Source organism: Neolamprologus brichardi, chromosome 23, assembly GCF_056152115.1.
Source record: "Neolamprologus brichardi isolate AB-2024 chromosome 23, ASM5615211v1, whole genome shotgun sequence".
Lineage (NCBI taxonomy): Eukaryota > Metazoa > Chordata > Actinopteri > Cichliformes > Cichlidae > Neolamprologus > Neolamprologus brichardi.
The window spans coordinates 42,808,762-42,918,258 of NC_142125.1; the positions used below are offsets into that span (position 1 = coordinate 42,808,762).

The 109,497-nt window shown below is 44.3% G+C and overlaps 6 protein-coding genes and 1 long non-coding RNA gene across 9 annotated transcripts; 5 read left to right on the forward strand and 2 right to left on the reverse strand.

Moving 5' to 3' along the window:
- Positions 1 to 17,895: 17,895 nt before the first annotated feature.
- ddrgk1 (DDRGK domain containing 1) lies at positions 17,896 to 21,529 on the forward strand. The gene is made up of 8 exons (XM_087836603.1): positions 17,896 to 18,086; positions 18,726 to 18,875; positions 19,211 to 19,329; positions 19,433 to 19,534; positions 19,612 to 19,734; positions 19,805 to 19,843; positions 19,917 to 20,022; positions 21,213 to 21,529. The coding sequence occupies exons 1-8, from the start codon at positions 17,999 to 18,001 to the stop codon at positions 21,371 to 21,373; spliced, it is 888 nt and encodes a 295-aa protein (XP_087692729.1). The 5' UTR covers positions 17,896 to 17,998; the 3' UTR covers positions 21,374 to 21,529.
- Positions 21,530 to 22,665: 1,136 nt separating this feature from the next.
- Positions 22,666 to 28,508, reverse strand: cars2 (cysteinyl-tRNA synthetase 2, mitochondrial). Its single transcript, XM_087835714.1, has 15 exons — positions 28,132 to 28,508; positions 28,006 to 28,056; positions 27,811 to 27,928; positions 27,665 to 27,736; positions 27,404 to 27,509; positions 27,235 to 27,315; positions 27,026 to 27,155; positions 26,164 to 26,297; positions 25,954 to 26,021; positions 25,781 to 25,847; positions 25,532 to 25,670; positions 25,197 to 25,320; positions 23,548 to 23,643; positions 23,218 to 23,433; positions 22,666 to 23,142 (listed from the first exon to the last, which is right to left on the reverse strand). Exons 1-15 carry the CDS (start codon positions 28,344 to 28,346, stop codon positions 23,056 to 23,058), a joined length of 1,704 nt encoding a protein of 567 aa, XP_087691840.1. The 5' UTR covers positions 28,347 to 28,508; the 3' UTR covers positions 22,666 to 23,055.
- Positions 28,453 to 35,523, forward strand: atg3 (autophagy related 3). Its single transcript, XM_087835715.1, has 12 exons — positions 28,453 to 28,710; positions 28,860 to 28,901; positions 28,985 to 29,034; positions 30,567 to 30,637; positions 30,834 to 30,941; positions 31,118 to 31,170; positions 31,363 to 31,441; positions 31,513 to 31,547; positions 31,622 to 31,774; positions 31,886 to 32,013; positions 33,540 to 33,608; positions 34,124 to 35,523. The coding sequence occupies exons 1-12, from the start codon at positions 28,639 to 28,641 to the stop codon at positions 34,203 to 34,205; spliced, it is 942 nt and encodes a 313-aa protein (XP_087691841.1). The 5' UTR covers positions 28,453 to 28,638; the 3' UTR covers positions 34,206 to 35,523.
- Positions 35,524 to 36,376: 853 nt separating this feature from the next.
- On the forward strand, positions 36,377 to 45,044 carry slc19a2 (solute carrier family 19 member 2). The gene is made up of 6 exons (XM_087836314.1): positions 36,377 to 36,562; positions 37,796 to 38,362; positions 38,455 to 38,701; positions 40,093 to 40,282; positions 40,676 to 40,817; positions 40,907 to 45,044. The coding sequence occupies exons 1-6, from the start codon at positions 36,440 to 36,442 to the stop codon at positions 41,108 to 41,110; spliced, it is 1,473 nt and encodes a 490-aa protein (XP_087692440.1). The 5' UTR covers positions 36,377 to 36,439; the 3' UTR covers positions 41,111 to 45,044.
- Positions 45,045 to 48,956: 3,912 nt separating this feature from the next.
- Positions 48,957 to 51,954, reverse strand: LOC102778301 (ADP-ribosylation factor-like protein 6-interacting protein 6). 2 transcript variants are annotated; one of them, XM_087836197.1, is made up of 6 exons: positions 51,856 to 51,954; positions 51,609 to 51,736; positions 51,347 to 51,476; positions 50,795 to 50,848; positions 50,173 to 50,305; positions 48,957 to 49,411 (listed from the first exon to the last, which is right to left on the reverse strand). In XM_087836197.1, exons 2-6 carry the CDS (start codon positions 51,615 to 51,617, stop codon positions 49,318 to 49,320), a joined length of 420 nt encoding a protein of 139 aa, XP_087692323.1. In that variant the 5' UTR covers positions 51,618 to 51,736; positions 51,856 to 51,954; the 3' UTR covers positions 48,957 to 49,317. The 2 variants fall into 2 exon arrangements, with proteins under 2 accessions (XP_087692323.1, XP_087692322.1); XM_087836196.1 differs by having other exon boundaries at positions 51,347 to 51,736.
- Positions 51,955 to 52,783: 829 nt separating this feature from the next.
- Positions 52,784 to 74,442, forward strand: arhgap1 (Rho GTPase activating protein 1). Of its 2 annotated transcripts, none has more exons than XM_087835793.1 (13): positions 52,784 to 52,880; positions 59,447 to 59,650; positions 59,850 to 59,942; positions 60,047 to 60,134; positions 63,343 to 63,474; positions 65,322 to 65,408; positions 67,630 to 67,728; positions 68,343 to 68,450; positions 68,549 to 68,625; positions 69,695 to 69,772; positions 69,992 to 70,120; positions 70,215 to 70,318; positions 70,398 to 74,442. In XM_087835793.1, exons 2-13 carry the CDS (start codon positions 59,527 to 59,529, stop codon positions 70,563 to 70,565), a joined length of 1,287 nt encoding a protein of 428 aa, XP_087691919.1. In that variant the 5' UTR covers positions 52,784 to 52,880; positions 59,447 to 59,526; the 3' UTR covers positions 70,566 to 74,442. The 2 variants fall into 2 exon arrangements, with proteins under 2 accessions (XP_087691919.1, XP_087691918.1); XM_087835792.1 differs by having other exon boundaries at positions 59,844 to 59,942; positions 70,398 to 74,441.
- Positions 74,443 to 78,059: 3,617 nt separating this feature from the next.
- Positions 78,060 to 79,428, forward strand: LOC102796302 (uncharacterized). Its single transcript, XR_015717221.1, has 4 exons — positions 78,060 to 78,185; positions 78,534 to 78,612; positions 78,902 to 79,018; positions 79,189 to 79,428. It is a non-coding gene; the product is annotated as an uncharacterized LOC102796302 (long non-coding RNA).
- Positions 79,429 to 109,497: the final 30,069 nt, after the last annotated feature.

Consider the following 109,497-nt stretch of genomic DNA (forward strand, 5'->3'; position numbering starts at 1 on the left):
AAGTGCTGCTGTGGATGTGACACGTTTGTGTGTGATGCTTTTCACTGAGAGGCTGAAGCTGAGATGAGATGGTGAAACCATCCCTGGTGGCAGGTTAACAAGCACCCGTGTGGTCATACTCCACGCTGGCTCGTCGCACACAGAGTTCAAAATAAATAAAGTGTGTGCAGTATTTGATTTTTTCTGTTGGTAAACACATCAGTAACCACGGTGAAACCAGATACCCACGCTGTGTGTTTTACACCTGTTTGTGTTTGGAAGCATTCGGTGTCCTGTCTCTGTCAAACCATCTGCAAGGATGCTAAATGGTCTGTATTTGTACAGCGCTTTACTCGTCCCTAAGGACCCCAAAGCGCTTTACACATCCAGTCATCCACACATTCAAACACTGGTGATGGCAGCTACATTGTAGCCACAGCCGCCCTGGGGCGCACTGACACTGGCGCCACCGGCCCCTCTGACCACCACCAGTAGGCAACGGGTGAAGTGTCTTGCCCAAGGACACAACGACCGAGACTGTCCGAGCCGGGGCTCGAACCAGCAACCTTCCGATTACAAGACGAACTCCCAACTCTTGAGCCACGATCACACCATTCATGCACACGTTCACAGGAAGCATGAAGGACACCTCAGGCTGGGGGTGAAGCTGCTGCTTCTGCTTGTCATAGGACCCAGCCTGAGCCCGGCAGGAGCGGGAGCAGGAGCAGGGCCAACCTGCTGTGCGGTCTTATAGACACCTGTGACTCTGTTAGCACGGGGGAACGAGGGTTTTAGGCTGCTCTGTCACTTTTAAGAGGTGCTGAGAAACGAACCTTCACTTTCATCCCACACCTGCAAGTCGATCATGTTTGAAGCTTCGACATGCTCAGTTTGTTCAGAAACACACTTATGTGACAGTTAGACTGTAAACAGCCTTACACTGTAGCACAGATGATGCCTCCTACAAACACACGTTTTATTTAGGCACTGGGCTCTTTGTTAAGAACACTGCATCAGATATTGTTCTGTTTATCTCACATGTTGTTATTAAAACAGCTCTGTGTGTGCCTTATCCTGACGGCTCCAAACGTGTGAGCCTCTCAGAAACAGCTCTGTGTCTTATCCATCAAAGTATTTCGACTGGACTGATGAAGCAGTATTGGACGGCTCCAAACGTGTGAGCCTCTCAGTAACAGCTCTGTGCTCTCTGAGTGGAGTCGAGTCAATGTTTTACTTTGTGGGACTTTGATACCCAATCCCTTCAAGCCAGGAAATGATGTCACGACATAGCGGAGGTGGGAACTGGATACGGCTGCTTACGTTTCACCGGTTCCTTCGGTTCACTATTTTAAGGATACTTGGAAACAAATGAGATGTGGAGGAACGACTGCGTATGCAAACACTGCCATCAAGAAGTCAGTTAGTGCCCATACAGGAACCCGCTGTGTAACAAACACCTCGCCATTAAACTTTGATTGCGTCCTCTGTCCCGTCCCAGCCACTCTTTAGATGCCGCGGTGAAACATACACTCTTGCGAAACTTTGAACTGGTTACAAATTAATCTACGTCTCACAATATTTAGTTGCTGCTTACCCCAGTACAAAGTTTAGCTCTCATTCCTTCCAGTAATTCATGAGCTGGTTAATATTTGAGCGAATAGATAACCTGATGTCCAGAATTAGACTGCAGCTCTTTGAACTGGGAGCAATTCAGCGTTAAGCAGGCACATACAGAAGCTATGCTTAACCTCAGCTCAGTGCTGGTTTTCCAGGAGGAAATTCCCTTTCAAGGAACGCTGCAGCATTTTGGAAAATCTGCATGCATGCGATCTGGTCTAATGTCCCCTAGCTGTGCATTAGCACAGACAGGAGCTCCTGCAGGAAGCATCCTGATAGTTTTATCTCCACCTTCAGATGTTTGTTCCCTCGACAGGCTGAGACGTGCTGAAAAATAAGTTGTTCTCAATTAAACAGAACTTCTTAAAGTGCATTAGAGCAAAACATGTGCAGACTTTTCAGATCTCCATTAAAGTTCAGAATCAGAGAGCTTATTAAACGCTCCACTCTGCTAACTGTGACCACTCCGCCATAACTAACTGACAAACAGCCTATAAATGGTAATGCATGACTGAGGACCGAGAGCTGCACGTGTGGGCCGATGCATGAAGAAGCGAGACGGCTGAGCGAGCTCACGTGTCCTAAGCTCATTGCTCGTTTCCTCGCACACAGGTAAAGGCTCCACCTGTGGCCTCAGATTAACACCTGCTGAAAGGCACAGACTATCTGGCCAAACACGAGAGACAAAGGGAGCAGCGAGTGAAGCCATAATGCCCTTGAAGAGAGGGTGAACTAACACAGCACGCCCTGCTCCGAGCTGCAGTCGTATAAAACACACAACCATTAACAGACTGCCCGGCGGCTTGATAAGGAAGATTATGCTGTAAATCAGAGAGCAGCGAAGTCACTGCTTCCTGCTCTCTGGCACCAGTTTACTCGTTTTACCGACTCACTGCTGTTTAGCTCAGTGAAGAACAGCAGTGTGATCCTGTCAAAGTCAAGTCCCGAGAACGGGACGTGGTTTTATCCACTTTATAAACTCCAACATGATGATGAAATGCAGCACGCGCTGGATCTGTTTGACCAACAGAGGACTGCAGCACGAATCAGAGGCGACGTGGACGTCATCGGTTTCTATTGTGACGACAACAAACTCACTGTCACGGATCATAACTCAGGCACACAGTGTCAACAAAGAGTGTTTTCAGAGGCGGACGATCTGCCTGCGGCCTGCCCTTCACCCGCGCGATGCTCCAAAGCCTTAGACGGGCTCAGCGGTTCAGCCTTTTTACTGCAGCCTTCAGAGAAATCCATTCAGAATCATTTTACACATCTGTTTGCCTAAAACATGGTGATTCAGTTCAAAGTGGTTCACCGTCTCCACTGGTCTAAAACTAGACTGAGCAAAATCAAGGATGTGACCGGTGCAAACGAGAGCTTCCCTATCTCACATGTTCTGGTCCAAAACTGGGTAGCTTTTGGAAAAGCATATTTGAAACCATGTCCAACATATTTGGTGTTCCCGTTTACAGCTATTTTTGGGGTGACGCCTTGTGATGCCAGTCTTTCCAAATCACACTCTGATCTTCTGGCCTTTTGCGCTCTTTTGGCCCGTAGAATGATGTTATTGAAATGGAAAGAGCCACTTCCACCTGTTAATGCGCAATGGGTTCAGGATGTCATGTACTATACTCAGCTGGAAAAGATCCGCTACACTGTAAAAGGTTCAGTTTGGAGGTTTTATGACACATGGCAACCTTTTCTTACTTACTTTGAAAGATTAAGTCCCGATACTATCGCTTAATGTGCGTGTGAGTGCGTTTTTTTTTCCCTTGCTGTTGTTCATTTATTTTATTATTTACTTTGTATCTGTAATTTTCTTTTATTTTATCTCTTCTTTCCTCTCTGGCTGGGTTTTAGCCAGAGGGCACGACTGTTTGTTAATATTGCCGTAATTGTTGTTGGAAGCAATTCTTTGTGCAATAAAAAGACCTTGATCAAAAAAAAAAAGAATTATTTTACACAAACAAAAGGAGGAAAATGCAAAATTCGATAGAACAGTAAAGTTAATGATCCAGCAGAGCTCCGCCCATCAGTGGACGCTCTGACGTCCTCCCTGTGAGGTGCAGGACTGCACTCATCGCTGCACAAGGGTTCAAACACACTCATGCTTCAATGTTCATCTCTAAACGATGGATCGATATCAGCATAATTTACTACGTCAGCTTTAAATTCCAGAAGGCTGATTCTGTTCATCTGGATGTTTTCAGTGGGAGAAACGTTTCGTCATCATGACAGGTGACGTCTTCAGTCTCAGCTGTCTTCCTTCTCTCTCCCCAACCAATCACAGCAGATGGCCCCGCCCCTCCCTGAGCCTGGTTCTGCTGGAGGTTTCTTCCTGTTAAAAGGGAGTTTTTCCTTCCCACAGTCGCCAAAGTGCTGCTCATAGGGGGTCATATGATTGTTGGGTTTTCTCTGTATCTATGAAGCGCCTTGAGGCGACTTTTGTTGTGATTTGGCGCTATATAAATAAAATTGAATTGAATTGAATTCAGCTGACTGCAGCTTTCCAGTATTATAAACAGCACACCTGCATAATGACTGAAACCAGCCCACTGCAGGAACACTGGGCTGGGAGGTCTCTCTCTTGATCGTTAATATCCAGTTTGTCCACTGATCAACGCCTTAAATGCTCTGTAGTGTTCAGGTGCAGTTTGCAGACATCTTGACTGCGTTTGCACTCGAACAGACACTTACATGCTGTCCTGTTCAGGTGCGATAATGACTGTGGGACTTTAATAGGCTGTGCTGCGTGAAGACAAGATGCTATTTAGGGATTTAAATAGAAACCAGAGGCTGCGATGTCATAACGTCTGTTACCTGGCGTGAGGTCAAAAAGCACGAATTTATCATCTCCCATAATGCAACTGGATGCTGTCTTCAGTTAGAGCATCAGCATGTGGAGCATGTGCAGTCCACAGCACACTGCTAGGCTGTAAACAAATACACAACATGAGGCTGGACAACCCGTTAGTTACAGCCAGTGTTGGGAAGGTTACTTTTAAAATGTATTCCATTACAGATTACAGATTACATGTCCCAAAATGTATTCTGTAACGTATTTCGTTACGTTACTCAATGAGAGTAACGTATTCTGAATACTTTGGATTACTTAATATATTATCATGCTGTTTACAACTACATGAATGTACTATTGCTGTGATTTATTACTGTTACTGAAGGTCCGCGGCTCCGAACCGTAGTAAAGGGACCTCTGGCTAATACGGTGGGTTCTGTGTCGGCTCGTAGCTGAAAACTAGCTTTACTTTGTTGTCTGGGTCAACTTTGCTAGCAGAGACAGAGAGAGGCGTTGAAAGGCTGCTCCAACAGAACTTATTGTTTCAGAGGAAAACACGAACACGGTGTACAGTCGAGTCTTAATAGCTTACTTACAACTGGGCTCGTCAGGCTCTCTTCTTGGCTGCAGTGGTTATTATTATATTTACATGCTTCCAGCTCCCGTTTCTGCTCGATGACAGCTCGTACTTTTCCTTTTTCTCCCTCCCTCGCTCACAGACACATAACGGGTATGGCAGTCCATTCTCCCTGCAGCACGGACTACACTGCCCATGATGCTACATTCTTTAGAGCTATACCTGTAGCATTCTGCCTGTTAGCTTAGCACAACAACAACAGGCGCTCTCTCACCCAGGAAACACGCAGAGAGAGAGCGTCACCCTGTAACCATGGCAACCGTAACGCTGCCTGGAACAACAGAACGTAGCTGTCAAACAAAACCCAAACAGGCCTGACCCGCCACAATATGAAACAGGGAAGTACCGCCGTGTAATCCATTTATTTCAACAAAGTAACTGTATTCTAAATACCACCTTTTTAAACGGTAACTGTAACGGAATACAGTTACTCATATTTTGTATTTTAAATACGTAACGGCGGTACATGTATTCCGTTACTCCCCAACACTGGTAACAGCACGCCAACACAACAATGTCCTGCAGCAGCAGAATACTGACAGCATCAGAGGGTCAGCAGTCTCTGCAAAACCTTGCAGAGTGCGACCAACGGAGATGTTTGGGTTAGTTTACACATGCACCACACATACATAACAGTCTTCATACTGTGTGCAGATTTCTCCATCACACTGCAGTAAACCTTCAGCTTCGAGCCTGTGCTCGAGAGGCAGCGTGACACTAAGTGATACGACTCAGCAGAAACGGACCTGCCAGCTTGAAATGAGCAGAATGCACAGAGTATATATGTGAGAGGTCTATTTGAGAGGCAGGAGTTTAAGTTTAGTCTGTGCTTCCACTGAGTGAAGCTCAGCTTTTTATTGAGTCTTTTATTTGTCATTTTTACTGCTCGTGCTTCACCTCGCAGTGAGAACTGTGTTCGGCAGGTTGTGTTACTGCTTTCCAGCAGACTGCTCTGGTTAGCGAGTCAGTGACCCCAGCTGTGGCCACCTGCTCGTGCATAAGTCTGTGCCATTGCATTTAAAAGGGAAATTACAGCAGGCGGTTCAGCAGCTCTCTGCAGTGCTAACAGTAAGTGAGACCGCAGGCCTTCACAAATGTGTCATCACAGCTGTTATCTGAGCAACTTGTGCTGCTTAGGTTTGTAACACCTGTCAGTGACAGACACGCAGCTGCATCCACATCACAGCAGGTGGTCCTCCGTTCAGTGCTAAAGCATCAGATCAGCGCCTCTGGACTCTTTCCTTTAGCTGCCCCACAGCTCTGTTGTTCATGGAGATAGGAAGAAATGCAAAGTGTGGTTTTTTTTTGAAAATATTTTTATTGAAAAAAGAAAACAACAGTACTTGCAGTTACCGAAATACAATCAACCTTTCTTCATTTTCCTAAGTAAATAAACTTATATATATATATATATATGAAAAAAAAAACAACGCATTCTAAAACAAAGTCTAAACTCAGAGAAATGCACCCTGTGTATGACCTTAAATTGAATAAGTCCAAGACGAGCACAGGAGGTGGAAGATCGTACCCTCGCTATAGCCTGTTCCCAAGACTCCTCATGTATTCGAATTCCTAGTTGTCCTTCCCACGTACACTTTAGCTTAAAAATAGAGTGGTTACTAAAAGACAGGATAGCATCATAGAGTTTCGAAATGGTTCCTCTGTGATGAGGAATAAATGATAACGTAGTTTCCCACTGCTGTTATGGAGGTAAAGAGGGGAAATTTGGGAAACACTTGGCAACAAAATTTCGAATTTGAAAATAGCGAAACAAATGGGTGACAGGGAGATTATAACGAGAGGACAAGAAGACAACACCATCCACATATAAATGTTTGAACTGTTTTATACCCTTGTCACACCACACTGAGAATGTCGAGTCCAAGAGTGAAGGGGAAACAAATGGTTGTCGCTTAGAGGACCCGAGGAAGACGGCATTACAAAATTAAAGTGACGTCTAAACTGAAACCAGATTTTGAGTGTGTTAAGAACCACCTGATTATCAGTGTACAGAGAGGGTTTTACGGGTAAAGAGGAATAGAGCAAAGAGCCCTTACATGATGATAGCTCCAATTTACACCACGAGGAACCAGAAGATTTTAGCTAGTAGCAAAGTTCATGGATGTGAGCGGCCCAGTAGTGGGCTAAAAAATTAGGTAATGCAAGTCCTCCACTAAATCTGCATCGCTGCAGCAAAGTTTTAGAGACTCTAGGTGGCTTCCCTCCCCAAATGAAAGAACCAATAATCTTGTCCAGCAAAGTGTGTTTTTGAGTGAATGCAAACAGTCCCATCATTTGTTTCTGTCTGCTCAGTCAGAAGTGGAAGTCCTGACCTGTGCATCGAGCCAGTGAGTGTCTGCGTAGCACAGCTGTGCGAGGCTGCTGGGCTCTGTGTGTGGGCTTCGCCTACACTTAATCACAGCGTGTTAATCAGCAAACTTTGGACCCGATCAGCCTCCTCGGTCTTTATGCTAAACTGTGCTAACTTTGCCCTTGAATCCAAAGGTAACGACATCCTTGGTGGATGTCTGACCTTCCTGTCTGTAACACTGTGTAAGCACGGATCCATCTGATCTGGTGCTCTGCAGTGTTTTCTCACAGCTAAATAAAGCGTCGTGTGAGCACGCCCTCTGACTTAGGTGTTTCCTCACAGTAACCCCGTGCTGCACAGGAGTCACCTTGGGCCTGCAGGACGTTGCATCTCTTCCTGTCTTCCTCTTCCTGTCTCTCTCTGTCCAGCCCCTTCTTACTACCTCCTTGTTACATCACGCACACTGAGCTGCTACACCTGCACCGTCTGCTGACTGGCTCCTCTTGGCTCAGCACTTTCCATGTAGGTTGCACTGACCTCTGGAGGTTAGACGTACCGTGGAACATCAGCCACGAGCCACTTTTCCCTGCCGGTCTTACCAGAAGTGGAGCTGCAGCAAACCCCGCCCCCTCAGATCACCTGAGCAGTGAAACAGGAAATAAAGACTGCAGCAAGTCAAGTGTCCTTCCATCACCTTCAACTTTAGATCGTCTCAGCTCTGTGACACTACATTCTTTGCAGGTCACAGGAGAGCGTCTGATAGGTCGATTCTCTGCCGAACGCAGTGTTGTTTGTGTGCGAGCAGACGCACAACTGAAAGAGAGCACAGAGCACAACGCAGTCTGCTGTGGCGTTAAGTCTGAGTACAGTGTGTACTATCAGTGTAATCGCTGTAGTGAAGACACACACGGGCCATTTTTACCAGCATCAACTGTGTTGTTAGTAGCAACAAAACATTTCCGTACAGATGGAGCACACACAGTGCTAAGTAAGAGACGCAATATCACATTGCAGTGGGTGTTCAAGAAAGAGGATGTGCCCTCCAGATGTCACGGCGATGGAAAAGTACCGAGCTTCGCATCCTTCTGGGGGAGAAGGGATTAAACGATGAACCTGTCCTCATTTCACTTTGCTATCTGCTCTGCTGTTCTCCGCTCTCTCCGCCCAAAGTGCTGACATTGTTTCAGCTGCTGCTGTGTAGCAGAGGAGGACCCGGCGGTGCGTTTGCAGGCTTGTTCCTTCAGTCAGCTGACAGAGGAGCCGTCATCAGACGCACCAGGACCGTTTGTCTCTTCTGAGACGTCGCTTTAATTAAACTGCAAGCTCTGTGATTCAGACATCCTCCACGATGCTGCAGCTCTCATCATGCAGCTCACAGCGGCCTTTCTGCTGTCACGTCCACACAGACTGTGTTGTGGTCTGAAGCAGAGCCGAGCTGCTAACATCACAGTGACATTGTCAGGGTTGTTTAGCGGAGCTTCCCTGGAGAAGAAGCAAAGCTGCTCCTCCTCATGTCAAACTGGTCAATCTAAAGTGAACATTGGTCCATACTCAGCACCCACACCTCCCAGTTTGTGCTGGTTAACCAGGGTTTTGGTCCCATCAGATAGAGCTGAACTCTCAGAAACCTCCCATTTACACAGCTGTTCATCAGTGCAGTGACTCCTTCTTGATAACAGTAAAACATTTCTTTATTGAATTGTGACAGCTCTCTGCACCAAATACTAGAGACACAATCCAGTATCAGCTGTCAGCTGTAATGTCATTCATGTGTTTGGATTAACACTAAAACACACATTATGATGGCAGCTTTTCACAGTAACTGAGAGACTGCAAACACAGTATTAAAGACTAACCCAAATGTTTGACAGCTCCTCTATAAAATGTGAGTGTGGCTGCAGCTGGTTTCCATCTCTCCGTCTGCACCTCCACTCATCATAAAAGCTGAAGGCTTCTTCATTCCAAGGTCTACAACAGAGCCTGTGGACTGGTTATGTAACATGATCAAAGGCCACAATGTTTCCACAATCTCAAAGTCAGTTTCCAGGTGTGACTCGAGCAATCAGTCCAATAGTAGATGATGATGTTTCAGGTGCACTTTATTACCGACAGCTCATCAGATAAGCAAGGTGTGTGTGCATGTGTGTGTGTGCATGTGTGCCTTCAAAGTGATCTAGTCCGCAGTGTTTCTGCCACCTAGTGGTGATCAGCAGCCTCTGCATGTTGCACCTGTACAGCTGCTGCCGAGGTGTTGCAGGCTGGTTTAATCCGACCACAGCGCAGTTTTCAGTACCAGCAGCTTCATTGGCTGCCCGTGCATTTTAGGATCCATTTTAAGCTGCTTTTATCTGTTTTTAAATGTTTGTCCAATGCTGCCCCTCTGCACCTCTCTGAGCGTCTTCATCCATACATACCTTCCCGGTCCCTCAGGTCGGAAGACCAGCTCCTCCTGAGCGTGCCCAGGACGAATCGTAAGCTCAGAGGGGATCGGGCGTTTGCTGTGGCAGCACCAAAACTGTGGAATGAGTTGCCTTTACATGTTAATTCAATTCAATTCAATTCAATTTTATTTATATAGCGCCAAATCACAACAAAAGGCGCCTCAAGGCGCTTCATAGATACAGAGGAAAACCCAACAATCATATGACCCCCTATGAGCAGCACTTTGGCGACAGTGGGAAGGAAAAACTCCCTTTTAACAGGAAGAAACCTCCAGCAGAACCAGGCTCAGGGAGGGGCGGGGCCATCTGCTGTGATTGGTTGGGGTGAGAGAAGGAAGACAGGATAAAGACATGCTGTGGAAGAGAGACAGAGATTAATAACAGATATGATTCAATACAGAGAGGTCTGTTAACACATAGTGAGTGAGAAAGGTGACTGGAAAGGAAAAACTCAATGCATCATGGGAATCCCCCGGCAGCCTACGTCTATTGCAGCATAACTAAGGGAGGATTCAGGGTCACCTGGTCCAGCCCTAACTATATGCTTTAGCAAAAAGGAAAGTTTGAAGCCTAATCTTGAAAGTAGAGATAGTGTCTGTCTCCTGAATCCAAACTGGAAGCTGGTTCCACAGAAGAGGGGCCTGAAAACTGAAGGCTCTGCCTCCCATTCTACTTTTAAATACTCTAGGAACAACAAGTAGGCCTGCAGAGCGAGAGCGAAGTGCTCTAATAGGGTGATATGGTACTACAAGGTCATTAAGATAAGATGGGGCCTGATTATTTAAGACCTTGTATGTGAGGAGCAGGATTTTGAATTCTGGATTTAACAGGAAGCCAAAACAGGAGAAATATGCTCTCTCTTTCTAGTCCCTGTCAGTACTCTTGCTGCAGCATTTTGGATTAGCTGAAGGCTTTTCAGTGAGTTTTTTGGACTTCCTGATAATAATGAATTACAGTAGTCCAGCCTGGAAGTAATAAATGCATGAACTAGTTTTTCAGCGTCACTCTGAGACAGGATATTTCTAACTTTAGAGATGTTGCGCAAATGGAAGAACGCAGTCTTACATATTTGTTTAATATGTGCGTTGAAGGACATATCCTGGTCAAAAATGACTCCAAGGTTCCTCACAGTGTTACTGGAGGCCAAGGTAATGCCATCCAGAGTAAGAATCTGCTTAGATACCATATTTCTAAGCTTTTCAGCGCCGAGTACAATAACCTCAGTTTTGTCTGAATTAAGAAGCAGAAAGTTAGCGGCCATCCAAGTCTTTATGTCTTTAAGACATTCCTGCAGTTTAACTAATTGGTGTGTGTTATCTGGCTTCATGGACAGATAGAGCTGGGTGTCATCTGCATAGCAGTGTAAATGTATGCTATGTCTTCTAATGATGCTGCCTAGGGGAAGCATGTATAATGTAAACAGAATTGGTCCTAGCACTGAACCCTGTGGAACTCCATAATTAACCTCAGTGTGTGAAGAGGACTCTCCATTTACATGCACAAACTGGAGTCTATTAGATAGATATGATACAAACCACTGCAGTGCAATACCTGTAATACCTACAGCATGTTCTAATCGCTCTAATAGGATATTATGGTCAACAGTATCGAATGCTGCACTAAGGTCAAGAAGGACAAGCACAGAGATGAGTCCACTGTCAGAGGCCATAAGAAGATCATTTGTAACCTTCACTAAAGCTGTTTCTGTGCTGTGATGAACTCTGAAACCTGACTGAAACTCTTCAAATAAACCATTCCTCTGCAGATGATCTGTTAGCTGTTTGACAACTACTCTTTCAAGGATGTTTGATATAAAGGAAGGTTGGAGATTGGCCTATAATTAGCTAAGACTGCTGGGTCTAGAGATGCTTTTTAAGTAAAGGTGTAACTACAGCCAGCTTGAAGGCCTGTGGTACATAGCTGATTATTAGAGATAGGTTGATCATATTTAAGATTGAAGAATTAATTAATGGCAGGACTTCTTTGAGCAGTTTTGTAGGAATGGGGTCTAAAGGACACGTTGATGGTTTGGAGGAAGTAATTATTGAAGTTAACTCAGAAAGATCGATTGGAGAAAAAGAGTCTAACTTAACATCAATGGTACTAAGAGTAGCTGTAGATAATATTACATCTGTGGGATGATTATTGGTAATTTTTTCTCTAATGATAAAAATTTTATTTGTGAAGAAGTTCATGAAGTCATCGCTAGTTAACGTTAAAGGGATGGTTGGCTCAACAGAGCTCTGACTGTTTGTCAGCCTGGCTACAGTGCTGAAGAGAAACCTGGGGTTGTTCTTGTTTTCTTCAATCAGTGATGAGTAGTAAGCTGTTCTGGCTTTGCGGAGGGCTTTCTTATAAAGCAACAAACTATTTCTCCAGGCTAAATGATGATCCTCTAAATTTGTGACACGCCATTTCCTCTCCAGATTACGAGTCATCTGCTTTAGGGTACGTGTTTGAGAATTATACCACGGGGTCAGGTACTTCTGATTAGAGACCTTAGTTTTCACCGGAGCTACAGTATCCAGGGTCGTACGTAGTGAGGAGGTGAAATTATTAACAAGATAATCGACCTCTGTTGGGGTAGCGTTCAGATAGCTGCTCTGCTCTATGTTGGTACAGGGCATTGACGATGATAACAGTGGCTGGATTATATTCTTAAACTTAGTTACAGCGCTTTCAGAAAGACATCTACTTTGATAAAGTCCACTCTCCACTGCTGCGTAATCAATTATTGTAAATGTAAATGTTATCAAGAAATGATCAGACAGGAGAGGGTTTTCAGGAAACACTGTTAAATGTTCAGTTTCTATGCCATATGTTAAAACAAGATCTAGAGTGTGATTAAAGTGGTGGGTGGGTTCTTTTACATTTTGAGAGAAACCAATTGAGTCTAACAACAGATTAAATGCCATGTTGAGGCTGTCATTTTTAGCATCAACATGGATGTTAAAATCACCCACAATAATTATTTTATCTGAGCTCAGAACTAAATTAGATATAAAGTCTGAGAAATCAGACAGAAACTCTGTGTAAGGCCCAGGTGGACGATAGATGATAACAAGTAAGACTGGTTTCTGAGTTTCACAGCTGGGGTGGACAATGCTAAGCATCAGGCTTTCAAATGAATTAAAAGTCTGTCTTGGTCTTTCATTAATTAATAGACTGGTGTGAAAAATTGCTGCCACACCTCCCCCTCGACCTGTGCTTCGAGATTTCTGGTAGTTAGAATGACTCGGGGGTGTTGATTCATTTAAACTAACATAATCATCCTGCTGCAACCAGGTTTCTGTAAGGCAGAGTAAATCAATTTGTCGATCATTTATTAAGTCATGTACTAACAGAGACTTGGAAGAGAGAGACCTAATATTTAATAATCCACATTTCACTGTTTTACTCTTTGGTTCAGATGTGGATACTGTATTGTTCTTTCTTTGTAAATGTTTAAGTTGTTTGTTGCTGGTTTTTAGTTTGTTTTTTGTCTTTTTGGAAGCAGACACAGTCTCTATGGAGATGGGTTTTTGGGGGGTAGCAGGAGGAGAGAAGCTGCAGAGAGGCGTGTAAGACTGCAACTCTGCTTCCTGGTCCCAACTCTGGATAGTCATGTTTTGAGGGGTTTAATAAATTTGTCCATATTTGTAGAAATGAGAGCTGCTCCATCCAAAGTGGGATGGATGCCATCTCTCCTAACAAGACCAGGTTTCCTCCAGAAGGTTTGCCAATTATCTATGAAGCCCACATCGTTTCTGGGACACCACTCAGACAGCCAGCAATTTAAGGAGAACATGCGGCTAAACATGTCACTCCTGGTCTGACTGGGGAGGGGACCAGAGAAAACTACAGAGTCCCACATTGTTTTGGTTGCACACCGATTCAATATTGATTTTAGTGACCTCCGATTGGCGTAACCGGGTGTCATTACTGCCGACGATAATTATGATTTTACTAAATTTACGTTTACCCTTAGCCAGCAGTTTTAAATTTCCTTCAATGTCGCCTGCTCTGGCCCCTGGAAGACAATTGACTATGGTTGCCGGTGTCTCTAGCTTCACATGTCTGAGAACAGAATCACCAATTACCAGAGTTTGACCCCCAGCGGGTGTGTCACCGAGTGGGGAAAAACGGTTAGACACATGAACGGGTTGGTGGTGTACCTGGGGCTTCTGTTTAGGACTACGCTTCCTCCTCACCGTTACCCAGCCATCTTTCCCCAGCTGCTTGGGGTCTGCCGGGGAACAGCTAGCGGGGCCTATGCTATCTTCGGCTGCACCAGCTACAGGGGCCTGGCTAGCTAAGGGTGAGTGAAGGGTGCGAAGCCGAGTCTCCAGATCAGTAATCCTGGCCTCCAGAGCTGCAAATATGCTACATTTGTTACAGATATCATTACTGCTAAAGGAGGCCGAGGAGTAACTAAACATCTGACACAATGAGCAAGAAAGTGCAGGAGGGACAGGTGAAGTAGCCATGGTGCTAACGAGTCGGCTACGAGCTAAGCTAGCGAAACAGTACAGAGACAGTGAGTGAATACTTTGGCTATAAATTAGGTAGTGAGTACACAGAAAGTGTGCTTCGGATGAAGCACGTGAAGATTATACTGTGGAAAAAAGAATGTATTTAAAAGTTGTTAATTAAACTGCTAAGCAAATAAGCTACTCAGAAACACCACTGTGTTTGAGCAGGAACAGGAAGTGATACTATACCACAGAGCGAGCGAACCAGTGTTGCCAACTCCTCAGTAAGGAAAATCGCTATTGGTTGTCCTAAAAGTCGCTAGAAGTCGCTAAATGACGTCATCACCTAATTTGCATAATTGGTCATGCTAATGTAATTGTAACCTACGCTGTTGGAGAGAGAAATAACATCGTGGACGAGACATAAAGTGAGCAAAAAACGTCCTAAATGCATTTAGAATTTATTTAGAACTACAAATTAAATTTCTTTTAGCAATTATTGTTTTTTGTAATGTCACAATTCCAACCCTGCTCCTTTACCCGGGCTTGGACCGGCAAAAGTGACCCGAAATAGGCACTCTGGTGGAGTTACTTTGTGTGTGTGTGTTTATAAGTAGTTTTAAACCTGATCCACAAAACAGCATAAGAGTAAAAGAGTAAAAGGAGAACTGACTGCGTTACAGCACCCGCTGCTTGTTGAGAGTAAAAGCGATATGCGCTTTCACGTCTTTTTTTTAGCGACTTTTTCTAGAAAAAATGTCGCTAGGGGGTCTGAAAACTCGCTAAATATAGCGACAAAGTCGCTAAGTTGGCAACACTGGAGCGAACACCAAGTGACAGCGCCACCGACAGGCATGTTAGAGAGGCACCTTCCTTCCCTTTTTTAAATCACGTCTTAAAACATATTTATTTACCTTGGCTTTCAGCACAGCAGGACTTGTTGATGTCTCTTAATATGTTTTCTTATTGATTATATTATTTTTAATTTTAAGATATTTTATATGTAATTTAAACTGTTTTCTCTCTGTTTTATATTTGTAGCACTTTGGTCAACATTGTTGGTTTAAAGTGCGTTATAAATAAAGATGCTATGCTATATAAATGCTTGTGTAGAACCAAAATGCACTTCCTATGTTCTTGCACCCATGCTTGTATGTAAAACGCTTCCTCACTGTTCTCTAAAACATATCAGTCATCGTGTAGGAGTGTGTGTGTATTTCAGTCCGGCTGAGAAGTCTTGAAGCTTTTGAAGTTTTGCTCTAAGCACTGAAGAATAAACACACAAGTCATCCAGCTTTTTAATTGGCTGTCTTCTAACATGTGACTTTTGCTAACCTTCTGCTGTGACAGATCAACAAATGCAGGAATGGATTCACCATCCACTGACCAATCAAGTCTTCAGAAACAGCCTCGTCTCTGAGCTCTGTGTAGACAGGAAGATGAGCATCAGGAAGAAATAAACACGCAGCTGGATTCCTTGATTTTTTTAACCTTTTAGCAGCAAAACATTTTATAGCAGTTTCGTTTTCAAGCATTAATATATAAATTAGAAGAGCTATTTGTGGACAATCAGTCGCAGGTATCCTGTGACACCAGGTGCTGACAGTCAGGTACCTGATCAGCATAATCTGTGAGCATGGACCCTGCTACAGCAGGCAGTAGTGTGTAGTATGTGTCTGCTCCAAGCACGCTGCATCTGACTGATGTGGTTGGGGAACATACCACAGGACAACTTCAGTGTGGTTTCTGTGACACATATAACAGAGGACGTCAGAGACGGGCCATGAGGTGGGCTTCAAGGAGATGATGCCACAAGGAGACCGTCCCCTCACCTCAGCACTGAGTACACAAGTCACAAGCAAACAGAGACCACACACGTTTAAACAAGAAATGTTTGTTCATCGAAATTATTTACTATTCACCCCTAAAACACACACACACACAAACCCCGACAAAACATATTCAAAGCACCATAGCGGTAGCCCGATATTACACAGTTTTGTCACATGACGTTAATTATTGTCATGTGGGCAACAATGTTGCCTCTAATGTTTCACGTGTCTGAACACACAAACTCCCTGAGCGTCCCTTTGACCACTGTGAGCAACAGCAGACGTGTGCACTGTGGTCACGCCAGCATCCAATCATCCAAGTTACATGTTTATTAAAGTAATCACATTACAGCATTTATGTTAGACTACTTTTAATTAACTGCTTTAGCCCACTTACAATGAATATTTTTAAAAAATCTTGTTCATGACCTGTAGCATGTTCACACTATTGGAAGGAAAAATAACTTAAACTCCAATTTTGAAAACACAACTTTCTTTATTTTTTTTATAAAGCTCTGACTGTATTATGAGTCTGTAACTCTGTCTGCAAAATACAGTAAATAATGACCAATGTTGGGCAGTTAATTATATAGTTACTTCTTCAAAAAAGTACCTGAGTTTTGCAAACAACAAAGTTTTTTGCAGCTGTTTACCTAAAAACAAACATTTCAAACTATTTCCAGAACAATCAGCTGTTCTGCATCAAATCTGATGCCACACAAATTATTTGTGCCAAAAAATAATTTGTGTCACTATGAGATGAAGGAGAACAACAGCCTGATACCTGCAGGCCTGACAGCAGCAGATGTGTCACTGCTGTAACACCTGTAACACTCAGCAGTCGCCTCATTGTTCTGACACACACAACAACACTATTGACTAACTACACACTAACTACACACTAACTACACAAGATTTGTGCTAAACATCACAAATCTCTCACATCTCAAACACGCCGTCACTCCTAAAACTTTTAAACTCCAATTTAAAAACTGGTATAAAGTCCACACTTTGTCCGTCAGTTGTTCGTCTGTCCTGCTCACATCTCCAATGGTTGTACACGTTGTCATTAACTTCACTCCACATCAGCCGCTTTGCTAAAACACCGGTGTCGCACATAAGGACGCTGTCATAGCCTGTCAACGATTAGCTGCGTATATACGACTGTGAATCACATCATTGGCTGGACTTTGGGATAAGGTGGCATCGTTCTGATCCCATACAGGAGCAGCCAGTCACTGACTAACACTGCAGAACAGGATTGTTAACGTTTTAATTTTAATTTCAATTCAGGTTAGATTTTTTTGTGTGCAACGCAGATTTTCTGTGCGCAGAGACCGTGCCAGCAGTGCGCAACTGCTCACGCGCAGCTTAGAGGGAACATTGGTGGGCAATCATAATGACCAGTTTATCTCAACCCTGAGGATAAGCGGAGCATGGATGCATGGATTTAAGCTGCTCTTCATATGTCGCTACCAGAGAGCACTGTGTTGAAAACCTCTTTTCAATTCAAGCTTCAGTGCGCTTCATGTATCCATCACTAACTTGTGGGATCGGCTCGGGTGTGCTGTTCATGCCAGAGTGACCAGTACAACCAGTGCCAACCCTTTCGTGTGAACAGTTGTACCCAGATCAGATCTGATCTCCGGTGTTCAGGTTGGTGGATACCCGGATAAAAACAAAGACAGCAGAGCCTGCAAACAGATACCCAGAAAACCAAATTAATGAATTGACTTCATTATTTTCTGTGGTCATCATACAGCAGCTGTACTGAGAACTCCAACACAGCAGGTGGCGCTATGTCCCTATCGGTTCACCAAAACACGCGAAGAAGAAGCAGAAGAAGGAAGAAGAAGAAGAAGAAGAAGAAGGAGCGTTAGTACTGAGCTGTCATAAAGGAACAGGTTCCGTTCAGTGTATTTTCCGGGCAGCTATGGATGTAGCGCTGTATGTGATAGCTGCTGCTGTCCTCGTCGTCCTCATACTGTTCGCCGTGAAGGTGCGGAGGCAGACACGGGCAGGTAGGACCGCGTCACTGCGCTCGGCTGCAGCGCTGGGCCCGCCGCCTGGATGCCGACATGCCGCAGTCACAGGCGGCTCGTTTCAGACGCTGTTTGCTAGATGAGCAGCTGAGGAGCACCTGTAGCTCTGACAGTTTGGGTCTGTGCTGTGTTTTGGTGAAGCCCTAAATGTGTCGATCCGGTGTTGTGCCAAAAAGTGATTTCCAATGTTTCCGTGTATTTTTTGTGTGTAATATCTTTACGTATGTTCGTAAATAGACTTCGGTGAACAGCGTTTACAAAGGGGTTACATAAAGAATTAAAAAAGTATCTGTTTTTTAAGTATCTTTACAACTTGTACTTACATTATAACCAATCCGCTCCTTTATCCCCACTTAAAATATTTTTACTGAACTATCGTAATATTTGAGCCATTTCTGCTGTCCTGTTGGGCAACTTACTCTTACAAAACACATTTTTAATGTTAATGAGATTTTTTTACTGCATAAATAAAGGTTATATAAAAGTCACTGCCAAAAACTGATCGCGGCTTCTATCTTGTTACAAGAATGTTGTTTGTGGCTCAAGATGACTTTATGTCCTTAATTGACAAAGTGTGTGCAATGCATGGCTCATAGTTTCCTTGTGCTGTGTGCTCAGCCGACGAGGACCAGCGCAGGGATGTTGTGCGTGCAGCGGGGCCCCCTCAGCGAGCAGCAGAGGAGCGAGGAGCCGGCATGCCTCGCCGGAGGAGGAACCTGGCCAGTGTGATGGCAAACAGACGACCTCAGAGAGAAGCTGTGGAGCGCGGTAAAGCCCCTGAAATAAACATGTTTAGTGTGCTGGAAGAGTCTGCTCAGCTCGTGTTTGAGCTCTCGTATGTTTCATGAGGGCCTCGGAGCAGGAGCACAGGTTTCCTGTGTGGAAGATGCCAAATGTCCCTCAGAAGTCACATGTTCATCACACAGAGATGAATTTCAACATTAAACGTTGGCTTTTCCCACAGTTTTTGCTGAGTATTTATAATGTGTCACATTATTTGATTTCACTCCCCTTTTTCTGTTTCCACTTCTGCTGATCAAAAGCTAAACACACAGTAAAGGTGATGTTTATACGTGAGAATGAGTGTGTCCTGCTGGTTTCAGAGGAGGAGCCTGTGGAGGAAGACGAGGTGGAGCAGCAGAGCTTCCAGCCAACTGCAAAGGTCGGAGCCAAGAAGCAGCGGAAGTTGGAAGAGAAACAAGCCAAGAAAGCCCAGAGGGAGGTGAGACACGTGCCCCACTGTCCACTCAGGGCTCATTTCCATCTACTGGTTTTTAATGAACTCTGTTCTACTGCAGAGTCACTTTACAGTTTACTATTTTCAGGCTGAGATGGAAGAACGGGAGGAAAGGAGGAGGATGCAGGAGCTCAGAGAGCAGGAGAGGCAGCAGGCGGAGGAGAAGGAGCGGCTGCAGGAACAGAAACAGGTCTCACTGAGTCTCCTCAGCAGCTTTCCTCTGTGATCACGTGATCAGCTGCTGATGCTGTGCTGCTCTCCACTCAGGAGGAGCAGGAGCGCCGAGCTAAAGAGGAGCAGGAAAAGCGCGAGGAGGAAGAGTACCTGAGACTCAAGGCTTCCTTCATCGTAGAAGAGCAGGGAGAGGAGGAGCAGCTCTCTGAGGACCAGGTCAGACTGGTGACATCATGTTAAGCATCCCTGTTTTATTTGGAGTAAACCTCTGCTTGTGTGTTCTCAGTCACGCAACCTGCTGCAAGAATTCATCCAGCACATCGAGGTAAGGCCGCCACTCCGCCGCCGCTCCCTGCTGACATCAGTCGGCGTCTTTCTAACGGTCTCCTCTGCTGCAGACCTCGAAGGTGGTTCTCCTGGAGGATCTGGCTTCTCATTTTGGGATGAGGACACAAGATGCCATCAGCAGACTGCAGGACCTGCTGGCTGAAGGCTCCCTCACAGGTTAGCGCGTCAAGACTGTTCAAATACACTGAACATGTCAGATCCAATATGCCAGGAGATGAATTATTACATAATTAATGAGCATTCGTCCTGAGTGAGATGCCAGGCTGAGCCCGACTGCACATCCTTCCACATGTTCATGGACGACTTCAGCTCGTTCCTGGCAGCAAGCAGAGCTTCTGTGCTTGATGCTGCCACCAGATGTCCAAGTAACTGTCTGAGCATTGGTTCTGGTTGCTGTTATGAAGTGCTGATGTAGTATCTAGAAGGCAGATCCTACGGTGACCTGTGGGGTGGCTTTAGCTCAGGTGGTAGAGCAGGTCACCCAACCAGAAGGTTGGTGGTTCATTCCCAGTCTGCTGAGTGAATGTGAGGCTACGTTCACTCTGCAGGTCTTAATGCTCAATCAAATCAAATCCGATTTTTTTTGTCTGCTCGTTCACACTACAAATAAAATGCGACAGCAAACGCGCTCTAGTGTGAACGCTCAAAGCGGCCGCATGCGCAAAAGAAGACGTCACACACAACGCGCTCTGTTTAGACCCAGAGCAACAGTATTGTTTGACTGATGGTCGTTAATATAAAGACTTCGGACTTCACGTTTCCCAATTTTTGCTTTAAGTTATTTTGTTATTTACATAATAATGTAAATAACCTAATAATGATCCTTATTGCTGTTTTAGAGGAGCGCTGCTTCAAAGGATAGTTGCAGATTTCTGTCAGAATCTGCAGATTATACAGAACAAATAAAATGTTCACGTTTCTCCAACGTTGTCTTCCCAACAGTTTCACCGGATGGACAGGAAGCGTTCACGATGTCTTCTCCGCGCTGATAATTGGCGTCTGTTTTGTGTCAGTGACGTAAAAGACGGATTTAATGCGACATGACCATCAAACAGCAGCTTTCTGAAACATCAGATATGTATCGGATTCAGGACCACATACGAAAGTGACCCAGATCGGATTTGTGCCGTTCACACTGTCACACCATGATGGGATATGGGTCGCATAGGGTCAGAAAAGTGGGATTTGATGCGCTTTCGCCTGCAGAGTGAACGTAGGCTAAGATGGGAAGTGCTTAGAAAAAAGTCCTTGAATGTGTGAATGTTGTGCAGAGCGCTTTGAGTGCTCCGACTGAGAACAGTGCTGTATAAGAGCCAGAGCATTGACTGTTTACTTGTTGTCTGCAGGTGTGATTGATGACAGAGGGAAGTTTATCTCCATCACTCCAGGAGAGCTGGACTCGGTGGCTCAGTTCATCAGGCAGCGAGGCCGAGTGTCCATCACAGAGCTGGCTCAGGCCAGCAACTCGCTGATCAACCTGATGCCTGACAGTCGCAGCGCTGCCTGACACTGTGGACACATCCTTGAGTGGCTGTTGACACACAGCTGGACTCTTCACATCCTGTGTGGCTCAGTACTCTCAATCACAGCAGGCGTCAGGCTACAGTCGACCTCCCAGTATGAGGATTTCAGCCAAACTGGAATAAACAAATCCTGAGTTTTATCAGTGACCCGTGTATTTTTGTATTTGCACAACGGCGTTTCTTCTTTACCGGAGTCGTGAAGAAACTCAGGCTCAAAGTAACACCGCACACTTATGTCTGTGAAGGTTCTCATCCAGGTCATCGTGGTCTAAGGCAGCGGTCCCCAACCCCCGGGCCTCGGACCGGTACCGGTCCGTGAGTCGTTTGGTACCGGGCCGCGAGAGTTGAGGCTTAGGTGTGAAATGTATAGTTTTCAGGGTTTTTATCGGTTTTCAGCGTTATTTTGTTATCGTTTTGATCGTTTACTCGGTTTTCCTGGGTCTTTTCACGTGTGTTATGAATAAATCTTCTTTTTTTCGGTACTGGTACTAGTTTTATTTTGTTGTATTTTTCTGCGACACCTTAAAGGCCGGTCCGTGGTGCAAAAAAGGTTGGAGACCGCTGGTCTAAGGAGCTTGGAAAGAAAAGCGTCTGGACTTCTTTAAGTTACTTGAAGACGTTTCACCTTCATCCGAGAAGCTTCTTCAGTTCTAAGGTCAAATGGTGGAGAGTCCCAGATATAAACATAGTGGGAGTTTCCCGCCACAGAGGGACAAAAGGACCCCCTGATGATCCTCTAATCGCCTGAGCCAAGGTGTGGAACTGGGTGTGGGTCCCAATCAGTCAGGGTTTCGGGTGAGCTCATTGTGAAACCTGGCCCCACCTTATCATGTGATTTCCTGAGGTCAGATGGCCCAGGATGTGAGTGGGCGTTAAGGCGTCTGGGAAGGATCTCAAAACTGGATTATAGATGGCAGAGAGTTGGTGTCGTAAACCACCGCCTCTGTTCAAAGATGGTCGCTCACAGAGGACATAGATGCTTCTTTCACTCCTCTTTGACCTTAGAACTGAAGAAGCTTCTCAGATGAGAGGTAAAACGTCTTCAAGCAACTCAACGAAGTCCAGACGCTTTTCTTTCCAAGCTCCTTCGACCCACACTTGGGTATATTTATGGGTTTTCTACGTGTGCTGCCTTCAGTTCCACACATTTGTGTCAGCTTTGATTGGTAATGGTTAAACTACCCAGAAGCTTTGTGTGCTACTCATGAAGGAAGTATTATTCTCAGACCTTGTACTCAGAGATGAATCCATAAAGAGACTGCGCAGTTTTGCAGCACTTTCAGCAAAACTTTAATGTATCAATGCCAAATACAGTGATAGTGGAGTATGCTGCCAGACCTCCACAGCTCCAGCAGGATGGTGAGCATCAGCCTTGGGGGGTGAATAAGGTGAGGTGGGTATCAAACCTTGATGATACTGCAGGTACAGCCAACTGAGCATTACAGCAGCTCAGATTTAGTCCAGTACTGGATAACCATCGGGTTTATAAATAAAGGAGCCCTGTAACATGACTGAGAGGTGGAGCCACTGTGACGGGCAGGTACAGCACGTGGCTTACGAAACGAACCCTGAGCTTCTGTTTTATGGCATCGTGCTGTTTTCTTGTTATTCAAAGTCTTTCCGTCGAGTCCACAAAGCTGAATCATTGTCAGAAAGGGAAAAACCTTCAGCTGGACGTCTCCTCGCCTTTGTCCTCCGGTCCTTGTCCTCTCGCGCTCATTTTGATCTCCCACGTGGAGGTGGCTCCTCTATCCTGAAAACACAAGACAATCCCACCAGTGTAGCCCGAAACAGGAAATGCACTGAGCTAACCTTGTGTTCGTCGTACCTTTATCAGCACACCCAGGGGCGCCAGGTCATCTCTGAGGGCATCGCAGGCTTTAAGCAGAGGGATCCTGTCAGGGTAGAGTCCAGCTCTGCTCGCGGATCCTGTGGACGAACCGTCCTGACGAGCGAGCGCAAACTCTCGAACTTTGCTCCTGAACTGAGTCAGCTGTTCCACAACTGGCTGCAGACTGCCACGGCTGCTTAGCACCTCAGCCTCCTTCAGAGGACGGGAGACAGACGGGAGACCTCTTCAATCAAGGGTTATTATCATGATTCACTGACAGACGCCTCATGCTGCCCGCTGAAGGGCCAACAGTGAAAAAGTGCTGACCTTAGTGTGCAGGTCGATGCCAAACACATCCAAGACCTCTCTGACGTAGGTGACCATTGCTCCGAACACGGCGGGGCTGCGGGCCGCTCCAGCAGGCTGAACAGAAACAGGCTCGTGTCTGAATGTGCGATACAAGTATCACTCCTGCTCACTGACCACACTGTTGTCATAGCTCCTGTTCCTGATCTCTAGAGCAGGGGTGGGCAACTCCAGGCCTCGAGGGCCGCTGTCCTGCAGGTTTTAGATCTCACGCCTCTGGAGAACTTAAAGACATGTTGAGGAGGTCATTTATCCCTTTAAATCAGCTGTGCTGGATCAAGGACACATCTAAAACCTGCAGGAGCCCAGCCTTCAAGGCCTGGAGCTCCCCACCCCTGACGTAACCCGACGTCTGCTGGCAGAAGTTCAGATTTCACAACAGTGGGACTGGCCAGCTGTTGTGACAGAGGTGGAACTGAAGCTTGTCTAGTCTGACCACTAGGGCTGCCACAAACGATTATTTTGATAGTCGACTAGTCACCGATTATTTTTGCGATTAGTCGACTAATCAGATCATCATCCATTGGACTTAAAACTACAGCTTATTGCACCAGCAGCATCTGCTCTTATATAACTATCATTAGCTTACAGCTTTAAGTGTTTAAGGTGCTAACTAACAATAAAGACAAGATGATAGTTTATTAAATTTTAATGAAATTTGCAGATTGTTTCGGTGAAGTTTAATAAACTCCTTGCTATCTAAAATATAACAGGACACCGGAGTAAATTCTCAAGTATCTCACACTTCTGATGATCAGCTGTCTGCTTGAAGTTTATTCAGCTGTGTAAAAACTATAACTTTAATCTCAGCCAAACCGATTTACTCAGGAACAAATAAAACACTAAAAAAAGCCAAACAATAACATTTTTAAGTTATCTAAGTGACTTATATATCATGTTTAACCTGAGTAGCAAAAGACGGCGGTGGGTTTGAAAACAATTTGCCGGGAGTCCGGTGTTCTCACGGCTCTAGTTAGCCTAGCCCCGGGCTAGCTATCAAGCTAGTGGCTAACAGACGTCTCCGAAAACGTCGGAGCGCTTTTGAAAATATGTGGTGTCTTGATAAACTGAGCAGATATTTGAGGTTTACACAGCTACATTCTCGCCTGAAAATATGTTAAACGTTTATTTTGTGACCCAGAAAGAATAATAAGAGTAATATTAAAACTAACTAGCTGCCGCCATTGTTGGAAACTGAGCTGGGCTGCGCTATGAATTCTGGGACACAGCTTCTTCTTCTTCGGGGTTTAACGGCAGCTGGCATCCTTGTACATGCAGTGCTGCCATCTTCTGTTTCAGTCCGTTATTACACTCTTAAATCCTACTACTTATTCCTGCGTCTTTTGTGATCTTACAAAGCTTCAAACGACACGTTGACTATTAAATCAGTCGTCGACGATTTTGATAGTCGACTAATCGTGGCAGCCCTACTGACCACTCAAAGCTCTTCAGACCAACGTGTAACCCAACATCCATGACCCATTAACCCAACATACGACAGCATTCTCCCAGAGCGGTAATACTGCCAGACCTGGTGGAGACCCAGCTGCTAACTGGGACTTTCCACTAACATCACTGACACACTGACATCAAACCTGGCAGGCAGTTACCGTAGAAACAGGCTGAAGCTGGCAGTTTCCGTGATAAACCAGATTCATCAGAGCACTTATGGCTCTCGGTGTATCAAAGTCATCTGCTAGAGTGGTCATCACAGTGGATTTAGTCTCAGCCAGCCTGAAAAAGTACAAAAAACACAGGAAGTTTATAGATGGAGCAGAAACTCTCAGGCATCAGCTGAATGTAGCAGGCAAACGTCTCAAAATGCCTGACTGCTGCCGGCACGAGCATCTGTCCTCACTGCTTCAGCTAATTACAGCTGTGCGAGGTACAGGAGACAGAAATATGAAGAGGACACTCGGCCATGGGCGGAGGAGAAAGTGGGCACCTGCTCCAGAGCAAATCCTCCTGCACGTGTGAACACTGCAGCTGACCCTTCATGTAGGCCTGAGCATCGTGGCAGAAGCTGGAGATGGTGTCCAGAGTGCTGCGAGCCTCCAGCACGCTGCTGTCGCTGTAGTCGATAGCTGCGGAGACATTACAGGAAGTGCAGTTTAACATCGCAGCTATGCGACTCCAATAACGAACGCATGCATGTATCAAACTGGGAAAACCAAGACCTAATCGTTTGCCTCACCTGATCTGTATTTGCTCAAAAGACAAAACATCCGGAATTCATCGGCAGAATAATACTGCAGAAAATCCTGACGAAGACGAAGACGTGATCATTTTCACCCACTCCACACAGCATAGCAGTCAGGTATTAATGCAATAACACAACTGAGACAAGGAGAAGTCAGAGGACTGTACCTTGATGCTGATGTAGTTCTTTAAAGATTTAGACATTTTCTCTGGACTGCCCTTCAGGTGTAAGTGCCCTAAAAACAGCAACGACACGCTTAACAGAGCACGACACACAGCTGCTCCCAAACTCTGCAACACGAATGACTTTCAGACACTTTCAGACAACGTCTGCTTTCCAGAGAGCGTGCACAAGGCAGCACCACGTCTGGCTCTTACCTGAGTGCAGGAAGTAGTTTGCCCATTGTCCACACTGGTGATACGCCTCACTCTGAGCGATCTCATTCTCGTGGTGAGGAAAAGCCAGGTCAATCCCTCCAGAGTGGATATCTAACTGTCCCCCAAACATGGAGCTGAAAGCATGCACACAAACAGGAAGCTCATCAGCGCTCAGTCTGATAACAAACTCAGGCAAATTAAATCCTGCAGTCCAGCTGTTTGACTAAAGAAACAAACATCACTGCTGGACTAACATGAAGTCAACACTGGGGTCTATTTTTTCACAGTATAACCTTTCATTTCACTTTTGCAGGTTTGCAGATTTGCCTTTTAAAGCAGGCGCAGACTCAGCTGTTAGTACATCCCTGAGGACAGCAGATATCCTTACAGTTTTAAGGATTTAAATTTGCTGTGGGTCCTTTATGCTGTCATTGTAAGACAAGTGTTAAAACCTTGTTGTGTACCTTATTCTGTCCTTTACAGTGTAGGCAGGTGAGCGCACAAGTTCAATCTGACTTGTTCCACCTCAGACAGCTGGCCGAGGTAGAGCCAAACCTTTTTGAACGTGTTGTTCATCTGTTCAGTACTTGCAGACTGGACTACTGCAGTTCTTTGGTTTGGACCAGGCCTCTTTACTGCAGCTGCTCGAGAGGCTGCAGCTGCTGGCTTCCAATTTAAAATTGTAATCAACCCACAATAAGAAAAAGTGTCTACAAACTAAGGAAATGCAGAAATCACAGGTTGTTCACTTCATGATGCCACGGAGGAAAAAAAGTCACCTCATTTACTGAAGTCTGTCTGTAACTGGGCAAAGATAAGAATTCCCAAACATTAATGGGATTCATGACTAAACAGAACAAACCTAGCAATGGTAGAACATTCAATATGCCAGCCCGGCCTTCCTCTGCCCCACGGGGACTCCCAGTACGGTTCTCGAGGTTTAGATGGTTTCCACAGAGCAAAGTCCCGTGGGTCCCGTTTGTTTGAGGAGCCTGCAGAGCCGTAGAGTTCGCGGTCAGTAAACTCAGACGTCTCACTAACATCGACATGGAAACACAGACCAACACTCACCGGGCTCTCCCTGAGCATCCACAGCTCCCACAAACCTGCCGTACCTGCCACCAATGGACTGAATGTCAAAATACACGTCGCCTGCAACCAAAGCAGTGCACAAGTGACACCTCCAGCATCTCAGACCAACAACACCAAACAAAACAAGCACAAGCTCCTCGTTATTTACCTTCTTTTGTGGCATAAGCGTGTCCATTTCTGATGATCTTCTCAATAAAGGCAACGATATGATGCACGTTCTCTGTGACCCTCAAATACACTGCAGGAGGAACCACCTCAACACAAAGACATGAAGACGTGTTTAGAAATGAACAGGAACAGCATCCACAGTGTGAACGCTGAAACGCAGAGTGGAGGTTACACTGTGCAGTGAAATAAAGCCTGTGCATGTTATAAGACATGCTGATCTGCTGCAGGTCTAAGCTCGCACCTTCAGTGACAGCATGTCCCTCTTGAACTCGTCCTCGTACACCGCGCTGATGGCGGCTGGGGAAACATTTTCCTGTTGGACCACATGAAACATGACGTCAGCAGGTGAGAACAGAGCAGCAGCCAGCAGGTGCAGGACGCTCTCACCTCCCAGCTTCTTCTGATGATCTTGTCATCGATGTCCGTGATGACCATGGCATGGACCACGGTGATCCCAAACAGTCTGCTGAGGATCCTCTGCAGGATGTCAAACCTCACGTATGAGCTGGAACAAACCCACAGAGCTCACGCACACACCGTTTACCTGCACGCCATAGCCACACCTACTGTTGCCATAGTTACCTTGCATGACCCAGGTGAGCGTGGTCGTACACGGTGGGTCCACAGCTGTACCTGAGATGTAACACATAAGTGGGTTATTAGGCCGCCGTGTGCCGGCATGAGCAGCACAGTGATCGGAGTCCGTACCAGGTCGCGACCCCCTCTCTCGTCAGGATCAGGGGCTCCTTCTGTTTGCTCAGGCTGTTAAAAGTCTTCAAGCCCGTATCGAAGCCGCTAGGCCTCACCCACTCCCTCCCGGACACACTGCAGCTGGGTCCGTGGGACGTGGATCGGACCGTGACTGCCGGTGAAAGTCCGGGGACCGGTGCCCTCCACAGCAGCGAGCTCACCTGTTTCCACATAGCGCGAGCCGCCGTGGCTTGAAGGCGCAGTCTGCGGTGTCACCGCACAGCTCACCGCACCGGAGCTCACGCACAGCTCACCTCAGCGGTTCCGACGCTAAAACAAACCGATCTAAACACGGTTGTTTCGCTCTTCACGCACGTTTAAGCCACTCTCACACTTCTCGCGAGAGTTGTATAGCGGAAGTTTATAAGCAAATCATGTGACTTGATGTAGCTGGCAGTGTGAACAGCTATGCCCAAATAGTCGGAGCTCTGACAGGAAGGTTCAGGTCCCAGAGGATTCTCCGATATGCAGAACGTGATCAACACGGTGAAGGGCACGGCCCTCGGGGTGGCCGAGCTGTTCACCCCGGTGTTAAAGGTAAGCGCGGCAGCTAGCTGCTGGTAGCTGTAGCCGCTCGGACGTCGGGGCTTCATTTGTGTGCTCTCGGTGTGAAATGTTTGACACGCAGCTGCTTCACCGGAAGTGAAGCGGAGCACTAACAGTTTTCGCTTTGTTGTTAATGACAGGAATCGAAATTCAAGGAGACGGGAGTCCTCACACCGGAGGAGGTGAGAACCGACACAGCCGCGCACACTGTTCCTCCCGCGGCTCTGCTCAGGGCCTCACCTGTCCGCTCCTCTCTGTCTTTCAGTTTGTAGCAGCTGGAGATCACCTGGTTCATCACTGCCCCACATGGAAATGGTGAGAGGCTTAATTCACGTCAAACACGATGAGTCCGTGTCATTAAAAAAGAAACGCTCGAAAGACTCAGTTTCTCCACTCATTCAAACGGCACATTTACACACAGTTCCTGTGACAAACGTTTGCAGGTGTAAAATGTAAAAAACGTCACCTGCACTTTTTGTTTTACTGTAGTAACACCACAAATGAGCCGTTTATACAAAGAGCTTGAAAAGGGGCCACTTTACCATCATCTGTGCTCATGCTTACATGCTTCACATCATCATCTCCACAAAGGCTTAAAGGAAATATCAAACTGGGCACCAGAACTAACACAAACTCCAAGTAACTGCTGCAAACCAGCAGTGTAGGGGCACACAATGACCAAACCATCAGCGTACAGTAAAAAGGGAAAGATCATACAAAGAACACGTATGTGCGATATCCTCACATGTGCGGGGTCGATTGTTGTGTCGTCCATCGAGCAGTTTTCACAGAGCGCAGAGTCAGCAGTCTTTATCAATCTGTCCAAACAAGTTTTCTCTGCACAGAGTGGAGCTGAAACTGTGAGACTGCACCACACAGGGCACCGTCACCCCCACCCTCCACTAAGACAACCCAGGTGCTGCTCTGATGGGGGGCGCTGTCATAACCTTGTTTACGGCTGTGCAGTTTGGCTGCAGTCCTCGTCTTCAGTAGTAATGACAGAGCTTTCTGCCCCTTTGCTTCAGTCACAAAGTGTTGATCGTCTGTGGACTTACTCTGCTGATGAAATGTTGTTCCTCTCTGACTCCGTCTTTATCAGCCACCAGCTGGCAGGTTCAAACCCAGAGCTTCTTGATGGGAGGCAGCAGTGTTACCGCTGCACCACTGTGTCGCCAACATTGTCCTGCTGCAGTGTGGGTGAGGTTTCTCAGGGACCGTTGTGATGATTGTTGCCTGTGCTGCAGCTTTCACAGGAACGTTTGTGTGGAAAATGAGGATGAGGCCTCTCAGAGCTCGTATGAGTGTTGAATGTGTCCGAGCGATTTCACAGCATAATGGAAGAAGCTGCTGTGATGCAACACAGAGAAACCCAGCTTGTGTCATCATGGCACATTGTCACACACTGATCCTGCTGCCACAGAACAAAGGTTTTATGTTTTGCATGTCGAATGCAGGACAAATGTAAAAGCTGGATGTAGTTACTGTGACCTCACCTGCTGGAGGCTTGAAGTTGATGTTTCCACATTTGCTCTATCAGTTAACTGTCAGTGATAATGGCTCGTGATTGACAGCTTGTTAGTTCATGTGAGTTCATACCACAGATAATCTTCCATTGTGAAATGCTGCATCACCACGAGCTAGACCCAAACCGAGGACACAAAGCAGTTTCACACGAGAGCCGAAGCCACAGCTGTCCACATTTGTCCACATCTAGTGCTCTTTAGCTCAGTCCATGTTCTTCACTGTCAGAAAGATGAAAACAGCTGTAATAAACTGTGGTTTGTAAGCAGGGTGGAGGTCTCAGGACCTGAGCCGGCCTAAAACGGCTGTTTTTTCTCTCCCATCAGGGCCACTGGAGAAGAAGCAAAGGTGAAGCCATATTTGCCGCAGGACAAACAGTTTCTCCTGACACGCAATGGTGAGAGGCAGACTGGAGGAATTTCTGTCAGCAAGTCTGACTCATCGCTTCATTCTTAAAAACTGCTTCAGTGTTCAGTGACACAAGACTGAACCTCAAGTGCTTTAAAGTCCAGGACAGGACTGAAGTTTTTAAAGATAATGTGAACAAATAATTCTGTGTGTGTGTGTGTGTGTGTGTGTGTGTGTGTGCGCAGTGCCCTGTTACAAGCGCTGTAAGCAGATGGAGTATTCAGATGAGCTGGAAGCCATCATCGAGGAGGACGATGGAGACGGGGGCTGGGTGGACACCTACCACAACGCAGGTGTGATACCCACACAGCTAACTGTTCATCACGGTTCACTGTCACATACCGGAGTGGGTTACATGCTTCACATGAGATCACACGGTGATCGATCTCATTCTGATGACGTGATATCAGGTGTGTGCCGAGTGTTTCCTGATGCAGGTGTCAGTAAAGATCCCTGAATGTGTCTGCAGGTGTGTCAGGAGTCACAGATGCTGTGCAGGAAATCTCACTGGACAACAACAAGGTTTGATTTCTAATTAATATGAATGTAAAATCATCCACCGCTCTAATGTTTGATCCCGCGGCTGAAGCACCGAGGGTTACGTGATGGAGGGATGTTTCCTGCTTTTAAGAGGAGCATCTTAAAAGCCTCGACTGCATCTCCAGCGTCTGATTGTGCAGTTCCATATCTGTGCTTTAATCTGAACTCTTCCAGGATAAGAATATGAATGCCACGTCTGCAGCATGCTGCGACGATGAGGATGATGAAGACGGAGAAGCGGCAGATATGGAAGGTATTGATCGGTGTCCTTCTGTGGTTTGGATGTGCTCCCAGATCGGCCCTCACACTCTGCTGTCTTTTCAGAATATGAAGAAAGCGGGCTGCTGGAAACAGACGAGGTACGCTCGCAGCGCTGTCTGACCTCGGCCGCCGTCCGCCCGACTCCGGCCTGACTCTTGTTTTCTGTCTCTAGGCAACCCTGGACACCAGCAAAATAGCAGAAACGAAAACCAAAGCAGAACCCGGGAGCGAAGATGCCATTCTTCAGACAAGAACATATGACCTGTACATCACCTACGATAAATACTACCAGACCCCTCGACTCTGGCTCTTTGGATACGATGAAGTATGAACTTTATTCTTCGTGGTGGGGAAACTGGAGATGATAAGCAGTCGTGTGACTTTGTAGCAGTCAGAAAACTCAGAATGAGAGCAGCTTTGTTGCTTTGTCTCCCAGGACAGGCAGCCGCTCACTGTAGAGCAGATGTACGAGGACATCAGTCAGGACCATGTGAAGAAGACGGTCACCATCGAGAACCACCCCCACCTTCCTCCACCTGCCATGTGCTCGGTTCACCCCTGCAGGTGAGAGAGTTTTGTTTGTCGCATTGAAAGATGGAGGAGATCCACCACAGCTGCACCTGTGATGTCAGAGTTGTTGGTGTCGAGGCTTATTGTGCTGAATGAATGAATCAGGAAAAGATGGATGACACTGTGATGGGTTCAATGATGCTGATTTGAGCTGTAGACTTTTTCACTGCGCTCTAAGAAGGCAAATGTTGTTACACACTAACTTTCTGTTTTCACTAGAAGCTGCTGATCCAGCCCAAAACCTTTGTTTCACACGTTCAACTCACTTCAGTGTTCAATTCAACTTGATTTCTATACCAACAACAGATGTGTTATTGTAAGTAGGGCTGCCACGATTACGTCGACTATCAAAATCATCGACGACTGATTTAATAGTCGACGCGTCGTTTGAAGCTTTGTAAGATCCCAAAAGACGCAGCAATAAGTAGTAGGATTTAAGAGTGTAATAACGGACTGAAACAGAAGATGGCAGCACTGCATGTACAAGGATGCCAGCTGCCGTTAAACACCAAAGAAGAAGAAGCTGTGTCCCAGAATTCATAGCGCAGCCCAGCTCAGTTTCCAACAATGGCGGCAGCTAGTTAGTTTTAATATTACTCTTATTATTCTTTCTGGGTCACAAAATAAACGTTTAACATATTTTCAGGCGAGAATGTAGCTGTGTAAACCTCAAATATCTGCTCAGTTTATCAAGACACCACATATTTTCAAAAGCGCTCCGACGTTTTCGGAGACGTCTGTTACCCACTAGCTCGATAGCTAGCCGGGGGCTAGGCTAACTAGAGCCGTGAGAACACCGGACTCCCGGCTAATCGTTTTCAAACCCACCGCCGTCTTTTGCTACTCAGGTTAAACATGATATATAAGTCACTTAGATAACTTAAAAATGTTATTGTTTGGCTTTTTTAGTATTTTATTTGTTCCTGAGTAAATCGGTTTGGCTGAGATTAAAGTTATAGTTTTTACACAGCTGAATAAACATCAAGCAGACAGCTGATTATCAGAAGTGTGAGATGCTCGAGAATTTACTCCGGTGTCCTGTTATATTTTAGATAGCAAGGAGTTTATTAAACTTCACCGAAACAATCTGCAGATTTCATTAAAATATAATAAACTATCATCTTGTCTTTATTTTTAGTTAGCACAGACCTTAAACACTTAAAGCTGTAAGCTAATGATAGTTATATAAGAGCAGATGCTGCTGGTGCAATAAGCTGTACGTTTTATGTCCAATGGATGATGATCTGATTAGTCGACTAATCACAAAAATAATCGGTGACTAGTCGACTATCAAAATAGTAGTTTGTGGCAGCCCTAACTGTAAGGCAGAGCCCCTGCAACAGTACTGAGTGATCACATGACCATTAATGGCGAGTCAGCTGGTGCTGGTATCCAGTCGTATTCTTCTTCTCTCCGCTGAGATAAAGGAACCTGTGGTCGTGTTTGTTTAAGGATGTCTGTGTCTCAAACATTTTGACAAGAACCTTTAACCTTTGAACTCACGTGACCTTTGCTTTCAGGCATGCTGAGGTGATGAAAAAGATCATTGAGACTGTGGCAGAAGGAGGAGGAGAGCTGGGAGTGCATATGTATCCTTTGATGATGTCACCACAGCAACGCAATGAAAGGAAAGAGGCTCCATTGAGAAGCTTAACGTTTGTTCTTTAAATTTGTGCATGTTGTGTATTTTCGGCTATTTGCAAAAGGAAGTCGTTACAAAGGAAAGTGTCAGAGCTGTTGGAGGTGTGGGCGCTACAGCAGCACCCAGCAGGCGAAGCTCCGGTCAGCAGCAGAGCCAAAGGGCAGACGGAGCACAGAGAGCCTGCATCGCTCTGCTGGCTCCTAACAGCATCTCTCCAGACCAGCCAAGAAGCTGCCTGAGGAGGTGCCAGGCTTACCAGGATAAGCAGCAGAGATGGATGTTTTTACCTACAGACCTCTGTACACCAACAGCTCATTGATGTATCAGCACTCCGATATTTTATAGGAGCCGGCTGCTGCCAGGCAGGCAGAGCAGCACTCGGCGGCTGGACTGCAGCGAGTGTTCGTGGTCAGGCAGGCGGTCACTCTACCCCACCTCTGTTTCCTTAACTGATGCTTTCAGGTATCTTCTGATTTTCCTCAAGTTTGTGCAGGCCGTCATTCCCACGATAGAATACGACTACACGAGACATTTTACCATGTAGGTGCCTCCGCTGCAACACGACGTGCACACGGGAAATACCAGAGATGCTCTCCGCTCCCCTCTCAATACAACCGGTCTGCTGAATGTTTGTGTTACTCTAAGATGCTTTGTGTGGAAGTGTCAGGAATATGAAACGCTGTCTCTTAAAAGAACGGCTGACGTATTAGGACACGTGCTTGTTTTCTGCTGAACCCAGAGAAACTCGATCAGTTTGATCTGTGTGTATGCAGCACAGAGGTAGGGTGCTATCATGCAAACGGCACACCTATCCTGGTCTGTTGCATAAATTCAGATGCATCGTTTATTGTGTGTAGTTCTGTCTCTGTGATAAGCTAAACACATCAGAGGTGAGAATCTGTGTCGGACTAGTCGTCTAACCCTCGGTGACCAAGAGTTGTGCTGCTGTAAGGAAGGATTAATGAGCTGCTTTAGTTCCAAGTCTGACAGTCATTCATGTGTTCGTGTAATATCAGGTTTGCTCCTCCCACAGCGCTGCTTCGCCCCTACCTTAGACAAACCAAACGAATCCTCCACTTCATCATGGAGGCGATCCTGCAGTTAGGAACTTAAAACCGTCACATTCAAGCTTGAAATCACTGCTTCTTGGTGTGAGTTTGCTCTGCTCTCGGTCTCCACCAGCCCTGTGGAAAAAACTGTGTTTAGCAGCTTTGGCTGCATCCACTCGTGCTCATGTCTGCCCACATCTGTCTCAGCTCAGTGGGTGCTGAGAAACAGGAAAACTGAAGCAGGAGCCCAACAACATCTGGATGGCTACAAATAATAGCAGCCTTATCTCGACTGGGCCGACGGCGGAGTCGAGGGAAGCTCGTGGAGCACGGATGTTTCCCGTCAGCTGTCCTCGCTTCCATCCTAACGCTCTCTGCGGGAATCGAGGCTGAAGCTCAGTTTGTTGTGAATGTGCTGATCCCGTTTCTGTGTCTGTCTTCAGTCGTGAGCAGGTTTCTAATTGATGCTTCAGAGGATTTGTTGTCAGATGTAACTCTGTGTCTAATGTATTACTGACCTTTGAAGAAGTTTGCTGTGACCTCTGCAGAGCAGCCTCACTGATGCAGTTTAACTACAAGTCCATGTTTCCTATAACCTGTCATGTTTGGCTCATTACAGCGGCAGCACTCATCCATACAAAGCATCTGCTTCAGTAATCCACAGTTTGCTTCCTCGTGTGTCGGTTGATCAAATATTCTCTTTGTATCTGTGCCTGTTGGTCCAGTCTTCTAATTTAAATTGCTTGGTGGCTTCACCGTTTCAGAAAGATGTACATTTATCAATAAAGAGTTTCCCAAATATTGCAAGCAAAATGCTGTTTATGGATGTATTTATTGGTGCTGCGGAGGGGCGGTGGGGGTCTTCAAGTAAAACATCTCAAACCTAAAAATGTTCCTTCATTATATACGCTATGCTGCAGGTGGCAAGGTTACAGGTGAAGGGAAAGCCAGCATAGTGTCCTGGTCATAGTGCTGAGGCCTAACAGCTGATGGCGTTCCCTCCCTGCAGCTTGTACGTTTGCTCTCTGCATGACCTCAACGTGCTTAAGCCACTCCTAGTGTGCTTTGTGCAGCGCTTTGGGGACACCCAACTTCTTTTGAGCTGACCTTTTGAGGCTTTCCCACCTTATGGAGCGTGCCAATGATGGTTTTCTGCAGAACTGTCATGTCAGCAGTCATGATTGTGATTCCTACTGAACCAGACCGAGAGACCGTTTAAAGGCTCAGCAACTCTTTGCAGGTGTTGTGGATCAATTGGCTGATTAAAGAATGACACTTTAAGCCTACAATATTGAACCTTTTCACCATATTCTAATTTTCTGAGCTTTTGAATTTGGGCTTTTCATAATCTTTAAGCTGTAATCATCAACATGATAACAAATAAAGGCTTGAAAAATCTCACTTTGCATGTAACGAGTCTCATAAGTTTGGCCTTTTAAGTTGGATTACTGAAATAAATGAAAGTTTGCACGATATTCTGATTTTCCGAGTTTCACCTGCATCTTTAACGTTCGTCACACAACTGTGTGAGAAGCCTGTTTCGGGCCGACAGGGGGCAGTAGCTGTCCATATAAACGCGGCGTTGCGATTCACACTCCAGTCCAGAAGGTGGCGGTAATGTACCTGAAGTTGTTTGGCACTGCCATAAAAAGATAGAAGAAGAAACAAGAACGAGGAGGACTGGCGTAGGTCATGCTCATTGACAGTCGATGGTCATGCTGCTTCAGACATGTCGGTGTTTTTCCCCACTGTGCTGCTCTGTGTCTACGGCTTCTTTACCAGCCTGCGGCCGTGCGAGCCCTTCCTCACCGCCTACCTGATGGGACCAGACAAGAACCTGACGGAGACTCAGGTGAGCTAGCTCGGTGTTAGCATCTCAGTTGTGTCGTCACACTCTGTAACATCAGCGTGCGTTTACACTATGTTAATGTTCACGTGATATAAGTTGGAGCTACGCTGTGGACAGGCGGTGCACGCGCAGAGGACCCCAAAACCTCCTCACACAACAACCCGCTTTAATCAGGTTAGCGTCATTTAGTGTCATTTGGCTGATAAACAGCAAAGATCAGCAAAGCAGAAACTAAAGTTTGTTAAAGCAGCAGAGATGCAGATGGCGCTCTGACAAAGGGCGTCCCAGCTGCTCAGCCTGCCTGTTAGTCTCTGTCTGAAGGATGGGGTCATGTAGCTGCTTCATCCCGCTGTTAGACACACTCTGACTCATCATCAAATATCAGGATCACATCAAATGTCCTGGAGAGCAGAACAAAGACCACTGGCTCCTGCTAAAGTCCTAGATAGTGGAGCTGGGGTCAGCCCAGCAGGAGAGAGCCTGGGCTGGTTGTTGGCAGCAACTGGACCTTTAAATAATACGAAAAGACTTACTTTTAGTTGAAGGTTTTTGGGGTCCTGGGAGACTGATTCTGAAAGTTTACCGTGTCCTGGTGTCAGATTAAAGTGAAAACACTTGGTTTTATTGCATGTACGTGTGGTTTATGTTTCACAGTTTGGTTTTTGTAAGAACTGTTGCATTTGCAGTATTACAGTTATTACAAAACAGCTGTCGCAGGGATGTTGCATGGTGCTGCACTGTACAGCGTCAGGCAGGAAAGACTGAAAATGGCGATCTCAGTGTTGGAGCAGTAATCTCGCTGTAGACGGAGTAATCTCCCTGAAAAATGACCAGAATTTCAGGCTAATCCTTAAATAATTACGTGTACAATGCTGAGGCTCTCAGCAGGCCTTCAGAAAGTAAACCTTGAATCTGCTTGGATGTTACGCTGTCCAAAGGCTGGGACCCCGAGCCTGGCTTAGCTATTTAAATAACGCCGATTAGTGAGCAGACTTTTTTGTTTCTGCAAGGTCAGTTTGCGTCTCTGTAATTCCTCAACTAAAACGTTAACGTTAGGTTTAATGTTCACAAACAGAGCCACACGTCCGTGTGGTGCTGAGCAGGATAGCTGCTGTAGATCAGCATGTTCTGCTCTGATCACTGACAGGTTTCAAATGCACAGCATCCCTGTCATCTATTGATACAAAGGAAAGTGAGAGGAGCTCTAATCCACGCGGTGACCGTTTCTGTCTGCAGGTTGTCAATGAAATCTTTCCAGTATGGACGTATTCCTATCTGTTCCTGCTGTTCCCCATCTTCCTGGCCACTGACTTCCTCTGTTATAAGCCGGTGTTGGTGCTGCAGGCCAGCAGCTTAGTGGTCACCTATGTCATGCTGTGGAGGGCACAGGGCATGCTGGCCATGCAGCTGGTGGAGTTCTTCTTCGGTCTGTCCACAGCTTCAGAGGTGGCCTACTATTCCTACATCTACAGCGTGGTGGAGCCGGAGCACTACCAGAGAGTGACTGCTTACTGCCGCAGCGTGACTTTGTTCGGATCGGCGGCTGGATCTTTGACCGGTCAGTTGCTGGTATCCGTGGCCGAAGTCGACATGGTCTACCTCGTCATCATTACACTGGCGTCGGCCTCTGTGGCTTTTCTGGTGCCCTGCTTTCTCCCCATGCCCAAGAGGAGCTTGTTCTTCCACAGGCGTGCAGGAGCAGAGGAGGCTAGGCCCCGCAGCAGCAGCAGAACCGCCACCAGGATGGAGAAGGCGGAGGATTTGGACAGCAGGGTGCCGCTGAACAGGCCGGATATCTCCAGGGTGAGTGAAGCTGCTGTATCTGCCACGGCTGTGATGAGAGATTCTGAGTTTGATTGTGTGAAGAGGTCACACGTCTGCGTTTGTCTGTGCAGGCATCCAGGTCCTCCGAGGCAGGAAGTGGCAGCAGGGGGCTCGTGGCGGTCCTGCGGATGCTGTTTGATGACTTTGTGCAGTGCTACAGGTGTCGCACCCTGCTGGCCTGGTCGCTGTGGTGGGCTCTGGCCACCTGTGGCTACTTCCAGATCATCAACTATTCTCAGCCGCTGTGGGAGCACATTCTCCCATCCAAGGAAAACATCATCTACAACGGCTATGTGGAGACCCTGTCCACGCTGCTCGGTGAGGCTGCTGTTCCTCTTTGAAATATATTTAACCCTTTAAAGCCGGTCGGAGCAGCACGCTCTGTTTTGCGTAACTACTTTTAAATCCCGGTAGCTCTGCAACCACGTGAGCTAGTGCAATAATTTTTTTTGCATATGAAACCGGAGGAGTTGTTCTTACATCTTATGCCATCAGCTTGTCCTCGGTCACAGTTTCCTTCCACATATAGCTTTGCAAAAACTGCATAAAAAGCACTTGCAGCAACAAAAACATAATATTCCAGAAACACGCTTTGCCGATCCGATCAGCTGTTCGTAACACTTCCTACGTCCATCAGTGTGAACTTTTGCATGTCCGCCATGACCTGCCCGAAACAGGAAGTGACGTCATTTTCGCGGAAATGTAGTTTTTTACCATCAGGGCCTCATGAGCCTATACTGGTGTTTTTAAAAGTTATGTTTGACTTTATGACTTTCTGTGTGGTTTCTGGGATGCTTAGGACTCATATTGCACTGCTGGAAATAGTTTATTTTGATGCATATGCTGCTTTTTTGCAAATTTGCATTATAATACCGCACTACTGCCGCACAGCAAGAAGGTCCTGAGTTCAATTCCACCATCAGGTCTTTCTGTGTGGAGTTTGCATGTTCTCCCCGTGTTTGTGTGGGTTCCCTCCGGGTACTCCGGCTTCCTCCCACCGTCCAAAGACATGCAGCTTGTGGGGATAGGTTAATTGGATAATCCAAATTGTCACTAGGTGTGAGTGTGAATGGTTGTCTGTCCCTGTGTGTTGGCCCTGTGACAGACTGGCGACCTGTCCAGGGTGTACCCCGCCTCTCGCCCTATGACAGCTGGGATAGGCTCCAGCGCCCCCCGCGACCCTGAAAAGGAGAAGCGGAAGCGAATGGATGGATGCATTATAATATTTATATTCGTTTTTCCTGCAGTGTATAAAAATTGGTGTATTTCAAAAATAAAACTATGAAGACACGTAAAATAAATTTCCTGTGGTGGGAAACTATTTTGTGCAACTTTTTTGTATTTACAGTTTTGAGGGATAAGCCTCTTAAATTTCTCTAACTAGAAATATATGTTAAAAAAACAAAAACGATTTTCAATTTTTTTGTAGTTTATTGCACTTTTTTGCAATTTATTAAAATTTAGGCTGTAATGGTTGTATTGATGTATAGCAACTTGAAATGCTCCCAAAAATGGCTCCACAGCATGTAAACATATAATATAAGCTCTGGTGGACTTGGTTCTATGGTAGGTCTTAAAGGGTTAAACGATGATACTAAAGTGGAGGTTGCATTTGTTACTTCAGTATGTGGCCGGTCACAGCAGACTGTAACGCTGTGACGTGAGCACACTCTCCCAGTGTGACTGTGACGTGTTCCTCTCGTCCACAGGGGCTCTGGCGGCGCTGCTGGTGGGCTGCCTGCCTGTGACCTGGGCTCTGTGGGGGGAGTTGGCTCTGTGTGTGCTCTCCCTGCTCATGGCTGTGTGTGTGTTTGTCATGAACACGGGAAACATCTGGCTGTCATACAGCTTCTACGTTCTCTTTAGAACCACTTACATGCTGCTCATCACTGTGGCCACGTGAGTACCCAATCACCCGCCACATGATATCCTGTATCATGATATCCTGTATCATGATATCCTGTATCGATGTCCAGTGCACGCGCGACGATGATCCAGAAGTCAAGCCAGGCCGAGACAGCAGCTCTTCCATGGCTCATTCAGGCAGAAATGCAAACATTAGTGTTATTCCATGGATCAGTTGTGGCACAGCTTACTGGAGATTTAAAAGCAGAGATTGAATCCATGTGAGGGATTAACAGGACACGGGAAGATTGTTTTTTTGAAATAAGGAGCACATTGAGCTGAATGCGTGCAAACACTCTGTTCTCCATCTGACTTCCTGTCACTGCTCACACGCTGTGACTGCTCATCTGTTCACGTTCACCTGTGTTACTCACGTGTCTCCCTCAGGTATCAGGTCGCGGCCAGCCTGAACATGCAGCGGTATGCGCTGGTGTTTGGAGTGAACTCCTTCGTGGCTCTGCTGCTGCAGTCTCTGCTCACGCTGGTGGTGGTGGACTCATCTGTCCTGGGCCTTAAAGTCTTCACTCAGGTGAGGAAATAGAACAAATGTAGAACTTGTGTTGTGCTTATTTAGCTTCCACACTGTAGATGTGATAACTTCTTTGTTTCCTTCCTTAGTTCTTCATCTACGGTGCCTACTTTGCTGTCATTTCTGCGATCTTCCTCTTTGCTGGGCTGTATAAACTGGCCTCCAGGCGGCACTCGGAGCAGAAGGCTCTGCCCGGCAGCCGAGCGCAATCGGAGACGGACTCTCCACCGACCGGTGGCACAGACTCCAGGACATGTGTCTGTGAAGGTTCTCAGTCATCCAGCTCATCGTAGTCGAAGGAGCTTGCAAAGAAAAGCGTCTGGACTTCTTTAAGTTGCTTGAAGACGTTTCACCTTCATCCAAGAAGCTTCAAAGAAGTCCAGACGCTTTTCTTTCCAAGCTCCTTCGACTCCAGGACACACCACAGCGATTAGAGCCTCACACGCAGGCGTGTGGATCCACAGGCTGAGCTCAGTAATGTCCACTCACTTTTTTATGTGACTGTAAGTAGATGTCAGCCTGCCTGCACTCACCTCGCACAATGACTTATCACTGAAGAGCTCTGACAAGCAGACACAGCTGATGAGCTGTGAAATATCTATACGAGCATATCTCACAGGTCCATTTATACCTGTGAGGTACGTTCTTCTTTGGTGGGTCGACCATCAAAGAAGTTAGCCATGTTCGCCAGTCTGGCTTTAATAGCTGATGTTTGTTCCTGTAAATGTACAATAACACAGGCTGCTGCTTAGACTTGATATAACTGCTGAACAATCAGTAGCAATGGTTGTTAGCCCTCCTCCCTCTGTGCTGCAGAGCAAGTATTAGATGTGTTTGTGTTTCCTCTGGTAACTGCACACGTCACTGACATGTCCACACAGTGCAACGAAACTGTCATCAGAATCAATGTTCACCTGCAAACTAAGATGTGAGGGATGTTAGGAAGCCTGTGAAAAGGTCAGAACCTGCTGATGACGAGACAAGTCCCACAGGACACAGTGTCTCCCTGTCTGTGGCTCTGAGGTCTGAGCTTGATTTGATTGGTTGGCACAAATTTCTAACAAATCAAATTTGAGAATTTTTATATTGCATCTGTGTGTGTGTGTGTGTGTGTGTGTGTGTGTGTGTGTGTGTTTAGATGTCTTTGTGGGGACCATAAATTGGAAGTTTGCTGTACTTGTGGGAACCAAAATCCCCACAAGTTTGACGACATTTTTCACAAAAGTGGTTTTAGTGTGAGTGTTACAGTTCGTTGTGGTTGGGTATTTAGGAGTTATGACTCAGTTTTTCCTTAACACTTAGGCGCACCGTCCTGGGGATCGGCTGCAGCATCCTGCACCGGTTCTTCTTCCTCCTGTTAGCATGCTCCTCTTCTTCTTCGTTGTTTCTTATGAATGCCATTCTTATATATTGCTGATATTTTCCATCACCCCCATTTTTTTCCATATAAGACCTGCTGTGGTCTCCAATCAAAGTATGTTACAACAAACAGTCAAATCTCACCTGCTGATATTCTACCTTTATTTTTCTATTTTCTCCTCAAAAGTCAGGTCACCCAACACCACTCTGGGGGGGGTTCAGCCTCCAGGGGATCATTTCTATAGTGTTAATTTGACTTTTTCATATCAACAATTTTAAGACCATGCAACTAGTAAATCACCAGAAATGACAACATGCGATTAGTATTCATAACCGTATTTGTCAATCCCATGCTGCCATGCAGTTTCCATGGAGAAAGCCTGTGTTTACTTTCTATCACTTATGCTGACCTTTAACCTTTATTTATGTTTTTTGAGGTGACATTCAGCAAGTCTGTTCAGGGCTCTCTTCGTGTTTATTTTCAGTCTCACACGGAGCACTTAGTGATGTTTTTCTCACAGGCCTTCAGTCCATTTTGCTTTTGAAGCTTTCTTTATGTTTTGTTTCACACTCTTCCTTTGGTTCCATGGTTGGTTAATAATCTCCCCGACATCATCCTGTAGATGTAACCTGCACCTGTATTTGAATCAAAACAAAGATCGAAAACAGACACCCAATCGTAGCTCTTGTAGTATCACCGCAGGTCGCTCCCCCCCCTCTCCTTTTGGGTCCAGATGGATTCATAATATCACATATTCATGATATTTTCAGACTTTACAACACCTTAGGCAACCAAACAAGAGACAACTACAAACACACTCAACCCATATCTGATGTCCTGTAAACCAAGGAGAAAGTCCAGTCCGCTTCTCACGCAGGTACATTAAGGCCTAACGGAGCATTCAGTCTCTATCACCCCTCTCCATCCTTTTCCACCGACCGACCAACCAACCAGGATTCGCCTGCAATCCCATGATTACCGAAGCCCCCTCTGGATGCTCCTTAGAATGAGGGGCCACTAAACTACGCGGTGTTAAATCTTCCCAATTCTTTTGATCTTTGGGCTGAAGGAAGGACAATACTCGGTGTATCAATGCTCAATCAACAACCCTTTACTCCACACAATTCAACACTTTAAGAGCATAAACCATCCGGACATGCATGGAGAGGGTCACAGCAAATCTCAAAGTGGTGGAGGGTTACTCAAACTCTTCTAGCCTCTGGTGGCCCCCACCTAGTCGTAAAAACCCAAACATTCACATTCTTTCTAACTCCTAGCGAGCCTGACTTCTGGCCTTGGCTCCCTGTTGTGTCTGCCTTCAACAACGGTGGGGGTGATGTGCTCTCTGTCTCCTCTGCTATCAGAACAGCAAGGTCCTGACTCTGAAAACAGGATTTCTTATGACTCAGCATCATAAACAATATCCTTCATTCACACTGAATCAGCCGTCTAATGTAATACAACTCAGTCTAATAACTGTAATAGTTTCACCTTCTAATTCAGGAGGATAATACAAACTAAAACTACATAATAATTTAACCATCTTTAATCAGGGGCATAACGTGGCATAAGATAATATTATAATCCCACACTGTTCCATCTGCACCTCAGATTGGATCGAATTTGGGATGCGTTTGTAATATTTTTATTTCCCCAATTGCCTTTGAGCTTCCAACCTGTACTGCTGCTTATTGTATTCATTACAATTTTAGAGCCGTTTTCTGCCTTTCCTTTGGCTTGGATGACTGTGTGTGTCTGTGTGCGTGTGTGTGTGTGCTGACGAGCAGACTGTGAGATGGAGAAACTAAATATTCAGTCCAGAGCAGCTGATCGATTAGTTCACCCTGAGTGGAGCTTGTATATGTGGTTGAGCAGAGAGTAGTTCAGTTTCATTGTCAGTCTGCTTCACATTTAAACTAAACACATGTATTGAAAACTTACATATTTCACTTTCATCCATCAGCACTTGGACTGTTTTTTGAGATGAGCATTTATTTTGTGTCAGTGTGACTGATTATACCAGACGTGTGTGCCTTCATACAGATGATTGACACAAGATGTTTGAGTACAGAGGAGCCGGCTGACCTGATGGCTGCCTTTTTACCCACTGAATGAAATCACACAGACTCTAGATTTCCACCAGCCCAGACTTTGAAACACTGAGAGTTACTGACAGGAAAGAAGAGTGTCCTCCAACAGCAGAAAGCTTTGTCTAAACGTGGCCATTAAATTTTGTTGCACCAACCAAAATGAATCGTGAGCAAATCGATACGTAAGACATAAAAGCCCGGGTGACACCCTGCTCTTCCAAGGCTGTCTGCAGTAGCTGTGAGCGGATACAGCAAGCAAACACTGCTGCTTCCACAGGCAGCTGTGTGCTGTAACTCAAGCTCACGCGTTAAATTAACATTCATTCCACTGCTTTGCTGTTGGGGGGGTATAAATGTGGATGGACATTATAAAGGATTTATGTGTTTATTTTTTTTAACTATGAAATAATTTGAAACGTTGCAGTTACTCTGTGATGCAGACGAGTAGAGAACACGTCTACATCACAGACGACAAACCGGAGGAGCCAATCAGAGTGAACTGTGCCTTTTTCCTGTGACCGTTTCTAACGTTCCCGTGGAGACGGTCAGTGTTACAGAAGCTGTAACCTCCATCATCTGACATGAAGTGATCAGTGTGCACTCAACGATTCATGAATGTGTGTGTCTACATGTGATGTGTGCGTTCACCTGACTCGACTGCTTCTCCCCCACAAAGACACGTGGGATTCTTAGCTGGTCTATGCAATAACAAACATCTTTTGTAAGTGTTTGCCTTTTGTTGGTGTTTCTCTGATTCACGTTCAGCCTAAAATAAACTTTAACTGTACTGTTATTTATTTTCCAGTCTTTTTCTTCAGAATCAGGGCCTACAGCCATACTAGCCACATACACAACAGCAGAAGTCCATGGTGGTCCATACATGTCTAAAGATGTATTTTTTAATACGTCTACCTTGTACATATACAACATTGGAACACGCCTCGGCCTGGGGTCGCTGGGATTGGGTCCCTGAAGTTTGGGATGGATGGCTTTTTGTTGTTGTTGGGATCTTGTTCAGGCTTCACACAGGCTCGTCTTTCCATCACTGGAAGCTGGCCCAATCACCTGACTTAACAACAACAGGATAGTTAAGTTGCCAAGTTCCTGTTTAACGAGTGAACTATGTCTAGGCAGGTGGAAGCCTAAAGACGGTGCTCCAGCTCAACAGGACAGACGGGTTATATGACTCGCTCAAACAGAGGAGCTCCTATAATGTTGTGTATATGTTTTAAAGTCGCTACACTGGCGACCAATCAGATCTAGGTTCCATTGTTTTAACATTGAGGATATATATATATATATATATATATATATATATATATATATATATATATATATATATAAACTAACACCCAGCTCGCCCCTGCGGGCGGTTTATCCTTCAAGCTCGGGTCCTCTACCAGAGGCCTGGGAGCTTGAGGGTCCTGCAGTATCTTAGCTGTTCCCAGGACTGCGCTCTTCTGGACAGAGATCTCCGATGTTGTTCCCGGGATCTGCTGGAGCCACTCGCCTAGCTTGGGAGTCACCGCACCTAGTGCTCCAATTACCACGGGGACCACTGTTACCTTCACCCTCCACATCCTCTCGAGCTCTTCTCTGAGCCCTTGGTATTTCTCCAGCTTCTCGTGTTCCTTCTTCCTGATGTTGCTGTCATTTGGAACCGCTACATCGATCACTACGGCCGTCTTCTCATGTTTGTCTACCACCACTATGTCCGGTTGGTTAGCCACCACCATTTTGACCTCGGGACTTCCAGGTTATACTCGGCACAGATGTTCCTGTACACTATGCCGGCCACTTGGTTATAGCGTTCCATGTACGCCCTGCCTGCTAGCATCTTGCACCCTGCTGTTATGTGCTGGATTGTCTCATCTTTACACAGCCTGCACCTGTGCTTTCTGGTTCCTGTGATTAGTGATAATCTGGGAGACTAAGACTGAGGTTTGTGCTGGAAAGGATGGACGTCTTAAAAAGATTAGGCCCAGCATTGTTCCCACTGTTATTCTGGTTTTAAACACATAAAAACTGATTTTTGTTCTATACGAATAATTTTCAAAATAAAAGTCATGAACCAATCTTTTACTGCAGGAAGCATATGGCAGAGCTGAGGACTAGACTAGTGATTGAAAACATCACTGGGTGGAACTGGGCATGTTTTTCACATAGTGTCCACTTCACTGTTCCTGCTTATTGCACAAGTGTTAAAGAAAGCTTCTGTTTCTTCACTGTACAGAAAAACGTGCTGAATTGTATTTGGTTCAGGAAGGCCGCGCACAGCCAACAGCAACCTGATATCTGAGTCTCCTTTGGCACAAACCAATCAGCAGGTGTCGCAATTTTATAAGGAATGTTCTGTGGTCAGCCGTCAATTTATATTGATGGGTAATCTTAATATCAATATAAATCCCATACAGTTTATTCTGGTTCATGACTGACCTCTAACAATGTAACAGTGACAGAGAGGATAAGGCCGGGGCGGCGTTTTTCAGATCCAGAGGGAAACGGCTCGCAGAAGGAAACGATAATTAATAAGACTCCCATTAATAGTTCATCACAGTTCTTTTCCTATTTGGCCTGTTTCTTTCAAAAACTGTATTCCTCATCTAACATTTCTTTGAGAAATTCCAAAACAATATCAGGAATTCAAAGAAACGCGACGGTGCCTTCAGCCTGCCTGAGGGGACTCGGGTAAAAGATGACAAATGAGCAGGCAATGATGATTAGAAGGAGAGTGTAGATGTAGAAAGTCATTTTACAGCTCTGTTTCTGCCTGCTGTGTTTCAGGGATTAAACGATAATGGGGAACAAGGATCAATTACATCTGGATCACTGGAGGCCAATTCATTTATTAAACAATGATGCAAAAGGTTTTTTCTCTCATCTTTGCAAAGACAATAAAAACTGGTGCGTGTTTCAAAACAACAACAACACACTGCATCAGAAGCACTGATAGACTCACAATGAAGCGGTACACGTTGTAGAGCTGCTCTTCATACTGTTGGCCACCAGAGGTCACCAGAGAGGACTGTTGACAAGCTTCAGAAAGCTTTGTTTGGCCATCACTGCTGAAAAGGTCTACACAAAGTACCCGACGAGGGTCTTCAGGTCTTCTTTCTTTGAGGTTTAAATATGACTTTTGTGACTGGAAAGTGAAAGCGCCAAAAGTATTCACTCACCCGTCCAAATCAGCGAATTCAGGTGTCACTTCCTGTGCAGACTGCTTCTGCAAACATTTGTGGAAGAGCACGTTGCTCTCAGGAGCTCGTTTTACGGTGATGGGATGCACCTTCTGCAATACGGTGAGTTTTGACATTCCCTCGTTACTAAAGACTCCACAGTGAGCTGTGAGTGGAGGCGAACAAATGGTAAATGGCCTGTATTTGTATATATATACACAAATATATATTTGTATATATATACAAATATATATTTGTATGTATATACTTTTCTAGTCCCTAAGGACCCCAAAGCGCTTTACACATCCAGTCATCCACCCATTCACACACTGGTGATGGCAGCTACATTGTAGCCACAGCCACCCTGGCCCTGACAGAGGCGAGGCTGCCGGACACTGGCACCACCATCAGTAGGCAACAGGTCAAGTAAGGACACAATGATTGAGACCGTCGGAGCCAGGGCTCGAACCGGCAACCTTCCGATTACAAGGCGAACTCCCAACTCTTGAGCCACAATCGCCCCAACAACAAAGTGGGAGCGATGGGGAAGGACAGCAACTCAGCCACCAAGCGGTGGGCAACGTAAAACAGATGCTGAAGTACTTAGTGGCCAACTTTCAGTACAGACCTCCAAACTTCATGCAGCCTTCAGATCAAGTCAGGAACGGTGCTTCATCCCAGCCTTACATCACCGAGCCCAATGCAAAGCATCAGATGTAGTGGTGTAAAGCACGCCGCCACTAGCAGTGAAGGCGTGTTCTCTCTCTCTGGGAATCTGATGAATCATCTGTTGTGACTACATCAACCTCACACGCTCAGGCTCTTTCAGACATCTGAGTTTCTGCGCTCAATGGCCTCAGCACCAGTGCATCGGCTGCTTCTGCCCTCGACGTCCCATCAGACGCTTGGAGAGCCCACAGGAAGCTGGGCCCATGTTGTTTGTTCAGGCTGCACCAGGTCATCAGGCGCCCTCCCTGGACTCAGTGGTGGGGCTCAGTGATAGGATAGGGTCATCTAAATCGCTCTTTGGATCAGGTGGTGGTCAGATGATCAGATCATCGTCCCATACCATGAAAATGTAAATAATATAAAAGCATTCATGAGCTCCGTTTATTAACACACTTCAGCTAGAACATAAAAACCACATATATAAAGTTGTATAGGTCCCTGTCATGCCATGAAGCGGCTCTGACCCACTGGAGGGAAAATGTGAAAACTTTTTTCATAAGCTGATTATTATTAACATGTTCCCTTTAATCTAGCAAAGCATTTACGAGTGGAAAGGCCACTGAATTTAATCTGATAAAATGAGAGTTTGGCATTGAAACCACGAATCTTATTAAATATTAAAACTGCAGAATGCACTTTGCTATAAATTGTTAATGCAATGAAAACTCTTTAAAGCTTCTTAAAGACATTGAAGAATTGTTCTGTCTTTTTAACAACTTTCAAAGCTTTGTTCAGCCTTCAGGTGAAGACAGCCGACCCGGGAAATAAAGACGAAAACAATTCATCAGCAGTAAGAAGTTTAATTCTTTTGTTTGTTTCAAATTTGACCAAAGCTGCCATGTTAGACCTGAGCATGTAACCTTCCTGTTTGGGTGCTTAATCAACTGTTCACAGTCTCGTCTGAACACATGCAGTGTGTCAGAGTTTGAACTGCTTACAGCCCCACATGCAGAGCTTTAATCCAGGGCTGCAGGCTGGAAGCTGCAGGTAAACACAGGCTGAGTGAAAGCTGCAGCTTCATCACCAGTGTTCACAGAAGGTGTCTTCAGTTAGTGCACAGCTGTGTGTGTGTGTGTGTGTGTGTGTGTGTGTGTGTGTGTGTGTGTGTGTGTGTGTGTGTGTGTGTGTGTGTGTGTGTGTGTGTGTCAGCAGAGACTCCAGATGATGGTGAGCATGGCCATGATGCCATTAAGAACAGCAACTGCATATCCCACGTGGAGGCCATGGTCAGAAGCGTCTCTACAAGAAGAGAGATATTATTGATTATTATTGATTATTATTGATTAGTGTTATTTTAATATCAAGAAATTAAATGTACAGTACTGTAAAACTGTTTTACAGTACTGTAAGTATAATATAGAGTATAAAAGTATTTCCCTTTTCCTCGTTTACCTTTTTTTCATATTTGTTAGACTTAAATGTTTCTTAAATAGCCAAAGATAAATCGAATAAATACAAATGCAGTTTTTAAATCATTGTTTCCTTCATTAAGGGGACGAAAGAACACAAAGGCTCGCTGCTTCGGGAACAGCGGGTGTCTGTAACTCAGGAGGTTGGTGGTTTGATTCCTCACTGTTTAGATCTACGTGTGAAATATCCTCGGGCGAAATACTGAACCCCAAGTTCCTCTCTAATGCATCTGTTGGAGTGAAGTCCCCAAAAACAGCAGCAAGTCCACCTCTGAATGGCTCAATAAATACATGAAGGTTTGGCAGTGACCCAGTCAAAGTCCAGACTGAAACCAGACTGTTTGGCCTTAAACAGGCTGTTCATGCTGGAACAAGGGCCAGTTACTTTGGAAGAGTTCAGGGACCAGGTAGATTAGGATGGATTGTCTTAATAAATGAAAACTGCACTTGGTATTTACTCAGGTTTTCTTTATGTAATATTCAAATTTGTTTGATCTGAAGAACAGAAGAGAAAAAACATGTAAGAAATCAGCATTATAAGGGAGAATTCCTGATTCTTCTGCTCATACAAAGCGTATCCCAGTGTGTTACCTGACGTGGGCCACTGTCCGCAGCGTCGGGAAATCCAGACCAGGCTGGAACGAGTCAAGGTAGGTGAGCATCCACGAGAAGACGCAGCAGATGCATCCTACTAATACTGACAGGACCAGGAGACTCCAGAAGCCTGATTACACACAGTGCAGGGTCAGGGTTTACAGTCGTTTTACACAATAAGGGAGAAACCACTGTTGTAGCAACAGCATCATCCTTGTCACACTGAGTTCGACTGCTTCCACTCTTCTCCGTACTGATAAAACATGATTCGTTTTTGTTTTGGTGTTACAATAAAAACAATATATACAAAAACACAGAACGTTTGGACCCACAGTCTAAATAAACACGTCTATGGCAAAGTTGTTGTTCTGTGGATCTCTTTTGTTACTTTAGTAAAGATTAGTTTCTAAAATTTTGCAGAATAATAAGTAATGAAAGCTGCAGCCCTCAGATATTTACACCAGTTACTTTGTACAGTACTTTTCAGAACTGTTGAAACATGGTATTAGAGCTTTCTCTAAGTATGTGTGCTGCACATGGAAGCAAAGAAAGTGGAAACCGAGCATGGTGGTGAACACAAGTATCTGGACGGAGCAGTAAATACAATACTTATACTTACCGAGCATCCTCTCCTCAGTGCCATCCTCTCCTGTCACCCTCTCTGCCCGCAGCTCTGAAACAATCACAACTTATGCTCACCAACACTTGTTAAAAAGACAGATCCCATCTGGTCCTGTGCCAGACAAGCACTTTACCAGAGCTCGGAAATAAAAACAAGTTATATATATATATATACACACACACATGCACACACATATATATATAATTTAATATATCATAATGATATAACAAATATTTGACATGTCAGCAGTTTTCAAAGTAAATATATTTCTTAACATGTTATAAGTTGTTACTGACATGAGATTCTCACCAACAGCCCATCCAAAGAAATCATCCACAGATGTGCATTTATTCATTATTATGTGTAATAATGAAAAATTATTGAACAAATGTATTTAATACTTTGTACGAAAGCATTTGCTGGTGATGACTGTATTATAAATATGCCTTTGGATTGGCCGATCATCCTACAGTAAAAACTGTTTTTTCCTTTTCTGATCGCACTGATCTGATCCTGATGTGCGCGTGCGGTACAGGGCCGCGCGCTTACCTTTGAGTATGGGGTAGATCAGGGCGCAGAGAAACCCGACCGCGGCCACTGCTCCGGCCGAGCCCAGCACCGACAGCGCGACCACGGGCCATGGTTTGGGGCCGTTCCGCCTCGCGCTCCTGGCGGGCTCCTGTCCGAACATGTAACGCTGCTCACTCAAATGAACAAATGAACAAATGTCTGCAAATCAAACTTTTCACAGCCGCGCTCAGCAGAACGAAGCTTTCGTATACACAGAGGGACAGTTTGTGAACATACAGACCGATGACATGCTCACAGTGACGACCCGACTGCTTTTAACTTGTACCAGGAACTGCTGATGACATGTTTGAACTTTTCGCTTCCGCACACAAAATTGTCCCCGAGGGGGTTCCGTTGGTGTAGTTTAAACTGCCACAGTAAAATATGTGGAAACAAGCTTAGCTAGGCCACTCACAGTCTTTTAAATATATATTTTTTAATGTATGTTTCTTTTAAATTCAGTTATGGTAAAGTATCAGGCTGTTTACCGTGTTTCACTCTTCACAGGTGTTGCAAAGATTTTGTGCCTCAAAATCCGTGTGAGCCTCTCCTTAGCTGGGATAGGCCCCAGCCCACCGGCGAACCTGAACTGGATAAGCGGAAGAGAATGGATGGAAATTTGTATGATTGATTGGCTGATATTAATCTGCACCAATGACTGTAGAAAGCTCCGACAGTCATTGATCTGCACTGATTGTATGTTGATACGTGTTGGCCTGTTTTATCTGCTGAATTGCTCCAACAATCAACATTTTAATATTTTTATTCTAAACCGAATGCTTTCTCTTTTATTTAGCAAAGTTCCCTCAAACAAATGTCCCATAGATTATAAAACTCCTCATGCATCATAAGCAGTATATTTTGAAGTAGCCGCACAGTTGTATCCGTGAGTCCACTCTATTAGTCTACTTTAGTCTCTAGTCTACTCTATTATAATATTAATAATAGTAATGATCGGATGCTCTTGTTTCAAGTATGCTTTCAAAAATAAAAAAAGAAGTGTTGAATTAGTTGTCTTTAAATAAAGTACTTAATTAAAACAGTAATTTTTTTTAATTAATTAAAAAAATCATAAAAAGGTGTACTTTGAGCTATCGCAGCTTTAACCCTCTTCTGTCTCCTCCCACAATTTTGTTTTCTCACGCGCTCTGAATAAATGATTTAATTGGCTGAGCGGCATCGCAGGGATTAGTTACGAATCACGCCATTGGTCTGTGTGTAAAATAGAATATTATCATTAGAATAATAGATATAGATAGACACAATAGAATCAGCTTGTCATACTTTAATAAAAGCGGACTCAGGCCTTTTACTAAAACCCCACGGGGACGCTTTCTTTTTTTTAGCGCTTTTATTTTGACAGGTATAGTAAACAAACACTGAATTGATAGCTTTATTTTGAAAACAACAAACCGGAAGAGGTGCTGACGCAGGGTTGTTGCTGACAACGGTCTACGTTGACTTCAGACGCCACAAAGTGAATCGGTTGTAACAGAGCAGCTGCATTATTACGGTAAAACAAATTTTATGATGATGTGTTTGGTAGAAACTGAACATGTTAGAAGCACGCGGGGCTCACGCGCTGTGCTGCTCGTGCGCTGTTAGTCGGGTGTTGTGGGGCTAATTTGTTGTGATGAGGTCATTTGTTAACACTGCGGTGTTCTGGTTTAGCCCAGCTAAGCGTCATTTCAGTTACTGAAGCCTCACAGCGTATGAAAGGCTGTTTATGAAATGTGCATCCGTGTGCCGAATATGGTGAATGTAGCCGAGCCAGCTTGCTAGGCTAATGCGTTTCGCTGTGTGATAATGACCAGCGAGTGTGGCTGCGTTAGCCTGTTCAGCTTTACTGACTCCGCAGCTACTGACACTGAAACGTTTCTCCTGCTGAGCTGTTTGGTAAAAGTAAAAGGTAAAAGGTCAGCTGCTCACTTGTTGCTTTTATCACTGGACTACCAGTGAAGGTGTCTGCTCAGCCCGCCAAACTCCGTTCGGGTTTTATGCTCTTCTCTCCTTCCCCCAGAATCCTTCGTAGCATTTCCCCAAAGATGACGTCTCACTTCAAAAATGTGCATATATCACACATTATCATGTTATGGTAGTGCATCAGTGTGTTCATAGCTTGCAGTGATGTCCCTTCCACTTACACACTACACTGTATTTCGTAGTTTATCAGTTATGATTGATATTTACTGGAAAACTTTACATTAGACATTGCAAATAATGAGACAGCCTCTGGGTGTAGTTTCATACTGACGCAGAGGTTACAGAATCAGGCTGATGGTGTCTGTGAGCTACACCCTCTGCAGTAAACTGCCCTGGTGGCAGGCGGAGGTTCTGAATGAACAAAATGCGAAACTATTCTGTTTAAAATAGAGGTGATTAAAAAAATGACGCGTTCTGCTGTCTTGTGACAGGATAAGCCAACAGTCCTTTTATAGTTGTGCCCTTCTTTCCTCCGGTTGAGATAATTATTTGGATTGGATCATCTCTGGGCTTTAGAAATATTAAAAGTAACCTCAGTGCTTTGAACAACCCGGGACACCAGTCACAGCCTGGCTGCGTGCTTCATATCTGAAATGCATCGTGGTGATGTTCCTTAAACTCTGGAGTGCACTGCTCCTATGCTGGACCTGATCACACTGATTGGTCTGGTACTTGTGTGAATGTGTGCAGTCACATTAACAGACAGACACATACAGTTTTACAACGTTCAGAATTTTTTTAAGTATAGTTGTGGCCTCAGTTATATTATTATTACTAGCTGCAAAGTTCAGCCTCATGCCTTTGTCACAGCAACTCTACGCCTGTGATATTTACCAAACCTGAATGTAAAAGTGACCCTTGCCTGAATTGCACAGTGTCATCATTTTGACTGATTCAAGCAGCCAGCAGTGTTAGGTGATCATGACTGAAAAGGCCTCTAAAGTATAAACATCTTAAAATACATTTTATAAATAAATGTAACCCACCAAGACGACTGGGGCTAAAGCTGCGTTGAAATGAAAGCTGTAGCAGTGATTTCAAACATCAGTGAGTTGCATGCAGGAAGATGAAACGAGCTGTTCCTTACATATATGTCATGTCAGAAACAGCGGTTGCTTTTTTGTGGGCTTCTTGGTTCCCATTGTTCAGCTTCTTCTTATTTTTGTGGCGTCCCTCAGGTAAAAAAAACATGAAATGAACTTCCCCAGCTAGAGGTGATTGGAGTTTAAGGTCAGTGTCAGTCTCTGGTCGGCATTAGAAACTGTGTTGTGGTGCAGAAATGTTACTGCAGGTGCGTGTGTGGGAGAAATGGAGGGAGTGAGTGTTGCTGCTGCTTGCATGTACATGCCAGTATTATGTTTTTTCTTTTGCATATTTGAAGGTGCATGCTGCTGGTAGGGATGAACCCTTTGGTAGTATTTAGACTACTGAAGCTGAAATGCCATAAAAGCATAAAATAAGTAGAGCAGTGTTTCACACGTGGAAATGCTCAGTAATAATATTGTGTTACTCCATGGCTTTTTTTCTGCACTAGAGCTTTGCTAGGAATCATTTCCTGAGCCCCTGGAGCATGCTTTGACTAAACTGCCCTCCTCAGCTGCTCTGCAGTGCTGAGAGAAGAGGAATAGAGGGGGCAGGGTACTGTGCTCGCTGGGTGCTTCTGTTAGATGCTCATATGTACACAAAGTGGCTTTTTCTGTGTGTGTGTATATATATATATATGTGTGTATGTGTGTATGTGTAGTGCAACACGATCCACAAACAATGCTTCATGCATACATGGTGTTGTGGCTGGATACACTGCATGGGTACACAAGATTCAGCGTTGTCATCATTTGTAACATATGTAACAGAGATCCAAGGTTACAGAGTAACCGTACGTTCTATAGCTAGTAGGTCTTACTAATGACCTACTAATTCTTTCTCAGTTGTGTTGCAGCAGTGGCATATTTAAAAGTTTCAGAACACCAGCCCTCTAGGACTTGAGTTTGACACCCATGCCCTATCAGATCCAATCCTGAGCTAACCTTGTCGACACTAAGGATGCAACTATCTGGTTAAAAAAACCAAGCAAACGCAAAGAAACCTACTTTAAACTGAACAGAGAGGTTTGCGTTTGCTTTGCGTTCTGGTTCCTCTTCTCCTGACCTCTGACTATTTACACTTGGGCGTCTCCTCCACCATCAGAGTGATGATCCTGAAACTTTAGCATTACATCTTTTCAGTGCTTCTCAGCTTAAAAAACCAAAAAGCCAAATAGGCTCAATAAATTAGGAAATAGCAACAGATCATCCAGTGCAATATGACTGAACGCCACGAAAGCAAACATTTTGACTCCAGAGCTGTCAGACCTGAAGTGCCTGGAGCGAGCTTACCTGTTTCAGTATGAATGTAGCGTGTGAAACTTTGTCATAGAAATAAACTCACAGTCAGGTTGTGTGCCCCTGACCCACTGCTGTGACCTCCACTGGTCTGCTCAGTTTAGGAACTGAACGAAGAGAAAGGAAATGAGGAACCTGTTACTGTTCACATCATCATAAACGTTGACCAACATCCTCCCCGACAGCTGCGTGGTTACTGACTGACATGCAGATAGTGTGCAAACAGTTGCTTTTCACTCAGTTTGTCCGTGTGTGTATTTGGCTGCAGCAATTGGCCGACTGTGTCTGCTGGTTAGTAGCGATATTTATTTAAAGCTACATGCTGTCAGCTAGCATAACATCACAGCTGCGTGTGTGTACGTGTGTGGGCATGAGAGTAAGAGTGGAGTAAATAGGTGGGGGATGGTAGATAAGAAGGAAGCATGTAGAAAATATGGGCAGTTAATAAGTGAGGAGAGGAGTGATGCAGTCATTAAACTGAGGAAGTGGCTCGTGCTTTTATTGTTGGAGCTCCATTTGAAAGTCGTCAGACTAAAGAGAAGTTCCACAGGGAGTGATGATGAATCCTTTCTTCAGATTTATCAGATATAAAGCTTTTTCTGTTTGCTGAAGCTAAAAAACAAAAAAGCAGGACCAAACTGTGGTGGCACTCTGAGACTAATCTGTCTCTCTGCTGCTGCTGCTGCACATCTCAGGCCACTGTTCAGCGTCAGAGTTATTCTTTCATTGCTTTCTTCTTGCTTGAGAAGAAAACTCAGCAAATGATGTTCACACATCCTGTGAGGCTCACTGGTTACTCGGGTTCAAGCCTGAGCTTTCCTGGTTTCTCACCAGTGAAACTGCCTGCTGGGTTAACCCTAGCCACACTAAGAAACTCTCAGAAGAGAATCTTAGCTTCTAGAGTTTTACTTCCTGGTGAAATGAAGGTTAGAAAAAGAAACAAAACAGAATTTTAAAAATCTCAAAAATGTGTCCCTGATACTGTTCTTGTACACACATCCATAGCTCTGTGTGACTCTGCCGTTTCCTGCAGCACAGAAACAGAAAGCATGCAGCAACTGATGGTAAGTCACCACCTGGAGCATGGCCAAAGCTCCTGAGGGTGAAAAGGTGTCTTCATTTTTCTTGAACTAAAACTACTCAGAGTAACAAAAATCCACTGAGGGTTGGCACACCAGTGACAATAAAATCCAGTGTCACACAGGCTCTTTGTATCACGCACTCTTTCTGTGGTGAGTGGGCTATTTCTCTCATTAACATCTCCTTCAGCTGAAGCTCCAGCTGTGGGAGCTGTCACCGGGAGAGGTTTGTGCATCAGTCAATATGCCAGCGGATGTTTTATTTATATGAATAAAACATCTGGAGCCTACCTCAGTTACCATGCCGAGAGAATCGGGGTACACCCTGGACAGCTCGCCAGCTAAACTCAGTGCACCTCTCGGAAGTAAAAAAGTACCAAAGCTTTACACAAATGAAATCATATCAGCGCTGCTTTTATCTTTACACTCTGCCACAGCTACCTGTAAATTCATCTTTGCAGACAAGTTGTTTTTTCACCTTGTATTTATTTATCAAGATGCAAAATCTAAAGTACTTCATTCATTGGACTTGCGTGAGGTGAAACTCACACAGTCGTGAGATCCCGGTGCATTTCTCCTGATATAATGCAGGTGTTGGTGATTTTAGTGTCTTCCTGCACAGGATGCTGTACATTCTTGTCCATCGTCAGCTCAGACGAATTGATCAAGTTGATGTTGGGCGATTCATGTCAGCACACATTATGTCGTTTTTCTTGTCTTTCATGCATTCGTCATGGTTGTGGTATGTTTCTATAGGGCTGAGTTGTGTTACTCTGCAGTGCAGATCTATAGTAGTCTTTGCTTATGGTTTGTGCAGATCTAATAAGCCAAAGGAAACTGTACGACCACTTCAGCATCGCTAAGATGTTCTGTGTAACTGTGTAACTGTTTATTTATGGAGGTGTGATCGGAATAATTAGAGGCTGTGAGAAAGAGTCACCCACTGCAGCAGCATCAATCACTAATGAATTTCATTTTTTCATCTTTTAAACTCAATCATTTGGGTAACAATGAGTGTAGGGCTGCCACGATTAGTCGACTAGTCACGATTACGTCGACTATCAAAATCGTCGACGACTGATTTAATAGTCGACGCGTCATTTGAAGCTTTGTAAGATCACAAAAGACGCAGGAATAAGTAGTAGGATTTAAGAGTGTAATAACGGACTGAAACAGAAGATGGCAGCACTGCATGTACAAGGATGCCAGCTGCCGTTACACGCCGAAGAAGAAGCTGTGTCCCAGAATTCATAGCGCGGCCCAGCTCAGTTTCCAACAATGGCGGCAGCTAGTTAGTTTTAATATTACTCTTATTATTCTTTCTGGGTCACAAAATAAACGTTTAACATATTTTCAGGCGAGAATGTAGCTGTGTAAACCTCAAATATCTGCTCAGTTTATCAAGACACCACATATTTTCAAAAGCGCTCCGACGTTTTCGGAGACGTCTGTTACCCACTAGCTTGATAGCTAGCCGGGGGCTAGGCTAACTAGAGCCGTGAGAACACCGGACTCCCGGCAAATCGTTTTCAAACCCACCGCCGTCTTTCGCTACTCAGGTTAAACATGATATAAGTCACTTAGATAACTTAAAAATGTTATTGTTTGGCTTATTTATTTAGTATTTTATTTGTTCCTGAGTAAATCGGTTTGGCTGAGATTAAAGTTATAGTTTTTACACAGCTGAATAAATGTCAAGCAGACAGCTGATTATCAGAAGTGTGAGATGCTCGAGAATTTACTCCGGTGTCCTGTTATATTTTAGATAGCAAGGAGTTTATTAAACTCCACTGAAACAATCTGCAAACTTCATTAAAATTTAATAAACAATCATATTGTCTGCGGCACGGTGGTTAGCACTGTTGCCGCACAGCAAGAAGGTCCTGAGTTCAATTCCACCATCAGGCCGGGGTCTTTCTGTGTGGAGTTTGCATGTTCTCCCCGTGTTTGCGTGGGTTCCCTCCGGGTACTCCGGCTTCCTCCCACTGTCCAAAGACATGCAGCTTGTGGGGATAGGTTAATTGGATAATCCAAATTGCCACTAGGTGTGAATGTGCGAATGAATGTGAGTGTGAATGGTTGTCTGTCCCTGTGTGTTGGCCCTGCGACAGACTGGCGACCTGTCCAGGGTGTACCCCGCCTCTCGCCCTATGACAGCTGGGATAGGCTCCAGCGCCCCCCGCGACCCTGAAAAGGATAAGCGGAAGCGAATGGATGGATGGATCATATTGTCTTTATTTTTAGTTAGCACAGACCTTAAACACTTAAAGCTAAAAGCTAATGATAGTTATATAAGAGCAGATGCTGCTGGTGCAATAAGCTGTACGTCTAATGGATGCATGATCTGATTAGTCGACTAATCGCAAAAATAATCGGTGACTAGTCAACTATCAAAATAATCGTTTGTGGCAGCCCTAAATGAGTGTGATAAAGGGACAGTGTATTCTATGGAAGTTCAAATGTCTCATGTTTCTTAGAAACTTTACGGGCGTGACTTCATGTTGCTTTTGATGCATCAGTTGTGCAGAAATGTCCATGTTTGATTTGATCTGGGTCTGTTTTATATAATGTCACAGTATCAGGTTCAAACAGTTTGGCTGAGATGTGCTGACCTGAAGCGTTTGTGTCTCTTGCAGCTTGCGTGTGTATGTTTGAGTGAGCTGAACAAGGACATCGCTGTGCAGCCTGTGTGTATGTGAGAGCGCACGTGTGTGCGATGTCTTCAGAACTGCTGGTAGATGTGGGCGACGACTCTGCAACGGCGCAGCTAGGCCAGCTGAAGCTGACTACCATAGAGGACCAGCAGTGGCCCGCTGATGAGTCTTTCCTCAGCAAGTCAGGTGAGAGGGATGTGTGTCCACACCTGCCCATGATGTCATCTCATCTCATGTTTCAAACGAAGGATTGTAGGAGCTCTGACCAGCTGGGGTTCATCTTAAGATGTTACATACAAACACACGTTTAAATATGAAGGGCTTCATGCTGATGTAATGCTGTGATTATTGTCTTGTATTAACTGTGTGTGTGTTTCAGAGACAGATGTTTCCCAGCAGTTTGACGCCAGCTCTCCACACCTGCCCTGGGACCACCCTTTCTATGACATTGCCAGACATCAGATCATCGAAGTGGCCGGTCAGTTCTTCAGTCACAGCTGACCTTTCAGTCTGGAAATATATGTTTTTGAAAAGTAAAATCTTGTAGTGGAAGTAACGGCGAGTCCATGTCTGCGTCCGTAGGTGATGACAACTTTGGCAGGAAGGTGATCGTGTTTAACGCCTGCAGGATGCCTCCGCAGCACCAGCTGGACCATCATAAGCTGCTGATGTAAGTAGTAATGTGACCACGAACCTTTAGGCTTTGCCAGCGTTTTTGTCATGTGACACGATTTAAGGAGAAGTGGGATTTACAGACACTTTAGTGGGAGTTGTAGACTTGTAGTGTTGTTCTGTCACTGCGCTGTCTTTTGGGCACTTGATCCAATTTCACGTTTCTCTACAGCAGCGGTCTCCAACCTTTTTTGTGCCACGGACCGGCCTTTAAGGTGTCGCGGATAAATACAACAAAATAAAACTAGTACCGGTACCAAAAAAAGAAGATTTATTCATAACACACGTGAAAAGACCCAGGAAAACCGAGTAAACGATAAAAACGATAACAAAATAACGCTGAAAACCGATAAAAACCCCGAAAACCAAACATTTCACACCTGAGCCTCAACTCTCGCGGCCCGGTACCAAACGACTCCCGGACCGGTACCGGTCCGAGGCCCGGGGGTTGGGGACCGCTGCGCTACAGCACTGTGCTCTTTTTAAAGCCCAGACTACATCTACATCTGTGGCACATTTATTAGACACTGATAACACCGCGGCCTTAGCTCACACCAGCTGATGTCAGCTAGGCCAAATGGCTCTGATGTTTAGTGTAGATGCTGGTCTTTGGTCATCACGCTGTATCTAAAGACAGAAAGTGTAGCTGCCTCCACCTGTGTGTGAATGTGAGAGTGAATGAATAGTGGAAGTGTACAGCGCTTTATAAATGCGATCCATTATTGTTAAGTACAAGAACAAGATTTGCATCAGTGACACTGAGAGAAGATTAGTCCAAAGACTGACAGCTGCTACTGAAGGATCAGCAGTGCAAGCATTAGAGCCGTGGCTGAGCAGTCAAGTGTCAGTGGTGCTGGAAGTGTTGGTTGGTGGTAGGGCTGCCACAAACGATTATTTTGATAGTCGACTAGTCACCGATTATTTTTGCATCAAATCATGCATTCAATGTAAAACGTACAGCTTATTGCACCAGCAGCATCTGCTCTTATATAACTATCATTAGCTTACAGCTTTAAGTGTTTAAGGTATGTGCTAACTAAAAATAAAGACAAGATGATAGTTTATTAAATTTTAATGACGTTTGCAGATTGTTTCGGTGAAGTTTAATAAACTCCTTGCTATCTAAAATATAACAGGACACCGGAGTAAATTCTCGAGCATCTCACACTTCTGATAATCAGCTGTCTGCTTGACATTTATTCAGCTGTGTAAAAACTATAACTTTAATCTCAGCCAAACCGATTTACTCAGGAACAAATAAAATACTGAAAAAAGCCAAACAATAACATTTTTAAGTTATCTAAGTGACTTATATATCATGTTTAACCTGAGTAGCGAAAGACGGCGGTGGGTTTGAAAACGGTTTGCCGGGAGTCCGGTGCTCTCACGGCTCTAGTTAGCCTAGCCCCCGGCTAGCTATCGAGCTAGTGGCTAACAGACGTCTCCGAAAACGTCGGAGCGCTTTTGAAAATATGTGGTGTCTTGATAAACTGAGCAGAAATTTGAGGTTTACACAGCTACATTCTCGCCTGAAAATATGTTAAACGTTTATTTTGTGACCCAGAAAGAATAATAAGAGTGATATTAAAACTAACTGTCACTACCCGATCCGTACCGGAAACCCGATCGGTACCCCGCATGCGCAAATCTTACGTCACTTCCTCTCTTTGCCAACATTGCGACATTCAATATATTTGAATGATACGGTTAGCGCCCAGTTAGCTCCTAGCATTTTTCAACAGCTCTGCCTCCTTTTCGACTGCCCGGGACATTTAAACAATGGATAATCCGTATACAAACAAAGTCATGCTTTTCTCCTCAACAGAGAGCGTTCCCCGATTGAACAACAGCGCCGTAAAATAAGAAGAATGGCGCCTAATTACAGACTTAATAATATTGACTTAGCAATGTGTCACGTGAAGATTCATCAGCCAGATTAAGTGTTTACTGACAACTGACAGTGATAGCGGACATCATCATCACTATTCCAGTCAATCCTCTCCACACAGACGAGCATAAACACACTCGACTATCACTAAATCAAATTTAACACACGTTTGTAATGACGCCAATTCAGTTTATAATAGGGTTCATTCGCTCGGTCAGCAGGTGGCAGTATCCTCGTACACTGGGGAGTAAACTGCTATTAAACGAACAGAAGAAGAAGAAAACATCTGCACATGCGCAGTATGGATCGGGGAGTCCTGATCTGTCACTATCTTTTTATTTTTCGTTTTTGTCTACATTGTACTGAAATGCTTCATTATTGCAAACATTTTAAGATATACTTATTATTCTAAACATTTTAACAGGTACTCTGACCCATAACTATCGTAAAACGCTACGACTGGAAGTAGACACCTTTCGCGCATGCGGGGTACCGATCGGGTTTCCGGTACGGATCGGGTAGTGACACTAACTAGCTGCCGCCATTGTTGGAAACTGAGCTGGGCCGCGCTATGAATTCTGGGACACAGCTGCTTCTTCTTCGGGGTTTAACGGCAGCTGGCATCCTTGTACATGTAGTGCTGCCATCTTCTGTTTCAGTCCGTTATTACACTCTTAAATCCTGCTACTTATTCCTGCGTCTTTTGTGATCTTACAAAGCTTCAAACGACGCTTTGACTATTAAATCAGTCGTCGACGATTTTGATAGTCGACGTAATCGTGACTAGTCGACTAATCGTGGCAGCCCTAGTTGGTGGTCACCATTGTTCTACCTGTAGCTTCCACTGTGGGGCCTCTGAGTGTCTGACCTGGTCTCCCACTCTCGCCTTCCTGCTGACAGACTGGTTACTTTTACAAAGAGGAGACTGTGATGGAGATGATTGTGGTCTTTTTATTGTTATTTTAAAGACTGTAATAACTGCCTGATGTTTCCACAGTCAGGGAGTAATCCTGTTATGAAATGGTGTATTCACCACTGCCCCAGGTAATCATAATTGGAATGAATGGAGAAGGCATGGCTGTGTCTCTGCTTTGCTGTGTTTGGGTGTAACGAGCGATCCGGTGAACGTAAAGCTGCAGTTTTTAGAAAATGTTGTGAAGGCTCCTTCCTGTAGGGACAGAGTAAAGAGATTCACTCATCCATCTGGTATGAAAGTAGTTGATGTGAAGCCCTCAGGTGCAGTAGTTACTAACCAACAAAGTTATGTGAGTAGATAAAGATATTTCTGCGTTTACAAAGACTTGCTCATGTTTTTCAGGTATCTCAAAGGAACCCTGGATCAGTATGTGGAGAGCGACTACACTCTGATCTACTTTCATCACGGGCTGACCAGTGAAAACAAACCTTCCCTCAGCTGGGTGCGGGATGCATACAGGGAGTTTGACAGAAAGTAATCTCCAACACATCACTGCACACGAGTCTCACTTATCATGTTATACCTGTTTACAGTTGGTCCTACTGCTGCTCTTTGCATTTATTAACCTGATCAATGGCTTCTGCAGACTAACCTCTGTCTGTACCGGATACATCACAATTCCACACCAGGGTAAACGTATCCCAAAGCCTTCAGCCTGGCATAGTCACTTCCAACACTGGATGTTTTAACCCTTTAAAGCCGGTCAGAGCAGCACGCTCTGTTTTGCGTAACTATTTTTAAATCCCGGTAGCTCTGCAACCACGTGAGCTAGCACAATAATTTTTTTTGCATATGAAACAGGAGGAGTTGTACTTACATCTTATGCCATCAGCTTGTCCTCGGTCACAGTTTCCTTCCACATATAGCTTTGCAAAAACTGCATAAAAAGCACTTGCAGCAACACAAACATAATATTCCAGAAACACGCTTTGCCGATCCGATCAGCTGTTCATAGACGTTGGAATAGACGTCAGTGCGAACTATCGCATGCCCGCCATGACCTGCCCGAAACAGGAAGTGACGTCATTTTCGCGGAAATGTAGTTTTTTTTTACCATCAGGGCCTCATGAGCCTATACTGGTGTTTTTAAAAGTTATCTTTGACTTTATGACTTTCTGTGTGGTTTCTGGGATGCTTAGGACTCATATTGCACTGCTGGAAATAGTTTATTTTGATGCAGATGCTGCTTTTTTGCAAATTTGCATTATAATATTTATTTTCATTTTTCCTGCAGTATATAAAAATTGGTGTATTTCAAAAATAAAACTATGAAGACACTCAAAATAAATTTCCTGTGGTGGGAAACTATTTTGTGCAACTTTTTTGTATTTACAGTTTTGAGGGATAAGCCTCTTAAATTTCTCTAACTAGAAATATATGTTAAAAAAACAAAAACGATTTCAATTTTTTTGTAGTTTATTGCACTTTTTTGAAATTTATGTAATTACTATGCACTTAATGCAGACATATTATTAAAATCTGGGCTATAATGGTTGTATTGATGTATAGCAACTTGAAATGCTCCCAAAAATGGCTCCACAGCATGTAAACATATAATATAAGCTCTGGCGGACTTGGTTCTATGGTAGGTCTTAAAGGGTTAAACATCATGACTTTGCATAATTATGACTGATTTGGTTAAAAAAAACTTTTATTTTCTTTTTAAATGTTACTAAGTTTAAACTTGTGCCAGCGTTCTCCTCTTTGAACAAAACAAATGAAGAAAAACAGGGAATGTCACTTTTTGTCAGAAAGTAATTTCTCTGTACTTCCTGTGAGCACCGTAGTCCACAGAGGAAGTACAGACAGGATGAGTCAAGGAGAAAGGAGCCGTCCTGCACACGTGAGAAGCTCTGAATGTTTTCCCCTCACTTCTGTATTTAAGCAGAGGTGCACAGTGATATGGTACTGGTTTTTCTCTTGAATGCAGTGGAAACAAATACTGTGTGCAGTGTTTCATAAACTGCACACAGTTACAGTAACATGTGCGGATGGCTTCAGCCGTGTTCCCACTATTCAAAATAGCGAAGCTGAGCCCTGCTTTTGTCTTTAATCACTTTCACACAGTTAATTTGCACTTTGCACAGCAGCAGGCGAGCACACAGCCATTCAGTTTGGCTGATAAAAGCAGGTCTACAGTTACATGTCCTCGCATTACTTTCACCTGCTCATCGCTGGCAGCACATGATTCAGTCATTCACTCAACAGTGCTGCCTGTATAACCTGTGGACAGCAGATGCTGTCACATTTCTGTGTTTGCTCTTGTAATCGTTGCTAACGTGTGTTAGCACACCTTGTGAGAACATGTGATGTGTTTGCAGGTACAAGAAGAACATCAAGGCCCTGTACATCGTCCATCCCACCATGTTCATCAAGACTCTGCTGATCCTCTTCAAACCGATTATAAGGTTCGTTTCTGGTTTCTCTGACAGGGACCATTATGTGCAGCCCCAGTACACACACACACACACACACACACACACACACACACACACACACACACACACACACACAGGTTTGTGCTGATGTTGTTACAAAGCACCTCGAGGCGACTGTTGGGATTTGGTGCTGTATAAATAAAACTGAATAGGGGGGGTGCGTTACTCTGTGATCCACTTCCTGTTGATATAGGGAGAAATGTGACGACTGATTGTTGCAGCTGTGGCGTCCTGTTACAGAACGAGCCGCTCTTTGACAGATGCACGGTTATAACACGAGGTTACGGCTCGATTTTATGCAGCTATGGCTGTGAGACTTCAAACGCCTGACTTCAAAGGTTCAGAGAGGGCGACCCAGTACTTGAACTTATCCTTGCTATGATTGAGAAGCTGTCTGTACTTAGAGCGACCAGCTTTAAAGTGCAACTTATAACGTCAGTCAGATTTTTAATCCCTGATTGATTTTATGACATTTTCTAGGATTTTTTTATATGCTTGATGTCGGGTCAGATGCTGCTAATATAATCTGCCTAACGGGCAGCCATGGGTACCACACAGCATCATGTACTCCAGCATTACTCCTGTGGATTGTGGGTAAATACAGACTCCACTAATGCTAAATGCTGATGAGCATGTGTTCCCTCAGTAAGCAGTTATCAGTTTACTAATAAGAAAACTAAGAGTGCAGTAGTGTCACATCAGCATGCTTATGTGAGCTGATATCATTACACGATCCCTTCCTGCGGTTTTCAAGAGACGTATGTTCATTTAAAAAGGAAGCACATGATTAATGAATATGAATTTTGGGTCATTGTAACTAACATTGACAGAACTTTAGCAGCATCTAGTGGCAGCAGCAGAGAACTGCAGCCATAAATGTGTCTGCAGTTCCTGCTTCAGGTTTGCTTCTTACTGGATACCAGTTTCATTTAAATTTTTGAGTTTATTTATTTAAAAGGGACAGTGCAGTTAAACATAGTTCAGGTGCAAGACATGAGACTGATGTACCGCACAGGTTTATAGCTACTGCTAATTTTCATCAATTGTCCCTTGTTGGGCTTCAATCTAAATAAATACATATCACAATAAAACATTTTCATAAAACCAAATTACATCATAAATACAATTACAATTGATAGACAATAATTTAAAATAAGATTAAAATCATCAGATAAAATGACTACAACTTTGGTTTTCCTTTAACCTTCAATGTAAAGGATCTAATGTCTGTAATCAGTTTGATGTCGGTTGGAAGTGTGCTCCACAGATGGCCTTTATAGAAAAAGCTGACTGACCGAATGTAGATCTGCGATATAATATCTTGCAGTTGCCGTTCACCTTACTCCTAGTAACACGATTAAATGGCAACAAATCCCAACAACAGTCGAGGTGCTTTATACCGTGCACATCATCTTGTAGCTATGCCAACAGAGAGTGTCACAGTGCTGCAGCTGGAAGGACGAACCATTCACTTAACTTTGTAAGCTTTGTTCTCTCCAACAGGAACATTTTTATGTAAGTCGCTGACCTTTAGACCGGCTCTGTTCACGAGCGAAAACAGAAAAAATAGCCGGTCATTTTGGGGGAATTATGTAATCATAATTCCCCGTAGACGGACTCATCGGTGAGTCGCTTGTTGCTGTCTTCCTTGGCATATGAAGCGTTCCAGGAAGTGCACAAACGTCTTTAGATATTCTGACCAAACCAGAGGTTTTCTGTTGTATTAATCACATATTGAATCATTTCACATTAGTAACAGTAATGTCACTTTCTCACGTATGCTCTACACACAGTGAGGCCATTGTAACGGGAGACGCTAAGCAGATAGTGGGACTCCTTCCCCTTATCAGAGATGTAAATATTCAGGTGACGGCCAAGCAGAGACCAAGGTCATAATTGTCTGTGTGAGGGAGGAGCCCCCCTGTGAGAGGGGCCAGCATGTGAGAGTTGTGGCTTGTTCTTTGTTTGGGAACGTGTAAGAGTTCAGGGAGGTGTCCACCTCAGAAAACTGTTTGATCTGAACGTGTTAATGAAACCACTTCAGAACGAGCTCACTGGGTTTGTTGCAGGTTATTGTTCAAATGTCCATAACAAGGTGCGCACATCACGTGCTGTTTGCTACTTTGTTACATTTCTGTTTCCATGGTTATAAAAAGTCACAGATCAACCACTCGCGTTTTCTCTCTCTCAGCTTTAAGTTTGGCAGGAAGATCAACTACGTGAGCTATCTGAGCGAGCTGGAGGACGTGGTCAAGTGCGATCAGCTGGTCATTCCTTCCCGCGTCAGAGAGTAAGTGTTCCTGCCAAACATCAGATGTGTGCCTTTCATTCAGTCTTCTCATTGAGCGATGGCAGCAGCACGTTTCACTGAAGGTTAAATGCCGCCTCCGTCTTATTATCCGTGTGCATGAGAAGTGAGGAGAGCGGTTGTAGTGTTGAAAGTGTTTGAACTCCTTGAGAGTGGCATGTTGGAACAAACACAGGAAGTGGGATGGTATTATCTTACTGAAAGTGGCTTCATCACAATCCAAATACCCCGTGCAGCGCACGTCGATGTAGCCCACACTGGCACAGCTGCTGGTCTCCCAGCAGAATTGTTACATCCAAACATTTTCCCTCTCCATCTCAGCTTTCTGGATTTAAAGTCAGCATGCGTTTGTGTTTTCAGGAAACGATGACAAATCTCAGTTTCCACATATTATTGTCACTTTAAGCATCATCATTGCATCCTGTCCATGTGCATCTTCTTTGGGAATGCTTCCTGTGGTTGTTCTGCTCATGCACAACGCATTTTAAAAGCTGCCACTGATGGAGTTGATTCACTGCTGCACTGCTTCCATTCTGTGGTTTAGTTTAGTGAAACCCTGAGTTACTTTTTAATATCTCCCGTTGTCTCTGCGCCAGGTATGACAACAAATTAAGAGCATCTCTGAAAGCCACCACGCAGCCCCCCATGTCTCCTCCTCACAGCCCTCCCCTTCCCAGCCAGGTGTTTGGTGTGCCACTGACGCTGTAAGTGCTGATTCAGAGACACGGCCCTGTGAGAGAAGCTTCCAGATAAAGGAAAAATAGACCTCTGAATCTGCTTGTTGTTTTAATGTGCGTGTCAGGCTCAGACAGAGGGATCCAGATGGCGATCCAGTTCCTGTGGTGATGAGAGACACCGTCGGCTTCCTCTCAGAGCAAGGTAACAAACAAAACACGCGATGAGTTCTTTTCCTCCCTGAGCTGTGTCTGCAAGGAGCACACACGGCTGCCTCACCTGTGCTTTTACTGGCTCACATCACTGTAATTAACCCTTTAAAGCCGGTCAGAGCGGGCACGCTCCGTTTTGCGCAACTATTTTTAAATCCCGGTAGCTCTGCAACCACGTGAGCTAGCACAATCATTTTTTTTGCATATGAAACCGGAGGAGTTGTACTTACATCTTATGCCATCAGCTTGTCCTCGGTCACAGTTTCCTTCCACATATAGTTTTGCAAAAACTGCATAAAAAGCACTTGCAGCAACAAAAACATAATATTCCAGAAACACGCTTTGCCGATCCGATCAGCTGTTTGTAACACTTCCTACGTTGGAATAGACGTCAGCGTGAACTTTTGCATGTCCGCCATGACCTGTGTGGTTTCTGGGATGCTTAGGACTCATATTGCACTGCTGGAAATAGTTTATTTTGATGCACATGCTGCTTTTTTGCAAATTTGTATCATAATATTTATTTTAGTTTTTACTGCAGTGTATAAAAATTGGTGTATTTCAAAAATAAAACTATGAAGACACTCAAAATACATTTCCTGTGGTGGGAAACTATTTTGTGCAACTTTTTTGTATTTACAGTTTTGAGGGATAAACCTCTTAAATTTCTCTAACTAGAAATATATGTTAAAAAAACAAAAACAATTTTCAATTTTTTTGTAGTTTATTGCACTTTTTTGCAATTTATGTAATTACTATGAACTTAATGCAGACATATTATTAAAATTTAGGCTGTAATGGTTGTATTGATGTATAGCAACTTGAAATGCTCCCAAAAATGGCTCCACAGCATGTAAACATATAATATAAGCTCTGGCGGACTTGGTTCTATGGTAGGTCTTAAAGGGTTAAAAGCTGCTGCACACACACAGGTGACTTTATACCTGTGTGTGTGCTCTGATGCAGACTCAGGCTGTGCCTCATTATGTGTGAAAGAAACGCTTTTCTTTCTTTTTCACTGTGTGTGTCTGTGTGCGTCTGTGTGTCTGTGTGTGCGTCAGGCTTGGAGATTGAGGGCATCTTCAGACGATCTGCCAACGTGACTCTGGTGAAGGAGGTCCAGCTCAGGTACAACTCAGGTAGGAGCTCTGACTGCCCTGCTGAAATTCACTGCTGTAGACTCATGATGGAGGAGTCCCCTCCACTGTGACGTCAGTTATGATCCTCTGTGTTGTGGATTGTTCTGTAAACACCAGTTAGGCTGCAGAGGACCTGGTTTCTTCCATGTCAGAGCAGGGTTGGGATGCTCGCCTCCCTTCGGGTTTTCTTCTGTTCTCATTGAACTGGTGTGTTTGCAGGTGCGACAGTGAACTTCAGAGAGATGGAGGATGTGCACCTGGCTGCTGTCATCCTGAAAACATTCCTGAGGGAACTCCCCGAGCCTCTGCTCACCTATCAGCTCTACAACGACATCGTCAACTTTGCCTGTAAGTACGGTTAGAGGAGTCTCAGCTCGTACCTGTGTGAAGCCCACCCCCCCACCTGCCCTACAGCAGTTCACCTGATGACTGTTTGTTCCAGCTGTGTCCAGTGAGAGTCAGGTGACAGTAATGAAGACGCTGGTAGAGTCGCTGCCAGAGGAAAACTACGCGTCGCTGCGATACCTCATCACGTTTCTGGCACAGGTACAGCTGATGGTCTGCACATCCTGCTGATTACAAAACATCCTCTCTGTGTGTTACAACATCCTGTGTGTGTGTTTAGGTATCAGCCAACAGTGAGGTGAATAAGATGACCAACAGTAACCTGGCTGTGGTCTTTGGTCCCAATCTGCTGTGGGGGCGGGACAACGCCATGTCGCTCAGCGCCATTGGACCAATCAATAACTTCACGAGAACCCTGCTGGACCAGCAGCATCTGGTGTTCGCCTAACGTCCCGCCCTCTGCTCCGAGCTCTTTCTGCCAATGTGAAACGCCGCCGAGACCCTCCTTCCCCTGCAGCATTTAGCCGTTAGCTTACCTTAGGAGCATCATCAAAGTACTCAGACAGGCCGACTGTCTCTTACACGCCGCGCACATCTAAAAAGATTCAGTGGACCAAGTTATTCGTGTGTCACCAGTCGTTCTGAGCGTCCTGTTATCATGTCTGCCAACTTCTCTCTTTGACTCCAAGCATGAAAACAAGTGGAAACAGCACACGTGTTAGAGCTCAGGCAAAGAATAATAATGTTAGCAAAAAATAACAAAACACTACGAAATGCAAGCGCGAGTAAACAAGAAAGATCCCCAGTTTTGTTCCAGCGTTAAATTAGAGGCATGAAACGCCGCGGCCCTGATACCACCTGCGTGAGTGGGCACGCTGTCGCCACACCCACTCAGGAATCTACCAGGATCCACTTTGTCTTCTTAAAGTCGTGATAACTCTCGACATCACTTTGCATCATGAAATCCCACAAACACGTCATGACGTGCACGTTTCCCTTCCTTTAAATCAGCGCAGTGCTTCCTACAGTCTCCACGAGCACAACGTGAATCTGACGTGACGTGAAGTCGTTTCACGCCGTATCAGGCCAGCTCGCTATAAAGAGCTGTAACACTGGGGGAGGGGCATAAAAGCTCTCATAAATCTGAAATCACTACATGTGTGAACGCAGGGTTAGTCATTCGCTGCCACGTGCTTCTCCACCACCCGAACTGCTCCGTCCATGCCTCCGTCACTCCCTGCATGTGTTCATATCTGTATTCAGCTGCTTCCACACAGCGGCGGGTTTGCATCTTTTCTCTGTCAGTAGCAGCTGGTCGTGTTGTTTTCTACGTAGTGCCAAAAAGGCGTTTCCCCCGTGTTACCAAACCTTCTTTAGATTCTGATTCTGTACTAAAGAGAGGGCTGATGAGGAGAGTGGAGGCGCAACTCAGGTTAACGTCAGAATGGTGAACTTTGTGGACAATCGATGAAATGCTGTACTTGGAGTGGCAGAAACCACCCACAGCTGTGCACGTGGAGTCTTTCTCTTCCTTTATATGACTTTAATTTCACAAATAGTGTCATTTGCACCTGTAGCTGGTGTCCTGCTACAAAAGTGTGCTGAGTGACGGCTTCACACTCGCACTCTGCAGGTTTAGTGACAAACAAAGTGTAGATGTGACGCTGTTGTTGTTGTTGTTGTTGTTTAAATTACAGGGAGAAGGTTGGTCGGGCACGTGGTGGACTCCCACAGGCCAGCGTCTCTGCTGTTGCCTCCGTGTGACTGATTGTGCGAGCAGACGTGATGTGTGCGAGCAGACGTGATGTGTGCGAGCAGACGTGATGTGCGCGAGCAGACGTGATGTGCGCGAGCAGACGCGATGTGCGCGAGCAGACGCGATGTGCGCGAGCAGACGCGATGTGCGCGAGCAGACGCGATGTGCGCGAGCAGACGCGATGTGCGCGAGCAGACGCGATGTGCGCGAGCAGACGCGATGTGCGCGAGCAGACGCGATGTGAGCGAGCAGACGCGATGTGCGCGAGCAGACGTGATGTGCGCGAGCAGACGCGATGTGCGCGAGCAGACGCGATGTGTGCGAGCACAATCATCACGCAGTAATAATATAAGTTGTAATAGTAATGCATTCATGTTTCTTTCTGTCATTTGTAGCAGCGTCACTTCCGTGTACATAACGAATGATTCTGGTGTCTGATTTCCTGTGATTGTCCCAAATTTAATTAAGTAGAAGTACCTGACGCTGAGTTTTACTGTGAGTCGTTTCAGGCTTTGACTACAGGAGTCTGTCCAAGTTATGTGCTGGTTTTTGCCTCTGTGTTTGTGCCGCAGTTGCACATAATGCACTGAGCAGGTAACAGACCCCACATGCCTCAGAGGGCACCGTGGCTCCAGGCCAGCTCTTCATCCATTGGTTTGTTGAGTATTAATGTAGGATATAGATGCATTCGATCAGAGCTGTCTAGGATGAAACACACCCTTTGGCCAATCACAAGCCAGTATTCCTTTTTAGTCACCACAGGTCTTTAGAAGCCGGCCTGTGAGGAGCGTAGAGGAGTGTAACCCGTCTCCTCTGTAGCGAGAGAGGAACGTGTGAATTCTTCTTCCTAAACCCAAAGATGAATCCGTCCTTATAGAGAGCAGCCAACATGAGCGGTGGTTGATTGGTGTGATCAGAGTCCTGTTAGGTGAACAGCAGCCTCCGTCCTCCTGAGCGCAGGGACTGGATGCACACAGGTGACCGTGGGCTCTCGCAGAGGTTCCCAGGAGCAACTGTATGGTCTCCCAAAAGCTTCAGTGTGTTCTCATTTATCTCACGGTTCAGCAGTGATGCACAGACACTGTGGGGAGTTGGTCGGGGTGTCTTTGCTGTTGAGGGTTTCGCTGTTATCGCTGCTTTCACAGCCTGCAGCACAGCTACAACTTTCCTTAACGAGGGTTTTAATTTCTGTGGCTTAATGAGAACTGTGTGGCCGTAATTGGATCACAGAGGCCTTAAGCTTCCTGCATTTATCATCGTTCCTGTAATAATCACCTGTAATTCCTGAGAGGAACATTATTTCTGCATGTCTCTGTTTTTGTCCCGGCGCCCTGTTAAGCGTTGTTTTTGTCCTGTTTCCAGAGTCTTCGTGTAAAGGACAGCCTCACAGTGTACGCCATGATTACAGCACCTGCAGTAGTTTTCTTTGACACGTGACACGGACGAGTTGTGTCTTTCCTTTAGTCAGTTTCTAAAGACTCCAAACATGCTGTTCAACTAGATGTTTCATTGCAACAAACTATCAGTGGGTAACTATCGGTGTTGTGGTGTTCCTGTAACGATGTGACTGAAAAGCACCAAAACATTCAGAATTTCAGTTTGACTGAAGCTGAGAGCAAAAACGACAACAAGTGTTTACCTGTTTTAATGATGTGTGTTTGTGTACCAGTGCAGAGGGCTGTGCGTGAATGTCGTCAGGTGGTAGCATCTCTGTTTTTTAATGGCGTGACGTAGTGAGACAGACCTTCCTGTTTGACTGTGAGTCATCTTCGATCTGTTCAAATATCTGTGAAACACAAAAAGAGCGAGCCAAGCAGTTTATCTGACTCACAGAAGCTAGTGGAGATGCACTTTTTAAATGTGTGTGTTTGTGCGTGCTCGTGCCTTATTGGTTTCCCCGCGTGGTCATGTGATTAGCCATCTAAGTGCCAGTGTGATCATCCTGCCATAGATTAAATAAGACGTTCAACGAAGCGAGTTTGCTGGTGTTCGGAGCAGCCTGTGAAACGTGCGGCGGGGCCTCCACCCAAACGCTGACTTTGTTGAGAACAGCTCGGCTGCGATGGCGACGGCAGACTTGAGATTTGTCTTCGTTACAAAATCGAGCTTCGAGTGTAAACCCACTCGTCTGATCTTCTCACAAAACTCGGTTTAGTTTCATTTTCAGGTTTTAAGATGACGTAGCTGAAAGTCTCCAGGCGAGCGAGACGGAGAAAAACGCTTCCTTTCCTAACCCGCTGTAAACCTGTCAGCTGTGTCCCGCGTTCCCGAAACGCTGATTCTTCTCAACTCTGCGGATCCGTCACAGCCTCTCTAATCTATGGGTCTTTGTACTGTAACTGTTGTCATGGTGACAGTGAACTTCTCTACGGGAGAATTTCATTGGTTTCCAGGCGGATTTATTTTTACTTAGTGACCTTATTTTCTCAACTCCTTTTTTTTCATCCTCTTTTGATATGTTGTGGATCTCAGTCTTATACATGTATGATATAAATGGTGATATCCTGTAATGTTGATGTGTGCAAACAATAAAGAAATGATGAATGACAGCTGGGCCTCTGCTCTTTGATAGAAAAGCTCAGTATAATACCTGAACTACAGTCTGCATTAGTATTTATTTATACAGATGATGCATATTAATGTATCATAAATGCATTAATAAGACTGCCTGTTTGAGGCAGTGTCCATATCGATGTGCCTTCAACTGTAAACAGCACATTTGCATAAGGCTGGAAACCTGCAGTCAGCTGAGACTGAAGACGTCACCTGGATGAGTGACGAGAGCGTTTCTCCCACTGAAAACATCCTGATGAACAGAATCAACCTTTGCAGATTTACTATAAATGCACATTTACACAGTTTGTTATGCAGTAAGATTTACACATCTTCATTTGTAAAGGCTTCAGTTCATTGGTTCCTGTATCTTACCCTAATTAAAAATATGGCCCTTTCTCAATTCTCAAGTACGCGAGTATGTGCTCGCGTTCTCGGCGACTACGTACTCGCGAGCACGGACTTGCGATTTGTACAATTGGAACACCAGCGTACTTGATGATGTCACAGGTCTGGAGTTTTTACTGCCGTCCTTAATTTAACTGTGAGTAATATGTTATGAAGCTTAACTTTAATCACAGCCAAACCGGTTTACTCAGGAACAAATAAAACACTGAAATAAACCAAACATTAACATTTAGAAGTGATCTAAGTGACTTATATATCATGTTTAACCTCAGTAGTGAAATCTCTATTAATAAAAATAGTGTACATGTACATACGTGTACATACCTTAATAAAAACAAGCAGGTGAGATGTTAGAACGCTTTTATTTTTATTTTAGTGGACACTCAATACAATAGACAGCTGCTGGGGTTTGTTTAACCTGAGTAGCGAAAAGACCGCGGGGGGGGGGGTTGAAAACAATGTGCCGGGAGTCGGCTGTTCTCGCCGGCTGTAATAATCCTCGACCTCGCTGTCTGCTGTGGAGCTGGCGGGTCACAGACGTCTCCGAAAACGTCGGAGCTCGTTTGGAAATATATGATATCTTGATAAACTGAGCAGATATTCGAAGTTTACACAGCTACATTCTCGCTTGAAAAGAACTTAAAAGTTTATTTTGTGACCCAGAAAGACTAATATTTAAAAGTTTTTAGCCCCGCTCGTCCGCCATTGCCGCGTTTGAGTTTTGGACGAAATGCATTCTGGGATATTTCGCTGTACCAAGTCCACACAAGTCACCACCGATGCATGCTCGATAAAACGGGCGGAGCGAGAACACATCCGGGACTTTTTCGTGTTCTCGGCTTGATGCGTACTTCGAATTGGAACAGTACTTGGTCTCCGACTGATGACGTATCACGAGTACACGAGAACGCAAGTACGCACAAGTACGCACATTGAGAAAGGCCCATATAATCTAATTTGACTAAATCCACTAGAGCAATGAAAAAAATGCCGTGTTGGAGCATAGAAGACATTTACACATGGACCAACACAAGAAAGAAAACATGCTCGGCCTCTGTGCTGTCAGACTGATCGGGTTAAAACTGTTAATATTATAACTACATGCAACATTAATATGAATGTCATTGCAACGGTCAGGTCATCAGAGCGCAAATACAGGCATGCAGACTGGTGCCAGATGTTTTTTACAGACGTCATTTAGTGTATGGATTTAGGTTTTGGTACATGGTCGTTTAGAGCTTTTTAAGTCCAATCAAATGTCACCATCTGATGATTTGAGCTCTCTGCTGAAGACTGAGTTTAAAGACACTTCTGACTCACTAAAGCCAACCAGTCCATAGCTGTGTCCCAATTCAGGGTCTCCACGCTTGAAGTACGCGCACTACGTGTACTACGTACGGTGCGTACTATAAGTACGAGAAGTGCGGAAGTGAGAGGCTTGTGAAATGGGACGGTCTAGCCTTCGTCGCGCTGTTTAGGTTGCCTAGCAACCATGATACTAACGGCGAGAAACATTACATACAGCTTTGTGTGACAGAAATGAAGGAGAAAAATGTTTTGTTGGTCATTAATTTTTGTCATGACATCACTTTGATTAGTTGAGTATCTGAGGCTGAGACCACAGGACTGTAAAACATGATTGTTGGGCTTCATTTCTGTACTGAACAGTTATTTAAGATTAGTTAGTAAATAACAATTAGCTGATGTTGTTCATGAGACTTTGCCGACAGGAATGTTTTAATGTTCTTCGTTATTAAACATTCGCACATGAATAAGTGACGTCATATTCAGTACTTACTGTTGACAGTTCACTCTTGGCCGCTCCCTTCTGCCGTATTTTGCGGCAAAATTATCCACACCCACCGCCGCGCTATGAATTGTGGGATATATGGGACCACGAAGCGCGCACCGGACCACGCTTGATATTTGGGGAAATTGACGGCGCATTTGGAGCATGCATTTCAAGTACACTTCGAATTGGGACAGCCGTCGTTGCGTGGCGGTGACGTAATCGCACTTGAAATGCGTACTTCAAGCGTGCAGACCCTGAATTGGGACACAGCCCATGTGTCACAGACACGCAGGACACTCCCACAGAAACTGTCGTGAGCGTTCCTCAGCAGAGTTCCTGACCTGCTGTTCCCAGCTGTGACCCTGTGAGTCATGCTTGGTTTATTCCAGCTTTACTCACTAACATGACTCGTTTACTGGATTTCTCAACAGCATCACGCTCAAACTGTTCATGCCACTGATTATACTTTTCAACATTTTGGGAAATTTGGGACAATTATGAACAAATTATAAATGACATACATATACAGATGTACACATACAAGTCCTGCTAACAGATGCTGGAGCGTGTGAAGCTGGGAATCACTCAGGGTGGGAAGATCGATACTCCACCTGACCCACCTGACAAGACCATTTGTGGAAACCATCTTTACTCAAATAAAACTCAGAGTACCAGTAACCAGTGATGGTGTAAGAGGGTGTCTGATTTACTGTGTTGCATGTTAGATAAATAAGGACATTGTGTCCTACGCAGCTGTGTTATTTCTGCTGCTGAACAGCTTCAGTAATGGACACAACAGTGGATGTTCATGCAGATACTTGAAGGTGCAAACACCAGAGAATTAAATGTAAGTTTAGAAAGCTGAGACATAGACGTATACTAACGAGGCTGCTTTAGGAATACATGTTAGGCAGGAATGAGATTTACAGTGGTGCAGCAGGGATGAAAGAATAACAACAGTCAAACTACAGGTGAGCAGAAATGAACCTGTAGACATTCTGTGTTCTGGGAAATAACAATTCAAGAATTAATAATAACAAATACATAAATAATAAAGATAAATGTTGCAAATTACAAACCATTTTAATGTAGAAGCCACTGTTTGGGTCGCTTTGCTGTACGAGCAAGGAAACACACAGACTTACCTGCTGCTTGTTACAGCGTCAGCTTGAACATTATTTGTTTCAGGGCAGTGAAATCGTGACAGAAGAAGATGAAAGAATTTAAAAGCATTCAGACAGTCCTGCTGCACCGTTCACCACATTTGACTGCTGGTGAAGTAAAGAGTTTGCTGTTTGCTACGTTGTACGTGGTAAATTGTCTGATTCTTTTAAAGCGCTTTTCTACTCTCTGGGAAATTTTGCTTGGAGTGAAATTGTGTGTTTGCGTTGTTTCTTTGCAGAGTGGTAGCTCATTAACATGATGTTGTAATCTTCTGTAGTCGGCTTTCATTAAAGTGGAATATCCATTGTTTGTGTAACGTCTCAGCAGACTATAAACTCCCGAGTGAAGCGCTCAGTCTAGTGAAGCTGTACCTTTGCTAAAGGAAACATCATCAGGTAATTCTTCATTTTCTAAATCAAAATGTCCTTTTTAACTGTTCTTTGGTGCAAACGTGTGATCACTGAGACATGTGGGCTGTTCGTGGTGAGGGTTTGGCAGCATCGGCAGCAGGAGGACTGGGAAAGGACTGGGAAAGGACTGGGAAAGGACTGGGAAAGGACTGGATTGACGACACAGAGACGCCTGGACACGGGAACAAAAATAAGACACAATAAGAAATGAAGGATTTCTGTGTTTGAAGAAAGGGGAAAAGCTGATGTTTTCTCAGAGTCTTGTTTTTGATCCACACTCAGCAGCATTTGGTCATATGAGTGAGTTTATTGTAATCCAAGTAATATTTGCAGAGACCAACTCTCCTGCAAGAGAAGACAATGAAAGCCTTTGCACCTGCTGTCATCCTCCTCATGATCTTCATCAGCAGTGGTAAGTTAGATTTACAGACTGCTTTTGTTCCGTTCAATTCAAAGTCGGAGGAGTTGTATATTTATTTTACCGAATAAAGCACATCGAGGCAACTGTTGCGCTATAAAAAAAGAAAATTGAACTTAACTAAAACGAGCCAGTGCCACCAATCTCCTGTTAGGGCAGTAACACTGAAGAGCTGGACTTCAACATATTTCTCTTCTGTTTTTAATTCAGTAGATTTGCCATCAGTGTTCACTAATATTAAATATGAACACTCATATTCATGTGTATCTCTGTCTTCTATCAGAGGCTCTGCAGTGTAACCGCTGCGTCCCAATAACAGCTGGTGGCAGCTGTTTTAACAAAGTGGAGACCTGCCAGAGACCTGATGAGGTCTGTGCCTATGTCATCAACACATTTCCCAGTAAGTATGGTCACACACACACTTATAAAACATGAACTTTATGTTTTGTACATTCTGTAAATATTCTCCTAATTTGAGGCCAAGTTATTATTGTTATTTTTGATGATGGTGTTTCTTTTCATTCCAATCTGTGAGAGTACAGTACGAGTTTTCACTTTGCTCTTTTGCAGGATACTCGTACTTCAAAAGATGCATGAGGAGAGCTGATGCCTTTGCTCTGAAGTCCATTTCCAGCTATAACGTCTTCACGTGTACTGATGATCGGTGCAACTGATGAGGGAAACTTCTGCATGAAAATGTCGCAGTGATATCAGAAGACATGGAGTCACTTTTAACCATTGTTTTGTTTTCTTTTGACCGTCTGCTCTTTCATTTCAATAAAAAGGATTGAAAGGATAACAAAAGGATAATTGTGTGTAAGGACTGTTTTTTTTATTTTTGTCTGTCCTGTTTGGTTCTTTCACCGTCAGAATTATTATCTGAAGGCCAAGAAAGATGCCCAACAGATTTACTTTACCAACTGGATCATCACAGCCTTGACATTCAGTCCATTTGACTGACCTTTGTTATTTTATTTTATTTTCACTTGTCACCGATGGGACAGACATGGCTGGGAAAGGAAAGGGAAAAGAAAGAGAGGGAGGGAAAGAAAAACAGAGGGGAAAAGGGACAGTGAGGAAGGGCACGAAACAAAAATCATCTGGATCACCTGCTGAGAGAGAACAAAAAACCCAAACAAACAAAAGGAGAGCAACACAATAAACACGACACCACAGCAATAACCTGGGTAACTGTAACTGTAACTAACAGTAAATACTAAATATTGAAAGTTATTGTGCAGCTCGCAAGACCAACAGCGCACAATGTTGTTTGAGGTAGCAGCCAAGAAAGGTGTAGTTTGTGTCTGTGAGCACCTCAGCGCGCTCAAAAGGTTTCTCCATGTAATGATCTGCTAAGGCAGGGGTCAGCAGCCTTTAACACCCAAAGAGCCATTTGGACCCAGTTTCCACGCAAAAGAAAACTCTGGGAGCCACAAATAGTATTTTTATATTGTTTTTTTTACCTTTATGCTTTGTGTGAACAACTAAGGTGTGTTGCTGATGAAATCCATGAAGTGCTACAGAGAAAATTACATTTTATTTATGTAATTAACACATTTGAACTCTTAAAGAAATATAACCAAAGCAAAGACACCCAGCTGAACTAAAATGATCCAGCAAACAAAAACTGTTGTGAGCCACCCTTATATCTCCTTTGTGCTTTTGGAGCCTTGACCTGACTTTTAAAAAATAATTGAAAAAAAGCTCTATGCTGCTGAAAGATGAAAAATAGATATTTGCAAAATTCTGTCTAAATATGTATTTTACCAGGTTAATGTGTGTGGCGGGGCGTGGTCTGCAGCGCCGCTGCAGGGGAGGCGGACGCACCTGAGCGGCACCCGCAATCACGCCTCGCCACCTTAACGTCTGTGCTGTTGTGTTGGTGTGTGTCGGGCTGTGAGCTGCAAAGCTACAGCCGGCTGTGTGCGTACAGCAACCGTGTGTGAAAAGTGGTCAATAAAGAGATGCTGAAAAGCGTGTTCATGCAAACATCGTCGGGTCTGCCGTGATATGTTTACAACGGGACTTCTGCTCCTGAACCTCTGCGCACAGCGTCTGCAGATCGGGGCTGTACGAAGTCACTTTCATCTTTACAGGACTGTAAGCTGTCGTCTGTGAGGCGTGAGCATGTTTGTTTTTAACATAGTTCACAGTGGAGAACAGCTGCTGACATAATGTGGAATCGAAGATCCATAACTGGCCTACCTGAAAGTCTTGATAAATGCACGGCGTTTCGGCGGGTACACCGACTTCCGCTAGTGTGACGCTTATTTTGAGCTATGAAAAAATAATATAATATAATTTTATTTTTATATTTCAAAATCACAATAATCTTCCAATTTAGAACTACAAGTTAAAAAAGAACTAACATAAATAAAATACACTTCAGCTAAATACTTAAAAAAATAATTTATTTTCTCAAACCACGCAGAGCTGCACTATAAGGACTAAAGAGCCGCAGGTTGCCGACCCCTGTGCTAGGGGGTGTGGGGAGCCATGGCCCCGCCCCCCAGGGCATGAAGCAGGCATGGAGGAGATCCAGGCCCCAGACATCTATAGGCCCCCCCAGAGCACAAGAGCCCAAGGAGGATCATCAGAGGGGCAACCACCCTCCTGGAAAGAGCAGAGGAAAACCCCCGGACGTGGGTCCACCCAGCAGGTGGGGCTGTAGTGACGTGCCTGCAGGCTCTACCGGCAGACAGCTGTGCCAGAGTGGACCGATCCCCAGGCCCGAGGTCCAAGGGCCCCTCATGTCTTGGAAGGGACCCAACTGACCTATGGGCAGCAGGCCCCGCCAAGCAGCCACCGGGACTGAACTGGTACATACCTGAGTGCCCAGCCACCAACGCACTGATACCTGAGGGCATCAGCCACCTGAGGGAGTGTGGTGAGGGGAGAGATAGGCCCCCACACCCGGGATGGCCTGAGATGTTCCCAGAGAGGTGGAGTCTAAGACTCGACCTGATATATAGACACAGACACAAACGTGCATTCCCACCTTCGTGCACAAACATACAATATATATACTCAGCACTCGCCCAACATGGAGACAAACATAAATGGACACTGCACACATACTCACACTGCTCAAACATACTCTTTACCCCAGGTCCAGGTACCACCAGGGTTGATGGTACCCAGACTCAGGAGATGTTACCCTTTTCCCTGGGGTGGAGACAAGCAGACCGCCCCCAGGTGAACGTGCCTTGTAGTCGATAAAGACTGCTCCGAGTGCTCAGTTAGACTAGAATAGCACTGTATAAGTGCCGGTCCATTTGCCCTTTAATATTACAAGGTAGTTATCCCCAGCAACCCCATTGAGATGGTGCCTGCTCACAAACCGTGAATAAATGAGCCAAAATTTATTTAAACATAAACAAATCTAAATAAAAAGAACAATGCAACACCAAAGAGTAGAACAGTTACATTTGGATTATTAACATTAAGTCCTGCTCGTCTAAGTCCTTGTTAATAAAGGATTTAATAATTGATTAACAAATGGATTTACTCTGCCTGACAGAAACCTGGTTACAGCAGGATGATTATAGTAGTTTCAATGAATCGACACCCCTGAATCAGTACTAACTGTGAGGATCCTCAGAGCACAGGCTGAGGAGCAGGAGTGTCAGCAATACTCCACTCAGGCTTATTAGTCAACAGTACACCTGGACAGAGCTTTTATTTATTTGAAAGCCCGGCTCTTAGTTTCTTCCACCCTAAACACCGGGTCTCTGTGGCTTTTAAACCCCAAAACACGCTGCAACAAAAACTGGTCCACTCCAAGGATCGGGTCCCCGACACAAACAGAGTAACATAGTGTAGCTGTTAAGTGCAGGATTTATACATCGGGGAAACCAAACAACCTCTGACTAAGAGGATGCAACAACACAGAAGAGCTACCTCATCAGGCCAGGACTCTGCAGTCTATTCACACCTACAGATCAGTGGACACTCTTTCAATGATGAGGATGTAACATCCTGGACAGGGAGGAACGCTGGTTTGAGGGCGGAGTCAAGGAGGCCATTTACGTGAAAAGGGAAAGACCATCTCTGAATCGAGGAGGGGGCCTAAGGGTACATCTGTCACCATCTTACAATGCTGTGATTGCAGCCATTCCCCAACTCTGTGTGAATGGGACTCATGGTTATTGATCAGTAGTTGTTGATCAATGGCCATGACAATTTGCATAATTATGATGAAGGTGACCTCCCAGCCCATTGTTCCTTCAGTGGGCTGGTTTCAGTCATTATGCAAATGTCCTGTTTATAAGATTGAAACCTGCAGACGGCTGAGACTGAAGACGTCACCTGATGATGACGAAACGTTTCTCCCACTGAAAACATCCAGATGAACAGAATCAACTTTTGGAGATTTACTTACCTGGATGAGTGAGAATGCATCAAGGCGAGTCATCTGATTGTTCGGGTTTTCTCTGTTTTATTGTAGTGTCTCCTCTTTACAATATAAAGTGTAAGCATAAATAAAACTCAATTGAATTAAGCTGAACAAACAACTGCAGCTTTGTAGCTTGCTGCAGGAACCACACAAACACAGTCCAAAGAGCTGCCTGAAACTGTTGGCGATGCCATTACAAGCATGTAAAGAAGGATAATGTCTTTGACCTTATTGTCATTTTGTACCCTCTCCTCTGTCCTCTGAACTTTCTAACATGGCAATAATGTGATGAAAAAGTTGGGTAGAGTCCTTTCTTGCGTCAGTGCTGAAAAGTCTGTTATTTTGCAATCAGTCATAAACAAACGGGAGTGTCAGGGCTGCACCTGCCTTCAAAAGCAGCACAACAACAGCCACATGTGACTGTTTTAATTTGCTTTTAATGCTAAAAGCAAAGATGTGGGACAATAAACTTGTTAGTTTATAGTTATTTTATTCCTATTTTCCTTGCAATAAAAGACAGAACAGCAACAAACCAAGTTCTGTCTGATGGTTTGTTAGGAGGACCACAGTCTGACGTGTACTCGTGGACTGTCATAATGAGGTGATGGGGAGGAGAAAATGAAGAGCGTCGTTTGTGTCAACAGGTAACAAAAAAACATAACTATTGAGTACGATAAATCGTTGCCACGGGTGTTTGCAGCACATTTTTAGGCCTATAATGATATGACTAAAAATAAGAAATGAAATCATTGACATCAATGGCAGCACTGGACTTTATTCAGTTAAAGCTTCTCAAACTGTCGACAGTAGCTAGCCTGTTTAACACTTTACCTGTAAGACATGGCTGATGGGCACAGTGGTTAGCACTGCTGCATCACAGTGAGAAGCTTCTGAGTTTACCGGCTGGCCGGAGTGTTTCTGTGTTTGCATATTGTCCCTGTGTTTGTGCAGGTTGTCTCAGGTACTCTGACTTCCTCCCACAGTCCAGAAACATGCAGATAGTGGGGTTAGGTAACTGGCCTTTCTAAATGCCCCATAGGTGTGAATGAGTCTCTCTGTGTTAGCCCTGCATCAGCTTGACAATCTGTCCAAGGTGTACAACTCCAGGCCTCGAGGGCCGGTGTGCTGCACGTTTTAGGTCTCACCTTGGGTCAACACACCTGAATCAAATCATTACTTCATTCCCAGGCCTCTGGAGAACTTTATGACATGTTGAGGAGTCATTTAGCCATTTGAATCAGCTGTGTTGGATCAAGGACACATCTAAACCTCCAGGACACCGGCCCTTGACGTTCCCCACCCCTGCCCTATGGTATCTGGGATAGTGCAAAGTACTAACTCTTGGCTCAGTATTCTTCTCATTTCAGGATATTGACACCCGAAGGTCTGTACAGCACGCCTGCAAGAAAGCTTTACATGTTAAATATCAGAAAAGCACAATGCATCAAGCATGACGACACATAGGTGACTTTAGTGGGATGTCCTGTAAAATGCTGAAGTGACCTAAATGGTACCTGCACTTTTTGAGCTTCAACATAATGTCCAGTAGTAAGTTCCTGATTTACACTCTTACCCAACTACACTATAGCATGTGCTGCTAGAGCGATCTGTCCGTCCTCCATCCCTCTGTGTACTTTTAGATCGTTGCACACTCTTCAGCCGTTGCTGTTGCAACATGAACTCCACCAAAAGAAAGAATTACTGCTGCAACTGTTGAAAGAAAGGGAAGCAGCATCTAAAAACAGGAAGGTAATTAAAAGAACATTTAATAGATGGAAGCTGTTCTTTGTTTTTCCTCTTTTTAAGACTCAGTTTAACTCAGCAATGAAATCTGAAATCAGGTCTGCCCTTCTGAGAAGAAGCCTCTGGTACGTGATCCATCAGTGGGATGTAGTTTCCTTGTAAATTTCTTTCTTGCAACACAGCTAGAAAGTGTGTTTTGTTGAACCCTGTCCTGATTCTTTACACAACAGACAGGCTCTTCTGCTTTGTGCTATGGTTATAAAAGACAGCACACACTTCCTTCCAACGTATGGGACACACATTTGGAGCTGAGGGTCTGAGCACAAGGTAACAACTCACACGTAGATTAGTTCTTACCTGCAAACTGTGAAGTAGACTCTGTTTATACGATAGTTGCACAGTTCAAGCATCTGACATGCTGATATGAAAATGACTTTAAAGAGCTGCAAAGAACTCTGACACTTACAGGCTTAAATAATGTTGATGCTTTAAAGAGATCAGAGACGGTGAGGATTTGATTTGTGTTGGTGTGTCAGCTGTTTCAAAACGACTGTTCAACAAACAGATTTTCTTTTTCATCTGAAAAGTCACATCACTGATGAAGAGTCGTTTCCTCGGCCACAGGAGGTTATAAATACTTTTCTGTTTTCTTTGACTTGCAGTGAGCTGCAGTGGGTGCCCTTCTTCTGTTGCTGAGTCTGTGTCAGGGTATGTTTCTTTATTCTTGGCATACAGGCAATTTATGCATTTTATTAATTCCCCTTAAAGACTGAAGCATAACAGTAATCAGGTTATTTATTAATTCAATTCAATTCAATTCAATTTTATTTATAAAGCGCCAAATCACAACAAAAGTCGCCTCAAGGCGCTTCATAGATACAGAGAAAAACTCAACAATCATATGACCCCCTATGAGCAAGCACTTTGGCAACAGTGGGAAGGAAAAACTCCCTTTTAACAGGAAGAAACCTCCGGCAGAACCAGGCTCAGGGAGGGGCGGGGCCATCTGCTGTGATTGGTTGGGGTTATTACAAAACAGAGAATACAGAACAAGAGAAATAATCATTTAAAGAAATAAAAACAAGTAGTACCAACTTTTTATTGTGACTTTGAAGCTTTAATGGGAGTAAAAAATGTCTCTTTTCCATTTTCACCTTTTTAACATTTTCATTTATGTTTCATTCATTAGAAAGCCTGACTCAAACTCAAAAAACAGTTTAATTTGCTGATATCTCAACTGGCCCCTTGACTCTAACGTGCTAGTTTTAATTTGCTTTCACAAACTTTTTAATTTAATGCTAAATTAATAAAATAATTATAGTGGATGATTTAAACATTTTGTAGATGCTTAAAACAACAACTTCTGCACTGCATTTCATTCATTATTTACCTCAACTCACTCCTCTCAAAATGTAAATGATCCCACACATCGCTTGACACACAACAAATTTCATTAAAGTAGACGTCTTTCTGAAGGTGCTGTAAAACAGTTTAAGGAAGTTATTGATTCACTGACACATGGCATAGAAATGGAAAATTTAAGCCTATTCCCTGAAAACACTAGTTTGTTCAATTTTTTCTTAATAGCATAATTTTCAAAAATGAATTAAACAGCATTGAGGAACAAATTTCATTAAAGTAGACGTCTTTCTGAAGGTGCTGTAAAACAGTTTAAGGAAGTTATTAATTCACTGTTCTTGCACTTCATTTGCACGTGCCAACACAGTGCAGAGGTGTGACCACAGACATTGTTGATAACAGTGTGACTCTGGATGCCAGAGTCCAGAAAAAGAAGCCCCAGTTCAGAAGTACCAGACCAGCCCTAAAGCACATACACGCTAAAGATGCTGATGAAATTTCTTCTTACTACTTTAGAAGATCTTCATTTAGCCTTCCGTTCTTACAATGCAGGAGCTGGATAAAGATAGAGATAGACAAATGAAGTAGTGAAAAGAAAAGCCTGAAGAAAAAGCCTGGCAGTGATAGGATGTGGAAGACTGCAAAAACTTTGGAGAGAGAACTAGAGAGATGAAGTCATGAATTGTAGTCTCAAAGAAGATGTGAAGATAGGACCCAACTCACACAGCATGCTGTGGTCAACAGTACATTTCTGGGGGGTAAACCAGCAGTTGTGCAGTTTTTCAGCTCCTTTCATGGGCTCCTGTTCTCTACCACTTGCTCAGTCCACACTGCTCTCTTCAGGTCCCAGCCCAGGGGAGTCAAAATGAGATGATGGAGATCAGCTATGTAGGTTAGCCTCCCTTGACACCACACCCCAAACCCACTGCTCCATCCCTCCTCCATCATTAGAACCCTGCACATGAACTGACTGCAAGATTGCAGACCCAGCAAAGCTCCATTTGTGCTGAAACACCGTCAAGCCAGACCAAAGTATGCTAAGGACACCCCAGGGAAAGATTATGCATACTGGACGTAAGATAAGATACCTTTATTAGTCCCACCAGGGGAAATTTCATGTTAAGGCTGCCGACCTATTGCACGCAATGGCGGCGCCATCTTACCCTCCGACCATACATACATTACACAAAAACATCACATGGGGAAGACAGGTCAGAGAGGTATAACAATGGAAAATGCACCACATGAGGAAAGATAAGGAGAAAAAAATAACTCCCCCCAGACTGAGCTCCAACAGGGAGATCAGTTTGAGAACAGAAAAAACACGTCTGCACATGAAAAACTCTTAATACACCAAAGAAATACATGACAAGCAACAGGGGTGGGTAAAGGTGAGAGACAGCCGATTTAGACAGCACATCCGGGCCTGCAGCATAAGCGCTGGTCTGAAGGTAAAGTTGAAGTCAGCCTTGCATCATTTTCGAGTCATCAGCCATTAGAGTATAATTCAAATGTTACTGAACAAAACAATGAAAACAGTGTTTTTCAAAAATACAAAACTTGAAACGCTCTGTTCCAAATTATTACGCACACAGAGTTTCAAAAGATTTTACAGGTTGTAGAGAATTGAAAAAGGTCATTTGTTGAATTTGCAGCATGAGATCATATTTACTGAAATCAGAAACATCTTAACAGCTCAAGTCACACATTAACACAGGAACCCTTATTTGATAGCAGTTTCACAATTCTTGCATCCAAGGAACTTGTGAGTTTTTGGAAAGTTTCTACTTGAATGTCTTGATGTCAGAATAGCCTCAGAGCTGCTGTTTGGATGTGAACGGCCTCCCACCCTCTTATTTGTTTGCTCGAGGATGCTCCAAAGGTTCCCAATAGGATTGAAGTCAGGGAGGAATGGGGACCACACCATGAGTTCCTCTCCCTTTATGCCGACAGCAGCCAATGATGCAGAGGTGTTCCTGGTAGCATGAGACGGTGCATTGTCTTGCATGAAGATGGTTGTGTTGCAGAAGGCACAGTTCTTCTCTTTCTACCATGGAAGAAAGTGGTCAGTCAGAAACTCCACATCCTTTGCAGAGCTCATTTTCACTCCTTCAGGGACCCTAAAGAGGCCGACCAGCTCTCTCCCCGTGATTCCAGCTCAAACACGACTCCACCTCCTCACTGACGATGCAGCCTTGTTGGGACACGGTGGTCGTCCACCAACCATCCACCTCTGCATCCATCTGGACCATCCAGGGCTGCGCTGCACTCATCAGTGACCAACACTGTTTGAAAATGAGTCTTCTTGTAGTTCTGGGCCCACTGCAGCCGTTCCTGCTCGTGAGCTTTGGTTAGAGGTGGTTTATGCACAACTGCAGGTCTCTGGAGGATCCTACAGCTTGATGTTTGCAGGGCTCCAGAGGCACCAGCAGCTTCATGTGTTTGCTGCTTTGTGATGGCCTTTTAGCAGCTGCTCTCTTAATCTGATGCATTTATCTGAAACCTTCATCATTGTGCCTTTACCTGCACGTGCATGTGTGCTCTGACTCACAAATCTCTTAACATGATGGTGATCACGCTGAAATATTTGTGAAATATCTCATTACGTGTCCAAGGCTTTCAACTATTTCACACTTTTCAGCAGCAGAGATACTTTTTCATTCATATGTTGCTTGAAAACAGTGGCCTCTTGAAAACAGTGGCCTGCTTAATAATGTGGAACATCCTCCTGTAGTAGTTTGTCCTTTAATTGGGCTCAGCTGGCAAACTAATGATCACAGGTGTCCGAGATGGATGTCAGTGAAACAAAGAGTCCTGAGACACAATCCATCCATGGTTTTTATTGAAGAACAACTTATTTAATCTTTATGACACTTAGACACAATTTGCATAATAATTTGAAACGCAGTGTAAACATACTTTTGTTTTCTTTGACTTCGAGACCAAAACATGAGAGCTGCACTGGGTGTCCTTCTTTTCTTCCTGACTTTGTATCAGGGTATGTTTCTTTATTCTTTTTCATACAATTTGTTTATCAATTCAAGAAGAATGACAAAAAAAGACCTCTATAAGTGCTCAGAATGATCTCTTATATCTGCATTATTTTAATATGTGTGTGTGTGTTTTCCAGGAGAGGCACTGAGGTGTCACGTTTGTTTCTCACGGCAGAGTGACCTCTGCACTCCTACAAAAATCCAGACCTGTCCGGCAGGACAAAATGCCTGTGCTGCTGTTGTATTTCAAGGCGCCAGTAAGTACCCTATGGTAGCATCAAAATATTTTTGCCAGCTTGAAGAAGTTTCCTTTCAAATAGTGATGCCACGGATTTCCTTTCCATAGCTGTAAACTTCAGGCTGGTATCAGCGATATTGATCCGATATCGAGACTTCTTGTTCTTATTGTTTAATTATGAAAATTCATCATACAAAAAAATAAAAAAAGTCAATTATAAAAAGATCCCTCCCAGAATAGAAGATTGTCACCATAATACTGATCACTGGGAACAACTTAAAGTGACTGGGAACAACCTTTACTGTAAGGTGACAAACTAGACGTAGATTTAGATGTTTAATCTAGTCAAAGTCCAGTTTATTTATAGCACATTTAAAACAACAACTGTTGACCAAGGTGCTGTACAATTAAGATAATTTAAAGAAAAAAAACATTGGGATGTGATAAGAGCTTAGAAAACGATTTGAGTGAGAAATAAGATAAATAAAATACAAACTCATTCTGATTTAAAGCCAAGGAATAAAAGTAGGGTTTCAAACGGGTTTTAAAAGTGTCCAATGTTGGGGAGCTGAGGCTAGAAACAGGGAAGGAGCCCAGCTGGGAGGCTGTAGGCGCAGATAGTTTATCTCCAGGCTAAAGACCAGACGGGGCAGGATCAGACTTGGGTGAAGGCGATGCGGGGACCCCCGGCTTGGGCGCACACACTGGCGCTGGGGAAGCCGGTCCAGGCTCTGTCCCAGATGCTGAAGGCAATATGGAAGCCGGTGGCAGCTATGTGGAGTTCCCAGGTGGCAGCGTGAGAAGCTGCAGATTGGGAGGATGCTCAACGACTGGGGCTGTGCAGGGCTCATAGCCGACTCATGGCTGCCAACATCAGTCAGAGGTGTTACACCCCAGCCCAGGGGAAACCGGCGTGCAACACAAGGAAAATAAAAGGAAAATGCCCCCACACTCCCTGCTTGGAGTGTGGGGGAGGAACCTTGGAGTCATTTTTGACCAGGATATGTCCTTCAACGCACATATTAAACAAATATGTAAGACTGCGTTCTTCCATTTGCGCAACATCTCTAAAGTTAGAAATATCCTGTCTCAGAGTGATGCTGAAAAACTAGTTCATGCATTTATTACTTCCAGGCTGGACGACTGCAATTCATTATTATCAGGATGTCCAAAAAACTCACTGAAAAGCCTTCAGCTAATCCAAAATGCTGCAGCAAGAGTACTGACAGGGACTAGAAAGAGAGAGCAGATTTCTCCTGTTTTGGCTTCCCTTCATTGGCTTCCTGTTAAATCCAGAATTGAATTCAAAATCCTGCTCCTCACATACAAGGTCTTAAATAATCAGGCCCCATCTTATCTTAATGACCTTGTAGTACCATATCACCCTATTAGAGCACTTCGCTCCCACTCTGCAGGCCTACTTGTTGTTCCTAGAGTATTTAAAAGTAGAATGGGAGGCAGAGCCTTCAGTTTTCAGGCCCCTCTTCTGTGGAACCAGCTTCCAGTTTGGATTCGGGAGACAGACACTATCTCTACTTTTAAGATTAGGCTTAAAACTTTCCTTTTTGCTAAAGCATATAGTTAGGGCTGGACCAGGTGACCCTGAATCCTCCCTTAGTTATGCTGCAATAGATGTAGGCTGCCGGGGGATTCCCATGATGCATTGAGTTTTTCCTTTCCAGTCACCTTTCTCACTCACTATGTATTAACAGACCTCTCTGTATTGAATCATATCTGTTATTAATCTCTGTCTCTCTTCCACAGCATGTCTTTTATCCCGTCTTCCTTCTCTCACCCCAACCGGTCGCAGCAGATGGCCGCCCCTCCCTGAGCCTGGTTCTGCTGGAGGTTTCTTCCTGTTAAAAGGGAGTTTTTCCTTCCCACTGTCGCCAAAGTGCTGCTCATAGGGGGTCATATGATTGTTGGGCTTTTCTCTGTATCTATGAAGCGCCTTGAGGCGACATTTGTTGTGATTTGGCGCTATATAAATAAAATTGAATTGAATTGAATTGAATTGCTCTCAAGGAAGACGAACTAAAAAACCCCGAAAAAGCTGCCACGGATTTTGCAACAGCCAGTCAGTTTATTAAGTCCCAAAAGGTGGCGGGCGTCAGGGTGAGCATGGCCAAAACAAACAAAAACATGCAACTGGCTCACCTACACGGAAAACCCCAAAAGTCTTACCTGCCTCCCCAACCAACAACAGGAGAAAAGGTTCCCAAAGAAAATGGCTTCTCACCCCTACAGCTACCATCTATTTACAGCAAACTATTCACAACATAGCAAAAGCTTCCAGAATACAGATTCACACGCAGCCACATGCACAGTTCGTTGGGAACAGGAAGTAGGCGGGGCGTGCCGGTTGAGAAGGGTCCTCATTTATAGCCGGCCTCTCCCAGTCCTCCACCAATGGTCAGCCTCCACCTGGGACTCACATAGCAGCAATAACACAGGACACAAACTCTGGTGTGACAAAAAAACACAAATATCCATAACACTGAATCATAACAGAGGAACCAGTTTTGTTGTATAACCAAGCGTCGTTGAATCATCGAGCTATCTGTGTTTAAGTTCAAAGTCCTCAGATAGTCGACTCAGACGCAAAGCAAACTGTTTTAGACAGAGCCAGTGTAGAAGCGCACACTTATCAATACTGGCCGGCTGGGAAAAGAAATAAGAGGCTGGCATCTGTCATTATCGACCAGCTCAGGAGTCCTGGGCAGTATGTTGTTTATAGTTGTCTCAGAAACACACAGTGCTTTGTTAATTGCACAGAAATCTGCTTCTTTATTTTCAGCTGGTTCTGGACGCACTTTGTCCATGTCGACAGTCTCAGGAACAAAAACCTCAGCCTTACTTTTTGCAGGCTTTGAGGTTGAAAACACCGTGTTTGATTGTGCCATCTTAGAGGTCAGGACTCAAACTGTAACAACTTGGAACAGAAGTCTCTTTTTTATCAGTCGGCTCAGAAACAAACAAAAAGTTCTGCTTTGGTCGACACTGAAAGCACAAAATACAGACTCAGCTCCTGCTCGCTGAACATCACATGATTCATTAAAAAAGACAAGCCTACAGACTCAGGAACAAACAATTCAGTCAAATTTAAAGCCCCTGTTTTAATTTCCTCTGGCTCGGAGAAAGCACAAGAGAAAAGGTTCTTCTAATTCACCCGGAGGAGTGTTTGGATGCTCTGAGGTCAAACCCAGGTGGAGCTGTAGGCTCTGACGGTGTTGAGGAGTTTTGATGTTGGGAGTGCCGGTTCCTCCTTGATGAGGAAGCGGAACTAAAGGAAACTGCGGGGGCAGCGGGGGCAGGTTCCTCGTTCTGCCAGCAAAGCGACAGGCGAGGTGTGGACTGGCCACGGTGGCAAAGATGAGCAGATCTGCAGCAACGTGGGAACACATGAGACAAGGAAAGCATACGCATGAGGCTGGTGTATCAAAATAAAACAGGAAACAAACAACACATTGAGGCCTAGACTGAGATATGTGAACTAGACAGACAGGAATATGAGCAGGGAATCAAAGTATACCAAAACATGGAGACTACAACAAGAGGCGGTGATGACAAGATACAGACCAGAAACTAAATGTAACACAACAAAAACCAAACGATCTAATGACTCAGACGCATTAGGAAATACAAAAGTTAAGACAAACTAGTGCAGAGCTAGAATATGAAAACCTGCTAAATGCAAAAGATTGAAACACAAAACCAAAATGACCCAGGATCACCCAGCTGTATGTGTGTTTGAGGGTTTTAAATACTGCATAGAGGTAACGAATGATACCAAGAAATGTGTTGAGACTGATTGAATGAATCTCTAAATCATGTGTGAATTTATGTCTGCTCATTAAGTATGTTCACACGCTCACTTTAAGCGTCTGTGTTTCATTATTCTAGGCGTTTCGTTCCGTCAGTGCATGAACATGGCGGTGTGTCAGGGCTACATCACAGCACCTGGTGTGTTCGCCCGATGCTGCAGCACCGACCTTTGCAACCGATCCTCTTCCTTTAATCTCAGGACCACATGATCGCTGATTCCTAAATCAAGACTGCAGGTTGTTAGCTTCACATCCTTCTTACACTGCTTCCAATCAAGAGCACTTCTGTTTGCTTTCTCTGTGATAGTATGTGTGTGTCGCTCTGTACAAGTGTCATTTCATTCAGACCTGACACAAAAGCTTTGACTCCACCACTAGATGGCAGTGGCACACTATACAACACAACTGCAGCTGCTGCATAGATATGTGTGTTTTCATATGTGTGTAAGAGCTTTATTAAAAGACAAACAGTGAAGCTGAGTGACATTTTGATATCTGAGGTAGACGTCTTTTTTCTTCACATGATGAATTTAAATGACAAGCGTTGGGGTTTATCACTTATTAAAGCCAGGTCGTTTCACCTGAGGTTTAATAATGGATTATACTGAGCTGAACATATGCAAATGCAACACATTTTTCAGTCACAGGCAAAGATCAGCTGAAAGAGAGATGAATGTGTCCTCCTCCGTGTGGGTTGCATGCCCATGAGCTGATGGCTTGGCTTGTCACTTGTAAGAGTAATGTAGCATCAAAAGGCTATTGTATTAGTCAGTCTGTAAATCTGATACAGTGCCAACCAAATTTAACATAGAGGAAAAAACCTCTCTGCTAAAAGCAGCTCTGCTAGATGTGCTCTGTGCAATATGAGAAATATTACAGTCTCAGCAAAGCATAAACGTCGACTGAATCACATGAATGACAAATATTTGAAGCCTGTCTCTCTCTATACACTGACCTCAATTAATTCAATTAATAATTCAGCGATTCCCAATCACACTGCAGTGGATTCTCCTTTGGGAATAGTTCCTCCCTTCAGACTCTGAGTACATCTGTGTATCTGTTTTTTAACTCGTTCAGCCTGTGCCTAAGGGTCCAATCATCAACTCTGAAAACCCTTCAGATCTCGACATAGACACTGATTTATCACACTGAGGACAGAGAAGCAGCTGTCAGCTATATTACAGTTCAGCAGCACCACAGCAGCCAAATGAACACTGAAGTCAATGGTAACTGCACTTTACTAAGAATCTACTTTAAGACTGTTGTGTTACAAAACATTGTTTTTAGCTCAACATCCTCAAAATCTTGTGACCATATAGACAAACTGGCTCATGCTCAGCCGCTGACATGACTGCAAGAGAAGTGCAAACAAACAACCAGTGTTGGTCAAGTTACTTGAAAAAGGTAATCAGTAACTAATTACTGATTACTTCCCCAAAAAGGTAATCCCGTTACTTTACTGATTACTTATTTTCAAAAGTAATTAATTACTTAGTTACTTAGTTACTTTTTAAAAACACGATTTACAACCTGAATAGGTGATAAAGTGATAGATCTTTCAGCCCAATTCTACTTTTTCTGCATAATCATCATACAAAATGTAATCAAATGGAAAAGTCTTTTTTTAAAACTTGTTTTATTCATTTTAATCTTTTAACTTTATGCATCAAGCAAAAAATTTAATTATCTGCAACATTCTCTGACTGGAAGAAATTAGTTTAACATTTAAACCTATTTTCGGCACATTCCAGCACATAAAATATTTTGTGTGTTTACACTCAGTCTTTCAAATAGATGCAAGTAAAACACAGCAGAAAATAAATAAAGTCAAAGACTAGCGGTCCTGTTGCTCTATTTTCACCTGTAAAGCAGGAGTGGGGTAGGCGGAGGTTTACCCTGGTGCAGGTGTGCAGCGGTCAGTGGAAGAATCCGCGAGTTTCTCTGTGAGTTTCCCATTACGTCGTAGCTACTCGGTGCTTGTTTGGAAGTTTAGGGTTTTTTTCGCTGTAAAAAGAAGTTTTCTTCTGTTACGGATTCAAATATTGGGAATGGATACAGGAGGAAAACCAAAATAACCACACTGGTCCGGCCGGGTCAAGTCAAACGATGATTTAATGAACACACGCGTGGGAGATGGACACCATACACAGACAGCATCAGATCTCAAAATGGTGGAGCCTTGATCAAACTCTTATAGCCTCTAGTGGCCCCCACCTAATCATCAGAGCCTAAACATTCTTTCTCACACAGCGCCTAAGCTACGACCTTGGCTCCCTGTTTATCTGCTCCTGCTAAGATGGGGCAGTATGCTCTGTTCTCTTCTAATCAGACAAATGAGACGATGACTTTCTGTGAACAGTATTTCTTATAACTCAGCAGTATAATGCATCATAAAACAATATCATCCATTCACAATAAATCAGCAGTCTAATGTAATGCAAATCAGTTTACCAAATGTAATTGTTCTCACCTTCTTCTAATTCAGGAGCATAATGCAAACTAAAACTACATAATAATTCACAATCTTTAATTAGGGGTCTAACATTGCATAAAGTAATATCATAATCCGACACTTCCCACGCACAACGGACACTAATGTTTTTGTCACTTTTTATGGAATCAAACTCAAAGTAAGGTCAGTACTTCCACGCTTTAAACGCTGCACGCTCATACTCTCTCTGCACTCGATATATGATCCATTGTTGATCTGCACACAGCTGTTGTCACGAACGTCGCACTCGCTTACGTCACTGTCATGAGACATTCTCGCAAAAAATCACGGTTTCAGTAACGCAGTAACGCAGCGTTCCTACGGGAAAGTAACGGTAATCTAATTATCGTTTTTGCAATAGTAATCCCTTACTTTACTCGTTACTTGAAAAAAGTAATCGGATTACAGTAACGCATTACAAGTAATGCGTTACTCCCCACCTCTGCAAACAACAAATAACGTTGCTCAATTATTCTTTTAAAAACAATCTAATTGTATTTATAAACCATCAGTTATGCAGATTCACTATGAACAAGCACTTGAGTCAAAGTTGGATGAAAGAAGAAGAAGAAAGCTCTGAGAGCTGCAGACTCAGATCAGCGACACAGTGAGTCAGAGGGTTGGAGAACTGAATGAAAGCAACTCCATAAAACCAAACCTTTTATGATCTGACATCTCATTCTGTCTCAGATGCTGCTCACCTGACAGAGAAAAGGGCCCACACATCACACTACGTCACATCATTCCTATGAATACTTGTTCAGCTCTCTTGCAGTAATCCTTCAGTGGACTCGCCTCTGTGCAGCATTTTCTAGTCTTATTGACCACCATGACCTAACCGATTGGGTAGCCATGATTTTAAAAGCTGGAGAGAGGTGAAGAGTGTAGCAGGGTGGTTTAGTTTTCAAGTTGTTGTGTAGACTTTAAAGGTGGCAGCATGACTCTGTCCTCTCTCTTTTCTTCTTCTTGTAATAAAATAGTGACATATTTAGTAAGACTGTCCCATCAACGCCCCCAGCCAGTTTCTCCTCCCCCTCGTCAGGCTCTCAGCCATTAGCTCAGCCACAACTCGGGCTTTTCCTTGGCTTTTACCCATTTTGGTCAATAATACATAATAAATAACTTTGGCTTTTCTAATAGTCGGTGTATGCAACTGCTCTATCTGTTTGTTGTTCCCTGTAACAAGATTTACATAATAAACATGTTTTATTTTATTCCTACTAAGACTTAATTTGTGTATCACAGTATTTGTCTCACAGCTGCATTTGATTTACAGGTTACCATCCTGGTGGTGGCTTTTAGATCACAGTGGTACTGTATCCCTGCCTGTTCCTGTTTCCATGCACAGATGTGTTTTCAGTAGCTTAATCTGTGTAGCTCATGCAATTACAAACCTTTATAAAACTTCTCATAGTGTAACCTTCGTGTGTTCATGTGAATGTCAAAGAGACCCGACGCATGGTGACATGTGAACGACAATGCATTTATTCACAGTGAATCTTACACAACAGTTCAGAAAGCTCCAATCAGCAGCAACAGTCAAGTATTCCTAAAGTTTTACTCTGATGAGAAAGGTGCGATTTCCTCTCATTACATCTGAGAGACGGTAAAACGTGTTAACATCCACCTTTTATCTTTACAATGACACAGAGTGCTACAACAGAGCGTATCTGTATGTGCTTTTGCTAACAGTGAATAATATATTTTTAACTACAGATATAAATGAAGCTGCAAGTATGATTAACATGTTAAATGAGAAATGCAGTTTGAGTAATGAAAATGTTTTAATGTAGATATTGTGTACATAGAGATGTTACAGCTTCTGATCAAAGTATAATCAGGTTTAATCAATATGATGAATAAGAGAAGTTTCAGCACACTCGATAAGTGCACCTTTGGATCCCGGCGTGCTCGTCCTCTTTCTGCTCACAAAGATCAGAACAAGGTCAGCATCAGCTCAGAGTAATTAGATACCGTATTTTTCGGACTATAAGGCACATTACTGTCGATGTTTTCTTCAGTGATCTTATTCTTGCAGTAGGTGCAGAAAATGACCAGCTTTTCTTCGTAATCCTTTGGCAGCTGCTGCGAGAGGGTAGTTCTTGTTACGCCAAGAAGGACCTCCTCGAAAGTGACTGATCTTCATGTCACGTGCTACCGCTGTTGCCTTGAGTCAAATACAGACTGTAGAGATGCTTCTACCTGGTGTTCTCTGTTCAATGTTGTCCTCTAACTGTGGCCATCTCACTTTGCTCCCTCCGAAACTCTGCTTGATCTTCTTTGCTTGGTGCAGGTCATCTTCTTGCTTCCTCCACTTCTGTACCACTGATTCATCAATGCTGAATTCTCTCCAGCTGCTCTATTCCCATGTTCAACTGTGTGACTGATAGAGTTTGAAATCCGCTTCGTAAGCATCTCTTAACAGGTGCTGCTCCTGACTACGGCAGCCGTAACGCTCCGACAATCCATCCAGCGGTGCGGCTTCATAGCTTACCAAAGTGCTACTAAAACATTTTTGACAGATTTCTGAGCGCCGTGTTCCACATAAAATCAGTTCGAGGTCAGTGAGCACAACCAGAATTCATACATAAGGAGCAACTGGTGATGGTGCGATATGGCAGCCTCGCCTCCGTCAGTCTGCAGGGCAGCTGTGGCTACAACTGTAGCTGCCTCCACCAGTGTGTGGATGTGAGAGTGAATGAATAGTGGAATTGTAAAGCGCTTTGGGTGCCTTGAAAAGCGCTACATAAACCCAATCCATTATTATTATTATTATTATTATTATTACTTTCGATTTTTGAGAAAAGTAAAGGATTTTAAGTGTGCCTTATACTCCAAAAAATATGGTGAGTATAATTCAGGTGATTTGACTCCGTTTTTATTCATATCTGATCCTGTTTTTGCCTTGCTACTGCTAAATTACTTTTTTAAAATCTCCTGCATTAAAAAGTATATTGTGGACATTCCCTCATTTAACTTACTGTGAAACAGCAAAGGTAAAAACCTGAGTATGATCCACATTAGTATGAATAGCTCTTCCACTCCAGCCCTTTGAAGCAACACACCCTTGGGGCTGATGACTGCCAGGCCTGTGAGGTTACTCAGGGACCTGTGGTGTCCAAAAACACAACGTGGGCTTTAAAGATAACTGGGAAACTTTCTGGGGAAAAATGGTCTCTTTAGGAGAGGCAACATCCATCCCACTGTGGATGGAGCAGCTCTTATTTCTAGAAATGAACTCAGACCAGCAAAAAACAAATATTTAACCTGACTCACTGCACCAAAGAGTAAAACTGTTAAATTAAATGTTGATTATGTGATGTCATGTCTCTCTGTTCTAACTCCATGTTACTAAACCATTTACTAAGTGATCAATATACTGATTTACCGGCCCAGGAAGGAGAGTTGCAGCATTCTCTCTGAACATTTCGCAATATTCCCTGAAACCTTTTTCTCTCTGATCCATCCATCCATTTTCTTCTTCTTATCCGGGCCTGGGTCACAGGGGCAGCAGCCTACGCACAGAAGCCCAGACCTCCCTCTCCCCAGCCACCTCCTCTAGTTTATCTGGGGGAACATCAAGGCGTTCCTGGACCAGCGAGACACCACCCTTGTCCGGCTGAGGACCAGGGCCTCAGACTTGAAGGTGCTGATTCTCCTTCTGCAAACCGCTCCAGTGCGAGCTGGAAACAATCACCCAATGAAGGCAAAAGAACCACATTTGAAGCCTTCTGCTAAAACCGCTCAATTACTTTTAGAAATATTAGGGAGATTGATGCCTCAGCTTAAATAGACGACCTGGTATCTCACTATAACAAGAAACTTATCAACCTCTTCGATACGTTGGCTCCCCAGAAAACTCGAACCGTTTCCTTCTCTCGCTCTGCCTCATGGTACTCATCTGAACCTCGCCAACTTAAAGCTATTGGACGCTGCCTGGAACGTCTCTCCAGGAAAACAGGACTTGCTATTCATAAGGACATGTATCTCAGTCATATACAACATTAAAGCTATTCATCATGCTAAAGTGGCTGCACAGGTTCATAGACATCTCACTGGAAATAACAGTTTCAGTCCGGCTTCATGTCACAGTACAGAAACAGCTCTAGTAAAAATCACCAGCGATCTTCTGTTTGCCGCTGACTCTGGACTCATCTCCATCCTCATCCTCCTTGACCTTACAGCAGCTTTCGATACTATCTCCCACCGCATCCTTCTTTACAGATTAGCATCTATTGGCATTGATGGTACAGCGCTCGCCTGGTTTACTTCTTATCTCTCTGGCTGCTCAGTTTGTTCAGTTACTCCCTCACAGATCAGTATCTACTCCAGTTAATTCCGGTGAACCCCAAGGCTCTGTCCTGGGTCCTTTACTTTTTATCATCTATCTCCTACCCATAAGTAATATTTTCAGGAAGCATAACATCCAGTTTCACTGCTACGCAGATGACACCCAGCTCTACCTATCCTCCAAACCCACAGCTACTCTCCCACCCACATCCATTTCTGACTGTTTAAGTGAAATCAAGGTCTGGTTTACTCACAACTTTCTTAAACTTAATGTCAATAAAACAGAATTTATTTTAATAGGCACCAGATCAAAACTGACTACAGCTCCAACCAGTCTTTCGTTATCCATTGATAACTCTGATGTCACGCCCTCCCCTCAGGTTAAGAGTCTTGGTGTCATCCTCGACAGCACTCTGTCCTTCACAGCACATATAAATAATATCACTCGGTCTTCCTACTTTCATCTCCGTAATATTAAACAAACAAACAAACAGTGCCGCCATACTTGTCCATGCTTTTGTCACATCTCTTTTCCTCCCCATCTCTGGCGCCGGTGCCCACCTCTCAATTTTAAATCCATGTAGACATTGAGGGTTCTCAGGAAGGGCCGTGCTAACACCTGCTGCTCTCTGGCAGCAGCACCATGCTCTCCCGTGTTTTAAATGCACCTTAGAGCAACACGCAGCAACACTACACATGAGCGAGAGGAGGGAGGTTTGGGGTTTTCACACACCCCCGTTCTCTGCTGGCCATCGGGGCGGGGGGGCTGGGAGGAGGTGTTGGCCGTCCAATTGGGATCTGGGATGCGGGGCCTCCCTGCTGCTGCGGAGCCTGGGGCGGTCTGCTTGCCTCCACCCCGGGGGAAAGGGTAACATCTCCTGGGTCTAGGTGCCGTTTCCCCCTCCAGGGGTGAGGGTACCTGGACCCGGGGTATAGAGTATGTTTGTGTGTACAGTGTCCATATGTGTCTATCCCTACGTTTGGTAAGTGCTGAGTGTTTGTATATGTGTGCATGAGGGTGGGAATGCATGTTTGTGTCTGTGTGTGTCTGTGTCTATATGTCAGGTCGGGTCTTAGACTCCACCTCTCTGGGAACTCCCAGGCCCTCCAAAGGCCTATCTCCCCTCACCACACTCCCTGCTGGTAACTGATGCCCTCAGGGGTCGGTGCGTTGGTGGTTCTTGGTGTCCGGGGCTGGGCGCTCAGGTATGTGCCAGCTCGCTCCCGGTGACTACTTGGCGGGGCCTGGTGCCTGTTGCTCGGTCAGGCCTCTTCCGGGGCAAAGGGGGCCCTCGGCCCTCAGCCTCTGGGCCTGCAGCTCAGTTCACTCTGGCACAGCTTGCTGCAGGCAGAGCCGGCAGGCACGCCACTTCAGCCCCCTCTGGCTGCTGCTCCGTGGCTACTGGGTGACCCCTCATCTGGGGCTCTCCTCAGCTTTTCCCAGGAGGGTGGCACGGATGCCCCCTGGTGGTCCTCCGTGGGCTCTCGCACTCTGGGGCCTCTGGATGTCTGGCCGGGCTCTAGTGATCCTTGACCTCCCAGTCTGCTATCGAGCTGGTGAACACAATACACATGAGACAAGGGACTGTCAAAATAAAACAGGAAGTGGCTGAAACCCAGACAAGGACATGTACGCTTGACAACTGAACAGAGGAAAGAGTGTATGACAGACTGAGGAGACAGAGGATGAACCACAGGGAGGAGAACATGGGTACCAGTAAGGGAGACACAGACATGACTAAGGCATGGAGCGAGAGGGTGAGGAACACAGAGAAACATGGAGGAACATGGAGGAACATGGAGGGAGAGAGAAAGAGGAAGACACGGAAGGAAAGAGACATAATCACAGATGACATAAGAGACACAGGCAACACAAGTGCAACCTAAAGGACAAGAAACTAAACTGGGAATACAAAGGGAACTCAGGAACATGGAAAGAATAAACTCAAGATTAACTAGTGGAAAATGTCATCGGCAACATACAAAACAAACTGATCTGGATCCAAGACTCAGAACCATGACAGTCACTATACGTTTGGATCCGTCAGGTCAGTCCAAAAAAGAGTTGTGTTGAACCAAGCATTCCTTTAAACTCAACTCGTAATAGAATTTTTACCATTAGAGAAAAAATAATTCATAATATCCCATAGATATGTCTTTATAAACAGCTACTTTCTTCCTGTTAAAAGGGAGTTTTTCCTTCCCAATGTCGCCAAGCTCTTAAGGGGTCGTGTGACTGTTGGGTTTCTCTCTGCATGTATTATTGTAGGGTCTAAAGAAACGGTTTACATAAAAAAAGAAATGGCAGCGAACCCCTACAACTTCAAAATACCATGACTACATAGCAACACAAACTAGGTCTCACATATTTCCCACCTTTGGCTTCCAGTAACCAAAGCAAAACAGCGATAGCAGGCAGGCACACACTTCCAAGCGCCAGAGAGCAGCTCTCTTTTAGGAAGAGGCCAAAAAGTTAGTGGACAAAGCAAGGCTTAAAACTTTTCTTTTTGATAAAGATTATAGGGATCGCAGTGATGACCCTGACCCTTAGTTACACTTTAACCCTTTATGGCCGATCGGAGTGGACACTCTTCGTTTAGCGTAACTACTTTTAAAGCCCAGTAAAATTGCAACCACATGAGCTAGCGCAATAATTTTCTTTTTGCATATGAAGCCGGAGGAATCTTACTTACATCTTATGCATTCGGCTTGTCCTCGGTCACAGTTTCCTTCCACATATGGCTTTGTGTAAAAAGCATCTGCAGCAACAAACATATTATATTCCAGAAACATGCTTTCTGATCTGATCAGCTGTTCATAACACTTCCTACTAAAGGTCAGCACATTCATCTGATGTCCGCCATTACCTGACCAAAACCGGAAGTGACATCATTTTCGCCGAAAATGTTGATTTTTTCCTATAGGGCAATTACAAAGATATATATCTTATTTAGATGCACATGCTGCTTTTTGGTGTTTTTTTTTGCAAATATGCATTATAATATTTAATTTTGTTTTTCCTGCAGTATATAAAAATTGGTGTATCTCAAAAATAAAACTATGAAGACACTTAAAATACATTTCATGTGGTTGGAAATTATTTTGTGCAACTTTTTTTACATCTAAAATTTCTCTAACTAGAAATATGTGTAAAAAAACCAAAGATGATTTTCAATTTTTTTGTAATTTATTGCACTTTTTTGCAATTTATGTAGTTACTATGGACTTAATGCATGCATATCATTAAAATTGGGGATATAACGATTGTATTGATGTATAGAAACTTGAAATACTCCCAAAATGGCTCCACAGCATCTAAAAATATAAAGATAAGCTCCGGTGGACTTGGTACTATGGTAGGTCTTAAAGGGTTAATTGGCCCAGGCTGCCAGGGGGCTTCCCATGATGCACTGAGCATCTTCTTCGCTCACTTGTTCTCTCTGTGTTTATACACCACTCTGCATTTAATCATTAGTTATCATTAATCTCTGGATCTCTTCCACAGTGTGTCTTTTGGCCTGTCTCCCTCCCCTCACCCACAACCCATCATGGCAGATGTCTGCGTGATCCTGCTGGAGGTTTCATTCTGTTTAGTGCTTATGATTGAGGTTCTTTCTGTATTATTGTAGGGTACCTTTTACAATATACAGCTCCATTAGGTGACTGTTGTTGTGATTTGATACTGCAGCATATAAATAACATTGAAATGAATCTAAGTTTGTATGCAGGCCCTAGTCTATCTGCCTCTGAGGTAGAACTGGAGGAAGTGCAGAATAATAAGCCATCTGGGCTGCAGACGCCTCAGGGTTAATAAGGACCAGCTGGATGGATTGTGTGCTGTTTTACCTTGTGTTTACCGTCTACTCATGCCTTCAGTCGGAGCCTACTGCTTTCTCTCTCACGCCCTCTCATCCATATCTCTTGTGCGTATGGATTCCTGGAGGAACTGATACTGTTTGCATTCAGATACCTGGTTGGCATCGACTAATCACTGACCTTCACTTTCACTCCAGTAGCAGCTGATATGTTCAGCATTCTCTCAATTTGCTATTTCTTGCGAACTCTACAACTCTAACAATGTGTTTCCCACTTGGTCTGACGTTCCTTGTAATGTGGTAGCCACTCTTCATCTCCAAGCAGCTTTGAAGCCCCCCCCCCATTGTAGACAAACACTATCAGACTTAAGAAATAACATGCAAAAAGCTGTACTGGTCATGTGTTTATTCAACAAGAAGGAGTGATAACGTTATAGAACAGGCTTGAAAGAGTGAACACTGAACACTCTTTACCATTAACAGCTGTTTCCTGTTACAAATCATTGGTAATCCCATGAGGTTTTCTTGAACACGAAATAAAAAGTCAAATTTTGCAAAGGTATTTTGCTGCTTCCCCAATACTGGCCTCAAGCATTGTTTGACCATGTGTTCATTGAAGCTACCATTTCAGGTTGGCTTGGGTTCTGTTGACAGTGTCTATGAGAAGAAAAACAACACATTTCAAATGTAGCTTATTGACCACACAGCTCTTATCAGTAATCCCAAATAACGACCACAAAAGGCAAAACTGTGGGCACACCCACTTGGGACATCCATGGGATTAATGTGGGTTTGCCCAGCCCACACAGTCCCACATCTCACCTACACCTGCCCACTGTGGGCTCACTTGCTGGAAAAACCAAAAAGTTATACAGTCTTACATACAGAGAAGCTGTTGGGAGGAAAAACAAAAAATGAGTGATTATAAATTATTAGTGTCATCTCAGTTGTTTTTTCAGTGTTTAATCTAAATCCATTTAGATAAGTTCAATGAATTGGTTGCTTTGTTTACAACCTAAACATCCTGTCACTATGGTCCAAAATGTCAGCCATTAAAAATGAAGTTCTTTAGTTGACAGTAAATCTTCACCAACACTCACATCATATCGTACCAGAGGGTATCTGCTTTTTATCTTTTTTACTTTGCTGGTCAAGGGTTTCCCAAATGCAGAAAAGAATAAATAAATAGAATTAAAAAAATACCATACTGTAAGTCTGTTTTAGATTTACAACAGTGTGTGTGTGTCTTCCTGTATGTGTCCTGGTGGAATCTCATTTTCCAGTGTGGGGTCCTTCAGGCTCCTTGCAGCTGTGAGGACAGCTCCACACTGCTTCCAGGCACTTGTTACTGAAGGGAAACCCCACTCAATGGGGGTACACCTCATAAAGAAGGAGGTCTACAAGTTTCCCGAGTGTGTAATGGGCAGGGAATGTTGTTCTCTTAACAGTCATGATGGAAGTTTATATACTGAACAATTATTGTTGCGATGGTTCCACATGAGGAAACAGCTTTGGGTTATTGGATAAGCTTTCCAAACTTCTTCAGCTTAAGCACTTTTTTGCATTGCTTTGTTGTTCGGCTGCAGTTTTTTCCCCCAATATGTGAGTGGTGGAAGAAGTGCGCAATCTTTTTAGTTAAGCAAAAATTACATCATTTGTCCAAACTGATGAGGTTCAAGCTGTTTTTTAGTGTGAAGAGTGAGTGGTAAGCTGTTCCAAAGCCTTGGAAGGCACAGTGATGGTATGAATGGGTGCTGGTGAACGAGGCACGTTGTATAAAGCGCTTTGACTGCTCAGACAGGGTAGAAAACCACAATCTAAGAACCAGTCCATTTACCAACAACACCATGGCCAATTTAGAATCACCTATTACCCCAACGTATGTCTTTGGAGGCACACACACAACATGCAAACTCCACACTGAAAGGCCCCAGTCGGTCAGCAGGTTCAAACCCACAATCCCCTTAATGTGAAGCAGTAAGGAGTCTGTTCATTAACCTGTGGAGGAATTTGCTGATCTGAGTCCAGAGTTTTGATCATTATTTGTGTCATAGACAGAGCCTACGCAAGCTCTGGAGGGGCTTTTGGTAGAGTACGAGTGAACACCTATTGTCATAGGGATTAAAGGAACTGTGCTGCAGTGGTTTGAATCATATCAGTCAGAATCAACAGTTTCCAGTTTGTTCATGTAAATAGTGAATTATATTCACACACTGAAGGTAATTATGGAGTTCCACAGAGGTCTGTGCCAGGACCAACATTATTTTTTACATTACACGTGCTGGTAGTATTATTAGAAAACATATCATACATTTTCATTCTATGCAAAGGATACCCAGCTTTATGTGTCCATGCCTCCAGATGACACACAGCAATTAGTTAAACTGCAGGAATGTATTAGACAGACATAAAGGCAAATATAATTCCCTTCCTGTAACTTCAGATAAAACTGAGCTTTTTGTACTCTGCCCCAAGATTAGGCTTGTTAGGTAGACTGCTTGCAGATTTCTATGATGCACGTCCTGTCTTCCTTCTCCCAACCGGTCGCAGCAGATGGCCCCGCCCCTCCCTGACCTTTGTTCTGCTGGAGGTTTCTTCCTGTTAAAAGGGAGTTTTTCCTTCCCACTGTCACCAAAGTGCTTGCTCATAGGGGGTCATCTGATTTTTACGGGTTGTTCTGATTTCTTTGCATTATTCTACTATTTTTACATTACAATATAAAGCACTTTGAGGTAATTGTTGTTGTGATTTGGCGCTATATGAATAAAATTGAATTGAACTGAACCATTTAGCTGCTCTAATATCAACAGATGGAGGCTACTATTAGTGCTGGAGATCAGAGGCTGCAATCAAACTCCAGAAATGCGTAGATGTCCCTGTCAGAAGATACATTCACCGAGCAGAAGATGGGGATTGGGACTACTGGGACCAACATTAACACAGCTCCACTTACTATTCCCACTTGGTTATAGATTAAGAATCAGGGACCTCCATAGAAAAGATAGTTGGATGCAAGATCAAGAACCATCAAGGTTGTGTTTAATGAGACGCAGGATGGAAGAGAAGTCCAGAAATGAGCTGAAGTGAAAACTCGTTCAACATCGCAAAAGTGGACATCCAGTGAGTTATGACATGTTTGAGTCCTACCAACACTCATGCACGTATGCTCATATTTAGTTGTTACTGTTATGTAGTAATACAGCCAGGGATCGAATCAGGCAGGACTCAAAGAGCAGACTCAGACCTGTTTGCAGTAGGGTTCATCGGAACTGGGAGTAAAGGAGAGCCTCAATGAGAATAGGATCACAGGAGCTCTGCCACAGAAGAGAGCAGCACTTAGCTCGATCCAACAGGTAAGTGTTGTGGTGGTGAGTTGTGTAAGTGTCTGACTCTGTCTTACTTGTTATGGTGGGCGAGGAGAGCAAGAAGGAAGAACTGAGCAGGAGAGTTGCAGAGCATCAGCAGGTGGAGGCAGACATGTTGTGAATAGGCAGGTGGGAGCTGTTGCTGTTATTCTAGCAGGTGGAAAGCATCAATCATAGCATGACAGCTCATGTAGCATTTACTGGTATACTGTAGAATACAGTTTGTTATATTCCCAAAGAAGAAGGAGTCGTGGAGCAGCAGCAGCACAGATTGTAGCCTGTTCACAAAGAAACAAACAGAAACAAATCAGTTATTTAAAGACAAACCTCATCATTCAGCTGCCAAATCCAACATTAACCTCTGATTAGAATGATCGCAGGTAAGGACGTGCTAAAATGTGCTAAAATGCATCAAAACCTCTCGTTAGTGTCTGAGAATGTTTGCAATGTTTCACAATGAAATTGTAATAATTTGATGAAGACTCAGTATTGCATTGCTTCTAAATCTGTCATGAGTGATGAACTTTGTGAGTAAAGGTCAAAGCACGCAGTTCTTTTTGTTCTCCAGGACTCCACCAGCATTAAGGCCAAAATAATGGCTTTCGTGTGGGAAATAGAACTGATAAGGATCTGTCCATATGTACCGGATCACAGGCTCTATCAAACGTCTGCGTTCATGCTGTTGTTCTTCCCAGTCGACGTGTGTAGGACATTTTGGGAAAAGAGGGAAAATAGCCCCAGAACACTGGCAGACACAATACACACATAGTGAGTCTATTACGCTGTCATAGTATGTTGTTTTTATTTGTAAGTCAAACCCCTCACCGGGGGGCTCAGAGGGATTTTCTCCATCCTGTAGTGGGTGGGTGGGCCGCCACAGCATCAGCAGCTCACCACTTCTTTGGAGACACTCACTTCATTAGCAGCCTGTTTTAGGACTATCCCTGGCAGATGCAAAACAAATCGCAAAACAATTCAGAGGATTGCTTGTAGGCTTCGTGTCATTTTCTCCAGCGAGTACACCGAGGAGCCACTGTTAATTAAAACGCTCGGAGCATTTCATCGCCGTGTGTTCTGACTGTATATGCAGAGGCGTAATGAACCTGCTCTGCCTCTCGTTTTGAAACTCTGAGAGGTAAAAAATCTCAGCTGTAAAGGCTCATTAGGTCAAAGACTGTACTATAAAACCTGAGAGGGAGCGGTGAGGCGTGAGTGACTGTTTGGAAATCTAGTGCAGCGGAGAAAAAAGCGCCTATTAACACTGCAGGATGCTCCAGCAGTGCAAGGGGGGCCCTTACGCCAGGCATGAGGGAACTGACAACCCGAGGAGGATCTCTTCAGAATTTCCAAAACGTCATTTTTCTCCTTTCCTTGGGCAAGGAAACCAGCAGTGAACCGCTTACTTATGAGAGATATGCTTGTGGTTACTTTAATAGAGGAGTCTATAAAAATGGTGTTTGCAGCTACCACCAAACATACCAGCTAGAATTCCCTGACAAGTACATTCCCTGCTATGCCCTGGTCACGTCGAGGAAAAAGCTCTCGGAAAAAATGTCTCCAGGGTGTAAAATCACAGATTCAGGAACATAAATGTTTCCTTTCCATTAATGGAGCAGCAACCTGTGCTGGCATCAAGCAGCACATACAAGCACCGAGTAGGTAGATTCCTTTTTCATTCACTCAGAAAACACACCAAGGAAACACAAGCTAGAGTAACAGTACAATATTTCATTGACTAACATTCTGTGAAATAAAGGCCTGATTTACATGAAAACAATTCAAAATAGGATGGGAGGAAATAGGTCAGCAAAGCAAGAGTTCAAATCCAGTCTGAGCCGTGTCTGTGTGGGGTTCTCCCCGAGTACCCTGCGTCCTCCCACAGACATTAATGGGGTTAGCTGGTCATTGTTTATACATGGACAGAAATTTGCCTCAAAAAAGGTCACAATTGCTTATGATATGATCCACGAGCATAAAGTATGATTTACAATCTAGCAGATCATTACATGAAGCAACCTTTTAAAAACAAACAATAATGTTTAATATTTAGTATTTACTGTTATATTCACGTAGATCATCGTGATGTTGTTTATTGTATTACTCTCGTTTTCTTCTGCTTGTTTTCTCCAGGTGATCGATAGATGTATTTTTTGCTTATTTAGTTGGTTTTTGTTTTTTTGCCCTTTATCCCCGTCCCTCTTCTCCGCTGTTCCCCCCCCCCCCCCTCTTCCTTTCTCCCTTTTCTTTTCCTCATTCAAGTCTGTCCCGTATCTAGCAAGTGAAAATAAAAAATAAATAAATAAATAAAATAAACAATAAAAGATTAATCAAATAGACCATTACGGCAAGGCTGGGATGGTCAATT

What these genes read in the sequence shown, in the direction of transcription:
- ddrgk1 (XM_087836603.1), top strand. Translation starts at nt 17,999, where the DNA reads ATGGATGTAGCGCTGTATGTGATAGCTGCTGCTGTCCTCGTCGTCCTC. An exon ending in GCGGAGGCAGACACGGGCAG is followed by an intron (nt 18,087 to 18,725) that starts GTAGGACCGCGT and finishes CTGTGTGCTCAG; the next exon opens with CCGACGAGGACCAGCGCAGG. An exon ending in GAGAGAAGCTGTGGAGCGCG is followed by an intron (nt 18,876 to 19,210) that starts GTAAAGCCCCTG and finishes TGCTGGTTTCAG; the next exon opens with AGGAGGAGCCTGTGGAGGAA.
- cars2 (XM_087835714.1), bottom strand. Translation starts at nt 28,346, where the DNA reads ATGTGGAAACAGGTGAGCTCGCTGCTGTGGAGGGCACCGGTCCCCGGA. An exon ending in GGATGCTCAGGGAGAGCCCG is followed by an intron (nt 27,156 to 27,234) that starts GTGAGTGTTGGT and finishes ACGGCTCTGCAG; the next exon opens with GCTCCTCAAACAAACGGGAC. An exon ending in AAACTACTTCCTGCACTCAG is followed by an intron (nt 26,022 to 26,163) that starts GTAAGAGCCAGA and finishes TGCTGTTTTTAG; the next exon opens with GGCACTTACACCTGAAGGGC.
- atg3 (XM_087835715.1), top strand. Translation starts at nt 28,639, where the DNA reads ATGCAGAACGTGATCAACACGGTGAAGGGCACGGCCCTCGGGGTGGCC. An exon ending in AGAAGCGGCAGATATGGAAG is followed by an intron (nt 31,442 to 31,512) that starts GTATTGATCGGT and finishes CTGTCTTTTCAG; the next exon opens with AATATGAAGAAAGCGGGCTG. An exon ending in TGCTCGGTTCACCCCTGCAG is followed by an intron (nt 32,014 to 33,539) that starts GTGAGAGAGTTT and finishes CTTTGCTTTCAG; the next exon opens with GCATGCTGAGGTGATGAAAA.
- slc19a2 (XM_087836314.1), top strand. Translation starts at nt 36,440, where the DNA reads ATGTCGGTGTTTTTCCCCACTGTGCTGCTCTGTGTCTACGGCTTCTTT. An exon ending in ACAGGCCGGATATCTCCAGG is followed by an intron (nt 38,363 to 38,454) that starts GTGAGTGAAGCT and finishes TTGTCTGTGCAG; the next exon opens with GCATCCAGGTCCTCCGAGGC. An exon ending in GCCTTAAAGTCTTCACTCAG is followed by an intron (nt 40,818 to 40,906) that starts GTGAGGAAATAG and finishes TTCCTTCCTTAG; the next exon opens with TTCTTCATCTACGGTGCCTA.
- LOC102778301 (XM_087836196.1), bottom strand. Translation starts at nt 51,488, where the DNA reads ATGTTCGGACAGGAGCCCGCCAGGAGCGCGAGGCGGAACGGCCCCAAA. An exon ending in GATCTACCCCATACTCAAAG is followed by an intron (nt 50,849 to 51,346) that starts GTAAGCGCGCGG and finishes TGATTGTTTCAG; the next exon opens with AGCTGCGGGCAGAGAGGGTG. An exon ending in CGGACAGTGGCCCACGTCAG is followed by an intron (nt 49,412 to 50,172) that starts GTAACACACTGG and finishes CTCTTCTTGTAG; the next exon opens with AGACGCTTCTGACCATGGCC.
- arhgap1 (XM_087835792.1), top strand. Translation starts at nt 59,527, where the DNA reads ATGTCTTCAGAACTGCTGGTAGATGTGGGCGACGACTCTGCAACGGCG. An exon ending in TACAGGGAGTTTGACAGAAA is followed by an intron (nt 63,475 to 65,321) that starts GTAATCTCCAAC and finishes ATGTGTTTGCAG; the next exon opens with GTACAAGAAGAACATCAAGG. An exon ending in CGACATCGTCAACTTTGCCT is followed by an intron (nt 70,121 to 70,214) that starts GTAAGTACGGTT and finishes TGTTTGTTCCAG; the next exon opens with CTGTGTCCAGTGAGAGTCAG.